Source organism: Tinamus guttatus, unplaced genomic scaffold, assembly GCF_059628265.1.
Source record: "Tinamus guttatus ecotype Peru unplaced genomic scaffold, ASM5962826v1 Tinamus_guttatus_pri_ptg000327l, whole genome shotgun sequence".
Taxonomy (NCBI): Eukaryota; Metazoa; Chordata; class Aves; order Tinamiformes; family Tinamidae; genus Tinamus; species Tinamus guttatus.
Window position 1 is genome coordinate 10,953,948 of NW_028288861.1, and position 104,838 is coordinate 11,058,785.

At 35.2% G+C, this 104,838-nt stretch overlaps 1 protein-coding gene across 1 annotated transcript; it reads right to left on the reverse strand.

Annotated features, from left to right (window-relative positions):
- Positions 1 to 1,103: 1,103 nt before the first annotated feature.
- On the reverse strand, positions 1,104 to 93,544 carry CEP128 (centrosomal protein 128). Its single transcript, XM_088529347.1, has 23 exons — positions 93,392 to 93,544; positions 92,398 to 92,484; positions 88,504 to 88,630; positions 87,695 to 87,816; positions 86,725 to 86,816; positions 86,168 to 86,240; positions 81,214 to 81,330; positions 73,061 to 73,147; positions 72,186 to 72,260; positions 70,801 to 70,930; positions 69,095 to 69,255; positions 62,655 to 63,005; positions 59,729 to 60,379; positions 57,307 to 57,471; positions 55,394 to 55,570; positions 55,170 to 55,229; positions 52,577 to 52,769; positions 29,288 to 29,337; positions 26,461 to 26,484; positions 11,971 to 12,048; positions 10,033 to 10,146; positions 6,590 to 6,698; positions 1,104 to 1,358 (listed from the first exon to the last, which is right to left on the reverse strand). Exons 1-23 carry the CDS (start codon positions 93,536 to 93,538, stop codon positions 1,252 to 1,254), a joined length of 3,297 nt encoding a protein of 1,098 aa, XP_088385473.1. The 5' UTR covers positions 93,539 to 93,544; the 3' UTR covers positions 1,104 to 1,251.
- Between the last annotated feature and the right edge of the window lie 11,294 nt (positions 93,545 to 104,838).

A 104,838-nucleotide genomic window follows, 5' to 3' on the forward strand; every position in this document is an offset into this window, starting at 1 on the left:
TGCGGCTCATAATGACCTGGGAATTATGACCAACAGACCTGCAGTGTTTTTAATAATAAAAAAGAGAAACAGTGTTTTAGAAGGTGTTCAGAAGTAATAGGCTCCCTAGTAAGAAAGAAGGTGACAAAACAGAATTGTTTCACTAGTGTTTGTGTTGCTACAGTACTCTGATAGATTTGGCCAATTTTTAAGGCACATTAGTGGTGACTTAAACAGAAGCACTAAAGACAGGAGACTTAAACCAGGACCATTAGAAACACTGACATTTCTTGTGACAAGAGAAGAATCGGCTGTGATATGCTGCTCGAGACCACAGTGATTTAGATATGTTTTGAATTTGTTTAGAATAAAGCCATCAGGCCCAGTGCAACAGTGCAATATTGTATTTCCATAACATTTTAAAATCAATATGACATGCCTAAACTTCTAAAAAAAGAACAAAACAAAATACAGGATCATTAAACCCTAAAATTAACATTTTCAAGTCAGAGTGCACTGCCCTTCAAGGTGCTTAATGCAGATGAGTGCGAGTAGGTCTTGATGAAAAAACTAGTTAAGTGCCACAGTAGAGCTCATACAGATCAAATTTGTCATAACATTTGATAAGATACTGTATATTCTGGCAAGAATAATAATTCTAAAGAATACGAACACTTGATAATAAAGATATGCTGATCCTGAAACCATTATTATGAACTGTTGTCAATATTGAATAAATTTAATAGTGATCACTTCTCTCTAATCACCTGTTAAATGACAGTTGTAAACTGAAGAACATAAAGTCATAAGTATTTGCATCACAAGCATCTGTATAAAACAGTATAATGACTCTCATAATAAATATTAGGCCAAAAGTATTTTTGAATGTTTTGATTAAGAACATTATTTAATATTATAAAAAATACGTCAGTAAAATTTCTGTGCAGGTGTCAATAAACTTATAGAAAAGATCAATGTCACAGCTCTTTCACCTGCAAATGTTTCAAGTATACAACAAACTTAGACCAGGAAGACCACAGAAACAAATGCAAGAGAATAGTGCATAATCCTGGAAGTCCTTTGGCATACGAATTATGTACAATATCAGACTTTGTTAGTCTCTCTCGATGTTCTTTCATTTAAGTTTTTGGCAATAGATTAATAACTGAAGGTTCATCACTCTCATAAGCAAACAGAGTCACTACTACTTTAAAACAAAAGAGCGGAATTAAATTTACCACAGAGAAAGTTGATGTGTTTTTGTAAAGCATTCTACTGCTTCCCTCTTCCTGCTTCTGACTTCATGTCGTTGACAGCAGCATTAATGGAATCTTCCTTGGTGGCACTTACATCAAAAGGAATCAATTTTTTGGTAAGTGCTAGAAATGTCAGATGAAAAAAGTAATTAAACATCTTCAGAGAAACATATACATTTTGCTGACTAGCCCTTAACAGGTTTATATCAGTCATATACTTCACTATGCAATATTATAATATATACAACAAGCACTATAACACTAATAAATATTCAATGATAAATATAAATAACGTTAACAGTGTTTTAAAAAAGCAGAAATTAAGGGGAAGAAAGTGGATATCAATTTATACAACATACCTTTTTCTAATGACCTCACCTACACCATAAAAGTGTATGAGTCGTAGTTCTTTCTGACTTCTATAAATAATCAGAGTGCAAGTTTTTGAATGACACAGTAAAATCTTAGCAGTATACAACTGAAAGTCAAGTCAGGGAGAAAGTCTTCACACATCAAATAAGAATAGTGAGATATTTTCACTTCCATAAGAAAAATGAAAACATCATGCTTGGGACTTTAGTAAAAGAGCAAAATACCATTTTTTGACAAAGTTTTCTGCATTCACCTAGAATTATACTATTGTATAATCTTTTGACAGTATGGTCTTCTGATTTTGACAATATTCAAAGTTAAGTAAAAATGAAAAATCATACAAATGAATCCATGTCACACTAAATCCATTTGCAAAGTAATGAATATTTCATGTATTTATCAGTTAACAGTTCTAGAAGGTCAATCTTCTAGAACAGTTCTACCTATGTTCTACAACACTGTCCCACAGTATCATGATATTACAATATATTATTCATTTTAATTATCTTACAGATTTTACAAAACAGTCAAATCAAATAAATTTAAGAATTTGTGAAAAAGAGGGATAAAAAATGATATCCGTATACACTGCAGAGAAAAACTGTCATGACAATAAAAATCAGCATTCAGGCAACTTGTTTTTATTCAACCATTATACCATTCCTGCTGTGTACTGTGCTGACATAAGAGTGCTGTATATCACCAGAGCTAAAGGGTCAGAGAAGATTGTCATCCTAGCTGCAAAAGTTAAGATGACTGGTGGCTATTTTCCTCTCCCTAAAGGCTCAGCTAAGGAAGTCCCGGAACAGAGTTTCCCAACAATAGAAAGCCATATGGCTTCTGGGAAAGCATCCAGGTTAAAATCTTGAAATGATGAACTGTACAAAGGGAAAGACAGGAACCAATTCACAACACTAATGCAAAGCATCTGCAACTCTTGAGACCTTTGTAATATAAAACTTAAGAAAAGTACAGTGGCCATAAAAAGCAATTTCTGAGGATTATTCTTTAGATAACAACTGGTAGTTGATTTTTTGGACCAACCTTTTTGGCCTGATAATAATATAGACTGCAAACATGTCTATTGAATGCTTCCTCATAGAAATCATTTTGTCAGTTAAATCTCTTCCTTTCTAAGAAGATGGGTATAGAAATAAGAGTCTATTCCCACAGCTTCTTTCAAAATAGCTTGTTATGGAAAAGTTGTCATAATTGGAGGAATTAAGCAGAAACATGAAGACCAGACATAAACAAGAATTCTGATTACTTTTCAGCTGCCTGCTGTATCGGCAACTTTATGCTAAAAAATATATATGGATGCAGACTGTTGTTCCTTTCATATATGCTCTTTCATATTTTCCCTCTCACCTTTTTATTCCTCGCTATCAATTTTGAACTTAAATCCCAGGATCCCCATCATAAATTAAATTCCATCAGACTTGTCTCTCCTCCCTGGTGGTTCTTTCTAAACTCATAAGAGACTCACATTTGGAAGTGAGCTTCTAGCACTACCTTTTGGTTCTATAATCTTCAAGCTTTCATGACTTTGTGAGATGGAATAATGATAATCTAAATCACATAGCCTTATGAAATGCTCCTGAAGGTGAATAGATAAATTTAAAAAGTCTGTTTCTAAAGAAGTAAGGAGATAAATTAGTCATAGGAAGTGATGCTAAAATAACCAACAGTTCCTTATTCACATCGGACCACTTGAAAAGGCACCTTCTACTATTTGGAAGAAAATAATACTTAAGCAAAATAGTAGTAATAGTAATAATAATAATAATAAATTGATTACACTTCAATGTTCACCCAAAAGCAACCTTCCTGCTCCTGATAATGTGCCCCGTGTCAGCAAAGTCCCCGTTAAAAACAATAGAGGTTTTATCCAAACAGTTCAGTCTGAAACTGTAAACCATCAACAGTGTCACTCATGTGATGATGATCACCTACAGTATTTATAAGCCTCTAACGTTCTTCTGATAACTTCAGTCTTCTTTAGTTCCAGAATTTTTACCTCGTTTCCTTTATCCCATAAACTGACCAGATAAAAAAATAACATCACTTTTTCAAACATTAATAATCCTTAATTGCCTTATTTGGTCACATGTTAGAGAGCGATAGTAAGAAGCTGACCAAAATTTTACACTTTATACATTACCTAAACAAAAATGTTCAACCTCCTAAAAAAGTTACTTGAACCTTTAATATGCAAGGCCCTAAAAAACAGAGCATAAAATGAGATTTTGAATTTTATCTGCACGCATACAGACCTACAGTGAAGTTGCAGGTTGCTCCTCCTTACCCCATATTTGTTGTTTTTTTAATGTCTATCTGAGGTTTACAAATGCATTCGACTATGACAGAGGATTTTCTGCACTGGAGAATGTATTTAAGATACTTCAATTCATTCTAATCTAAAGTATTTTCATTTGACATTTTAGGGGGCCTATCAAAATAGAGATGTAAAACTCAGAATACTGAATGTAAATTTTATAATGCCTAGAGATTAACCAAATCAGTAGGAAGTAGTACTGCAAATGAAATTTTCCAAAGGCATCTGCTTGTTATATATGTTTAAATATGTTAAGCTGTTATATATGTTTAAATATGCAATAGACATCTCTACAAATATCATACATTGTTATCCCTTAGACTTAGAAGCTGAGACATCCATTTCAAGTAACAGTCTCAAGGTTATTAGTCATAACATGAACACATTAGGTTACAGAGGAAACTAATTAGATTTGTCCCGGGCCAGTTATTCCCTTGAAGTACTACAGACAGGTTTCTTCATGCTTAAGTAATTACCTCTAAGCAAAGGAGATACAGCTGACGTAGGCTACTATATTTTTCTCGACAGTTACTCAAAGATCATCATAGCAATAGCTGAAACATATCTCAGTTTCAAATTCCCTCCAACTTCAATTTTCTAAATGATTGCATAGACCTCAATAAAAATCTAGACACCCACCCAGATCAAAAAAAAAAAAAAAAAAAAAAAAAGGGCACTGATACATGTCCAGGAAGATGCATAGTTCTTTGATAGCTCACCTGCACTACATATTATGGAACAAAGCAAAAAAGAAATTTACATTTTTTGTGTTCCCACTAAATGAAAAAGTGAAACGTAAAAGCTGCAGCTATTTTCAAGCTATATAGAGTAGCTGGCCTATATACTAGATACTGCCTGGAAAGCCAGTATATCAGAGACTTATGAGCTCATAGTGGAGCTTTTCGTTTGTTAGGGTCATAAATATGGTCTGTCTCCTGAAGGAGCTGTTTTTCACAAAATTGCTAGTAGTTCAATTATCTTGGAGAATTCCATTTTCTTGGTCAATTTTAATTGAGATTTGCTAAATAGTTTATACGCTACTGTGGGAAGAAATGCTGAAGACAGATGGCGTGACCACATGGATCTCATTTCTCTTGGGAATAAACCTAAAATTGATTAACAGCTACTAAAGTAATAAAGTCCTTGGAAGTTCCGCTCAGGTTAAACAATATAAGGATACCTGTAAAATTTTAGGAACAATTATGATGTATTGTTAGATTTAAGCAAGTTTTTGCAGTGAAATCAGAGGAAAAGTTGTTGTATTTGGAATGAAACTGTGGAGATCTAGTCCAGCATCCCTGCTCAAAGCAAGGTCAGTTACAGCAGGTTTCTCAGGATCATAGTCAGGTTTTGAATATTTGCCAGGATAGAGACTCCACAACCTCTCTGAGCAACCTAGAATTTGAATATTTCAAAGATGAGCACTCCTCAGTCTCTTTGAGCTTGGCAGTACATGCATAAAAAATGTTTCACACAGACTAAATTAAACAAAACTAGGTAAGGTTATTTGTTTTCTACACTCCAAGAAGGCAAAGTCATGCTTTGGTGTGAAAAGACTGTGTGACAGGAATGAGGTTATGGAAAGATAGCTTTGAGAAAAGAGGAAGCTGTTGAAGAAGTACGGATGTGATTAAGGCATTGAATCTTATGCTTTGGTACCACCTACTGCAGTTATTGGATTTGTTTCGCTACAAGATTTTAATCACAACTGTCAGTTTCCGAAAGGAAAATAAACCTATCATATTGAACCTCACCAGATCAACTAAAGACTTACTGTTGACGAGTATTAATATACTGCTATCTATGCAGTACCCATCTTAGGACTAGAAGAACTGTAGAGCTACAACCTGAGACACAAAGGTTTGGAAGTGCAATGAAGCAGGACTTTCATTACATGTAACGTGACTTACTGAACAGGTTGTCTGCACATAAGCTGGCTATATGGAAAAGAAACAGGAGGTGACATCCTTTTGAAGGAAAGTTTTCTGATACTCACTTGCTCATGCCTTGTACAAAAAAAAAAAAAAAAAAAAAAAAAACTTCAAAAGTTTTCTTCTAAGGCAGATGTGGCACTCATGAAAAGGACCTGATAAAGACCTAATATAACCTATCTTCAGCTGAACTGTGACTACCTAGCTGTATGATCCTGTCAACTTCCATGACCACAAGTATGCACTAGGAGTTAGAAAGAATAATTAAAAACTACTGTTGAAGTAGGAAGCAGAATTAATGAGTTCAACTTACTACTAAAATCTGTTACATCAGCATGAGGCTAATTGGTACAAATGAAAGGTTAGGAAAAATGCTTTGGTGGGGAATACCTTTCATCTCCGGGAATATAAGGGCCTTATACAGTAAGCCAACTCAACTGGAAATGCAAAATTCAAAGGCAGCTCATTTCTTCAGTGTGGTTTTGGATGACAAAAAACATTCACTGCATTTCCCATAAAACAACAACAAAAAACACACACAAAGAGTGTAATGCAGCAAAGTACATCCTATAAAGACACCCAGTATCTGAAACTGAAATAACAGAAAGACCTGTTGGAAAAAAAATAATTCCTCACTCTATTCAAGTAAAACAGCTTTGAAAGAGGAAAATACTTTACTGTGGATTTTTTTTTTTCCTCTGTGAAGCAATACTTACAATCTGAATCTGAAAGCAGTGTGCTGGACAAAAAGCTGCTTTGAGTTCGCCAACTAGAAGAGGGAGCAGCCACTTGCATGTCTGAAATTTCAGCATCAATTTTCACATCCTGTGAAAAATAGCATATTAGTTTATATCAAACACAGCTATAAATGCTAATAAAAATACAGTAACACACATACGGCTATATTCTGTAATTTCACATGAGATGGAAAATTCTGATTTCAATTCTCAGAATACTAAATACAGAATACTGCAGTTATGTTAAAAATAATTTGCTTATGAATTTCATGCCCATTTCCTCACTGCAAAACCTTTGCAAAAACTGCTTTCCCTGCAGTTTCCCTGGAAGCACTGCAAGCTTTTCTTACTATAATAAACTGTGAAAATGTTCTTTTTCCTGTTTGCAGCACACTTGAGGTGCAGAACAAAGCATAATCGGACATTAGTAAATGAGTAATTCATCACTAGTGAATGAACCACATTACTGAGGCTCCCTAAGTAATAGGAAAACTACTCATACCCAAATACCTAAAGATTTTTTTTTTTTTTAATTTTAACCATTAAATCTGAATGGTTAATGGTACCATCTGAATAAGGGTACTATTGACAGCTAGACCTATCCAGCAGGGTTTGTTGTTGTTATTGTTGAACAAAGACTCTAAGCTAGAAAAAGATATTGTTTAAAAAAAGGCCATTTAAACAACAAGCACTAGAAATCTTTATTAGAACTGTGGTAAGTGGTTCCCAGTTGCAATACCTTTCAAAATTAGATGAAAAGCTTGGCTTGACATCCAAATTATTTCAGTTCTTGAAATGAGAAGAGATGCACAAATGTACCAGTTCATAAAATACTTTATTTTGCTACTGAATTTTCATCATAATTATCCTCAGGGAATTTTCTAAAAACATTTTGCAATTTATCATTCCTGTTAGTATTAAGGTTTGAAAACCAAACAGAAAACAAAACGGAATCCAAGGTTAATTTAGAGATACAATGAGCTTTTGTCCCATCAATGAAGAGGGATTTACTCCTATTAACACTAATGGGAATTATACATATTAATCCCCTTGTGTGCTGATGACAAACTTAATGTCTAAAATGTACATAGGATAACAACAACTTTAAAATAATATAATTTTGTCTTTTTATTCTGCTTCTAGAAATGCTATCCTACAACAGAACTTTCAGAACAAGCAATAGTAGACACTTTTACCCGCACCTGCATTACAGAATGGCCTTTTCTTTAGAGAACGATTGACATATATATTTTACTTTTTCTTGCATGTTTTATTTATGACTACATGTGTATGCAGTGCTTGACTAGATGGTTAGCCTTTGTGGCAGGGAAACCATCCTAAAATATTTAAATTCATTTCACATAGCTATCTATCTTTGGGTTTCTTATACCTTTCTCCCTTTTATTTTGTTTTTGATGGTATTTTGTAACATTTTTTACAGATTATATATACACAGCACCATTTTCCCTATTCTATCTACCTCTGGCCTCTTTTACTACAGAGAATCTTACATTTTAACCTATAGAGGTAGGAATTATGACTTTGCTTCTAAGCTATGGATATTTTATAGGTAGCTGACATGACCACAGAAAAGTAAGGAATGGAAACAAATGAAATCACAGGAGGGAAGAAAAAATAACTGCTATTAAGAGAATATTGACTTTGGTTACATTTTTGCTCCTTAAAATGAAAACAGGCTAACACATGATTAAACAATGCATGTCTGTAATGAATGTTAGCAAGCAAGCTGGAAGAGTGTGTTATTACAGAAGATGGTCATTACAGAGGAGAAAGATTATTTTTGTGATTTTATGTAAAATGGTTGATGTAAATCTTTTTACAAGAACTCTCCTTTTAAAACATGCATTATCTTATCTTCTACCCAATATCTGTCTACTCTATATAGCAAAAGCGCAAGATTGTATATAAATTGTAATTTGAAACTAGCAGAAAGATGTCCTGAAGAGTACACTCTTCCATCATTTAAGTTTCTTGACTATTGACAAATAGTAAAAATTTTTAAAAAAACGGAACAACAAAAAAGCAATATTTTTGAGTTAGACAGTTCCAGAGCAGAGTAAGAAAGGCAAGCATTAAAAAGGGATTTCTTCGACTAATCCAACCTGATCAGTGAAATCAGATTAGCAGCCGTCTGTTACTTGTTTTTGAACATTCTGTTCTATTTGTAACAGCTGTGACAGCAGAGTACTCTATGTCATGCAAAACCCAATTAGACCTGTCTAAAAGGAAGCCATTCAATGTGTCCTGTTGTCTAAAGAGAGATAAAATATTGTTCTGGAATCTGGAATCAGCCATATTCTAGATTCTTGATATAGAGTTCATACCGCACTAGTTCAGTAAACTCAGTGATTTTAGTGCAAAATTACATTACACTGTCAGCTGACTGCAGTATTCTTCCACTTAACTTTTCAATGTTTTCCAGATTTCAACAGCTATTGAATTAGCAACTGTGTGAAGGTGTGAGAAATTTGAAAAATTTGAGATGATCACTAGCTTGAATCTGCCTTGTTTCTTCCTTTCAATCCTTTCTTGCAGGAGAACAACATGGGTATCTGAAATAGTCTAATATCATCTTACACCAGAAACATACTAAATTAGAGTTCTCTGTCTTCATTTTCTCTTGTCTATTTTTTAAAAGCCTCGCTGGTCAATATGGTAACCTTTTTCAGAAGGATGACTGCTATGGAGGAGGTGGGGAACACAAAAAGTTTGAACTTACTTGATACACAGTTCCTGATCCTAGATTTTGAGCTCAACTGCTTAGAGACACAGCTGAACAGACACAAAGAATCTTGTCTTGTCTGGGATGATCAGCAGAAATATTGGAAATATCGGCATGATTCTGATTTTTTCTTTATGTTGCTTCCTGATTCTGTACCGCAAGAAACCACTGCAATCCCTCTGCTATTGGTCAGATGAGTTATCTTTAGCAAATAATTTCACATCTGTTTGCCTGAGTTTTCTCTCTACAGTGAAATGGACGTGGTACCTTATCTTCTGTACAGTATGCAAAAGTCTACGACTATAAGTCACTACCTGTATACAAGACACATTAACATTTCTTTTAAGGGAGGAAATGGGTTTATCTTCCACATGAAAGGGCACAGAAAGAAAAAGTCAGCGAACAAATCCGTAGTTTTTTTTATAGTAATTTAACTAGTACTAGCACAAGTAAACGTTTAAGAGTAGTAAGACACAGTATTGCTTTTCCAGAAAATTTTTAAGATTTTGAAAATCAGCCATGGCACTTTTTTAATTGAAACACATTTCTGTCACCACTTTTACACAAGCCATAGCATCTATGTGCAAATGTACTAGTAAACATGAATATTATTTTAGTCTGCACTTGTGCTATAAGGTAATATTGATTAAATATTAAATAAAAAAAGTGGAGTACACACCTTCAACTGTTGGACTCTTCTTTTTGAAACTTCTAGTTGCCGCTGTAGGGAACTCACTATTTCTTTATATTTCATATACCGTTCCTCTATCACCTCCCTTCGGCAATGTGACTCCTAGAAATGCATTGAAAGGTCCAAATGATTTTGTAAGGTCAAAAGTAATAAATGTTCGTTGGTTACTGTAAATACAGGTATTGCCAAGGATTTCAAATACACCAAGAAGAATTAATTACTAATTTTAAGAGGTAGAAATACAGGGGCTATATAAATGATTTCTTGTAACTTTCCAAAATGCAATTTTATCACAGCTTCTAACAAAGGAATTCTGTAATGGGAAAAAATTGCTCTCTTCAGAAAAAGCATTTGAAGAATAGTGTTTGAGGCATATGAACTGAAAAGTATCTTCAAATACAAAAGCAAAACATTTTTCAATTAAATATGTAATGATTCACTTGAATGAATACAACTATCACACAACTTGTGAACAACTATCAAACAATTACTTTGACTTTCCTTCTCCCTTCTCATAAACAGTATTGAGGGAATAACTTGCTAGCATTGGAAAGCAACAGATAGTTTTGAAAGATTCATGTGTACTACTTGAGACTGAAATATGATAGAAACCTATTATAATACCATAGCACTTGGCTGTAAAGATATTAAGGGTATTGAGGGTCTACAATGCTTTTGCCTTGTATAATAAAAATATCCAAACATACTATTTCAAACAGAAGATTGATGGAACTTCAGACTGACATTCTCGCAGCTGAGCTCTCTAATAAACTTAGCTTAGCTCTCTTTAATAAACACATAATTTTTTTTTTTTTTTTTGCTAAATAATGTAGAGATGTTGGCAGGGACTCGTGTTAAGAAACACTCTTTAAAAAAACTAAGTCAGAGAGAGGGATAAAGCTCAAATTAAAATAAAAGTCTGGATTCCAATCTCACTAATACTAGCTAAATCACAGTTAAGTAACCTATAGCAAATCTGAAAATGACAATGTCATTGTACAGTGATTTAAGCAAGAGAGTGAAAGTGTGAAGAAAAAAAAAACACATTTAAGCTTTTGTTTATCTACTTTTGCTCAGTCCTCAGCAATGTACAAACTAGAACTCAAATTAAAGGAGTGGCACAACCACCAGGCAACAAAAGGCAAACCTCAACCTCTGTCAAAACAAAAAGCTTTTCTGAGAATACCCGGAATGTGAAAATGAAGCTATACATTTCACCATTTTTTTTTCATTTAAAATATTAAAATCCGTATTTTTTTTCCTAGACTTATTGATACGACAGAAAGAAAACAGCATAAAATACTCGGTGTTCCAATCATGAGTTTGTTTGAGAACAATTAGAATACAGGATGTTCCAAACAAATATATTTTGAAATGCTTATGAACACTTTACTATGAGAAAATTTTTATAGAAAATAAAGTAGAAATCACTATATTTGTTAGTATGTAATTTGATTCTGCTTCAAAATTTATATTGTACTATGAGGATCCAAATTCTCCAAGCCATTGACTTCATGAGTGGAAAGTAATAATAATACAGTGGTCTAGCCATTTAGCCATACCAGATCAATTTTAGGATTTATCATTTTTGATGGTATCCTTTTACCACTCAGAGGGTGTCCCACTATGTCAGAATAAACATATCTTAATAGTGATAATGAGACCAATAGCGACAATCGTAGGCATTATGTTAGGAAAAAAAAGGCCTATGAAGATATAAAGCTCAACTTTTTGTAATAAGTTTATAAATAAGAATAAACTTATGATCTCAACAAACCTATACATGGCAAACTGAATTACTGTACTATTGTCTATATAATACTATCTAATTTTATGTATGTTATTAAAGGACCTATATAACTTGATCACATTAATTGTCCTAAATAATTTAGAACTACTGAAAGAGTCAAGTTACATCTTTCTTACTCCAATATCTTTGAAATCTTCTAATAGATTCAATTTTCCAGGAAGAGACTCCAGGTGGTCTAAAGCTACTCGAGTACTCTAAAAAACAGAGCATAGAATACAATATAAACAATTAATCAATGCTTTCAGCTTTTCATTTAACTCAAACACTAAAAAAGCATTGCAGAGGTAACACTTTGGTACTTGTAAACAGCCAGCAGTCAACACATTGGTTGTTAGGAGAAAAATAATGACAAAAACTTCCTTAATCCTTAAGCACATTTCCTTAATCTGAGTCTCCATGAACCAGATTTTCACATATTGCCCTTCAGCAAGTAACATGACTATAGCAAAAATATAAATCTGCCCTCACAGTGTTTCTACCTTTGTAATTGTGCACATAGTAAAACCAAAGCTATATTTTGCAAATCGATACAGTTATTACTTAGCTAAGTACACAAATTCTGTATTTTCACATTAAACTGATAAATACTGCTGAAAGACGAATTAACACGTTAAAGAGAGCTGGCCTTCGACTCAGTAACAAAATATGGGTGTTTTACCTTTATGATAAAAATCCAGCCAGTAGCAAGATGCAAAGCACTAAAAAATGTTCTCTAGTTCTAGATTTTAACATGAAGAGGCAGAGAGAGGAAGAAGGAATTAGAACTGAACAGAGTAATCCAAACACAAATACATTATCAATCTAGAAGCAATAATGTTGTCTGGCTGTTTCTTTCCATGCCCCCAGGTTGTAAGAAACATGCTTTTCATAATAAATGCAGGTCAAGTCTCAAACCTGAGGTTCATTTGTACCTCACAAAATTGGACCCATAAGCTATATGCTACCCCAATAAACTACATCAGCTAGTGGACATGAGAGAGTGATTTTTCTTTTTCATTTAACCAGAAAAATAAAAGAATGGTACTGGCAGTTAAGATGGTGATATATTACAACCTACTTCGATATAAAATAGTCTCTCTGATTTGGGGTTCTTTTCCCTTCCAGAACTGATGAGGGTTCAAGCCATCTCTCCGATTTTGTAGGAAAGAACTTTCATCCTTAGACTGTACATTTAGTGAAAAAAGGATTTTCCCATCCCACGTGGGATGCATCCTTGCATTAGGAATGCAAGCCTCACTGGGAGCAAAAACAAAATACTATACAAACACACATGACTATTGTGTTTAATATACTTAGTAAGTAGATAAGTCCTGAATCTTATCCTGCTACTCTTCACACTGTGTTGAAGAGAATAAGAATACATTCAACTCAAAAGAGCTAGAACAATGAGAACTCTATAATCACAACAGACAGAAAATAATTCTAGGAGAGAATTAGTCTAGGAAGAGTGAGTAGAGAGCCTACAAAATAGGCTAAAAGTATTGATCAGAGAAGGATATTTTAGAAATCAGGAAGCACAGGAAGAACTGTCAAAAGTAAAGTAGAGATTCTTTAGCCCTTTAGTGAGAATAGGAAAAAATAAAAATCAGGAAAACAAGGTGGAGATGATCTAGGCATAATATTACAAGAAAAGTGAAGGTGTTTAGGTATTAATTTTGCTAGATATAAACAGTTCGATTTTAAAAATTGAATGTGAATTATATAAGATTGGGGAAATTCTTCGGCAGGTAAGCAAGGCGCTTTTCCAAATGGGCAACACTGAGGACATCTCATATGAAAAAGTGCTTAACTGCGAAGTTGACAATTGACCATAACAGATCCTGAAACAATCTTGGGAGGACGGGAAGGTACATACTTGTGCTATTTCCTGTGAATAAAGTAGGGTCAGTTAGAATCTGTTTTGTAAAATTCAAAGTCAGAATTAATACAGGTAATTACTTTTACAGGAAGCAAAATTATACTTTCTTCTTTACGATCAGCTGCATGAGAAATATGGTTAAATAGATGTTGTATTTAGCTAGCCACATCTGGACCAAAATCAATATGTATTTTCCTATCTTTGTAAGAAGTACTGTATTTTAATATATAACTGCATTTTTTTTATTTAAAAAAATCATAACTGAATAATTTCTTAAGAAGAAAAAATATTTTTTCTGAAACAAATCTGGTTCTTTACCAGAAAGAATTACAGAATTTGAAGATACACATTACTAAATGGAGAAAAAAAAACACACACATAAATATATAAATAGATTCTTCAAATTTTTCAGGATGAAATGAGGTAAGAGGTCTACACATATTGTTCAAAGTGATTTTCACATACCATAATGTAAAACTGCTTTTATACATAAAAAGCTTTGTATTTTTTTTTCAAATGCTTTCTATATGTCTCCAAATTAAATTTTTCTAGAGGTATCTATTGATTACTAATATTTCCCCCTTACAAGCATCCACCGTCTCACTGCTACCATTGTAAAGTGGTATTCATTCATATCTCATGAGCTGTTTACAGGGGCCTTATGTTCATCAAAGCCTTAATGACTCCATGAATCTATAATGAGTTCCAGAGTTTACTGCTTCTATGACAGAGCAGCATATAGTTCTGGTTTGCATGTGTATTTCTACGGCTGAGGAATATAACAGACAACAGATTCTCTACAACCACATCTCTATCCATTTTAATGGAAAGAAAATTTAACTATATGTGAAGGAAAATATTGAATCCTAATGTTCAGCAGTCATCTTGGAGTTACACAGGGAGACTCACCACAGAGTTATTAACTTTGAGCAGATTGGCACCTCCTTCTCCTCCCCAAGAAGCAACAAAACTTCTCCCACACAAAGACACCAGCATGAAAAACTCCTTCCTCACAGGAAACAAAATAACCTAACCAGGTCTCTTTTCTTGGTCCACTAGCAAATCAAATAATGTTTTGAGCTTATGGTATATGTTACCTAATCATTCTTCTAAGACTTTGCACTTCTCAACTGCAGAACAATATATATTTGGTATGTCATATAGAAACAAAATAAATTTGTTTGGGACAGAGAACACAATGTAGGGGGTCTCAATATGTACATTTTATAGCTTATAGTAATTTTTTTTTTTAAGACTATGAAAAATTTTGCTTTTTTTATAAATGAAATCTGCAATCTGTTCTCATCAATGGTAGCTCAGGCCATAAACCTGTGTCAATGTCTCAAGTCATCCTCTTTTCCAATTATTTCTCTAAATATCAAGAAAAGCTCTCATCAACACTGCAAACGAAATTCAGGAAGATGCTCATCATTTGTTATCCCCAAACAAAAAGCTACTCCATACGCTTTTTATGGAAAAAATAAAAAGAAACTGTATCTCAACTTGGTTTTATTTATCACTTGAAGCTATCGCTACATTATTAAGTCCAATCTTGAAAGCAGAAGACCAACCCTCAGGTCATATTCATACTCAGTCCTCGGTCTTTAGATCTCATCAAGAATCCTGTGGATAAGGGATATCTGACTGATACAGACTACTTGGACTTCTGAAAGATTTTTGAAGAAATCCCTCATCAAAGACTATTAAGAAAACTAAGTAGCCATGAGCAACATGGAAAAATATTTTCCTAGTTAGAAAGTCAGTTAAAGGTTAGCAAAAAGACTGCAGAAGTGATCAGATTTCACGGACTAGAGTGGTCAACAAGTGACCTAGTTCCACCAGGATCTGCGCTGTTGAATACCTAGATAAGAGACCTAGAAACCACAGTGAGGTACAGCGACTGCAGTGCTTGCTGCTACTGCTGCTAAGACATCCAGGGCAAAGATGAGGGCCAGCTGTGAAGAACTGTAGAACAGCCTTATGAGATTCCTAAGATTAATCCTTACTTTGATGATTGCTGTTCATAAATTACATGCATGCTAAGTGCTCAGACACTGAAAAAAAAAGCAAAAATCAACATTCAACATTTAATTAGGCAAGGACTAAACAGCTAGAGAACATAATTATCTGCAAGTATTAATCCACAGTGTGCTTGTACTCTGACTGCTGAGTGCAATTTTGGATCCCCACCTCAGAACAGAAATAGCTAGAAAAGAGCAACTAGAATGATCAAAGGCATGGAAAGCTTTCCATATGTGGAATGATTAAATAAAATGACTCCAAAGACTAGAATTCTTCATCCAGGAAGACAGAAGACAGATTGAGGGAAGAAATGAAAGAGAAATACCATAAAAGGATTCCAAAATAATAGAAATCACATCTAGGTCAGGACAACTCTGAGCTTTGAATGGCTAGAATATGACTGAATGAGAGAGAAACAAAATATGTGCCTGCCCTGTTCATACACATCTCCTTAAAAGCAACAATTTTTGGATATTGTTCCAATAGCTTGCTAGACTGACCATTTTTCTTACCCAGTATAGCTGCTTTTATCTGCTATAAAATTTTCACAGTCTTCTGAGCAATTTGTGAAGTGATTTGAAAAGGATAACTCATATACTAACACTTTCAGGGACAAAACTGCATCCCTGTTCATAAAGCCATTGAAAAAGTGATGTGTGATACACAAAACAAAAAACAAACAAAAAAGTTTGCTAGGGGAACTTCAATAAAAGAGGGCAAAAGAATAAGTCAAGGAATGGGAGAGAAAGATGATTAAAAAGCTTTTAGCTGCCTCACAAAATTGACTTGTTAATAATTTAATGAAATACACAACAACCTCAATACAGATCAAATGCCACACTTGTATCATTAATGACTACACTCCATTCTATTAGAAGAGATGGATTTAGCCATTCAGATAAAATGCAAAAAAGGATGTTGTGAACACCTGATGTAGAGGGCAATTAAGTATTGTTAACTTTTTTTTCCCAGAAACTGGAAAGCTCTATGCCATAAGGTACACAAATAATCCTAAGCAGAGCAATTGCATTTGTCTGTTCATTATTTAACAGGGAACAGAAGGTACTGATATAGTTCACTGATGGTACTGATAAGAGGAAGGAACACCAACTGTATTGAATAAGGCTGTATTCATGGCATGTTACTTAACAGCAGACTCTACCATAGAGTGCTATTAATCTTTCTGTTTTTAAAATAAAGATTATTTACTTTGAAAAGGGGCGTTCTGTGTTCTCACAGGGAATGATAAAACAAATTACTCATTTTCCATGACTTCATACAAACACTTTGATGTTTAAAGTGCATGCGAACAGTTAATCCTTCTATATTGATGTATTCTTTGTGATAGACAGTTTCACACTGTCTCTAGGGGCAGATCTAAATCAAAATCAGGCACATATTTTAATTTTAGTCTCAAAGCTGCAAAGCTATACACAAATAAATCAAAGCTGCTTTGTATATAAAGTTTGGCTTTATAGTCAATATATTGAAAACATAAACATAAACCAGAAACCAAACTTTATGGACTTTCATGTACAGTGCTCCTTTCTTTTTCTGAGGTAGGTAAAAACAAATGGCTATCTGTATAGTACAGATATTTTTGAAAATTAGAGTTGACTTAAGTACCAGTTAGCTAAACCCCAAAGCATATCCATAAAAAGATTAAATGTGACTATAATTTAAACGGACAGCAATGCATTTTAGCAGGCAGTTACAATTCAGATGAAAGATGTAATGTTAAAGGTGACCTATGATGACTTTTTTAAAGTTAACTTAGCATGCGGAATACCTAAATAGCAAGAATAGGATCCAGCAGTTTAGCAGCCTAAAAGGTATCCTTTCCAATTTAATACTCCTAATCTGTGCAGTTCCAGCTTCAATCTCCAGCACTAACCTGACATGTTGTACATTCTGTTACCTTGGCATCACAATAGATGCAGAATACACTGAATTGGGTAAACTCTTCTTTTATACCAGATGTGGATATTTTTAGACATCTGAGTTTTTCTTGACTCTCATATACCAAATTCCATGATAGCCTGGACATTCTATGACCTAGTATATGTTAAGAGCACAAGGAACTTGAGGAGAAAATAAGATACAATTTTTCGTATCATTATATTCCAATTATACCATTATTCCAACTACACAATTGTTTTGATGATTTAATTACAACACACTATTACATATTAAGAGTTCACATTATCTTATAAAAGGTAAAAAACATGCATAGATTTTTTCAAGTTACACAATACAGAAGTTCAACTGGGTTTCATTACACAACATTGTTTCATTGAGCTTTAAGCTACTAAGAGGGTTTTTAGAGGTGAAATTGCATTCATAGTAATGAAAACCAAGAGACCTTTTTTAACACGAGGATCTGAATAAGAAAGCAATACAAATGCCAAAATAACTGAACTTTTAATTTAGACTCCAGATGTTTTTGCATAGAATGGGCCACCTTTTAATTAAGAGCTTCATGGATGCTTCCTTTCCCATTTGCAGTGACATGTCCAATCTCTTCTCTCATTCATGAGCACACAACATCCCCGTGGTAACTAGAGAAATTGTTTACATGGAAAAAATATTAGGAAAGTATTTCATGAATTTTCAGTTGTTTGATGCATGCTAGCAACTGCAAATGCGGAGGCGGCAGTGCTGTCATTCAGCTCTCCAGCTCTCCATGATTCATTAGTCACTGCTCTGAGGAATACTGGAAGACCCTAGTTTGGGAATCAGCTCTTTATCATTTACTAAAGCTTTGATCAAGCAGAAAGATGCTTTTTAAATAATTACTGGAAATTAAACGAAGTATAGCAAAGAAGACAGAGTAGGTGAGAAGTGTAATATTATTGGGCATACATTCTTAAGGGTATAAAGAATTCCATATCATTCATGAACACTTTCTGACGTTTTGCAGACTAAAAAAAAAATACATCAATATTCTGTATGTTAATGATATTTCATCAAACCTTTCAAAAAGCATTACAAACATTTAATTAACAGACACTTCACAGGAAAAAAAGAAATAGCGTTGATTACTTTTTAACATTGAGAGAAATTGTAAATACAAACAGATGTGATTTAACCAAGGTATCAGAGGGGAAAAAAATCTGGAATTTGAATTATGGATTTCCCCATTTTAATGACAAGTTTCATGATAATGAAAGAATGAAAAACATATAGTGGCATCAAGTGGTATAGCTGCTTTCCTAAGTCTGTAGATTTAATTAAATATAAAATATTTAAAACTATAATGAAGGACCTAGCAGCACATTGAAAACATTCTAAGTTTTAGTATGCTGTCACGCATAATTTAAACTTATTTTGTGGTAAGTAAACAGCATGTTATTATATCTTGTGTATTACAAGTATTCCTATATTCTACAGAAGAATTCATAGACATATTCCAGAGATGAAAGTGTGACATTCCTGAAGAGAATGCTGCAGAAGGAACACAGAGCGCCTCCTTTTAAAATCATATTCATGTGTTACACACACACACACACAATGTCCAAAAAAAAGTCTTCACTGAAGACCACTGCATATCAGCACTCCTAGCTAAAATGATAGCCTTCTTAGCTAAAATAAGAGAAATAACCTATGATATCTAAAAAAACGCATTCCCTTGTAATAAAGATGAACCACCTGAACAAAAACAGTTTAATAACTTGTCTCTCAAGCAGTTCAGCAGTAATTTCATATGCCAATCATTTACACATTCTTTAACAAATATACAAGATAATATCTATCCTTAATTATATTTATCTGTAAATTTAGAACTCAAAGTCTCAGCACAAAGAGTTTTTTTCTAATAATAAGCTATCTAATTTCTCATTTAGTAATTCAATTTTCATAGAATCATAGAATCACAGAATGCTGAAGGTTGGAAGTGACCTCTAGACATCATCTAGTCCAACCCCCCTGCACACGCAGGGTCACCTAGAGCACATGGCACAGGGTGGCTTCCAGGAGAGGTTGAAGATCTCCAGAGGAGACTCCACAACCTCTCTGGGCAGCCTGTTCTACGGCTCTGTCACCCTCACTGTTAATAATTTTTTCCTTAAGTTCCTATGGAACTTTTGATGCTTCAGTTTGTGGCCATTACCCCTAGTTCTGTCAGTGGCCACCAGTGAAAAGAGGCCAGCACCATCCTCCTCACTCCCTCCCTTGAGGTACTTATAGACACTGATTAGATCCCCTCTCAGCCTCTTCTTCTCCAGTCTGAACAGGCCCAGCTCCCTCAGCCTCTCCTCATAGGGCAGATGTTCCAGGCCCCTGATCATCCTTGTAGCCCTGCGCTGGACTCTCTCCAGCAGCTCCACATCCCTCTTGAACTGTGGGGCCCAGAACTGGACACACTACTCCAGGTGTGGCCTCACCAGGGCTGAGTAGAGGGGCAGGATCACCTCCCTCGACCTGCTGGAGATGCTCTTCTTAATGCACCCCAGGATCCCATTGGCCTTCTTGGCCACGAGGGCACACTGCTGCCTCATGGTCAACTTGTCGTCCACCATGACACCCAGGTCCCTCTCTGCAGAGCTGCTCTCCAGAAGGTCAGTCCCCAGCCTGTACTGGTGTCTGGGGTTATTCCTCCCCAGGTGCAGGACCTTGCACTTGGCCTTGTTGAATTTCATGAGGTTTTTCACCACCCAGTTGTCCAGTCTGTTCAGGTTCCTCTGGATGGCAACGCAGCCCTCTGGGGTATCGGCTACTCCTCCCAGTTTGGTATCATCAGCAAACTTGCTGAGGGAGCACTCTGTGCCTTCATCCAGGTCATTGATGAATAAATTGAACAGGACTGGACCAAGGACTGACTCCTGGGGGACCCCGCTAGCTACAGGCCTCCAACTAGACTCTGCACCGCTGATCACCACCCTCTGAGCTCTCCCATCCAGCCAGTACATATTTTCCAACATCCAGCCAGTACGTATTTTCCAAGATAATAAAGAAAATTTTTAACAAAGTGGCAACATTTATGCTGCATATTAGTTTTGAGGAAAGGAGGATTAGAGAGGTGGCATTAGAAATATATATATTTAATTTACAGGCATAGAGTCACATATATATATATATATATATAGATCATATTCATAATAGCAAGATCATATTCATAGCAGCAAAATTCCTTAATCTTTAGCAGAAAAAGATAGTAAAATGTTGGGAAAAAAAATAAAGGTGACTGTATCAGCCAAAAAAGGAGAAGAAAAAAAAAAGACTAAAAGACCAACTAAAATGTCAAACTCTAGAAAGCAGAGTATGGGTGGCTAAGTGGGGTATTCAAGCAAGAGCACTAGGTATGTGGGAGGAGTACACAGCAGAAAGCACGAGGGGAAAGGATGTGTCAGGAGAAAAGAACCACTGGGTTGTGAGCACTTCTAGGCACTTCATGGGAGCAGAGGAAGGATTAGTGAATCTTGGGAAAGTTCCGTACACCCAGCAAAAGGAAGTGACGCAGCTGCTCGCTGATGAAAGGAAAGGAAAGGGTGAGGCTGGCAGAACAGAGCATCCCCGAACACAGCTCCTTTCCCGGCCATTTTTATAAGATCAAAGAAGAGCTGTGTTCTAGAAGAACGAGAAGGCCTTTGATGTAAGGTCAGTGCTGGCAAGACACCACGGAAGCAAGCCAAAGAGAAAAGTGTGTTAATCCTTCAAGATTTCCTGAGCATTCATAGCTACTGAATATGATGGCCAGGAAAGTCAAGAGAGCTAATTGCAAGATTTGCTTATTCAGGGAAAGCAGACGGAGAGAGAAGGAGGGCTTGCAGGCACAATAAAACGAACAGTGCAAGGCACATACTCCACAAAGCGCACGGGGTGCTGTCCCCTTTCAATACTTGTGCTAGAACGGGTGATCAATCAGAAAACTGATGCAACTTTTAGCCTAATGCAGAAGTAAATGAAACTAATACTGTGCATACTAAGTATGTGCACATCAAAACCTGTATTATTGGTATTCAAAATCTTACTTTGATTGAATGAATATAAAGTAAGAATTACTACAGAACACATAAATTATCATAATGAAAAGCAAATTCATATAAAAGATCTATTTTACATAATAGTTACAGAATAACTAGAATTATTCTAAAGTTATGACATTGTAACAAAAAACAGAATCACATCCTGAAAAGTCTGACCCAAATACTCCGAGCAAGTGCTATCCTCACTTCGGAGTTCTCTGCTGAAAAAAGCAAGTCATCTCATCTATCAAGGAAAATGTAACACACATGTTCATTGAATAACTTCAGTGGAATAACTGGCATGAGTGATTGAAATAAAAGGTTCATGTCTTAAGCCAGTGCCACCAAGGCAGAGGACTATAACTTGCAGCTGAAGTTATAAGCATCACATATCAGCAAAGCCTGCATCTGCTAGAGGCACCTTTGCTTCTTTATCAGAATTAAATGTACTTCCCATGGCAGCTGCATCAATACAGACAATATAGACTTTTTTTCTCCCAAGAAGAACTCTGCACATTTGTCTAGAAATAACATAGGGCCAAAGTTAGTACTTTCATAAGAACTAAAGGACACACAGAATGAACTAACACACTTATCCTAAGATAAATCATATCCATGATACTAAAATATCAAACTACATAAATGATCGCTAAATTAAGAAGCAAGAATACTTTTTAATAGTTATGATAATAACTGAATTCTCGATACTAAAGAGTATTAAACACACACAAAAAATATATCCAAACAAAACGCACTGATAATCTTCAGGCACTTGTAACCGTTTTTCCTGTGGTACGTACTCAGGAATTCCCTTAGCACTTCTAAATACTGCAGTTGAGGGATGCCAACACCCACCAACAAGAATGCACTGTGTTCCTTTATCCCTACCACATCCAACAGTGATGCCCCTGCTCCTTTCCTCACAGCTTCTGCTCCTGTCCTCCTTTGCACACCCAGCAGGAACAACTAGTTGCATAGCTGTCTAGTGAACCACACCATAAAATGGGAATGAAAAAACTAAACAAAACAAAAACCCAAAACACAAAAGTTTTATAATAGATACTGGGTCAGGTGTAATGTTCTGGGTCAGGTGTAATGAAGGAGGCTGAAATACTGCACTTTCCTTGGGAACCAGCGAGTTTGCTTGGCAACAGAAGGTTCAAGAAACTGCTGGTACTGCAGGCAGTACAAGAAGGGGATTAACTTCCAGCTCCAACAAACTGCTGAGAGGAGAAGCTGAGAGGCCTCTGAGATAATGCAAAGGGCTTCTGAGGTATAAAAGGGAGCCTGGGTTGCTGCAACTCACAAAATTAGATTAAACTAAACTTGCATGCAAGAGCTTGCCCTGCAAAATCAAAAAGCAGATAGAAAGAGATTTGTTCAGAGACCTCTCTATTCCTGCTCCATCTTACCTATGCCTTTTGAGCTTCACAGGCTTAAAAAGTTCATTATCTGAGCTTATAGTCACACAAACTTTGATTTTAAACAATCACAGAATGCTTAAGGTTGGAAGGGACCTTTAGAGAGCATCTAAGTCTGACCTCCCCCTGCTCCAGCAGGGACACCTAGAGCACATGGCACAGGGTGCCTTCCAGGAGAGGTTTGGAAGATCTCCAGAGAAGGAGACTCCACAACCTCTCTGGGCAGCCTGTTCCAGGGTTCTGTCACCCTCACAGTGAAGAAGTTCTTCCTCACATGCAGATAGAACTTCCCATGTTTCAACTTACACCCATCACCCCTCATCCTGTCACCGGCCACCACAGAGAAGAGCCTGGCACCACCCTCCCTACAATCACTCCTCAGGTACTTGAACATATTGATCAAGTCTCCTCTCAGCCTTCATTTCTCCAGACTAAACAGGCCCAGCTCGCTTAGTCTTTCCTCATACGACAAATGCTCCAGTCCCTTAATCATCTTTGTGGCTCTCTGCTGGACCCTCTCTAGAAGCTCAATGTCCTTCTTGCACTGGGGACCCCAGAGCTGCACACAATACTCCAGGTGCGGCCTCACCAGAGCTGAGTAGAGGGGCAGGATCACCTCCCTCGACCTGCTGACAACGCTCTTCCTGATGCAGGCCAGGATCCTATTGGCCTTCTTGGCCACGAGGGCAAATTGCTGACTCATGGTTAACCTGTTGCCAACCAGGAAATTTTCTGACTTTAGAAAGTTTTTGTTTTTTTTTTTTGTTTTTTTTTTTTTTAAGGCATCCTACCTTTTTCAGGCATCCTAAGGCAGCAGGTTTATTCACTCAGATCTCTGAAATGGATCTGTCCAGGCTGTTGTTACATTTCTTTCATAGATTCGTTTTGCTTAAGCTGATGATTTCATGACACTCCTACACCAATAATTTTACTGTAAATTGCAAAGGGCAGAAATGAGGCGGACTTTAGGAAAGGAAGGAACGTGTCCTGCCACACACGCCTTTCAAAATACATCCATCAAGCAACAGCCTCCCGGTCATTGCTTAAAACAGAGCTAGAATTGCACTTATCATTAAATGCACGTGATTTTATTTTCCTTAAAAGGTACATGCAGAAAACCAGTGGTCCCACTTAAACTTATCCCTAGATATTTGAAGATTTTCTATGCATTTTGCCTAGCTTGTGCATGCCATGTCTTTCACTCCCTCATCCTTTCATGCATCTTTCAAGTCATGTGAACTGCTATCTTTCCCTCAAAATACTCTTAGGAAAATATTGTCTACACAGTTTAAGGAATCTCCTACCCCATCTAAAGAAACAAAAATAAGAATTGTGTTTCAGGTTGAATTTTATTTCATAAGTGTCTATCCCATTTCCATTATATTTGGATCAAATCATAAGCAAAGCATTGTACTTCTTGATTGCATTGCTGTGAACACTCAGGTGACAGTAAGAAAATTCTACTATTATATTAGTACTTTAACTATTATGTACTTAGTGTTATAAATGCTGCATAGATATGCAGATATATATATGCACACACTGTAAATTGAAGGATTCTTATCTATCTCTTAAACAACAAGCCTTCATCATTCCTTTGCTCCAGGGCTTTTCTATCACAGATCATTGTGACAGATTCACAGAAAATAAATATTACTCTGTGCGTGTTTAAGATCTGTTAAGGGAAAGGTGCGAGAGAGTGTTACTGTCTTTAGAGAATTGAAACCGATAAAAAAGTAAAAATTACTTATGATTTTACAGTATTCACTACTGGCTATCTAGCATCTAACTTTCAAATGTACTTTATATATACATACATACATGTGTGTATGTATATATATATATATATATATGTATAGTGGAACTGACACTGAATTACATTGTGGAACTGACAGTGAATTTAACTATTACTACAACTTAGTGTTTCTGAAAATGAGGCCTCAAGAGTCAGAAAGTCACTAACCTAGAAAGAGGAGAACACAAAATTATTAACTGCCTGTGAAAATATCAGTTTAAATGATTTGCCAAACATCATAAAAGAACTTTATGTCAAAAGTAATAATATTGCCTTGAGAGCAACAGCCTTATGACCATACTTTTCTTGCCTGCAATCTCAGGGCTTAACACTATATATCTTCCTGTCAGTAATAATGAAAGCAGTGATCAATTTCAAGCTGGATTCAGCACCTCAAACTTGCATCGAAATGTTACCTCCCGACTTTGGGTTTTTGTTAAAAAAAATCCAAACACTTCAGAAAAATAGATACATGGATTGAATTGGTATTACATTGTGCTATTTGCAAGAAATTACTCTCTGGCTGTACCAAGACTGGGAAGGCACAAATTATTTCATGGTTCATGAGATGTACATCACAAGACCACAGAATGACTGAAATTGGAAGGGATCTCTGCAGATCATCTAGTCCACCCCCACGGCTCAAGCAGTGTCACTCAGCACATGTTGTCCTTGCCAGTGTCCAGATGGCTTTTGAATATCTGCAAGATTCCACAATCTCTCTGGGCAATTTGGTCAAGTGCTCAGTCAGCCTTGCAACAAGGCAAGTTATTCCTCATGTTTAGACAGAATTTCCTGTGCTTCAGGTTGCAGCCTTGATATGGTGTCAATACTAGTTTCTTTAGATGCAATCTTTTAGATTTCCAATAAAAAGAAACTAAAGGCCTGATAAATCTATTGCATATAGTATCACAACGCCTATGCCTACGTAAGAGCAAAAATGCATAGTGCAGAGATGCTAGGGATAGCCAAGAAGTCCACATGGGGGAGCACAGGGTGAGCCAGGTGCCATGCAGACTTACTAGCTTGAGACATCTGGATAACCCAGCTGCATTCATTCATGGTACATGGATGCATTGAGGTTTATGTCCTAGGAACTTAATTTCTTAAAATCATATTCCTCCATGATTTTAGTCCCAATGTTTACATGCACAGAGGAACTGATTCTGTCTGTACCTTCCTGTGTAAACAGGCAAAAAGGAAGCACTCAGCACTAGAAGGATTAGATCTGCTACATGGACTTCAATTATTTGAACTATTGGCAGTAGCAGAATAGCATCCTTTGCTCACATTTCCAGAGATGGGATGATGAAAAAACTTTACAGGAAAGGTACATTACACTGCATGTTATACAACAGGAACTAAAATACCATAGCAAAAAGATTACAGAAAAAAGTGTAGGTTGCAACTATCATATGTATCTTTATTCACTTAAAATTAAAATAGAAGTTAAAAACTGAGAAACAAAAGTGGTTTTGATACATAAAAATAACATGTATTTGATGATTTGAAAAAATTAGCAATAACCTCATTACGAAGAAACTTACCATTTCTAGGGCCATAATACGCTCCTACAAATAAAGTAGAACATGCAGTTAGAAATTAAGGGATGTAAATAGAAAATAAGTTGAACAATGATGAAATTGCTTTTTTGTTGTTATTTTGGTATTTTGCCAGTAATATGCATTACTACATCTGCCACTGGATAGGAAATGCAGTCCTTCACTGGACCTCTGAAAATCAGTCAAGAAAGAATTTGAAAAACTTAACTTACTCCACAATATTTTCTCAACTAGCAGTATTAGATTTTCAGTACTCTTAATTTAATTCCCAGTGTGTGTGTTTTTTTGTTTGTTTTTGGGAAGAAAGAGGCAGACTTTAAAAAAAAAACAAAAACAAAACAAACAATGATCACCTATTTTAAAATATGTTTCTTGAACTCTAGTCCTTGACTGTAAATCGACCATATTTTGGATTTTATGCCATATTAGTATCTCTATGAAGCAATTCTTTAGAAAAATAAAGTAAATTTCATAGCACTATTCTGTTACCAGAAATATCTCTGAAGAATGACTGCCATCTTGTTATCAATAAATAGTCCCATGTTAGACAAATAAAAAGCAAATAAAATGGTGGTGGATTAAAACTGAAACAAGCCCAAGTAGAAAAAATAGAGAACTTATATTATGCATAAAAATCAGGCAAACTAAAAACAGTCTTTCACTGTCTACACAGTAGGAATTTACAGAAGGTACAAATTTTAACATTCATTCTGTTCAAATCCTGTATTAATATTAAGAAAAATATTAAGCTAGTAAAATCAAGATAATGTACTGTCGTACTATTACCACATCTGAACTAGGCACGATAGGAATTGAATACATTTAAATATTTAGGTGAAGCCACAATTACACAGTATTAAGACATTACAGGAATTCTCAGCTTATTCAACTATTAGCTTTTTTTAAAGCATGGGAGAGGATGCTGGAGATTTTCCCTTTCTGGGTAAATTAGGCTAAGAATTGTTTAAAAAAAAATGGGGTGGAGGACTATCCCTAAGAGGTAGAAATTATTCTAACCAATAAAGTTCATTTCTGCATTTGTAGGTTGTTTCCCAATATTCTGTGGAATTCTAGAGAAGCCCTGAAAAAAGGCCTACCCAGGTGAACCTCTCCTTTTATGAAGCACTACGCTCTGTCTTAGGACATAAAATACACTCAAAATATCTAGTTAGTAAACTAGAGATTCCTACTTTTTCTCTCTCTGCACAGTAATAATTGAGGATCCCAGAATGGGATCTTTTTGAAATATATTGATCAATCTGGAAGCTATACTATCTAGAAAAATAACACATGTTTTTGCTAAGTAGTGTGACTTGTCAAAGCATGTCCATATGGAGAAGTAAAACACAGCTATATCAAGGTTTTGAATACAAAAATAGTAGTCAGAGAAATTCAGGTCACATTTATATAGAACCATGTGTTAGGGAAAGGCATCTGATGAGGAACAGCAAAATCAGGATGATCAGAAACACATGCAAGCACATATATACTGCATAATATACTATTATGATGCAACTTTCTCCAGTATAAAATTACGTCTGATTCAATCTGAAGCAAAATCATTAGAACAATTTGTCAGCTATGGGGCTTCACATGAAAAAGATACAGAACTGCTTCACATGAAAGGAGATCCTTTTACATTGATGTAACTAGATACGCACCTGTGTAAACTGCTTGCGCAGACAAGCTCTCAGCCTTGTTGAACTTGAGCTGCCAGAAAGCTAGGCCAAGATTTTTGTTTGAACAGGAAACAGCTGGATTGGTGCGTTGTGTAATTTTTGGTGCTTGCAAGTTGCTGCTTCTTACTTGATCAAACTGTTTCTGCACTGTTTTTTTGTTTTTGTTTTTTTGATATCTCTAGCTCTCAAAATGTCCCATACTTAATACATGAGAAGGCATATCTTTAAAGAAACTCCTATAGTCAAAACACAGATCAGTACATAATTTCATTTTACTTAACAGCTGTATTTTGGTTAATGTCCTCACAAGTTTTCTGCTCCTGGTATTGCTCTAGAACACTGCATCTTATCTAACCTTTTCAGTATTGATGCTTGTATCGCTTTTTGTAGTTTGCTAAAAATTCCTTTTCAGTTTTCTGGAGATTATATACACTAGCTTCCTACACTTCAGTGTTCAGTCATTCCAGCTTGGTTTTGCTTTCTTAGCCGCTTTCAGTTCAAAGGAATACATGCTCTCTTTGACTGTTATGCTTAAATACTATTCCAAGCAGTGCCTAAGGTAAATCATACTTTTAAAGCACACACTTTATGTAGTTAGCACAAAGAGCCTTACTGCTAGATGACAAGCTATAAGGATTTACTGTATTGCATCAAGTTCTAACATATAGCAACTGTTCCCTTAAATGACAGACATTTAATGTTTCAGACATTTAATACACAGCCTTTAATTAAAATTGGAAGTAGATTTTAATTAGCAGAAGAAAACAACACATTCCAAGAAATCTAACCTATCCATTGAAGTAGAATAAAAAGCCTTTTTGCACTTTTGCATTCAGATTTGCATACATCCATACACATTTTCAATGAAGTCAGCAATATGGCATAAACAACTTAAAAGAAGAAGCATTCTTCTCATTGATGCACTAGATTTATCAACTCAGAGCAGAATAATAGAGTTTAACTGGCGGGCAGAAATTCAAATATAAATCTCACTAGGTATCAGGTCAGTTTTTGGCTTCTTATGTTTCCAAAGTTTCCAATTTAAGATGCAAGGAAATCATAACACTGTAATAGAATTCAAAAATTTTAGAGGTTACAAGAAGTGAAGTTAGTTAATTTAATAGAAGGCATACCTGTAGGGATCCCATTTCTTCCTCTCTTCTTACAGTCTTTTCTATTAGCTCTGTAAGAGGAAAAATAGAACCTGTAAAATTGAACTTACTAATTGAAATTAAATCAAGCATAGATCAACATTTATCCTAAAATATTCTTCTACCAAGTAACATCCTCCAGGGAAAACAGGGCAGGCACTGTTGACTACTATCAGAATAATCACCTTCCCTCAAAAAATGGAATAAAACAATTTTGATAACCAAATTCAACTCTGTAAAAACACTATAAGAGTTTATATATATATATTTTTAGAATCAATACACCATAAAATGCTATCATCTTATATTTACTTCTGCAACAATTAGATAACTAGGTTAAAACATGTACATGTTTAACATGTCATGTTAGCATGTAATTTCTGAGTTCTGCAGAATGTGTCACCTGACTTAATCCTCTGTTTCATTTCTATTTCATTCTAGCCTCGCAGTCCTTATCAATTTTTAGCTGTATGCAGATTTGAATCCTATTTTCATGTACCAGTCTTTTAAAAGGTGGTGTAGACCATATGTAATACATTCTAGTTACTTCTTTTATAAATAGGGAGATTTACTTGCTGTTCTTTCTTCCTAGATTCTATGAAGTTTTTTTCAACTCCTTTCTTAAACTTAACAAAACAAGGTTTTTTCATATTCTTTCTGTGCATTTATATTTTTCTGGATTATCCTTTGGTTGCTTTTCAGCACAGTGATTCAATTGGCGTGCAAATTACTGTGGCTAAATGAGTTGCCATCAACATTAGCTAGTAACAGAATTTGAGTTTGGAAACTCAATGCTTTGTATGTTTTTCTTGGGAATATTCCAGTATTGTAATTGAGATGGTAAAGTTAGTATTGGAATAACAGATTTTTTTTTTTTTTTTGAGAAAGAAAGAATATTTCTTTGGAAAAGAAATGAGAGATGGAAGATCCCATAGAAGATTCTTCCACATGTCCTCTTTGACCAAAAAAAAAATCTCATTCTCATACTCTACACTCTGCTTTATTTTAACATTTGAAATTTCATTTTGCAGAATATATATATTGTTCTAAGTGAAAAGGATGGTACTACAAAGTTGTCTTCAAAGTAGCTAATTTCTGCTGGCAGTCTTTAAACTTGAAAGATTTGCATCTGAAAATAGGGCTATCTACAATCCATTCCCTTTATTATACAATTACCGGAAGCAGCTGTCCTTAAGATGCTTCATAAAATCTGTCGCAAAAAGGGCAGGTATGTATTGCAGTGATGTTGTAAATGTTTGATTTAACTAGAAGTGCTCCACATGTGCTTACATTACTTTACATAATTATATTAATGATGATTATATTAATAATAAAATTAAGAATGAAGATCACCATTTAAAATGATGATTCCATTTAATGTTACATCTAAACTACAGCATATTATCTCCAAACTAGAACAAAAAACACAAAGTCCATTAAGAAACACAACATACTATAAAATTCTTTAAAAATGGACATTCTTAATGTCAGAATATCTTTGCCTGCTTGATCTGAAAAGCTGTCATTTCTTTTAAAATTTTTAAAGATTTCCTGTACTTAAATACTCATACATACAAATATGTATTTGTATGTATTTACTTATATATTCAGTGCCAGAAAATAAAAGTACAATGACTTTAAGTTAGCTAATGCATTGTGTCTAACACAGACAAAAAGTGTGACTGCCCAAAGAAATATGTCCCTTCATCCAATAGACCAAATCTGGATTTCTCTGGCCTTTCTTTCCTAAAGGAAGTTGTACTACATCATGGATGTCTACATCAGAGAACAGACTCTGCTTTGACTTTTTTTTCCAGCCCTAATACAACCACAGGAGGAAAACATCATTCTCATGGACCACAGAACACGTAAGCTTACAGATCGTCTAGAAAGATCAGTATCAACAAAAAGACATTACAAAGACACCTTCAGACATTGCTTCATTCTTCCCAAAAGATGATTAATACATGGAAAAAGACAAGGGAACTGACTTTTACAATTAAAAGTATTCATCAGCATTTTTTTTCAAGCTCAATAAGCACCAAGCAAAACTAAAATAAGCAATACTAAAATAACAAGGGTTAAACTCTAAATTATCTAAAGTTTACATCTCAGCTATAGTTACTGCTATCCACTAGTGAATAGCAGCTGAGTGTCCTTGAAGTTATATCACCATGGTTTAGATTTATCCGATCAAAATTCCAGGAAATAGATACGTCATGATTTAAAACATTCCATAAGAATGATTATCTTGTTGTTTGTGTCTGACACTAAAACAACAGAGTATGTTGCAAAATATTCTAAATACTGACCTAGAGGTTACTATTTTATACTCCATCATGAGTCCTAGGTAAGTAAGGAAAGATGTGCACTTATTCAGAGAAACCTTTTTCACCTCCCAGTTGTTATTTCCACTGATGGTGGAAAGCATCGGCACACAGATTTAAGAGCAGATGCTCAGTGATTAGAACGGGTAAAACACACAGCGGTCCTATCTTATTTATACTAGCTGATCCATTAATATGACAATAACTCACTCTAGAATGTTAAAAGCTGTTCAACTCTTTTGCCTCTCTGCTGGGACTAACAAAAGCTGGGAATCAGGACAGTGATTTCATACAAGCTGGAGCAGCTTCAAGAGAAAAAGAATTATTTCTGAAACAGCATTCCACAGTACAGATTTCATTCATTCTTATGCAGTAGCTGAATTTTAAACGCTGCACTCCAGATTGTAGGACACATAGTTGCATGAGTTTACATTCTAAGAAATTAAGATGGTGACAGAACACATTTTGCTGCATATTCTGTAGCAAGACTGGTATGTCAGAGAAAAAGCAACATGGATAAAGATCAGATTTATATATTTACCAGACAGAATTAAAATTTGATATCTGCTTTTTAACACTCTGTCCTAGTAAAGGGAAATCACAAATAAAGAATTGACACATGCACCTCTGTGCAGTACCAGATTTTTTTTTATTAAGCTATCTCAGACTTCTGCACACGGCTAGCACAGGAGCTGCAGGTCATCCAGGAAACTCTCCAGCACCTCACATGGACAAGGTGCCCATTCCAGGGCCGCTGTGAATCAAACCCCTACACCTGGCAGGGCACCTGCCTGCACTCCACAGCCTACGAGGGGAGCGGAGCCCCCCAGCCTCAATGTACCCGCCTGCAGTTAGGTGCCCATTTCAGAACGGGTCCCCACTGTTGTTTCACTGAGTCCCATTTCTCCCTAACAGAAAACTAACGGGAAATAGTATACTGTGAAATTCTTTGGCTTTCTGTCTTCTTACACCTGTAAACCAAATTTAGTTAGCTTCTTTACAAGTATTAATGAAACTAGGTTTATATAACGCTGTGAACAGTGATATTTTGTAAGGAAAATGTTTGGTGTTATTAGTGAAAGTTAATAAAACTCTGTATTAAACACCGGGATTCAGTCAATGCTGCTGCACAGACTTTTTAAATGGTGCCCAAAGAAAGGGCAATCTTAATACTTCTAATACTGTGGCATTGAAACAAAACATCCTAAATCTTATTCAATATGAATCGCATTCTGGAGAAAAGAGTTGACTTTTTAGTTTGATGATTTTAAGAAAAAAAAAAATTGCTCTCCAGACTCTGTTCAACTAAAACTCAAATCAGTACTTTCAGTTACACATTAATAAAAGCAGTCTTGATTTTCCTAAGTTTGCAATCTTAAAAGCCTACATTTTATGTTATACAAGCATAAGGCACAAACTCCTTCTTGGGATATCACTTAATTAGATACTCTAATCACTTTATCATTAAATTTGCCTTGATCAAAGATTGCTGTAGATTTATTTCAACTCTGCTAATAATACTTTATTTTAAAGTAAGAATGATAAGTCTGGTGAATGTTCTCCTCACAGTGTCTTGCCAAAGGTGCTGGAGCAACAGACGCTTAGCAATGGTTGAGAGGTCTGACCTCGTAAAGAACAAAATGACTTTTCTCTAGAATTCTTTAGGTAGCTTGTAGAATCTTATGTTTCAGTTACATTACCTGTATTACCTATCACATACCTTCCCCATACTTAGGTGATGAGATTTTCAAATCAAAAATTATTTTAGCATAACTGATCTGTTTTGGCAGAAGAAAGGACTAACATATACCATGGAAACCTAATTATTTGGGAGAGGAAAAGTGCAGTTCAAGCTTCTTGGATATTTCACTTTTCATATCATATTCATGCCCATGACTTCCAGGGTAATTTTAGGAATAAAATGTACCATACTGAGTCAGACCACAGCTCCCCTAGCCCACATCCTGCTTCAGGCAGTTAGGCAGTAGTGGATAGGAGAAGAACAGAATAAAAACAGAATGTTACTACACTGCCAGCATCCAGCAATGAACAATTTAGAGACTTCCTAAGAGACAGTCCTGCATTTGGACCATCCATAATATATCCATCTTCCTTGTTGCTTTGGTTGCCAGAACATTTTGTAACAATAAATTTCTACAATTGAAGTATGCACTGTGTGAAAAAATTACTTCCTTTCATTTTAAGTTCAGTGTCTGAACTGTCAAAGGCTTATTAACATGGATAAATTTGCTTCTAATTTCTTTTCTTCAATCTGTCTTCCTGATGTTTCACACCATTATTTCTCATTGTTCCCTTAAGACTTTTCTTTCCACTTTGGTTCATTTTTGATGCAGCCACTCAAATGTGAACAACTGCCAACGTTTCTTCCAGCAAACCTCTCCTAACTTTTCATTTGTCCCAGGAAGCTGTCCTAAGTTCTCCTCACCACTTCTAACCTCTCTACCTCCCATTATTGTAATTGCTGCAGTAGCTGTCTTATACTGAATTAAGCAGTTCATATTCATGCTTCAATACTCAATAACATTTTAGAACATTTCAAAATATCTTTTAATAATTTCCATCTGAAATATAAGATTAAATAAAGGAATCTACACCATAAAATTACCAAACAAAAATATTAGTTCCAACATATTACTTTTGCATTTTTAAAAGAGGCCTTTGGATAAGGAAGAGATAGATATTTTTCTAATATTTACTTTTGTGACTTTTTAATGCTATTTCAGGCTCTGCCACTGTTGTTTATATCCCCTTGGGAAAATTTCTACGCTTTATTTTAAAAAAGCTAGATAAAATATTTTCCTAAATTCACAGAGTTGATGTGAGGATTAAAGTGCCCTGGAATCCTTGCGAAAGATATTATTATAACCGCAAAAGTCAATAACAGACCCACATTTCATTATAACCTAGAAATGGCCCAACTTATCAGCTGAGGGAGACACTGAAGTATGTTTGTCAAATTTATTTTGAACAGTATTTATTCTCAACAGAGACCTATCACAGGAGGAGTAAGAGGGATGGCTATGACTGTACATACTACGAACATATTCTGAAGCCATACACTTTTAAGTAAACCATTGTTTTCCTTTGCATGAAGCTGTGTGCTAACAGTCATGTGGCAGACTGCAAACAGCACCTGAGGGATCTGAATCTCACATACTCCTCTCACAAAGGCATTATTACAATCAGAACTGTTCTCACAGACGAGCGTCGCAGTAATTAACTGGTTGCACATTCGAAAGTCTTTTATAAAAAAGAGGAATATACTGAGGTTTCACTAAGGAATAACAATTTTCATGAAGAATGAAATCTTAGATCCTTTGAAAATACAACCAACACGAGCATTTTAGAATAAAGTATCTTTCCTTTTGAAGGAAGAAATAGCTAAAAGTCACTGAGGTTTCTGGACATTAATTGAGGCCTAAATTCAGGCCTTAAAACTGTGTTCACAGACTTCACTGCTCTGAGAAAGCAATTATCATTTACAAAACAGTTGTCAAGAGACAAATCTTCATCATGCATCTCTAACATCTACCAATAGAGGAAATATTCAGTGACATGGAAAAAATCAGAAGGCTGACCTTGAAACGATAAAGCTTGTCTTATTCTGAATCAAGAACAGTTCCAATATGAAAATGCAATCAAGACAGACAATAACTGCCCTCTAGATTAAGAGCTGCTGAACAACTTCCCTTTCAGAGCAAGCAGGCTATTGCTGACAGTCAGCATGTTGAATTTGATTTTTTTCAATACAGGCTTTCAGCTTTCTTAAATTAAAAACATTTTCTCAGCCTCTGTTACCATAAAACTTTCTGCTCACATGCCAAGAAGCATATTTTATGGCACTTGGAGGAGAAAAAGAAAAAAAAAAAAAACCTTCAAGTCAAAGCAAGGTCTAATGAGAAGGATGTCTGAAGGGAAACAGGGTTAGAAGAATGAGGGAGCGAAGTAAGGCCAGATGGATTATAATATTATATACCCAACAGAGATACAGAGCAAGTGCACATGCTTATATATTAAAGAGGTGCTCTCCTGGCACTGGCACATATTCAGAGACCTTACAGTGGATCTTGTGTCATCAGTGATGTACAGCAACTAATCTTCACATGTGCTAAACAGATCATTATATTCATAGGGGGAATTGCCCACATGACAGTGTAAATCTTCATTGACATTTGTCATCTACAGATATGAATGTTCATAGATGATGCCCCCACTATTGTTTGCTATCTGAAGTAACATTCAAATAACCAAGCTGAATTCCACCCAGAAGGGAAACAAATGTCGCCCCCAAAATCTAGTGGGATGGTACATCAAAAGCCAGAACTGAGCCAGAACTGAAATGCTACAGATAAATACCTTCTGTTTAAAAATATTCAGTTTGCCCAACTTTCCCCTAAAGAAATACAAGAACACATTAAGTCAAACCATTACTACTTCAGTTTGGTGCTACCTCATTAATCAACAATTTGTTTTAATCCCAAATAGCCACTTTAGCTATCCTGGCAGGAAGTATTACATGTCCTGTAGTAGCCTTATACTACAGATTTTCATCTGATTAATCTGCTGTAGGACACCACCATCAAATCTTTTCTTATTTTAGGCCCTTGTTAAATGATCTATGAACTAATACTGACTTTATACTTTCATTTAATATATATTTAGCATATATTTTCAATAATTATTTCATCAAAAGAAATAGAGAAATAGTATGAAAGCAAGAACCACAGTTGTCCAACATACAATAAAACAAAACCTGAACAACATTATGGAAAACAGATCCAGTAAAGCAAGAGCATATCTGAAAGGCATAGCCATGAAAATTACAATAGGACACCCCAAATAATAAGAATGCAGTGTCAAAAGTAAATCTGTTTCAATGCCTTTTAATCTAGAAACTTGGTTTGCTGTTTTTAAAAGTTTCAAATTTCACAATGCTGTTATTTCCCGATTACAAGTTAAATATCAACTTATAAAGATTATATTCACTTAGTACAGACCTATCCAAAATGACCAAATGGTTTTGTTCTACAATAGTTTTGATTAGAAACCGTATTGAATGACCTGGAAAACAAAAAAACACAACTAATGCTTAAGTGAGGTGTTTAGAAGAGTTGACATTTTAAGCAGAAAATACAGTCGAGTATTTTTTTCTTTGCATACAGCATGCAACTTTAACAATTCTCTACTGAATAGGAAAACATTTTCTCTCTGACAATGATTAACGTCTCCCAGGAGCATCCAGAAAGAAATTGAAATTTAATTTGTTTTCATTCACCAAGTACAAGTTTGAAAAGATAATTTGTCATTTCTTGTTTTAGAAAATTACACTGATATGTCTACGGGCAAGGCTGCTACATAAAAATTATGATATGGCATATATAAATGACACAGCAGGAAATTGAATGCCACTTTCTTCAGTAAGTTCTGTGTCTTAATATCTTAGGTTTTTCCTTTTGTGCATGTTTTATTATCCTAACCATATTTATGCATATCAGCAAATTTCCTTTTGGCTACATCTAAAAGGAAGCTGCTTATCTTAAAGCCCACAAAATAGACCAGAACTGATAATGGAGCTAACAGCTAAGGATGTGCCTGACATTATGGGCATCAAGGTTTGTGAGACAAGTAATACAGTTCATTGAAATTGCAGTAACTGGGCAAATTGTAGAGAGCTAAGATAGTACAGCACAGCTCTTCTAGCTATAGGCAATCCTTCAAGGCTCAGAAATGCACTTCTTACTTGGGCTGTTTGAAGATCAAAGGAAAACATTCCATTTGCAACATTCTCAGCAAAGGACAGCAGTACCAGGAAAAGCAGAAAGATACTGGACATGACATTATTTTTCACTACCAATCTCAGGAAAAAGGAAAAAAAATAGTATCTTTTAGCAATTGGACATTTTAATAAAGTGCCAGAAGAGTCAAGTACGCACACACACACCATTAGCTTGGTAGTATTCAGTCTTACAGAGTACTTAACAGAAGTAAAAGGTAAGCTTTTACTTCTATTAGGTGGCTTCTATATATCACTAAGGCCCAACTTCTAAAAAACATTTACGCCACTCAGATAGATACATACACTCACATGGGGGAATCAAGACTTTAGGGAATCTGACATCCTGATTAAAAACTGGAGGTCAGTGTGTTACATCAGCAGAACAGAGAATTTTCCAAAATTTCCAGAAGTTCCCTCTTCATAGTTAGATAGCTATTAGACTTGACAGTATAATGAAATTAGTGACTACATAACATTCTGTATCAAATGAGATTTAGAAAAAAATACAAGAAGCTATAAACTGTCAATTGTGTAGAAACCCCTAATAGTAACATTTATTCTCAACTTCCTCAGCTATAGTTTAGCTTCAAGTTTCTCCTTCAATGGGACAGTCCTGTTATTGCACTGTCCCATGGAAACTGATGATATACTAATGAGATTTACAAACTATGCTAGCAAAGATTTCAGCAAGACTTTTAACTGCTGACATTTCACTTATACCTAAAACGCTATTTTAAAATTTCTGTTATCTAAATGCCGTAGCTTATTTGCTCCTGTAATCACATGCAAAAAATCAACTGTATTACAATTTTAGGAGAATTCTCAGTCTAAAACAATATATAAACACTCAAATTTCTTTTTTTGTTTTACAGTACAGGAGATTTTTTTTTTTAAAAAAAGAGCATGATCTTAAAGTTAGCAAGATGATTTTCATGCATAAGGGATATAAACATAAATTGAACTTTTCCCCCAATCTAACAAACATATCCTTCTTGAGTGGTGGAGAACGTGTCATTGTCTCCTGTTGCTTGGCTTCTTATTTTTGATCATTTTAATTCTGAGAAACTCATCACCGAAGAGCCAAATTTACACTGCTTACTAAGTAAAAAAGTAAAAGGGGATTACTGACATCAGCAGAATGAAGATTACATGGAGTTGTAAGAGCATTATAACACACATATATTGTAAAATTGAATTTATTGTACACAAGCATTGTAAATTTTATTTGAAAATTTACAGGAGCTGTGAAATAGCTAGGCTTACAATAAAACTGCTAATTTCATTCTCCCAACACTATAAAATTTGTACAGGTAGAGACACACAATTAGCACTTAGCAATAAAGGGGAAAACCAAGTCTGTCAATCCCACAAAAATGCTACTGTAAATCTGAGAACATACTGTACATCTCACACACCTAATTCTCATATCTATTTATATCTTAGTTACATGTCATGTTTAGTCTTAGCTGTATGCCAGAAATGAACTAAATATTGCAAAGCTGATAAAATGTGTAGTATGCTTATATGATAAATGTCTCTCAATAAAATGTTTTATACAGGATATAGACAAACAGAAACCCAGAAAACACTTTTAGTAGTTGAGGTGACATCTCCTAGAATAGGTATTAGTTTTCAATAGTCTCAGGGAGGGAGAGTGGGAAGAAGAATTGTATCAAGCTAGTAATAAGTGTGCTCAACTGGATAGGTCCAGTCTTAAAAAGTGTAACTGTCATGGCACATTGGTTATTATGCGCACTGATCCTCTCATACCATCTGAAAAGTCCCTACAGCAAACTAGTCTCCCAAAAGTTGTATTCTGTGATGAAAGTATTATATTTTGACATTTTTATATCCCTTAGCAATCTTAATAAACTGCTAAATTTCTCTTCCCTCATGTGTGTTTTTGGTTTGTAAAAGATGAAGCATAATGAGAGCACAATAAAGCCCCTGAGCCTAAAAATAACATTTTAAGCCCTAACTCTAAATAACATTTTCCATGCTGATTCTACCATCACAGAAACTGGACAATTTACAAAAGCTGAAATTATATGCTTAGATCTAGAACCATCCCTGCCCTCCCAAATCTACTGTCAAGCTTATACTCTGAGCAGTGTGGGTTAATATACCATGCTTCTCAAAGAGCCAGTAAGATGTGCATTACAGAACAGATGGGCTAACTTCAAACTGAAGAGGAGAAAGGATTGAAATGCAGATGTGTTAAGGAGATTGCTGATGAAAGCTCACTAAGAAGGTGCTATACATTAAAAAGCAATTTAAGAAATCAGAATCAGTGTTTTAAAAATAGAAAAAAATAAGTTTCAATTACAGTGTACAGAAAACATACTGCATTTTAAACACAGACCTTCTTTTAAAAGAGCCAGAAAAAACTTGGAAGCCTTCCAGTGACTATTTTTCCCATAATTAAACCTTTTAGTATGTTAAAAGTCATTTTTTACATATATATATGCATGTACATGTGTGCATATGTATATATATATGACTCATATCAAAAACAAACGTACGTATAAACTTAGGAAAGGACAGAATATTTTGATTATTTTAATTTCAAATATTTTCGTAAGATGTTATAAACATTAAAAGCTTAAAGGTTAGACTGTATTCTGTTGTTTGCTTTGCAGCATCATTTCGCTGTAATCCACGCAAATGCCATGGTACGTCAGTAAACCCATCTTTGTACGTAAGTCTTTTTGTGCAAGAATGAAGTATTAATATTTTCCAGCTCTTAAGTACAATGAGCTTGCACGTAGTTGCCTATTTGCATTGCACTCTTACTTAAGAGGCTACCTCAATAGTAAAACAAAGCCCAACATGCTTATAATCCCCTTAGCATTCCTTGCAAGTGCCAGCTCAACAGCCTTCGAAAAGGCAGTCTCCTCTCCGTGCAAACCAGGAATGACACAAAACCAGGTAATGCAATCACACAGCTCCCGTCTTGACTGAGGCAAAAGGAGATAAGCATCCATAATAGTAAGGTATTTTTTACTTTAAATAGGGTCACAGTAAAAACAGAAATCAATAAACTTTGCCAGTAAGAAATGAATAGGGAAACTGTGGTTCATGACACCATTTTCCAACCTCAGACTGATTCGGTGTATGAGTTAAGTGACTTTGAAAGGCAAAAGCCCTTCAAACTAGCCTTGATATTTGAGTTACACAAGCTTTTGTTGTTGTTGTTTTAAACCAATTTCTCCATCTTGACAAATTGTAAAAGTAATGAGAACAAGATTATTTTTCTAGAACAGAGATCATCTTCCCTCTTTTATATGAGTTTATATGCATATGTACATGTATCTCCACTAACAAACCACTATAATTGCTATGTCCACTACACCATTAGTATTCCGAAGGTAGACTGTAGACCCCTGGAAAGCACTGTTGCTAGAGCTAAAAGCTACCACAGTGCATCCCCCAAGAAGTGAAGCAAGATTCAGCTTTCTTGTTATGCACCAACTGTATAGTTGACCTTGCACAATACTGCCTCCTGGCATCATCTTACCACAAAGTAGAGCTAGGAGAAATATTCTAAATCCAAATGTTTTGAAAAGTAGCACTACTTAACTAGATAGTGAGAGACCAAAGACTGTGTCAAATGTCTTTGAAAGCCAAGATAACAATAACCAGATAAAGATCTACTACTCTTCACAGCATACCTTGCTGCTCTAAGACAAATACTTGTGCAAAAATTTTTTTTTTCTATTTTTAAAACAAAAAATTATTCAATTTCTGGTTCTGAAATAATAAAAATGCTTAGGTACATTTATAAACCTTCCGTTATACTTGAAATTGTGCTGAAATAACTGTCATTTGAACTGTTCTCTAATGAAAATATGCTCCGGGGATTTTAACTACATGCACTCAAATAAAATGTTTTCATTAGAATTTTGAATTTAATGTAGTAACTTGTCAGAGGTCATATTTTTTTTTTTGGTTATTTCACTTTGCAAATGCAGACCATTATTTCAGACAATGGTATTTTTAGAAATGAGAAAAATCAAGAGACTAGTGTTTTATGGGCAACATCATCAGTAATTAAAATCAGAAAGACTTTTTTTTTTTATTCCGACAGTTGAAGTATGTATAGAGTATATGTTGATGTATGAAATTCAATCTTTAGAAGAGTGAATGTTCCCATTTTTACAAGAGGAGTTATATTTAATAAATTACAAAGTGAAACTCATTATTTCAAAAAACACTTTACAGCTTATTGTTCAAATCTCTGATACTGTATGAACTATAGAATTAATCTGCTTGTCTTGCTTGGCTTCAAAGGCAGCATCTTTGAATGTTTTTAATTATAAATCTGTATTTTTAAAATTAAAAATATATATTTTAAAAGTACCATCACAATTCCCATGTTGTAAAATATTATCAAGGAGATTCTGCCAAAAAACAGTAAAGGAAATACAAGCTGATTTTTAGGGACAGTAAACTATTAGCTTGAAGAAGATGATTACAGTGATACATTCATTAAATTGATTAGAACTTAGCAATTTGTCATATTTAAACCACTCGTAGACAAACGAGGCATACCAATTAAGCTGTTAGATATTTTAATCTTTATACAGGAAAAAAACAGCTTTATTTGTTCAAGGAACCACTTACAATCCCTATTCTTTAATTGTAACAATTTTGTTTGCATAGAGTCAATGTTAAGAAAAGGCTGAAAATTAATAAATTAGTACTGAGTCTCTTCTCAAAGAAATAAATATTTGATAGAGAAAATATCACTGAAATTTCAATTCTCCAACTATATAATACTACTAACTAATACTACCAACTACGTCATACTACTTTCAGAAGACAGGTCTTAAATAGGATATTAGCTGACAGGATATAAAAGGTTTTTTTTAATCACATTGAAATACATATTCTAATACTGCCTGACAAATCAAAGACAAAAATGTTAGGTCTAATTTAAAAGATATTTATATAGTGCAGCACTATAAAAGATTTTATATTTTCTTCTCATGTTAAATATCATAGACTGAGTAATTTTTGTTTTATTTCTGCTCAAATTTCCAACAAGTTTTGTTGTCTTTTAGGTGAAAGTGATTTTGACTGCAGCATTAGGTGGGAGGACCATAGATCCCTTGGTTCAATTTCATTTCCTGTAAGGTTATTTAATTAAACAGGCATCTTATCGTAAACTAATGGTTTTCTGGGAAGCATATTTCTATCCAATTAAGACTGACTGAAAGTCAGCATGTTTCTGTTGCATACATTTCAGGAAAATAATGAATTCAAGATACTAGTTTGAAAGTGCCTGCAACTAACTGCCATAAACCAGTGATACTTCTCCTATCATTTATTCAGTATGGAAACACTATATAACATGACAGCCTGATAGAGCCTTCCAGATTAAAACTGGAAGTTCTGTTAAAGTTGTATGACTGCTTACAAGATTTTTATCATGTAAAAGCTCTGTTATTGTGTCATTATGACGATATAGACCCTCACATACAGACTCCTTTGCCACCATCTCAACAGCTGTAAAAAACAAACAAAAAAACTCAATAGTTCTTAGAACTCCATCTCTTTAGCTTCATTTAAAGAAAAAAGTCATAATTCACAGAAAGAATAAAAAGATTAAGTAATAGATTCTAAATAGTTACTATACATTAAATTCCTATCCCCTAAGTTACTTTTATTCATTTTGATTTAGTTTACCATTTGTGTAGTTATGCCAAGAAGTAAAACTAACAGTTTTAGCCTCTTTGTATTAATGTGCACTACAAACTCAGCAATTTAGTATTTAAATCTTTATAAACCATATATTTGTACACAAGTTTCAGATAAGTATTTAAAGCATGTGATTGAGAAAGCAGAAGTTTTAAAATAATCTCAGGTACAATTTGACCCCATTGCTTACCTTCATTTTTTCACAATGGCAGCCATATTTTTATGATTGTATAAAAACATAATGGCATAAAACATTAGATAATCGGAGCAATGCATCACCAGACTGCTATTTCCAGTCTTCCAATACAAAGAAACACCCCACAGGATAAGATTTCCAAATGATTTAGGCTTATTTCTATTCCTCTAAGACACTGAATGCAGGTTCATTTTGGTAAAGTTTAAAATAACTTGGAAGCCCTCCCTCCTCCTTCCCCCATCACATTAAAAAAAAAAAAAAAAAAAAAAAAAAAAAAGCCCAAGCATCATTTAAAGGGCAAGAACACTCTTAAGAAGAAATTATTTGAATAGTAATTATAGTCCAGCTTTATATATTTTTTTAAGTTCATCATTATTTTTTTATTATGGAGAGTTTTTATTATGGAGAGTTTCTCCAAAAGCATTCAGATTCCTTTTTGAATATTCAAAATACCTCATTATCCAATTTACTATTTAGTAATAGACCTGATATTCCTTGCTGCCACAGATGGCATTGACATAGAGAAGGTAATATATGACAAAAATAAAACAAATAGGGAAAAAGGAAATAAGGTTGAAATGGCAAAACAAGGTTGAAAGTTTTATTCAAAATAGTATATGTACTGCACTACAGTACACTTAACAGTGTATAAGTACAGTATACTTAAATTATACATAGTGCTTCATAACAGAAAAACAATCAAAACTAAGACTTTGTCGTAGTTATCTGCCTTTTGAATCTACCTTAACATAATAATCTCTTTGAATTTGTATTTTCCACAGCAGAAAAAAGTTATGAAAAATAATCTGAAAAAAGCCACATATCAAAAGGAATGGGTAATTTGCTTCAGAGATCATCTTCTTCCCAAAATCATATTTTGCATATTTTTGTAAAATATATCTTATTTGATCTTCATAAATGATAAAACTAGTAGCTAAAGATATGATTAACCAGAGAAGATAATGTTATCACTCAAATTAATCAAAAATCTGAGCCTCTTCTGAAACTGTTCTGTATCCTCAAACCTAAGGCAATGCACAGAAATTTCCTTCCTTCTGACTCTTGACTACAGTAAATGCAATTAGGATAAGAAGAGAATGAATGAGAAACTTAATGCAAAAAGCACAGCACCACAAACTTGTCCAGTATAATTTTCAACATGTGAAAGAGGGAACTAACAAATCTACCCATGCTTAGGACTGCAATCACGATCATTCACAAGGCCTTACGTAGTAGTATAATACCAGAGAAATTCTAAAAAGCTAATAACTTAAGTGTGACTACAGAGTGTAGATGTTAAGATATTATATAGAACACAGTGTGAATCACCTGGGATATTATCTCAAACATGTAAAATAATATCTTGAAAACACAGGTTTATATAAACAGCATCAGTGTAAGCTCTACACAGTATAACAATGCACTTGCTCTTCTTACATCACTACAGTTTTATCTATCTGCACAGATTCATAAAACATGGCATTAAGGAGGTCTTGCTGTGCATACCAGATCTCATTTTGATAATGTATCATATCCTTATTGACCATCCATGTCTTTTCCAAAGTAGCAGTTATTAACTTGAAACAAATGAACCATATGAACTCCATTAAAGAATAATATTGAATTCTATGGCTAACTTCTAAATATTTCAACAGATTCTTCTCAAAATTTCAGATGTTCGAGTATCTCTTTACATTAAGTTTTCACTCGGTAGCATAAATGAGCCTTAATGCAAAGCCACACACTCCTAACAACTTTACTAAAAAAAAAAAAAAGCCTAAATTACATCACTAGTAACATCTCAAAGAGATGTAAGCAATAACAAAGAGAGTGCTACAGCTTGACAGCTTATTTTTTCTTTTAACTCACTACTTACTCAATGTATGCAGTCAGTCATCTTCAGAACTAAGTTTGAGAATACAAATATTCTGGTAGGTAGACAAATGTGGCTAAAGCTAGTAAATTCTCATTAATGCAGAAATGGAAAGATAAACAAAGGACATGGAGGTAAATAGGACCAGAGCCTGAGCTTAATGTTATCCACTTAATTAATACGTATTTTTAAAAGAAATGTGATATGTTCCAAGATAATAGCTCCTGAGCTGCTGAAACTATCCTTCTGAGCTAAGACGAGCAGATACATTGTAAAAAACATTCACACTCAGAAACGAAGAATTCAGATTTACACCAAAGAGAAAACAAACTACTATTGCTTATGCATGAGGTATAGCTTGATTACAGAATTTAAAAGGAATGAAAATGGCAAGAGATTTAAGGGGTTTGGGTTGCAATGGAAACCTTTTCCTCATGAAAAATAAAAAGGAAATTGTGTTTTCTTAACTTTAAAGTTTTCCAGGATAAACACAGGGAGATCTAACTCAAGAAGTCGAAAGGTTACTGAAAGATTACTGAAAGCTTTTGAAAACCCTTTATTTGGGATAAAAACAGCTTTTTTCAAGAAGTGCTTTAACTTACGTTTTAATACTCACATATTTGTGTCTCAATTATTTCTTGTGAAATAGGTTTCACCCTACTTTAAATAGCACATGAAGAAATATTATAGCAGTTTAATTTTGCTATTTTAAAAATTTCACCAAAGGTTACATTAAGGGTAGATCTAACCTAGCCTACCACTTGATCTTTTATTATTGAATCATGCCTCTGCAGCAACTTCTTTCCAGCTAAAGGATGTCAGTCCTTTCAGTTTCTGTTCATATAAGTTTTTTCCATGTCACAACTTTTTTTTCTGTGTCTTAACTGAACCAACTCACCCTCCTCTATCACGTTTTTGCAACAGAATGAGCAGCAGAATTAAAGTTGATTCATACCCTGCTGGCCTACAGTAACTAGCTCTGACTCCCTATTTCCTTGTAGAATTTCCCTTGATTTGGGACAAGTCGGTTTGTCCCTATGTCTCCATTCCCCATACTTAGAACAAATAATATTTTTCTATCTGACACAGGCATTTTAAGCATGAAAATATTCACACACTAGAGGACTAAGAAGGAAAACTCAGAGTCTAGCAGACAGGTACTCTAAGATCACCATCACAACAAAACTAAATTCAAATTTTCAAGGACAGTGCTGAAGTTAGTGAATCCAACCACTGAATCCTATGCTTTATTTATTTATTTATTTTAAACTAGCACATCAAACTAGCACACTACAACAAAATGCATCAAAACATGGAAAAAAAACATATAAAGCACATTCTGTAATTTATTCTGAAGCATATTGACAAGATCAAAAAGAAAAGGATCCTTGCTTAGTTCATGTAATTTTACACCTACAGAATTATGGCAAGCTTCATGACTAAATTATCCAAGAATGCTTGTGTGCTCCTTTTGTTTGAGACACAGAGCTGATGTTTTCTGTTGACAGAACTAACCAGTAACTAAATCCTAATTAAGTCTGTATGACCTGTGGGTGCTACAAAGCTCAAACATCAACTTCCATTGATTTATGTGTTATTTATATGTCTATGCTTTTCAGACTACTCAAACTAGTAAGATCAAAGCACATGAGAGAAATCTGGCCCAGGCCTTCGGGCTGATTCTGGAAGACAGTATTTTTCCTACTTAAAAGCATTTCTCTATAATAAGATCCTTGTGATGTGAACAAATTTTGAAACAAATCTGTATGCCTACCTCACTGTGCTTGGGGATCCCAAAAAAAAAGTGATCAAGAAGCTGAGTAAGAAATTGGAATTTACGCCTTCTATTTCCTCAGCTGTGGCCCATTTTGTTAAAATATTGAATACTTTAGGGAAATACTATTAAAATAGAATTGAAATGGTATTTATTAAGAAATTACATGATGAAACATTGGAGCGGGTGGGACACTAGATGAAGTTAAGTAGTGAAGTGCCATCCACACAAACCACGAAGGTACAAACCCTCAGAACCTAAAAGCAGTACCACTGTCCTCTTCAGTTCTAAGGTATTTAAAATATTTCCAGTTTTCTGAATTTTTCAGCTCTCTAGGATACTGTGATCATCAGGAAGGAAAGACAGTTGTAGTCCATCTCAAAACAGCACCAGAGAAGTACGGAACTTTGGTTAGTTCGCAAAAAATCCTGCAACTCTATATTACTGTAATTTTTCAGTTTTCTGTGAATTTAAATTCATAGGCTATTTTTAAGCACATATTCAGAAAAGCATTTCATGTTACACCTTTGGTGCACAGGGACACCCACACCCATGAGCGCATGGCGCTTTTTTATAAACTGTTCCATCTAAAATCTGCATCATTCTAAATGCAGCAGAAAATATTTTCATCCATTTGCACCAAAATTGACTGAAACACCAATGCAGTCAACTATACCTTATTTTAAAATGAACGTGTAGAGGAGCTTCCTCCACAAAACAATGATTTGCTTCTTTTGCTGCATGTCATTATTCAGTGACTTTCTATTCTGGGAATTGTACCTTTTTAATTCTTTTTTCTTAAAGTAGCAAACGCAAACCACCACTCTTTCTCCTAAATTTCTGTTTTCTAACATTTGCATTCTCCTTTTGGCTAGAGATCTTTCCTGTGTTTTTTAGTTGTAGATTTTTTCTTTCTTTTTTTAATTTTCCTTCAGGAAACTAACTTTTTAAAAGTGTTGGGTATTTATCTTAAATACTCTTAAAAACTTTGCTATTTTCTTTTAAACAAAACCAACCAAATCATCCATTTTCATCAATATTAAAATCCAAAATAAAAATAACCTTTTTTAAAAAATAAAATTCTAAAAATCTTCCAGAAATACTTTTAAGTGAAGACTGCAATGGGAGTTCTGGGAAGAATCTCTCAGCAGCAGTCATGGCTAGTTAGTTCATCTGGACAATCCTCAATTTAGGCTCAATTAGCAATTTTTGGTTGATCAAATCCTTTTAACTGGACCAAAAGTAACTACACGAGGGACAATGCCTTGGCAGAATGACTAGTAGGAGACGTAACTATAGAAACATCTATGGTCACTTATAAGTGAAGTCCTTGACTGCTGTTCCAAGTGCTCCAGCTGATGTTCCTGGTTCCTACCTTTCATCTGAGGTTGCTGTCCTTCAGCTGCTGTTTTCAATGCCTGCGGGATTCTTGATTGTCCCAAGGACACATATGCTGGTCCCAGGCTTTAAACCCACACACTGCCCTGCATTGCCTACACCTTGTCATCTTTTTGTACGTCCTGTTTCTCATTCTTTATTTAGGGGAATTTAAAAGTGTGTTTATTTTTTTTCCTGTTTCACAGAAAATTAACAGATCAGTAACTGTGTAATTAAAAGCTGTATTCTCTTTTCTTATCTCCGTTAATGAGCATGTGCCTCTTGAAGCAGACAGAGGAAAACATCATTTACTTAGAATTCCAAAAACTGTAACGCCAGGTGAGCAATGTAACCACACATATTTATAGGAAACACAGGAATGTCCACTCTAAACCGATGGCATAGGATTATTTTTTTCCCCTGCTCCATGAAAACCAGTACTTTTCACCACAGTGTTATATAAGTAACTATTTTCAGTTTAATATTTTTTCCATGGTAACTCTGCAGACAGTTTAAAATTAAAATCCATTCTATTGAACTGTGACTAAGTCTCAACCAAAGTAGGTACTATAGAATTAAAAATTTAATCTGATTTGTGTTGTTTCCAGTGCTTTTAAATTAAAAATGGCAATGAAAGCCTCAGGGAGATCATCTTAGCAGATAGTTATTCAAAGAACACTAAAACACTATTAATATTATAACATGGCCTTGGCACTATCATTTTAAACAAATGAAGGATAACAATAGAAACATTCAAGCTTAAAGGATCAAAGCATGTTCTCTTTCAAAGTTCTTTATTCAAAAGTGGAGGTAGAAAATCTCGATAGGATCTTACTGTCCTTGTAAAGAAAATAATCCACCTTGTTCTACAAACTTGCTATTGTTAATTGTTATTGATATTGTTATTCTGTTACCAATTGCTTTATTTTTGTTAATGTTTCACAAAAGGTTTTTTTCAATAATAATAAAAGAAGACAGCAACCAGAAGTCATGACTAAATTAGTCCGACTTAGTCTTAAGTCTACATGAATCTAAATATAAAATGATTACTATCAACATGCTTAAAAAGTAGTAAACTGTTAGATTGATAAATTTGATAAAACGAGTCGCTCATTGTTACCGGTATTGAGCCTTGAATGGTGACCAGAAGAAAATTTGTATGGAAAGCAAAAAAAAACCCAGAAAATCCAATAGGTTCCAATTTCTTCTGAAATTGAAGCAACTGAAAAATATTGTCATAACAGTGAGATGTGAAAACATATTAAAGTTTAATATTTTACATAAAAAGATTCAAAGAGATGACGTCAGTCATTATAGACTAAAGCAGCCCATAAAGCATGTCAATGCTGCTCAAGGCTTACTTACAAGCCCCAAATTTAGCATAAGTACTTAATCTCTATCGCTCAGGTTGCAGCCAGACTTTTATAAAAGTAAAAATAATCTCTCATCATGCAGTCTTTCAGTTTTCCAGACTTTGGTATATTCTCCATTATTGACTCTTTCAGACAAAATTTTGTCAGAGGATCTACTTAAGAAAAATTTCATCTCTGGACCCAGGATCAGTCCATCTTCTCACCGATCATTTTCGCAGAGATGTCAGTTTGCATTGTTCCTTTTCCTGAGACCAATATCCCCTGTGCTTGCCACCTCTTTCTTTTCTTGGATTACCTCCCTTTTAATGCAGATTTTCCAGCTATCCCCTTATTTCTGATGCTTTCAGAAGCTTGCTTTTCTGCTGGTATAATATCTTTTAGAAAGCAAGGAAGTGAGCACTGAAGAAGTTAAGAACACTAAGAGGACACTGAGAATATTCTCCAAACAGTCAGTGCAGGTCTTGAAGTAATTTTAAATCTTAACAGCACAAATGATGTTCTTCTAATGAGTCTCCTCCTCCTCATATGAAAACTTTGGGCCCTGGTTCCTTTGGCTACAGAAGAATGTTCAGAATCTTTCTTTGAAGAGCATTTATAGCTTTTAAAAATGTGTTTTCCTCACCACATTTAGTTAAAGTGTTGGCCTCTTGAGTGTTTGTTGAATATGGCCAACACGTCCTCAGGAATTTATTCCTTATGGCATAGCACATTGCGAGATGTGAACTTAGAAGAACTTAATTTCTTAGAATAATGCTGCAGGTATAAGTCTACAGTGATTCATATTTCAGACACTTCACAGATTGTCAATCAGACTGCCTCAAAATGATTTAGTAGAAGGAGCACAGTGGTGTGTGAATAGAAGGAGTAGAGGTGTGTAATGTTTTCCATACAAAGGCAAATAAAATGCAAACAAAATGAAGTGAGATTTTAAGCTTCCGAAAAAGATGAGAAAACAGGATACGATATAGGTTTGAAATCATAAACGAAAAGGTGCTTAAGAGATGTTATTTACCCATAACTAGCATTGTGTAAGCAGCTTAAGTCACACGTACTTTTATAGCAAGGAAATTCATATTTATGCTTCCTGATTGAGGAATTCTTTCTTGCTTTCTCAGGGAAGACCTAATCGTCCCTTAACTTGCTGCACAGTATACAAAGCAGGGTGTGTACATCCTTATCAAAGGGTAACCTGAGTTATTTCGCAATCTGAAGACTGTTATATTCAAATATTATGAGAAGAAAAATCTACACACGCCTTACCCTTAAATTACCTCTGAGGAAGAGTCCGGAATTTGAATATTTTATGGAACTATCCAGTTCTGCTCAAGCCATCTCTTACAGAATTGGACGATTTGGGCAGCCATTTAGCAGATGAAAAAGGAATAAACCTCAAATTCTCAACATAAATTTCCATTATTCTTAAATTATTCTTAACACCTTCAGCTGTGTTAAGCTTTTTATTTATTTATTTATTTTCAACCATTATATTTTTACACAGTTACATCCCAGGGCAAAAAATTATCTCCAATTATGGGAATATGGGAGTATGTACTAACAGGTGTTAATTCTGCTTTTATCCAGCTTAGTGACATGAAGGATAGGACACAGCATGTAATATCTGACTAATTTTCCAACCACTTAATAGAAATCACATCCTGGAAAGTAAAGAAAATTTCTAAATATCAGAGGAGTTAATATCTGGAATGACCTTTAAAAAAGTAAAAACATACACCTTTGAAGATAAAGTTTCACAGATTATGATCTCTCTTCTCTGAGAGGAGACTCAGAAGATGATGACTCAACTGACGAAATACATGAATTTTTCCTGAAGATTGATTTTATACTTCATTAAACTTGATATTTAACAAGGATCCATTCTTGCATGGTTTATAACAGCCAGTATTTATTTATAACTCTGAAATACAAAACTTCTTGAAGATGAAAAATAAAAGCACACTGTAAATTATCTGTGCTCTGTTTACTATAATATTTTGATTTTACTATAGAAATATTCTTCATTGAAACAATGTGCTTGCTTAAACTACAAGTGACACAGTGTAAGTGATCTAGTACATGTATGAAAAGGCGAATGATGAAGAGGTCTTCCTGTTTTCCTGATCTGCTAGAATAAGCAAAAAGTCCTAAAAAGTCCTAATGTCCTAAAAGCAAAACCCATCTCCAAGAAACTGTTACCTAATAAAGTATAAGTACCTCAGCTAATACTCAGAAATGGTTCTTGTCTTGAGAATATTGGGGCTACCCCCACTAAAACTTACAGCCCTCATTCAAATCTGGGTAGGATTTGCCTTTTGTGCTAAGGACAGATGGTGTGAATGCCAGCACCCCCACAAAACTCCAGAGCAAGACAAACACACCTATAAAGGAAGCACACTAGTCTCATGTGCTATTCCATACATTACATGCAGGAATTCATTCTATTTAGCAACAAAACTTATACTACTCCTTTTTACAATACAGAAGGGATGAGAGGAAAATTTGCCAGAGTTCTTTGTACATTCAATTTAACCAAAGAACAACTGCAAGGAACTTGGGATATATTTGGAATTTTTTGACAGATGAAAAGCAGCATAAATACAAATCAATACTTACTTAAACTCTTCTATAATTTCCACTTCAGGTTATGAAATGCCTCAAATAGTACAGTTGAAAAATAATGATTTCCACTGACCATACTGCAAATTTGTGTGTTATATAGCCATTGTACTAGGCTGAAATGCAATTGTTGGCAAAAAACAAAAACAAAACAAAATACATCTTATGCACCACAGGAATTCTAATTAGGAGTATTTCAAATCTCTGTTGTCTTGGAACAAAAATGGAACCAAGAACTCACCTCTCTTTTCTCTGCAGACTTCTTCCAAAAGTTGTTCTTGTTTTTTTATTTGTTTAAAGAGAGACTGATGTTCAGACTCCTTAACCTGTGCCAAGTGCTTGAGCTGTTCTCGGCTCTGCCTCAAGTAGCATCGCAGCTTCTTTTCCTTACTTTCTCTCTCCTTCACCTCCTCACACAGCCACTGAAGCTTAGTCTACATTTTAAAAAAAACATGGATTGTAAAAAGGAAAGAATTCTAATAAAAGTAGCAGGACATAAATGTTAGTTAGCAAATTGCCTTTGGGTTGTACACAGTATTGTTAGGCAGTAATATAAACAATAAATTGTTATGCCCAAATAGCTACCTTATTTGTAGCTATTGCTGTGTAACAATAATAAAAGAGCATTTTCAGCTATATTAAAGGGTATGGCTTGCCACTCAAAAAGCCTAAAAACACATACACACATTTTAGCTGATAACCTGCAAATGGAGAAGCCAGACACAGAATTTATATCAGAAGCATGAACTTTCCATATGTTGGAAATTCACATTGAATTAGAGTATAAATAGACCCCAAAAGATATTCCCTCCTCTCAGATAATCTTTCTCTTTCCATCCCACATTAAAGGAATTTGAGCATTCAGCTGCATCGGAAATTAAGTCACAGCAATCCTTTATGGTCAGCAAGAGGCAACATTTAAGATTCATTTAAGAGGGAAAAGGAAAAGAAAGCTCATAAATAAGAGAATTTATGATCAAATATAGTAAATCTAGCAGTAGTAAAAGAAGACCACAAATGTATATTAAAGATTCAATTCTTTAACTAGAAAAAAGTCCTGGCTGTCATTCAGACTCAAATATTAACAAACTCTGAACCCAAAAAGACAAAAAACATTATACTACAGAGGCCCAGGGCTCAAGGAAAGAAACTGAGATATATTCCACTTATTAACTATAGGTCTGTGCTTTTCTTTCTGAACAAGCATACAAACTCTCTATCCACTGAAGGCATGCTCCTGAAAAGTGTGACAGTCAACAGTTTGACAGTAACAAAGTAATTCTTCCCCTTAAAAATTTATGTAACAAAGGAAGATGGATAGAGACACTCATGAAATCTAAGCAATTTAAATATAGAGTACAAGGCACACAAAAAGTAAAATTAAAAAAAAATCCCTAATATGTTTTAAACTGCATGACATGGTAATCAAAATATTACTTGCAGATAGAAAATGTTATGAATAATACCGTCTGCAAGCTGTGTATTTAATACTAAATTTTCAGAAATGACTTCTGAAAAGTTATGTGTATATATGAAACAAATTTGTAGCTTTCTAGAAAGTAAAGCTATCTAGAGAGAAGGATCAATAAGCAGATGAAGCAAACAAGGCCAGTTCTGAAAGAGGGACAATTAGTAACCAATTCATTCTCAAAAACAGCTGACCATGCGAACAGAATACTTAATTATGTTAGGAAAAGATCGGTATCAAGAGAATTAATACAATTTTTCCATCCTTTGAACTAGATGTAAACAACTTGGATTTCAGAAATTTAGGAAAAATAAGACAATTGCAGCTTTTAAATATTCATTTGCAGTTGCAATGACCCAGAAACAAAGTGACTACTTACAGCAGCAAGATATTCTCAGATGTATTTCTTAAACAGCTATCTTTTTCACTTTTATGAGTATTTTTACTCCATATTTAGAACAAAAGCAAAAATAAACAAACAGACAAATGAAGTAAGGGACTAAGTTCTCATTCTTTCTAGTCTCACCTCTGGTAGCTAAGGAATTTTATCTGACAAATACAGATATGACGTGCTCTTTAACAGGTCTTTTCAATGCTATGTCAGTATCTATATAATCAAAATACTTCCTACATAACATTTCTCCTTTGATTCAAATTTTCTCTCTGCTACTTAGAGTGGCAGTCTCTCTTGGTTTATATGTTCTGTGAAGCCCATGTTCTGTAAAGAATATACATCAATCGTCTTCATCAATAAATTAGCTTACAAGCCAAAAATTAAATTTTTTCTTCAAGAGGTAGGGGTACAGAGTTGCAAAACGAAAAACAAAAGTTAGAAGTTACCAGTAATCCCTCTAAAGAAGCTCTCAAGCATGTACATATCCACATTATAGGATTCAGAAACTTGAAGTGAAGAGGGAAGGAAAACAGCTCATTTTCCAAGAATACACTCTAATACTCTTTAGAATTAATAAAAAACAGCCTTATTTCAAAAAATCATTTCTTGTCTTGTTATAACTCCAAAGGAGAAACTTAAATCTCCTGGCTACATTCTCATGTTTTTCTTATCCCAAAACAATTGACAAAGTGGGAAATGCTGACCTAAAGACTGCACATACATTAATGGAAATTTTTGCAAAAATAGCATTGCCGTTAATCCATAGGGGTACCTTTTGATAGAATCATTTGACAGATTTTACAATTGAAATAACAATCTGCGAGCACTAAGAGTGCTGTCAAAGGAATGCTTTTGTCTTTTTCCTTCTCCCCTTTGCCTTTCCAAAGGCTTTCTACTGAATAACTATAAACGTTGGATACTAGCTTATTCAGTAAGACTTGGCAATAATAATTCAGAAGGATTCATTATTACCTTTGTTTCTGCTAACCAGCGATGAGGATCATTCAGCAACGTAGGTGTAAGTGATATTGCCTATGGGGAATTGCGAGAGAAAGGAATAGGCACAGAAAAAGGAATTAGAAATATAAAAGCTTTTTTTGCTTAATAAAAACGCCAGATAAATATTCTCTGCTGATAATCCAATGCGGAAATCATATCTACAAGTGTTTTGAAAGAACTGCTTAACTTTGAATTACTTTAAATTTCTCTGCAGAGTCACGGGAAAGAACTTCACAAGCGGCATCAATTTCGCTTCCTATCATAGTTAGGATGGATTCCTGTTCCATTTCTAAATGATGCAGCTGATCTTTGAACTGTAGTCTGGCTTCATCCATCCTTCTCAGATGATCATCTTCACTGCTGATTTGTTTATCCTGGAGCAAAAGAAAAGCAAAACAAAGAAATTCTTACATTAATAACATACCAATACCTCTTTTTGTCTTAAACTCACACTGACCTCACTTGAGCACTGAGCTGAGATCCTTGCCAAGTAATATAATACCTTCTTATTCTATTCATGTCTTCCTCTCTTGACTGTCCTTACTAGCTTGCAAATCAGTTTTGTAGAAACTGCTACTGAACTCAAAATCATCAATCACAGAGCCCACTTTCAGAGTTAAAGCCATACAATACATCATAAAATTCCTTGTTATCAGTAGATAAAAACCTCACGAGCAACACTCTGCTTTTTGTCTTTTATTCTTAACATGTCAGAGGCATCCAGTTTCTGGCATCAAAAACAAAGATCCCTGAAACAAACCTGTATTTGCAGCAACCCATGCTTTCTCCAAGGAAAAGCATTCAAAGAATAATACCCAATAGGACAGTGACCAGCCAGAGGAAACTAAAGCATTTTATATTATGATCCAATGCCAGAATGACCACCAAATATCATGTAATACCTCTGTGAAATTCAGATTCACTTCCTTCATATTTAGGAGAAGTCTCTTTAACTTTTCTATATTCATAATTAATCTCATTAGGTTTTAAGATCAACACCTAGTGATATTGTGTACTTCATTTATAAAAACAAAATATGGAGCTTAAAATTAAATTGAAAAAATCTGAAAAGTCACAAAGAATCTGCGTCCATGAGCATCTGCTACTCTGATGACTGTTCAGTGGTCCATGAGCAATGAATGAACAAATCTCTTGTATTGGGCTAAGATAAATGATTATATCACAAAATTTAATTTTAAATGGATGAGAAATTACTAAATTGACATACAGCAGGGAGAACTTTACAGCTAAAGGCTCAGATATCCCTTTAAGAAAATGGGTATCATGGAAGTTGCAAGCAATTTCTTGCAGGATGCAAACTTTATCTTTTTTGCTTTAAATTTATACATCAGATTAAACTTGTCAAAGAAGAGAAACAATCTTCCAGTGTTGACGACAAAATCTCTATCCATGTGCAGAAATACTCACCTAAAAATCACGATGTTACAGAAGAAATTTAAGCTATAAAAAGCATTACATAAAATATATTGACATAAAGAAAAACATGAAAATGCAATGTTAGGGGACCAATTGTGTAAACCAAAAATAAAACATAAGAAAGCAGAAAAAGGCATTAAAAGATAAAACGACTTTGAGAACTCTGGATCCTATTAAAGGTAGTGAGAATGCAAGTAAATATTTGACAATACAAATGGAGAAGCTGAATATTAAGCAACTAGATAGGCATTTATCTCTAGAAAAATGAAACAATGATGAACAGTAGCAGGATCAAAATGTCTTAGGAAAGTTTGAAAAAAGTTTGCCATATTTTAAATATTCAAGCAGGAGAATTTTCATAAAATTATACATAATTATATAAAAATATAAATAAGAAATAAGAATTTGGTTAGATATTTGTTACCCACATCAGATTAAGGAACACAACAGAACCAATATTCCTGTCCAGTTTTTTGAAGGATACAATCCATGTCCTAGCTAAAGCTCTTTTGTCTCATTGACATTATATTTATGCACATTCTTTAATGTGTGCATGTTTGGGATTTTTTTTTTGTATTTTTAAATAAATTCACTATCTATTTAGATATTTATTTGACATTTGAATAGAGCTGTGAGACTAACAAGTTACAGCTAGAAAAACAGGTACACTTACCTTTTCCTCCAATTCTTGTTTTACAAACTCGTATTTTTGCCTAAGTTTAATATTTTCCTCTTCATTCTGAGTTAATTCTTCTGTCAACTTATCGCACTCAACTTTTATTTTTTCCAGTTGCCGATACTGAGCCTTGACTATGTTTTTCTCTTCTACAAGCTCCATCTGATGATAACAGGAGAACAAAGACAAAGACAGTATTTGAGCAATTTTAAAACATTCCCAGATTGCAGAGCATCAAGTACATGGGACACAATTAGGGGTGAATAATTTTATATAATTTTTTAACATTTAAGTTATAGTAAGTCCAATCATTTGTAAAAAGACACAAGATATACATCAACTAAGCAACTCATACAGCCAAAACGTGTGTATGCTATGACTTCATTTGACTTATTTGTGATTAACTATTATAACAACTTATTAGTGCCATCGACAAAGTTAAATGATATGGATTTTTCCTTTACAATTTAGAGATATCATGTACGTTATCTGAAATGTAACCTAGAGTCCAAAACAAGATTGATCATCTTAAAGGAATGCTGATGCCTGTCTGGTATGCTGCAAAATTCTGCACGGCCATTCAAGTCCAGCACCATTCAACATTTTTAAGAGCAAAAAAATAGAAGTCTCAGATTCTGCAGTATAACTCTGCTACACTCATCAGCTGACATCACCTTATGAAGCTTAGTGTTTACACAACTTTTCCACTACCAAATTCATCCGGAATCAGGAAGTCTAAAGCTGTGTCATTTCATTTTAGAGCTATTGAACTTACATTTGCAAGGAAAAAGCTTCAAGGAGTTTGTATTGTTAATTTCTACAAATCTGTGTTTTTAGGCCTATTTATGTAATGAATATCAGGTAATGATAATCACTGAAAACTGACTGAAACGGGCAAATTTGTAAAATTCATCACATTAGCTATACAATACTAAAAAAAAAAAAAAAAAAAAAAAAGCTAAGAAGAAAATTAGGCATATATTATTTGAAAACAATTTTGTATTAGGGTATTGTGGGACCCGGTTACACAGAAAAATAAACCTGTGGGTTAAATTCTTCCCTGAGGAAAAATAAGTAATTCTCTTCTTCCAATTACACCTTAAATATTAACTTTATAGACAAGAAACAGAAGGGGAAAAGTTTTATAAGTTAGGTTAGAAACCGGAGCTAATGTGAAGAATAAAATCTCCTCCCAGGAGCATTTTAAAGGAAGAACTTGGGTGTCCATAAAGACAAGACTTTAATGCCTAAAATGTTTGCTATGAATACACCCATAAAGGCATGCTCTTCAATCCTTACTGAGGGTAACTGTGCTATATAGAATATGCAGACAGTGCAGCATTGCAGAAAATCAGAGAAAAGTAAAGCAGAAAGTATCATGCAGAGCATGCAAGAAAGAGCTGTAAGGGATCAAACAGCACTTCTTTTCACAGGCTGAGCAGTTAGTCTCTTTACAGCTCACTCAAATTTCTACTTGAGCTAAGGCTTTGAGTCCTAGGTCCATTACATTTTCCCTTTACTCCCTAAGTCCCTCTTAACCAACCTTTATAGTTAAGTTTTCATTATTAACAAACTTTGGTAGAATGTAACAAATTTTGCCAAACTTCTGTACATGCTGTTGGGAAAAGGCTGAGGCATAAAATAAGGTCAAGACAGCCGTTATAATAGCAAACAACAACCATTTTCTGATCTTAAAAAAACCTCTTACCAGTCTGATACTGAGTTTTACAAACAAAAGTTTCTGCTAGATTTCCCAAAACTCACTCTTCAAAATGACAATAATTAAAAACTGTTTGATTAAAAAGCATGCCAAGTTCACCTTAACTTGGAAGAAAAATTTGCCCATAAAAGTAGAACTCAATTGCAATGAGTAATTCAGGAAAAGAAAAGAAAAAAAAAAAAAAAATCACCAGTGCAATGATTTGTGCTTATCAGACAGCCCCACAGGTTGATGAGGTTATATCTTTCACTATGCTTATAGCCAGCCTTTGATAAATATCACACTTTGTCATTTTGTGCACTCATAAAGTTGCCTAACCTGCTATCTTACAAAATCCATTTCCCTCAACTCTTCTATTATTTTCTGTTTTGTAGACACGGAGCTGTAAAAAATGCACAAAAACTGAAAGTTCTAGGGAAATCATGTTTTTGTAAAAGAAACATGGAAGTGTGCTTTTTTAATATCATGTTTTGGTAACATCCAGTATGAATATTCAGACCGCCGTCATCATGGATCACATTTTGGTTACTTTTGAACTAGAAAAAGCTTTTGACCTAGACTTATTACCAGTGTACACTTTTACCATCAACTTCCATGATGACCTGCAATAGAATACAGACATTAAAATATTTTAAGTCAGTACTTTGTTAACTTAATCACTCAATAGAGGAAAACGAAGTGGCAGTATATTCAGAATACCTTTAGCATCCTAATTTGGGCCTCTGCATCTTTTTTTTCTTGCTTCAGGAGCTTCATGAGCTCTTGACTATTATGTTCATGTTTGATTTTAACGTTCTGTAACTCTGACTTAAGATCTGCCAATTCCTGCTGATGAACTTCTCTTTCCATCTTCAGTTGCCTGTTAGCTGAAGTCATCTCGTGATGTTTAGACTCCTGCTGTTTCTGGAGATCAGAGAGGCTCTTGTGTAATTCCTTTTTGGCTTTCTCTTCTTCTGCTATTCTGTTTGTTAGTTCCACACGTATCGCACTCAAGTTTTTTACATCTGCTTGCATTTCTAAGAGTCTTTCCTGATCTTTTTCATGGATCAAGTTAGTGGTTGCAAGTTCTCCTTCTAAATGTTTCTTTTCAACTTGCATCTGATTTTGTACAAAGACCTGCTTTTTTAACTCATTCTCCAACTTATATACAGTACCTCGGACTTCTTTGATTTCCTCCTCAAGAGATGCCTGGTGAGACTTCATCTCATTCAGCTTTACCTCTTTGCAATGGAGTTCCTCTTCCTGCTGGGCCCTCTTTGTAAGCACATCATTCAGTTCCTTCTGAAGATTTTCTATTTGGTGAATAGCAGAGAGAAGCTGACTTTTGAGATCATCTTTTTCTTTCAGGGCCTAGAAAATGAGAAAAACAAATCCATTGTATATATAGTAATTAAGGAAAATTGTTGGAAGCTTCCAAGAAAGTAACACACTTTGCTCTGTGAAAATACAAAACAATTACTTGTTATGAGCTCAACTCACATGTATGCAACATTTCTTTAAAATTTAGGCATAGAACAGGTGTTCTTGAAATTAGATCTGTGCTTAACTGACCTAGCCTCCTGAGCTGGGACTTTTTTTTAAAACTTTTTGTTTGAATCAAGATGGAATTTACAGTACAGCTGCTATAATAGAAGTGATAAAGAGACTAGAAGATATTTTTCTGATCCATCATCCAAAGTATTGTTTTTTAAACTAGATTAAAAGAATTTTATACTGAATTTTACTATCTCTAGAAGGCATATTTCTCCCTTAAAAGACAAACTTACTTCAAATAATCTAGGACAAAAAGCAATTACTTTTAAGATACGGCAGTTTAAAAATAATAAAGGAATTTGTAACTATCCCAAGAATAATCAACGCAGATGTAAAAATAAGAAAGTAAGGATATGGAGTAACAATTCTTTTTTTTTTTTTTCTTTGTAGGGGTGGTGAAGGAAGAGGGGAGAAAGAAGAGGTATTGCCTCCTCACCTAAGGAAAATACCAATTTTTCAACCTTGCAATAAACAATCTGCAAACATTTCGAACATCTCTTCAAAGTGCAGACCACTCCTGGAATCCAATTTTGAAAGTTTGCCAACACCTCCTTGAAGGTCTGTGTCAGAACCAAGGACATCACAAGCATCTCTTCTCTCGCCTTTTTTTTAAAAATATTTTTTTCCCTCAGACATTGAATTGTCTATATATTTCAAAGCCAGCTAAATTACATTCATCTAGTTCACTGAAGCTTATCACAAAACTGCTCATCTAGATGGCTTATACCTTATATAGAAACAGTCTGTGATATTGCAGAGGACATGAAACGTTGTTTGCGTTTTTTTCCTCTTCCATAATGACTTGCAGTTTATTCGATATTCTATATCCTCCAATAAAGAGATGTTCTTCAGATGTGAAGAACTTATCTCAAGCTTATTGTCAACAAGACAACAATCTTTTAGAATAAGAAAAAAGATTGAAGCTATTTTTTAAATGAAGATAAAACTAAAACAACTGCATTTAACATTTGTATGCATTTCTTGTAGAAAATGTTAAGAACACAGGAAAAAAAAAAACATGCCAATGAACTTTATGTAGCAAAACTAAATGAAATTCCAGTCTTGGATAGCAGGATAAATTGACATTACAAAGACTCTGTGAGTCTATGCTTTTAGATGAACACTGGTTTCAGAGCCTTTGAAGCTCTCTGCTTGTTTTTCCACAAGTTTCTCTCCTCTACTCAGGAGGAGAGTAATTCCTCTAGTTTCAGGTAAGGATTAGCCCCATTGCAGCCTCTCCTGTAGTCTTGCTTGCATGTACTGGACACATACCAAGCTGAGAAAATACTATTAAATCAGACAATATAGAATGAATGGAAACTGACCACACTTCACAACTTATATCTACTGGAAATTACAATCTTTGAGTAAGACAGAGCAGATCAGGTCTATCAGATTTAGTAACTTCCAACTTCCAGTAACTACCATATACAGTAACTTCATGACACCTGAAAATATGTAAAAAGGGGTGCAGGACACTATAAAAATTATTTTAGGCCATACAATATCATACACTTCACCAGCATGGCATGTGGATTTAGAACGCTGATGACACGAAGCTTAGCACTATCCTGGCCATAATAAGAGCAGACATCTTTTGACCCAATCACTGGAAAATACAAAGAAGCACAGATTCACTGCAAAGAGAATGATGGTTTGACACGATGCATAACTTGAACCTGGGTTATAGCTTAATGTGACTAAAAGCTTACGAAAACATGTGGCACAACTTCCTCACAAAAGTTTACTAAAACTGAGCTAAATACTTATGCAGTTAATGCCTAATATAGAAATCAACATTAGTGAAGAAACTTTCATTTTTACAAAATAGGGCTTTCATTAAGGGAGAAGACTGGAATAAATAGCAGATAAAACAAAGAATTTGGAACTTCATACTTGAGAGCTTTCATCTCAGATCAATAATAACTAAAAAATTGCCATTGATTAGCTGGTTTGAAGTCTCCCAAGAAGCTTCAACTGTGAATTTAAGATGGACTGTGAGTCACAGTTTACATAAACTCCATATCTTTAATTCTAAACTAAATATAAAGGGTACAAAAAAATGAAAAATAGTCACAAATATTGCTCTCACCTGACTGTTCTTGTTCATCAGATCACTGATTGTTTCATTTTGTTTTTCCATCTCACGATCTAGCTTCTTACATTTCAACTTCCACTGTCTGATGGTTTCTTGTGCTCTCACCTTCAAGTCCTCTTTTTTCTTCTCTGTCTCTAACCTAAGTGCCTCTGACCGCTTGAACTCGATGAGGTATCGCTCTGCTTCCTTGGCGCTCTCTTCAACTTGCTGAGCCAGCTCAGCAGACTGGAGCTCTGTTTGCCTACGTTCATTTTCACAAGCTTTGTAGGAATTCTGTATTTCCTTCATCTGGTCCAGCATTTTCTGCTGCTGCTTTTCCCTATTTTCCAGGTCAGATATTAACACCTGAAATCATTGTAGCAAATCATGAAAATCCAAACCTTAAAGATACACACTGTGAAGTCCTACCAAACAATAGACAGTGATGCTTAAATTACATTCCTATCAAATATAGAAAAAGCACAAAAGATGACTTCTGACCATCAGTGAAATCACTGCTAACCTACTGGATCTCCCTATCTGCAGTGGTTAAAAAAAAAAAAAGAAAAGAAAAAAAAAAAGAAAAAGAAAAGAAACACAGATTTTCATATTATAAAGTAACATCTGGCACAACATTATCATGCTACATTTATAGCAATAAATTGTTCCTTTATCGCATATTTATTATTGTTCCTCCTCTAGTTGTTCATTTCATTGACAAGAAGGAATCACTGACCAAGATCCTACTATGTTATGCGCAAATACAGAATAAAACAAGAGGTACAGCAATAAAAACATACAGACAAGAGAAAAGAAAAATAGCAAGGAAAGAAAGCAGTTAGCAGAACAGAAATTTGCAGCATATGCACTACCTGTCATGAACTTACAAAGAAGCATCAGCATGAATAAGGATATTATGGAAGGATACGAACACCAAGAGACTACAGTAGCTTGGATGTTTCTAGAACAAAGTGCAAGAAATCAGCTTGAAATGCAGTAAGTGTATTAGAGTTAGTAGCATTGACAGCTGATGAGCAGGATCATGAAGAAGTGATCTCTCAAAACTGAGTGGAATATGTTAGAAAACACACCCACACAAAGGCACACCCATAGAGAATGAAGCCAAATATTTTAAAAAAATGAAGTGGCATATAATGAACATCTGGCTTTATTTATGAGGAAAGTCTCAAAGTCAGGAGACCACGTCCTCCACGAACCTTCCACAAAAGCATACTCTGAAATCAGTTATTGAAGTTTTGTTACCAAAATTAAATTTTATTAAGCGCATCAAGTAGAATTTTATATTAGCACTTTGTATTTCAGGTTCATTCAGGCTGATGTCATACCATCCGATACTTTCATTAACGATTTAGAATGATTTAAGATGCCTGCTCTGTAGTCAGTTAAAGATATTATTTACTTTCTAGGGACAGAAATACCTCAGAGAAAGGGACAGTTTTCAGACAGACTTAAACAACTTAGAGACATAGTCTGAAATAAACAGGATTCAATTCAGAATAGACAAGGGAAGAATACTTCGCTTAGCAAAGAGTAATCAACTTCTCAGACATAATATGTAGAATGATGGATTAGATAAATGCTCTGCCACAGTTTTTTCTAACCAGGCCACAGGGTTTTTTGTTTTGTTTTGTTTTTCCCCTCAGAGAAGCCATAAATGGTTTGAGTCTTTTCACGATAGCGTTTGCTGTCCTAGCAGCAGGATACAGGGGCACCCTTGCAGGTGACAGGCTGTGGGACTGCCAGATCACTATCTTGTGACTGTCTGAAAGGACTATCTACTTTTAGCAAGGTGTGCTGTGTTGTCCCTATTATTGCTCATGTGATGCATTCACATTAGTTTTTGCAGGTAGCAGTATCAGCAAATAGCATGCAACTAATGCAGAACAAACCTCTATATCAATTTTAAAGAATATGTAAGTTTTCACGTCCGTTTCCGATTTTATGGGGATTAAGATTGTTTTGTTAGTAAATGCACAGACTGTTATCATTGGAAGAGCATTTTACTTTGAGGTATTGGGCTGTGAAAGTATGACCATAGGGTCTCATTTTGCAAGGAATACCTCTACCATCACTTTAAAAGGGAAGGAAATCAGAAGCCATCTCTATTACTAGTAGCAGTAGATAATTAAGCAGGATTACACTTATCAGACACGAAAACTATGTCTTATTTTACAGTAGCAAAATATCAATAATCAATTTTTATACTTGCATTCTGTTGCGAATGGTCAATGTCAAATACTCTCAAAGAGCAAAACCTAGGGATAGTAGTGCCCTTCTCACTTCTTATCCTTAGACAACAAATGCTAAGAGACCCGAATTTGTACATCACAGCAAACGGGTACAGGCAAACATCAGTGCACAGGGAGGATGAGAGACACGTCACTACGTTAGCCAAAATTGCACAGGCAAATCGATCCCTTCAGAAAGCCTGTTCTACCTATATTTTAATGCCTCTGTAAAACTTCTGCTGATTTTGACATAGAGTACAGTATAAAAAGGATTTCTTCCTAGATCAGAATTGTCTGTAAAAGAGCCAGCTAACATGTGCAAAAAAACCCGAATATTTCTCATTTAATGCTCAGCTCATCTGTCATGCAATATGACAGCAAAAAAAAGTATGTTAAAAGCCACATAATGTACTTAAAGTTCATGAATTCTATTGCGTGAATTCTATTTTACACAAAACTTTAAAAGCAGCACTCAATCATATTAATTTCAGTAATTTGTTCAAGTACTCAAATTTTTAATTTCTAATTAATTTTCACTTAATTTTTGATCATTTTAATAGTTCTAAATTATTAAACATGCTTTTTACAGTATATTTTTAGTCTTCCCATTTTATTTTCTTGTGAAAGACATTCCCCAAAACAAATAATTACGAAAAAAATTCTCATTTAATCTAACCTGCTGTTAAATTCAAATAATTTATCATTGAAGTTTGCAGAAATTACACTTGCTCATTCCAAAACCCTGGGTTATTTCCCTTTTATTGTGTTATGCTTAGTAAACAAGAAGTACATTTTTTTAAGGACGATTTTAGCTTATTTAGCTATAGAGAAGTATACTGGTCGCTTTTATAAATAAAGTTCACATTACACTTACACTATGAAAGATGGGAAAATGCGTGATTTTTCAAATAAGAACAGACCACAGACCAGGTTTAAAATAGTTCAAGTGAAAGCAAATATTTCAAGAAATACTTTCTGCTCAGGCAAACTTGATCTTTCTCTTATTACAAGAGCCACAACTGGAAAGTCGCTATATTCCAGAAACAAAGTGGGGAAGATCTGAAGCTTGTCCCAGCTGTTCTGACTTGAGATTCATCCTTTCCTCCCTCAGGTGGTTTCTTGTTCCCAAGCTCACAGAGGTGTCAGCTTAGGTAGAAAGGAGGGACAGTCAACACAACTTCAGCCACATGCAGATCCCTTCCCTCTACTAGATACAGACCACAAGCTATTCTGGAAGCATCAGCTGGCTCTCCAGACAAGGAAACCATCCTGGGGTAACATAAGAGGGAACTAGTTAAAGCTCTAACTCTTGCCCAAGAGCACAAACAGAAGTAATCTGAGCCATTCAGGACAAATGTGAGAGCAGCCTCAGGCACAACTGCTAAAAATAATGTGAGCATAGTTTGAAAAGCAAATCCTCTGACCCCTTTTCTGCTAGCATGGTTCTGGGTAACATTTGGTAGTTTTTCTTACAGTTTAGAGTAAGCATTCATAGGACATCCATTACAATTTACTTTTATCAGTTACCTCAATCTGACTTCAAAAGATGTCCATACACTGTTAAGCTGAAAAGTATCCTGGCTTTCCATTTTCACAAAGATTGCATCTGTAGCACTATTTGTATTTAAAAGCTACTGACACAGCAATAGAGATATCAACTGGTCTGTGGCAAAATTATGGATTTCTCTCATGACTTTTTTTTTTTTTAATTTGGAACAGTGTTACTTCTTGCTTTTCAGATATTTTAATAGACTAATAATTTTTTTTTTTGACTAAGTGGATCATCTTACAGGAGAAAAACATAAAAATGAGTTCTAATGAGGATAAAAATAAATGAAGACTGAAACATCTTTATTATTGATAAATTCTATTCTTAAACAAATCAACATCATCTTCTCCCTCAGAGCTAGCAAGTTTTTAACAAAGTAATTATCTGCTGTTATGTATTGGGCACTAGTGTAAAACTCGTGACATAATTACAGTGAGAAATCTTTAGTGAATTGAACTATTTCACAAGTTAGACAATGTACCATAATGTTTGAACCACATATTCTTTTAGGACTATATTCCCTAATAACTTGTCAGAGGTTAGTGTCAGAGTGTTCAGTGCAAATATACTTCCCATATATTAAAGACTTTAGAAAGAGCTAAAGCAAACAAACTAAAGAAAATGCTAACTGACAAGAGTCAAAGACATTATAATGGTTTTTCATTTGCAAATCTAATTTCCTTGTAGAAAATAGGAAAATTTAGAAGCCATGTCTCTTCAGACAAGCTTACTTTCTCTTGGAGTAACATGAGAGTTTGCATACACCAATGGAGAAATTAGGGTATTTTAACATTAAAATTTGGGTATTATATATCTAGTTTTTATGCAGAACAGCCAGGCCTAGGCTACTTCTAGGTAGTTCCATACAGAACAACACACTTAAAATAGTTATGTTTGCAATATCTTAACATCTTACAGAAGCAAGTTCAGGTATACTAAGAATTAAGTGTTTTTAAAAAAATAAATAAAAATACATAGCACATTTTATCCTTCCCATTTTGTATCATGCTGTGATTTTATGGCAAGCGTCTAGGACTAAATGTACAACTCAGAACATAAACTGCTGAAAACAATGCCATTTAAACAAATCAAAAGAAATTTATAATATCACATGTACATGCACCAGAGGCAAAAAGTCACATCCTTCCCACTAACCAAAGACAAATTACACTCAAATCAAACATGACTGGTCACTTCCAACTGGGAATTTGACTATCTGATATGAGCAGCTGTTAGAGCAGGCTTTGTTAGTACATAAGTTTAGAAATCCACATCCTTGTGTTCCTTGATGTCCTACTGGAAGAAAAATACGTAACAAAAAAAAATGTTATTTTCCTGTTACTGCCTCTGTAGGGGAATGATAGTGGGAAGCAGATAAGAAGTACAAAGTATTTTCTGTTGAGACAATCAGAGAAGTCAAAGGGTTTTTTTTTTTTTTTTTTTTTTTTATTTGCAGTAGTGACAGTGGCCCTATCTGAGCCCTCTTCCACCAGTATTTCCACGGAGAAGGAAGCAGCACTAGAACCCCATGCCCTTGCCAAACAAATGCTCTGCCAGTAGAAGTTTTTACAAAGACTTTCTATGGTTTGCATCCCATTGACTCCTGCTGCCAGAGTCATTGGAATTTCTCAAGCCCAACAAAGCAAAGAATACAGCAAGTCTCCACTGAACTGAACCCATTGGCTAGCCAGAACACAAATTTTGGGCATCAAATGAGTTCTACTTGCCTCTTCCTACAGAGAGTGGGTTTTTTTTGTTGTTTGGGTTTTTTTCCTTCATTATTTAAGATGTTTTTTTTTTCCTCCTATTCAATGGCCAATTTTGTTATAACTTTTAGAAATGAAGTTTTTTGAAACTTGTGTTTTTTTTTTTTTTTTTTTTTCCAAATACAGTTTGATAGGCTAGTTTTAAATCAGCATGCAAGTTGAAAAGGTAGTGGTGGGAAGAAAGCAGAAGTAAACTGAATCATAGAATGGTTCAGGTTGGAAGACACATCATCTAGTCCAACCCTCCTTCTCCAGCAGGGACACCTAGAGCACGTGGCACAGGGCAGCATCCAGGCAGGTTTTGAAGAACTCCAGAGAAGGAGATTCCACAATCTCTCTGGGCAGCCTGTTCCAGTGCTCTGTCACCCTCACAGTAAAGTTGTTCTTCCTCACATGGAGGTGGAACTTCCTGTGTTTTAGTTTATACTCATTAATCCTATAAATTTATGCAAAGAAAAAAATAATCTAGTTTCGACTTTTGAACTCTACTGCACCCACCTTATAGAACAAGAATTCTGAAGTTGTTTAAAAGTGAAACTTTAGATCTAAAGCATAATGGAATGGGGAGCAAGAAAGCAAGTATCGACTTACACAAGTAATCCTCATGTAGCAATAATAATCCAAAAAATCAGAAAAATCAAATAATCTTTTCTTGGCACATAAGAAAGAAAAAAAATAAACTAACCCATGAAATCTGGATGATAGCAAATACTTTTTTCAGTTTATCAAATTTTGGTTCCCAAGAACGGGCAGGAAAAACCTCTGCAAATTCAGATCACCTTTCAAAGGCATCTATAGGATAAAATTAGCAAAGTGTAACATTTGCTCTTACTTTACAGGTTACTCTAATCTAGAACGTCACCTACCTAATGATTTACAAGGAAAAGTTACCTGTATGTGTTCTGCAAGTTGTGCTTTCTCCTTGTCCTTACGCTCCATGCATCTCTTTAGTTCTTCTACCTCTGACATTACAGCGTTATGATTCAGCTTTGCTTTCAGCTCCAAAACGTTTTTCTCCAGTTCTTGCTTCTCCTTCTCATATCTTTCAACCACTATAAAACAGCAGAAACATAAAAAATGCCAAGTATTTTTCCTTTGTTTCCTCATTCTTCTTTTAGCCATTTTTTTCTCCATATATGACTACTCTTCAAATTTTGATTTAAAAAAAAGCAAATAAAGAACAGAATAGGGTAGGGAAGAAACTATGGGGAAGATTCCGATGCCAATGAAATTCTGCCACAAATTACAAATTCAGGATTTTATCTCACCAAAAAAAAAAATCCTAATTTGAAAATCATACTGTCTGTAAATAATACAATACCACAGTTATTCTTACCATGTATTTTTATGAGAAATTTCTATAACTATACCAAATTTTCCTTAGTTGGCAATTTAAAGATCTAAAAGAAGATTTAAAGAATTCTGCTAAAGACAAAGAAAAACCCAGATAGTATTCTTTTCACGTATCTTCGAAGAAACAAAGATAATGAACAAGAAACAAGTACTGAGCTTAATTCTCTCAATGCATTTTAATAGTTCCAGTAATAATTTTTCTTTTTTCATTATTTTATAGTAATTTTGCTCTATTTACAAAACAAATGGAAAAAATTAAAATATGCTTTTATTAGTAGAAAAGATGCATTACCACAAATATACCACTGTTAAGGTAACAGAGTAACATTCAAGCGATGAAGAAAAACTATTAAGGTCTTTGTTACAAGTCTGAACCTAAACCATGAATGAAATCTTTCCATTTTCCAGTTCTCTGGAAGGCCTGTATGAGACTTGTAAAATGTATTTTAATAACCAAGATAATTCAATAGCTGCAGTATGAAAATATAAAAAGAAGTCATTAATCAAACCAATTAAGACACTGGACTTGCAGTCCTGTTCCTCTATTATCTTGAGGAATACATTTCTGTGTTAACTATGAAAAAGAGATAAAGAATTTTTTAATGAATTTTGATTACGTCTCAAAACTTTAAATAAAGATAATAGCTAACAAGGTAGTGAAGACCTATTTATGATTGTAATTTAACATGCTATTGCACGTTGAAATTGTTTAAAATATTTTTCTTCCAAATATCATGGGTCACTCCCCAAAATTCTAAGATACTGCAAACAAAAGCACTGAGTGAATTATACTGGATTACAGACTTCATCTCTCTGGAATATGCTGTTACCCCTTTTATAAGTTGTGTCGTGTTAAAAGTTCAGAGGTCTTATATTACCCGTGTAAATAGCTTTTGCTTTGATTTAAGTTGGCAGAACTTAAACTGCTAATGGACTAAAAGGTAAAATACAAAAAAGGATATTTTTAAAATATTTTCAATGATTTTCTGCTATAAGAATAACATTCACTTTGTTGAAATAGTCTATAGCAATCTTGTATTAACCACAAAAATTAAGTTATTTTATCCTCAGTTTGGGATTTGCTGCTTATTTGTTTACATTCAAATATTGGTGCTAATTAACATAATAAAGCTGAGCTGTTAATCAACTATTTTAGTTTAACTTTCAGTCCAGTTTCTCTGCTGTTTAACAGAATTAGTTTTCAGAGTAAATAACACATCTACTGCAAAGTGAAAGAGCTGTACCCATTCTAATTGTCTTCTCTTCTTGTTCATCCTGGGAGCTCTGGCGGCGCGCAGCGACATGTGAAATTTGATGTTGCAATTCCACACGATCCTCTTCTGCTCTCAAGAGTCGGGAGTGAAGATCCTGAATCTAAAACATACACACAAGTACAAAATGCTTAATAAAAATACAGAAATAAAGAGTACATAGTCTGCTTGAAAAAAGACCAAAATAATAATAATAATAATAAAAAAGCTACATAGCATTACATAGGTAATAATTTTATAAACAAATCTCAAGAGTGCTCCAGATAGTAAAAAAAATGAAGGTTGGTTTGTACGCCAAAAACTATACAACAGCAATTCGTAGATGTAGGCCAAGCAACTATTCAAATGAACCATTTTATCTCACTAGGTTGCACAGCAGGCCATTAACTTCTCCAGACCACATTCAGTTCTATCATTTTACGTGTTGTAAATGCAAATTCTTAAATATTGCATTTCTAGTAAAATATGATGTCAAATTTATATAGATTTTTTATGTAAACTTTGCTCATTAAGTGTATAATATCTAAATATATAATATTCTTAAAAAGAGGGCTTTTAACATGTTATTCCTTCCTTTTATCACATCCTAACATGAAGATGACATTTTATGTAATTAATTATTTTTAAGGAAAAATATGACATATTAAAACCAAATGAAAGGAAAATAACTTTTAACACAACTTACATCTCTATTTGAGAATCTGAGATATACTATTACATTACTTATACAAGGAGTAAAATTTAAAACAGTAAAACATCTCAAACATCTGTCAGATACTCAAGTCAAACAACTAATGCTATCTGATCTGTATGCCAGTTACTCCCATTTATTTTAATTCTTTTTTTCTCCCAACTTCTCTGCAAGAATTCAATAAATTTAAGAGAATAGTTACTTTCCTAATGCAATAATCCAGGTTCATGCATTTTTTAGATTCAATCACATCTACATTAACAGGCACTGTTTGAAGCATGTTTTATTTTCTCAGAATGATAAAATACATAATAACAAAAATTTCTATGTCCCTGACTTAGCCAGAATCACCAATTACAGAATGCAATCTGTATAAGGGAATATTTACTAACATAGAAGTTATGCCAAAAGACACTCTGAAGGATCACTACAAAAGATATTTTTATGCTTTGAAACTATATCATAACTATTTAAAAAACTGGAAAGCAGGAAAAAAAAAAGAGAGGTCAATCCATGTATTTTAGACTCTTAAACCTTTCATTCTGCATTTTCTTCTGCCTTTCCCAAAACAATGTTAGCAGTGTATAAAATAGACAGATAAAGCAAGATGACTCAGATCCAGCCTAGGATGAAAACAGGAGGATTTTGACCATGCAGAAATAGCTACCTGGCACAAAAGAGCTTCTCGACTGCCTTCTGACTGATCCAACTTTTTCCGGGACCGCTCCAATTCTTGCTCAAGCTTTAGTACAATGAAAACAAACAAACAAAAAACATCAATGTATGCATCATAGCACTAATTCAGATTTTAAATATCTAAATAGTTAATTCTGTCATAAATAACAAACATCTATTCAAAAGTAAACTGCATAAAATCCTTATCAAAAATCTTAAAGAAAACTTTTAGGCATACTAAATCATTGACATCTTTATTTGCATTATATAAAGCAAATTTAATTTAGAGCTGTATTTGGGTTTTTTGGGGGTTTTTTTGTTTGTTTGTTTTTTCTTTTTTAAACAGTATGGCATACGTATAAATCCAGAAGAAAAGAGTTTGAAAACATTTTTTCTCTGAGTTACAAAGGACTGGAAAACTAAGAAGCTTTTGCAGGCAATGCTTTAAATCTGGGGGAGAATTTCAAACTCTGAATATTATGTCACTTTTAATTTTTCTAGGTTTTTGCTAGGCAGTTTATTCATAAAAGTTTTAGACTACATATGTTGATAAAATTGTATAATTACATATACTTTGTGCTCTTCTGGGGTTGCAAAGGAATTAAACTTGAATTATTCTGGAAATTAAGTATTTGCTTGAAGTGTTCAGAATTTCAAACACCTAAAATCTTTCATAATACTAAGAGTAATGTGTAATGAGCAAAATGAGGCACCACTTCAAAAAACAAAACATGAAATATTTTCAGTGAATTCTAACTAATAGCTCTTTTGCCTCACCAATTTCTCCATGAGAAGAAGAATAGACTATAACATGACACTACAGACAATTAAAACTAGAGGAAAAAAGGGAGAAAATTTAAGTCTTACTTGGTTCTTTTCACTTTCATATTTCACAAGTTTATTTTTCATGAGTTCTTCTGTTTCATCTGCTTTTACATCTTGTTTCTTTAAAGCCTTTAAAGAGAAAAAAATAGAGAGAGATCATCACTGTACAAGTTACAGAAGTCTTCTTAACAAGTCTGTTAAGATGAAAGAATCTGCTATATTTAAGAAAAAAATGCTTTCTGACCATGTTTAATATTTCCAGATAACACCAATCTATATTGTTAAGAAAAAATAAATACAAGACAATGCATACATAAACACACCCATACACAGCACTAGGCCAAATACAGAGTCGCAACTAGCATTAATATCCTTCCGATCTATAGACCTCCAGACAGTGAAAGCTGACCCCAGACACTGAGATAGAGAAATAAGAAGAGTTTAGAGATAGATGCCATACAGCTTTTAAATTAAGAAAATACACATGTTTATATTCTCATTATTTTTATATGAATCTGGACAGATGTTTAAAATTACAGCATCAAGATAAGATCAACTTGTGCATCAAAGATTACTTACTTTGGGGGTGTTTTATTTTGAGGAATGATGTGCAAGAAAAATCTGCGTGGCTTGATTATCAGAACTGTCAAATATTCTCCTAGTTATTCTAAACCCTTTTCCCACCTCCCTCAAAGTAAAATATCTCAAGTCATTTATGTATATACATTTTTTTTTTCTAGAGCATCTTACATCAATAAAATTCCCTTGAATATCAAAGTTTTCTCCCTCTAAAAAACAAGACTGGTCACAGAATCACTGGCAAAGGAATGCAGTAGCCATCACAGATATTAATGACAGATATAATTTACAATAGGCATATACAGTTAAGTTTGGAGAACCAAAATCATAACAGTATCATTGAGTTATCCCAAATATTTGTTAGAAAGTCCTGCTAGTAGATTTCTAGCCATACTGATATAATTTGTTGAAAATTTGAGCAACTGTTAATTACTTTTTTTGCTTCTTTGCTGAACCAAGCATTGCACCAAGCATTTTTAATGCTTGCCACAAGTCCCTTTACTAAAGATCTTATTATATAATACCTTTTACTTTCTTCCAATATCATGAAGCAGAAATACATCTATCTTTCCCTCATTACTTTCTAGAACTATAGCAGAACAACGACCGAAACACACAGCCTTTTGAGAAAGGTCTTCTATCCAGTCTGCAGACTTCACCATATGTGGCAAAAAGATTTCACTGTATCAAAGTAATGGTAAAATATCAACCTCAGCAAAGCCGAGCATTCAGCTTCACAAGGATTGCTTTGGAGAAAATAAGTGGATTGGTGCACTTCTCAGAATTACAGCCTCATCTCAAAACACATGGTTTTCAATATAGTTTTTCAATATAGCTTATATTAAAATCTGATTCTGTGGAAGATATTTATAACAACAGGACAACCAAACATATTACGCTATTTAATGAAAAAAGCTTTGGTCTTACTGATTCATACTCGGATATTGCAAGATTGTAACCTATTTAAGATTTTCTTTAGATATTCATTACAGATTCAGGCCCACCCCTCCAGTTAACTACAACTGCACACAAATCCTACACACTCATTTGCTCAGAAAAGGCTCTTGGGAAAATCGTAAAAGCTACAGGAGAAAACAGCTGAGAAGATCAATACTTGAGCTAATGCTGTTATTGAACAACTATTTTTTATGACTAGATATATTCATTCAGAAATCTATTAGAGAGTTGCCTACTAACTAATTTCACTTGTACTAGCCAAATTAGAAGTTCTGTTACATATAGTCAGCTTCATGCCAATCTTATTTTCAGTACTAAACTACTTACAACTATAAGACTAAAAATAATCAGGACTATGTGCAGAACTGGGTATTCCAGCATCTCAAGGAAAACATTAAAGTTAACATAGATTTAGAAATACCAAGAATTTTTTCAAAGGCTTTCCCTACTGATAACAAAGGCTGTGTTTCTGCATCAGTAATGCACCCTAATCCACAGGAGAAGCCACAGAAATCGATATGCCATCTCAACTTATCAAGATCACTCACTGATATTTAGGCCATTAAACAGTAATAACTTCAAATAAAAAGGCAATCTTTCATACCACTGATACTACAATTAAGAAGTTCACTTTTTTTTTCTGGATGTAGTAAAAATAGTCCATAAACATCTCATTTTTAAGAAAAAAATAATTCATATTTTGAAGGCTACATGAACATGAGGCTACAATAAAATTAAGTATATCACACATGCACTGCTGCAAATATGAAATGCTGATTTTCCCAATGTGTGTTAGCCAAGTAATCTGTTAGTCAATCAAAAGGGTCCAGATTGGCCAGGAGGTTGACAGAGAAGTTATGTCCTTGAAAAGGAGAAAATAAAAGTGTGAAAAGAGAAAGGGCAGAACCCCAACAGGAAGCTGGCAACCTTAACATGCATGTACACCAAGGTTTCACCCTTGCTGCATAAAGGTCACAAATAAGACAGCCCAGAGAACCAAGGTACCTCTATGTACTACATAAAAATATATATACACACACGTTTACATAATATATTAAATATTGTGGTATATATATATTATATAGAACTTATAACATTATACCATGATATGGATAATTACTATTATATTTCCTGAGTGATAAAATATATTTACTATATATTCTATAGTATAAAATAGTATATTTTAACATTCATAAATACGATGTTTTTTATACATATACACACACACAGTGTATATAATTATTTATACACACACATGTGCATAAAGCAGAAAACAAAGCAAAACAAAAAACAACATATATTGCTTGTACAGGGGATTTTCCAATTTATATTCCTGGCAGCCTGGAGCACAAACTAGCCTGCTGGCTGTCTTGGTCCTTTTACTTGCAGGGAGGAAAAAAAACAGGAGAACATGCTTTTAAAGATGGCATGGTTTTGGGGTGGACCATAGTGAGAAACAGGATATGGCCTCTCACAGGCTACAAGAACATTCTCCAGGTCTTTTCCTAGAGTTTACTAGTTTTGGGATGCTATGAGAATGTTAACACACACACACCACTATTTCTCATCCACACAAAGTATATATAACTGTAAAACTTGAAAGTTGTTCAGTCCTTGCTAGATATATATTTAAGAAATATATGGGGAAAAACAGCTACTACAAATGCCCAAGTCCTCTGTAATAACAGCTCTCTTTTTTTATTATTTAATTTATTAAATTATTTAATTATTTAATTTATTAAATTATTTATTTAATTATCTTTTTCAGCTAATGAAGGTTTTTCAGTAAAGATATATAATTTCTACTTCAACTTTAAGCCTACTTTTTTCTTTTCCCTAATAAAAACTGATGATTTGGAAATATCCCACAGACCACAAGCAGAATTTCTGTCAGTATGAGACTAATCAGTACAATCTATTCATACTAGCAGAAATACAGATGCAGAACCCCATTCAAGTCATACTCCACCATAAATGGAAAGCATATCCCAACCTGCTCCAAAAAGAAAAAAAATTTTCCTCATCAGCTATATTAACAGCTAACATGGATCCAGCTGTGTTACCTAGGCAAATCAGTCATTTAAAGACATTTCAGAGACAGATATGAATGAGACCTGGTTATATCCTAAGCCAAAGTGCAAACAAAACACAGCGTGTGTAGTAGGGGACTAGTGCAATCTGGGTATCAGTTGCACAGAGAAAAATTAAAAAATGCTTCACGGTCTGTCTAAATTAACAGCTAAAAATACTACTATAGTAACTGCCTTGATGCAGGTAGGGGGTTCAAGACATTCTCTAACAACATTTCTGTTTGCCCAAACTGTGCAAAGCATGAACAGTCACACTCGTTTCACCAAAATCCAAGGCCAAGCAAGGCAACTAGCAAAACTATCAGGACCTCCACTCTATGTAAGTCGTTTTTTACAATAATAATTCATCTTGCATTAGAAACTGGGTATATAAACAAAAATAACAATAATAATATTATGGAAGGTGTCTTCAGGTTCAAAAATAAAACTATAGAGGGATTAATTTGTTGTCCAGATAAAACAACTGTGAGATTCTCTAACTAATCCATGTATGCAAATTCGTAACACTGCGAAACAAAACACCAAAATGAGTGTATTCGTTTCCTCTAATCAGAAACAGGTTTGGAACAACGATATGAAAATAAGTGAACATGCACAATTTACACTAGTTTCAAGCTTGTTTTAGAAGTAGAGAAAGTTTAAATATACCAAGATTCTATGCTAATTCAAAAGACCTAAATACTTTTCTGTATATTTTTATGTTTCTGGCTAATTGTAACACAGAGTACTGATTTAGAATAACAACACATAATTTGATGCCAAAAGATGCAAAATTTTATATGCCAAGTTCTCAGTATATTTCACAGTTAGCATACAACCAGACACCACCTCGCTTTAATACCCATGATAATAGATATGATATGATATGATAATAGTGGCATAATTTGCACATGATGTGAAAGACAGACACAGACAAGCAGACAGAGAAAGAAACAAATGTTTCGTCATGTTCAGTTGGACCCTGAAAATGTATGATTTAGTAGTTGCAAATTATGAGAAAGATTCTCCTAGGATGGTAAAACACTGACAAGTAGTGGTCTGTTATGGGCACTGCACTTTCCTTTAAAATTATAACTAGTCTCATTTAAAATTCACAAGATTGGTGAGAAACAAAACAACAACAAAAAAAAATGGTGATACAAAAAAAAATTTGATTTTGATTTGAAGAGTTGAACAGTTGAACCAATGAAACAATTGCTTCATTAAATAGCTACAACTTCTTTAAATAGAACTCCTTTGTAAATCATTCAAACTCTATTAAATGATGGGATTTCACAACTCAGTCCAAACCCTGCCATTCTTCCAGTAATGTTACTTGAGAAGCATCTTAGAGAAAAAAAAGAGGGCAGAAAGAGACATTTAATCTACACAATGATCACCACAAGACTGAGGCCACAGACAGAGCTAAAAGTCCATCTCACTCAGAATTCAAAGTACAAAGGAGAGGAAGAGGTATACCAAAGTAAAAACTTTTTTAAAACAGATAGAGAAATGTTTCACAATTAACTATTTCAGCAAAAAAAGTTTAGACAATTCCTTTCTTTTCACTAGAGCATGCAAAAGAGCACATAACATTTAAAAACAATGTTGTTGAATTATTTCTTTAGCAGCAACTTAAGCTATAGAAATCTATACTATATCCCTGTTAACATTTATTTGCAATAGAGTTTTATTGATACCTTCCTCAGTACACATGACCCATAAGCATTCCATACATTTCAAGCTCTCAAATGGAAAGCTCTCTGCCCCAATGAGTAGCTAGCTCAGTAACAGAGTAACAGACATACTCACAATCAGTATGAGTAACAGTCATAGCATGTACTGTAGGAGACACTTCCCTCTCCCTCAAACATTTCTTCTGTATAAATGAGGGACCTCATCCTCACAACACTCAATCCCAGAATTAAGAGAGCAATCTCCAAAAGAGGGGAGGGAGAAAAAAAAAAAAAAAAGAATAGGAACTTGGCAGATGAGTATCACACCTCAAATAAATTGTATTAGTGACAAGTAACATTCTGCTGCAACTTTCTTCTTACAAAATGAAACTCAATTGCTACCATCACCTCCAAGCTTTCTCGCACAGGATCGGCACAAATATTACAGTTTACTGACTTGGATTCCATGCGTTATCCCTAAACATGCCCACGCTTCACTAATAAAGGACATCTCATTTACTGAAAGCAGACTTGCTGCTGCTTCAGATGTTCTTCATACTTGAGGCCAGAAAGAAGCACCACAAAGGAAGCAGCTGATCAAAAAGTCAAGCAGCAGAGAAATGCTGCTAACGTATGCCCATATTGATCCAAGGTGAAATTATTCCTAATGAATGGGGATGTCCACCAATAATCTTTGGGTGAGTGCACATTTGTGTTGTTATACAGAGTGAAGAGGTCCATCCTGTCGAGAAGCAGGTCCTCAACCTCATTTGCTGCATCTCATGAGAGTTCATATGAGCGGACTGATGAGACCCTTGCAAACTTTTGCAATCAGCTGAGTTTCACAGAAGTATCAAAGAGGTTATTTCAGAATAAGAAAGAAAAAAAAGAAAGAAAGAAAAAAAGAAAAAAAACAGCAAACATTCTGTTAAGAAACTGTGGCTCTTAAGATGTAATTTATAAGGCAGTCAAGTAAGCAAGCTCCCACAGTGAAGTCTGAGAATTTCCTGAAACTTTCCTCACCAGCCACACAATCTCTGTGGCAAATCTATCAGCAAGCAATGGGTGATAAGCAAGAGAGACCACGTTAAAAAGCATCAGTTATTTTACATAAGTTCTGAAGATTTTTTATCAAGAATGTTATTATTTTCTTTATTAAATACCCACTATGTAGGCCTCGCCTAGATGGCCTAAGTTAAAATATAGGATATATAACAATCATGAGAAACGGTATAAACTGAGCAAGTTTTCTATCATTTAATGCCAGATCTAAGTTCCTATATATTTCACAGAAAGATTAAAAAGTAAAACATGTCAATTGAAGCAATTAAGTTGAAGCAAGCAATGAACAAATTGATAAGTCAACTAGTACTCAGCTTGAAAACAGATCTGTTGAAACAACAAGCTTTTTCAACTCCTTCATACAATGAAAAGTGTCTTTTATATATGTATTTCGCTCACCATTTTGAATCGAGTCACCTGTATCACTGCATACAAGAAAAAAAAGGTAGTCAATAACTCAATCTGCTACACCTAGTTGAAAATTGTTTTATTTTTTCAAATCATGAGTAGATCAGTCCTATATTTTGTATAAAATACAAAAGGTGAGCTGCTAGAAGAAGAAGGAAAAAAGTATCCAGCCCAAGGACTCATAACTCAAATGCACAATAATATGAACGTCTTTGAAATACACTTGACCTCATTCAATGGAAAAAATATTTCTTTTCAGAAAATCATTAATTCCAATATCAATCTATCTTTACAAGTAGAAGTCATTATTTCTTTAAAAGTATAAAAAGTTATTTTCAGTCTGCAGACAATATCAAATCACACCAATTCCTTTCACTAACACCTTTCTATTGGACTAAAGGTCCAACAGATTCATTTAGAAGTCAAAGTAAGCATATTAAGATCTGTTTCTAAGAAACTCATAGTAAATAAAGCATTTTCTGAAATCTGTAATGAAACGTTCCAGTTCTCAGCCACTAGAATTTTGTTTCGGGGGTGGAAAGGGACAGGAGGGAAGGATGGAGTTGTGGCGGGGGGGGGGGGGGAATGCAACTATTTCTGAGGTATAAGTAGAAGCATCATATTTGATAAACCTTACTATTACCCATACTACGAGAGTATATTCTCGTCTCAGCTACGACCTCTTTGAAGAGTCCATAATCTTGTATGAAATACAACTCTAAATTCATACTCCTCAATACCACTGCACAACACACATTGGCAAAGATCCAAAGAGCATAGGGCTGTCACTAATATTAAAAGTTCAAAAACTGGAATTTCACATTTCTTCTCACCTATAGTCTATTATAGATCAGATTAAGATATGATCTGTAATGTCATCTCTAAGATAGTTAATAAAAAAAGCTACAATATTTTGAGACTCACAGATTTTCCAAATAGCAGTACAGTCAGAGATGTGTTTTTCATATATTTTCTAAAGTAAGTAGGAAAAGAAAAAAAAAAAATCGAATAGAAAGTTGTCTTCAATTTTCTTTCCTAATATGAACTTCCATATTTTTGCCCCAGACGGTATTTTATACTTCATCAGATAATTTGCTTTAAATGAAACTCTTCAATAAGCACTCAAAGGATGGCTGTCCAAATCCAGTGCACTTGATTGCTAGTCAAACTTGATTAAAAGTACATTGTTCATTGCGAATTTTACATTTTAGAATATGAAATGTTTCAAATTTCAAAAAATCCAGCTAAAGACTTTTTTTTGACAGTATCATGAGTAACAGACACTGTTCTTGCTATCACCTGGTATCAAAACCCAAAGCGAGTTGATACAGTGGAAAGAACGTACCAAAATACAAATATTTTGCTTGTTTCATAGAAATGGGTTGATAAACACAGAAAGGACATAATTTAATTTGGAAACCAGGAGAAATCTTTATTTGCATACCTCTTGCAATTGAACAGACATTTGTCCCAATTGGTCTTGGCGCCTTTCTACAAGCTGTCTTTCTCTACGCATTTCTTGTTCTATCTCCTGAAGTCTTCTCTCTACTCGTTCTGACACCTTGAAAATATAAAAGAAAAATAAAATAAAAAAAGCCTGAAGGAAATTAGTGCCTTTTACAACATACTTAAACTCCTCTGAGGAAACAGATAAAGAGAGTATGGGTCAGAAAGAAAAAACACAACTTCTATTTAATGAAATAAGATTTAGAATCGGAAAAAAAGTAACGACTTCCAAAAGTAGCAGGATAGCAAAGAGACCGGCAATATCGCTCAAGCATATGCATATTTTTCTCTATGGTGATTAATTATAATCAAGTCAAATATTCCCAGTAAGTCTTACTCTATGTGGGTGCAGCCTAACCTGAGGTATTGTCCTGAGATACAAAAAAAATAAATAAATAAATAAATAAAATCACTCCTTTCATATTTCTAGCCAGTAAAATAGGTGAACATTTGTCTCCTTCAGATTTGGACATTTATTAGTGAAAAGTAGCAAGCAAGAATCATATCATGAATATGGAGTCTCCTTAAGCATTCTGTGATCCTGTGAGAGCTAAGTACACAAGGATGAGTATCATAAAATAACTGGCTCATGTTAAGACATTTTCCCCAATATTTTGTAAATTAATATGCAAACTAATACAAGTAAGTCATTTGTTAAAACAATTCAGATGAAAACAAAGTAATTGAACCTGCAGCTAAAACCAGAGTTGCTTTATCATTGCATTTCAAGACGCTAGTGGACAGCTCCCTCTCGTGGGCAACAAATTAAATTACCATAATTAAAAGGCAGAGATGAACAAAAAATATTTATAGTCTTTCTCTCTACTTTAAAATAAAAGATTTTGAACAATCACTTGAAAGCAGTGTAATTATTTAAATGACAGTTTAAATGACAGTTTCCTGTTCACAACCCTCACCTGACCATTGAGAACAACATCATCTTAAAAAACAAAAAACACCCTAACCCGTATCTTTGTCCTCTCATGGGATAAAACATGAAGACCGAGGGGTCAGCTGCCCACCCTAAACAAATTATTTCTTGTAGAATGAAAAAATGCCTGCTCTAATACAGGTTTTACTATCTTTTCCCTTAAAAATGCAAATCTGCAACCCCAAAAGGTCATACTTTGCCATGCTCTAGCACATCCCCAAGGCAGTGAGCACAGTGAGCCGGACTGGCCAGGCGAAACAGCCGAGTACATCTGCGCTCGTCCTTCAGCAGGGACACACTCCTTTGTGCTTATCTCTCAAGGCATCAATTCTCATTCAAATTGTAAAAATTAAAATTCTAAAAACTATCTTCCTATTTAGTGGAAAATATGACTTTCAAAAACTATTAGGTACGGATGTAATCTGGATGGATGGACTGGTGGATTGACAGTGACATAATGCGCCTTGATTCTTATAAATGCAATCTAGAAAGAAATAGAAATACACATATCCTAAACTTTTATGCCTGTTCAATTAGAGAAATAACTTGATCATTTCACAAAGGAAGTAGCTGACCAGCCAAAAAGAAGATTAAAAACATGATATCTTTTGAAAAGCTCCAATAGATTTATTTAGCTTTGCTTCATATCTTGCTTTAGTAATCAATTGCCATTTTGTAAAGTTAAACCATTTTCCTAACAAACAAACAAGATTTGTAGATCGAAACAAGTAAACTATCAACAGAGCCTTTCAAATGAGAATTAAGACAACTAAATTTTACTCTGCATTTAAAATCAAATTTGTATTTACTACTACAAGACATTACATTGCATTTTGCTACTGCTAAATTATTGCAATAATTAACTGGACATAGATTCTATACAAGTTTGCTTTTTTTCCCCTTTAACCAAAAGATCTAAACAACAAATACAGCTACAATCCTCTTCTCCTTGCCCAATATAAAGCTTGCTGATAGAAAGATCTGAACAGCCTTTAACTGCTAGTTTCAGATGTGCATGGTGGAGAACAAGTTCTCATTCTGTATCCACTACTTTTATCACTGTGTTCCTACTACTGGAGTAAACACAAGGCACATGTGCGGATACAGAAGTTTAACAAGAGTAACACAGTTACGTAGCAAGAGAATAATAAAGAATACATTTATACTCGGCCTCACCAGTACAAGGCATCAGTTGTAAAGAATGTAACAGCCCTTTTGTTTTTATGAAAAAACATGTCAGTTTGAAAAGGTTTCATTAGATATGGGAAGAACATGGAAGTTCTTGGGCAGCAGAATTTTTCTTGCAGAAATCTCAAAGCATCCACATGGCAGAGGCGGCGACTGGGAATTGAGGCTCAGAGCATGCACGTCTATAGCAAATCAAGCTTTATTATGCTGTACTTCGCAATAGAACTAAGCACCATCCCTCACAGGTTTCTGTGCGCTCTCCAGAAAAGCTGTTACATTGCATTGATATCCTGTTTAATGGTAAGATGTCCTGGAATGCAGCAAACTTACCTTTCCACTTTGGGTAATTTAGCATCATTACACCATTACAAGTTGGATCACTAACTACTTTTCCAAGTTATTTATGCTTTGGATTAGCAGGTCCCTCCAAATCTGAGGTCAACTCTCTGACATTTTCTCTGAAAATATATTTTTCTATGCTGAAAAAGTTTATAAACTTTCTATTTTTATCCTTTTATGATAACATTTGGAAGGACCCCTTTTCGCCCTGCGAAATTACACCAGCTAACTTTTTGTCTTCTTCAGATCTTTTAATGCAATTTAACTGAAGTCATTACTATAGTATATTCACATCACTTCCACACTGGAAACATTTTACCTCATTTCCCAACATTTTTCAATTTTTTATTTTTGTTTTTGTTTTGTTCATGAGTTGACTGTTATATGCAGAACAGACCCTAAAACTCGGTTCTCTTGCTTCTTGCCAAATGACTGACTCAGGGCAACACTCCTATCATAACAGCATATATCTTGTCCCCTGAATCTTATCAAAAGACATACAGGTGTAGACAAATGATTCACTGAATAATAGCAGCGCAGCAAATTCTGAGGTGCTACCCTGCAGATAAAATGCTAACTCTAAATTACTGCATTCATTACATATTAGAATGTGATATATGGATGTCTTCTAAGAGCATAGAGTATCCGATGATAATCACAACCCTAAGAGCTGTGCCTCTGTATTAGGCTTTCAAGTAGCCTCAAAAATATATGAAAATGGATTAGACTATGAAATTTTTCCTTCCCACACAGCCAATTAAGCACAAAAAAAAAAGAATGTCCCGCTCAAAAACAGGGCAACATGTAGGTCATGCAACTAAATATAATCCTGTAGATGTTCAATGCTTAATCTGCAAAAAGAAGCATGCTGTTTCTTGAATTTCTCTCCTCTTCTTCAGCTTTCACTGTTATTTCTGGTACACCAATCCTGCTGACTGAAATCTAAATCTAGATTTCTGTTGCCTTTCTTGTTATTACCTATTTTATCATGAGTGAAGGATGGTGACATGGGATGTTTCTGAATTGAAATTAATAAAGGCACTGAGGACAAACATTTCTGCACAATTTCTTATGAGGAGCTTGAGAATAAAAATATTTTCTCCTACAGAACCCTCCATCTATAAGAAATTCTGAAGTAAGGAATCTCTTCAGAAGAATTTCTAAAGACCAAGAGTCAGTAAAGCATCTTAAAATTCTGCAGTAACGGACTACAGTTTCCACAGGTACTCAATTCCCATGCTTTGGTGTAGTTACCACTGCAGTTATCTTTTTCCTCAGCATTCAAACTAAAACTCTCTTTTGCTTCATGCTTCACCAGCGTAGAGGTAGATCATTAGGTTTTGAAACAGGGCCAGTTTCTCTGACAGGCAGGAAGCAGAAATTCTATATGAAATTCCTGATTCATCAGACTGGAGGCTATGCTTTGTGTGTATGCTAATGTGATATCTATGATAATGCTAACTTTTCAGGGCAAGTCTTGTGTGTCCTCAGTTTCTTAGCCAGCTCATCTTGCCCTAAAATTGTATGTATTGATACTAAACCATCTCTCAAGATCTTTAAACACAACTATGTAATTGTCACCAATATCAATTCTATCTGCACAGATCCTTTCTTGATGCTAGCTCTTAGCAATTGCACTGAGTACTTATATTGAAGTCAGCTGCAGCATCTCTTCTTGAAAATCATCTATGTTAAAATTTATTGAGCTTGCTGATTTCCCATTATATATGGCATCAAAAAAATGCACACTGAAAAACAGCCCATAACAAGGAAAACTGAGTTTCAAAAAAAATATCTCAGAATTCTTTATCGGAGTAACATCATCTATCCCTCTAAGTTGTTCGGGAAAAGTAGAGCTAATGTTCCAACAGGAACAGCCTGTTACATTTTTCCTAGAATGCTGAAGAGGCAATCTTCCATCACTGATAAATTCTACCATATTAAACCCATAATTGTTATAAAGAGATTATACTCTCTGGCCTGAAGTCTGACAAGTCAAAAATTACATCTAGAGTTTCTGCCCCCTAACTTTGCAACTTCTCTTGTTTCTAAAGCAAGACTCTACATGAAGATTGGCACCTGACTAGGAGATTTTGTTCTTATTTAAGTGATAGACACTGTGAAGACCTATCTTGTATCTTTCAAAAGTTCTCTTACTTTGTTGAAATGTTAAACCAATGTTTCAAGTTAACCAGCAGCTTTCTCCAAGACCAGCAATTTGAAACAGAAAGTTACACACATTTTTAACACTTGTTTGTACTTCAAACCACCATCTGAAACATGAAATTTGTTGGATATTCACCCTCCTGCAATGAGATCACCAAAACAATATAATATATATAAAAAGAAAGTGGTACCTATTAGCAAAACTCGTTAAAGATCTTCCTTGAAATACTAAATATATATTACTTTGTTTAGGATTATTTATACTCACTGTTTCTTGTCTTTGGGCCTCAGTGAGCTTTTCAGACAACTCTGCTAGAGTCTTTCTCATTTCCGCATCGGTCCTTCAAAGAAAAATACAGGTAAGACTTGAAGCGAACACTCCAAAGGCCACAACCAAACATCAACAATCTCTTGGACTTTTAGGCTACAGCAATGCCTTCTAACATGTACTGCGTGTAAATTTCTAGAATAATTAAAGATCAGCCTCAAGAGGTAAAAACATGATAAAAAGCATACCCATTCTTTAAGTGAAAATAATGAAGCATCTAGCTTGGAAGGCTAGGCATCAGGTTAGCAAGTACAAAATTATGAACTTGTCTACACGGACACATATATGATAAAAACTGATAGGCATTATTTGCATTCATAAATACTGTATGAGACCACACGGAACAAGCAACTGTTGGCATCTACATGTTGTCCAATCTTCACTCTCCCCAATTTTTTTTTTTTTTAAATACAAAAGAACAAAGAAATCTAAAAATGCTTTAGAAGCACAATTAGTTTTTATACCGTTCTTCACAGAGAAATACATTCTGTTTATACCGGTTTCTTCTTGAAAGCTCCCGACTGATGTCGTCTCCTAGGCGAACTTGTTCACTACTAAGATCTCGAAGAGATTGGTGGAAAGAATGCAGCTGTAAATTAAAGTATGCAATTTAAGCATTTCTGTGACATTTCCAACAAAAGTTAATATACACACTATAAACGCTTTATCTTTTAAAGTATTAAAGTTAATACGAAAATCCTATGATCAGTTGTTTTAGCATTAGCCATTATATATTTCTTCTGGAAAAAGGCCATGCACAAAAATAGGCAGATTTATTCAAGTAGGTCTATCCACTCTGTCTGAAAGAGCAAAAGCAGATACTGATATTAACACTATCTCTAGGATACAGAAAGCCTATAATCTTATCCATTAAGGCAATTTTATGTTTTCTGAAGAGTAAGCAAGTAGACATAGGTTGAGGTTCTGAGAAACTCCAGGGCCATGCACATCCGCCTTCTCCTCACCTGGTCCATCTGAAGTTCAAGGGCAAATTATCCTACTCACAGGTCTAACCTAGAATTAAGATGGAAAACTAACTGCCTCAAGATCAATCCAGGTTTCATTGAAGTAAGATGGCAAAAGCAATGAGGACCTGAGAGATTACCTCACAAAAATACATCACTATATAAAATTCTACATAGAATTTCAGCGTATGGAGATGAACCCTAATTAAATACACAGATATTAATATTATTTTCTTTACATGGCCTAAAGAGTATAGATATTATTTTCAGACATTGCTTTTGATACTACCATTCAAATCTTTTACTAGATTTCAGATAGTCACCTCTGGCATCTGTTAGTTTCATAATGAAGAATGGCATGGCACATAACACAGGAAGCACACTTCAAAGCCAAAAGATTCTTAGCTTCATCATCAGAATAAATTCCTCTGATGTAAAAGTGAAAAGGCTCGTGACCATATACTGCCTACAGGACAAAGTAATTCCTCTTAGTGCACTGTACCTGGACCAAATTGTCTGCCTCGTTGACAAATCGAACACTTGCAGATCTAGACCTTCGTTGTCTATTGCCCTGTGTGTCTCCATAATCCCTGAGAGGAGAAGTAGGCGTGAAGTGATGATTCCCTTTGAGATAAGAGATTAAAAAAAAAAAAAAAAAAAAAAAAAGACAGCAACATTTCATAAGGGAAATTTTTACTTCTACTTTAGAAAAAACTTGTCTCTGATCTTCCCAACATTAAGGGCAACACAGCAATTTTGTTCTTCTAACTGTTTGCCCAAGCAATAGCCTTTCCTCTCCATGAATCTGATAGTGTTTATGTGATTAGTACTTTTATACAGCTATGGCACTAAAAACAGTTTCACAGCTTTTGACTAGAACACATGAAAGCTACAAAGGAATATTCCCCAAACTGACCTTTTTTCTAAAAAATAATAATTTGTAAAAGTATTTTCAGAAAAGAGTAGAAGAAACACCTACTAGTTCTATAACTGAAAAATATTTTAGTTTCATCTTTCTTTCTGAGTCTTGTCTAATTTCACCCATGTGTCTATAACCTTACGCATTTTTCCTCTTTGCCGTGAAGCAAACTTCATAAATTGTACCACCTTTGAAATCGAACTTTATTGCATATAGACTACAATATATGCAGGAGGCAAAGCAGTTTTATTAACAGAATGTCTTTTTTCTTTGAAGTAATCTGCAATAGCTTTTCGTGTCAGTATCTCTACACAAATATTTTTCTTAAAGTTTCTTAAATTATTGTATTGTTATTGTAATTTAAGTACACTGTAACATCTTGAGTATTTTACCTGAAACTGCTTCACCATCCAGATCACTAGCGTATAAGCTTGAAAGAGAAGCACTTCTCATTCCAGAGTTTCGAGATAACCGTTGGCTCCTTAATTGGCCTATGGACTGTTCTAGAGTTTCTTTTAGCTGAGGAGAAATTACAAATTTACAATTTTACTAACAGTGGAAGCCTCAGTATCACAATACCCCAGGACAAAATAAATAAACAAACAGTTACCAGCAATTCCAAACATCAGCCCTGCAAAAATCAAGAAAGTAATTTCAAAGATCTGGAATTTAGTTAATTCAGAAACAGCCCTACCTACCAATATAACCTATGGCCACAGATTTTCACTAAGTGACTGTACATCAAAACCTACTTACACAATTATACCTTCTAAAAGAACACAGCCATTCCTGACTTAAGAGTTCAAAAAGACCTAATTATATTCCTAAATTAGTTCTCATTGACATTATTTTTTTAATTTGCATTTGCTAACCTAGGTTCTTAGTTGTAGGTTTTTGCTACTTGTTTTTTTTTCCTCCCATACATCATCCAGATCATCTGTCCTCAACAGATACTTCTCTACAGTGGCTAAATTGTCACTTTATTTTTGCAGAATTATACCTTTTTTTCAAGGCTTAAAATATTGTTTTAAATCTTTCTGAGCCTTTTCAAGTATGCATACATTCTTGTTATTATACTATATTGCTCAAGTTAATTATCTTAATAAAAATCTCAAACCAGAATACTTAAGGATGTTCTAATGCTTTCTCAAGGAGAAAAACTACCTGAGGAAAAAAAATATATATATAGTGATGCATATGTTTAACAAAAATTTAAAAATAACTTTTGTGTTGGAAAAGCTAAACCTTAAAATAATCTACAGAAGTGCCACAGGATAAAGGAAAAAACAGCAATACCTCAAATATCAAATCTAATCACACCCTGACAAAGGCTTATCTTGCTTCTCTAACGACATTGACTTAAGAAGTGATTTAAGTAAACACTGCTCAGGTTGTGTGCTCTAGCTTCACATTGCTAATTGTCATATTCTCTACATGAAACTAGACAGACAGATCACTTTCTTAAAAGTACCATAACATTGTTAATAACTAACAGTCTTACGCTTCAGTTCCTTTAGAACAAAGCAACGTCAAAAATATATTTTAAAATTCATACCTTTATTAACATTTTTATACTACATATATATTTGTTTTCTTACAATAATAGTTCTTTAAGGTATTTACAGAATGAAGAGGGGCTACTGATAGTACAAAAGAGAAAGACATACTCTCACACACAGACAATCATCTCATAATTGAGTTTAAGTTCTCTCAAAATAGTACCTAATATTTTGGTCCTTTCCATTTTCTTATTCCTATATCGAAACTGTCCACTCCACTCTTCTATTCTGTGTTTTTCATTTTTCCCTAAAAAGCTCAGTTCTGAGATTCAGTTAGGGTCCTTCAATAATCTTCCAGCTCCTACCATCTCTATTATGGCTGTACATTTTTCAAATGCACTATCCTATCAAGCAGGTTGTTAATAAAAGCTGACTTTTCACAGAAACACTACCATGAAATACATGCAATAAATTCTGGCAAGTTAGGGAATAAAGGAAGAGAGCAAGATTTATTTTTCCCCGACTCACTTGCATGGTACTACAGACAGGGAAGGACTCACCAACTGGACAAGGAGAACACGAGCATTTCCGAGCTAGCTTTCTGTGTATTCAGAATAAGTTACCAAACAAGAGAAAACACTATTCCACTCAAGACATATGGACTGAATACAAATGAATAATAATTTCCCTAAATTATTTTACAATCAAAATCCTTTCAGGACAATGGCGGATATTTAAATGCACATTAGTCCTTTTAAGGTTACAGCAGATGGTATCGTCCAGCTGTTCTTAGGAAATTAATACCATTTAATTAAAGAAAAGGCCCTTCAGCTTCTCAGAGGTATCATTTCATACCATGGTAAGTTGACCACTTCTCAGTTTCGAAGCTTTGGTTTTAAATTGATCTCAACTTCTCCAGTAAAGAAAGCTCAGTTCAGATTTTTTACAACTGAATGGACTATCAACAACTCACCTTTTTTTCTTTTTAAAAAACCTCACAATCTAACCCAGTAATGCTCCTTCACAAAAAAAACTATACTTCTGTTGTTTTAAGAACATTATTATTTTCTCTTATTTTAACAAACAGGTGAACTTTAACAATGGTGTATAACAGTGAAGTCTGAGCATATCCACACATCCTTGCTACAACATCGCAGTATGCGGCCCTGTGCTCTCAAACAGCAAACACAAGTTCTTTGAGGCCCCCTTAGCACCACTGGTTAATTCCTTTATTGTATGGATGTGATAAAGTAATCAACAGAAAAATTTAATAAGCATATTGCGTTATGTTGCACTGGCCAACAAGTAGAAAATAACGTCTCCTCTTGTCAAGTCAAAGCAGTGATTTTATGTTAGATTTGCCCTTAAAAAAAAGCATTGGGCAATTATGTTTTTTTCCTTCTCAAAGCAAACTGCCATTATTATTATATATGTCAAGTGTAAATGCCAAGAAATACTAAATCAGTAAACCTCACTTTCCTCTCAGCTAAAAGAAGCACACAAATAAGCATCAGATAAAAAAGTATCTTCAATCCCAAAGAAATTCCAAACAAAAGCTGGCAATAGAAGTTTTTACAGTTATTTTTGATTTAAATACAGCCATTTTTGAATTCAAATATTCCCCCGCAACAGTTATATATACACATATGTACCATTCGAGTTATAATTCCTGTACCTCTGAATACTTGGATAAATTTTTAAGATATGCAAGTTCAGCTTCTAAAGAGATTGTTTTTAATTTAATACTATTTTTCCTGCATTTGCAACAGACATTAAAAATTATGTCACAATGGATTTTTATTTTGAAAATCTTAATGAACATGGATCTATATCTTTACATAAATATTGTCAGTTTCCTAGCTTTCCCAATTTATATAAGCAACACTTTCCAGAAGAATTTATGGCTATGAAGATATTCAGGGAAAAGGTGCTTTTAGAACAACACTGGTCCACATGCAGCTTACATAGTATAAACATGTTTGCTTGTTTTGTTCCTTTTGCATCCTTGTCTTTGCACTTAAAAAGCTATAAAATTCCTGGTGCCATCTGCCCCCAAAACAAGGTGCAGAGCTCTGAGAATGATTTACAAGATTGATTCTATTCTAATACTTAAAACTCAAGCAGGAAATGGGTAAAGTTTTCATATTTCTCCTCAATCTATGACATAATCAAAGGCCACCTTCCTGAAAAAGAACAGACACGGGTCAAAACAAAATTTTTTGAGTGAGGTCACACTTATCTGGATGTTTTGTAGACCACTATTTTGGGAATAATGACACTGAACTGCATTTAGCCTCCTGAGTTAAAAACTGTTGACCTTAAATTGTTTCTATACCCAACAGAAATTCCACAAGTTTAGCAGCTCTTATCTAACTGTTTCCAGGCAATACCTGCTCCACTTTGTTAGGAGCCAAGTTATAATTTTTTTCTAACCCTGAGGGCACTGATTCAGTTCTCTATGTTGCCACCTATCTTTGAATTTGTAGAACTCTATTTTTATGAGATTTTTATCCCTCCTTAAATCCAGACAAAGCTGGTTAGCAGATTGAAAATGTACTGTAGAATAGAAGATCAGACAATATAATTACCCACTGCAATTAAGATTTTATCTTATTATGATCCATTTATGCAAAAGAAACAGGCTGCCTAATACACTATTTTACTAATGCACGTTGTACTTGTCATTCCATTCTCGTGATATATATTGCCCATTGCTAACAAATTTTTAATTATGAACACCATTTAAAAAAAGACTTAAAACATTAAGACATAATGAAAGTTGCTCACAGTTGCTATGGCTTCGGTTTGTTCCTTGTTGTATTCTCTGTATTGTCCTAGCATATAGTCAACATGTCTCAGATTTCTGTTGGTATCCTTGAGAAAGAAATGGAGGAAAAGTCAAAAGAGACAAGTCTTTTTAAAAAAGGCTGAACATTCCAAATCCTATTAAAGTAATCCTGAAGATGGAAAGTGCCTCTAAAGGGGGGGGGAAAAAAAGAAGAAAAAAAAAAAAAAAAAAGCTATCCTTTACAATACAATAGTAATGTTCCAGCTTCAGAGAAATAATTTGGAAAGTTTCAGCTACCTTGTAGAAAAAAAAACATTCTAATCTAAGACCTTAAAATAAATACCACTTTGCAAGAAGGAAAACTGAGAATTAACAGATTCAGTTTCTACAGCAGCATTTTCATGACAGCTCTAGATATCTCAGCACAGCCACTGCACACCTGCCCTTCCCTTCCACACTATCATTCCTTCCTCTCTTGAGACCAGACAAAGAGCTGGATCATGTGGTAGACCTGGCTGAAAAATAGCCCACAAAAATGAATTTGCTTGAAATCAGAGTTTCAGAACAGCACCTACAAAAACCATTTTGGCAAATGCCAAAAAAAAGCATATCTTAAGAATTTTTATTATACTATCTCTTTTTTAGCTTGATGATTATCTTCCAGTCCATATATTTAAAGAGTAAATTTAGCATTGCATATGAACTTTTCTCACACATTAAAAAGCTCACACTTGTGCTGTTCAAACTAATTTACACAAATTTACAAATATTGCTTCTTACCGAGCTATTCCACACCTAGAAGATAGCTAAACTTTAAGTTGTACTGTGAGCAAGGAGACCACCTACTGTCAGTTCAGACATAGTACAATCAATGTCCCAAATCATTTTGTGCTTGCACAGAAAGCAAAGTTTCCCGTCACTACAGTATCTTACACAACTTCAGAAGTGAAAATACTATGGACATACAAACACTACAAACATTCTTAATACAACCTGTAAAGTGCTTGCTAAAGTATGGATCTTTTCTGTAACTTCTTCAGCGCCGTGGTTCCAAGTTCTGTTGTGATTTGCCCTCAAAGGTGGCCGCCTTCCTACTCGACCCCTAAGAAAGTTGTCTGAATCACTAGATGACTCTGCCATGGGTATCTTGAAATCTAAGCAGGAAGATCAGAAAGAGTAATGAGTCTTAAATGCTAACCATAACCAAACAGTCTGACTGGAAAAGACAGTCTGACAGTATGAAAAATAGGGGGCAAAAAAACATAGGCTAATCATCTTAATTTCAATACATTATGGGGGGAGAGGGGGCAAGACTCTAGAAACGCTTTTTAAGACTCTAGAAAAGTTTGTTCTCCAAAAATGCAATGTATTGGTTTATGTCAAATTCATAGAATTGCTTTGGTAACAAGTAACAAAATTTACTAATAGGAAAGAAGCAGTTGAGGCAATCTTTTATTTAAAAGTGTTAAGCACACTTATAACATTTACAAAGGTAAGCAAAGAATACACAAAGTAGATCAAGCTTGCATAAAATGGAAGAAAAATTGACTATCAAAATCCACAGAGGAGTTGAGAGCTATTAAATGTCAAATTGGAGAGAAATAACAAGTGAAAACCTAGAGTGACTGCAATAACTCTTTTCATTAAGAGACTTTATAATAGGATTTAATATTTTTATCAAGTCTGCGACTGACATTATTCATCCAGCTTGGAAACATATGATTGTATGGGGAACATACATGGGAGCTGTAGCAGATCCAAAATGAAATACAAATCAACTGGGTCATGTTCTAGAAAGAAAAAGCACCATACAAGAAGCATAAAATGAAGCTGCTTTATAAAAAGAAATAATATTTCACCATTTATATCTAATGTTGATCCAGCACAACCTGATTTACTGCATTTAGCACGGGGCAATTCAGATGACTAGAATTCAAAGATTTTTTTTGATGTACAGAAAAATATATTTTGGGAGAAAAGAATGGGATTTGTTGAGAAGGGGGTAGAGGAAAAAAAGTTGGATAATAGTCTTCTGACACGGAAAAGGAAACTATTAAAAGGTTGAGAATAAACAGTCCTGACTGCTGTAGTTAAATAAAGCAGTAAAATAGAGCAGTAACTGATAAATACCACAACACTGAATAGATAACCAACAGATTTTTTTTTAAGCAATTAGGCAAAGCAGATTGCCTAGTGGTCACAAAATAACCATCACTAAGACTTGTATCAAGAGAAGCACCTGTTGGGAGAAACAGTTTGAGGCTGCTTTGGGGAAGAGGAAACAGACCAGCAAACTTCTCCGAATACCTTTCAGCCCGGTATTCAACACAAAACAGTCACAGCATAATGGCATCATTCTTCCTGCCATTATTGCAGAGGTTTCCAAAAGAAACCATGGTGCAGATCCAATTCACATACTGCACTTTATACAAGACTCTGCAAAAATACCAAATAGCCTCCATATTTCGTTTTTAAAAGGTTGTAAATTTGTGTCCCCCACACTCAGATAGAAACCTTTTGAAAATGAAAGGCGAATAAATCAGCATAATCATGCCTGTGCTCAAGTACACCAATAATCCTTGGAGATGTTTTCTGAAGTGATAAATTGATCCCACCTGCCCTTCCCTTATCTCTCTAAAGCACATTCCGACTGCCAGGGTCAGCATTCACTGTTCAGTACCTGTCACTCTAGTCAACCGAAAAGTATAAGTGAAGCTGAGGAAACATTAACACTGGGAGTGAAAAACAAAGCACACGGCATTTTCTAAGACAGAGAAAAACAAAAGACATAGCTACTGCTAACAAGCTATAATAATTTTCATATTTACCATAATTCCGTACCCACCAAGAAATAATAATTTCCTCCTGCTAGTAACTATATAAAACTGCATTTTTTCCCTTGATCTTTAAGGAAACTTCATCCTGGCATCAGCAAGATCCATGTTCTAGCACACAGAGCTCAAGTACAAGCATGAAATATGACTTCCTTCCAGCAAGTTTCGTATCACTGGTTCTACAGCTCTTCAGGCCATCAGCGTAATTTTTCATTGACATTTTCATTTCTTGGCTAAAATATCTCTTCCTGCTCTTACCCACCAAAATCACCGTCTGTTTTCCCTTCTAGTCTGACCAAAATACCTCTGACTGGCAGCATGATCGCTCATGACCCAACAAATCAATAATGGTTGCTGGGATCAGTAACCATTTTCCAAGCTTAGCAAGCTTGGAATTTCCAAACTTTGCGATTAAGGCATTTTGTGGAAAATTCATTTAGGATATTAAGTAAAGCATGCCTTAACTGTGTATTAATGACAATATTAAGCAGGTAGCACAACATAAGCCTTATTAAGAGAAACTCAGCTCTGATGCTTATGTCCGTAGGAAATATATCCATAAGAACCTACTCTTCCTCTGATCACAGACCTTTGCTCCAGGCATCTGCAAATTTTGCCAGAATACTATTTTTATATTTAAAATATATTTAATTTCAATGGTCATAACAAATGGTTAATGCCCAATGACTGTTATATTTTTTATCTCAACTACAAAGTCACAGGGTGTTCTTTCTTTTTTTTTTTTTTTTTTTTTTTTTTTTTTTTTTTTTTTTTTTTTTTCAAACTGGATTCTTCAGACTGCGTTCAGAATTCCACAGGAAGCAACTATTTGTCTCCTCCTCCCAAATGGGGCTAAAAAGCATACACCGATTTATTAATCATGTTTTTAGACCTCTGAACAGAACTATCTCATTCAGTGGCTAGAATACTAACTCACACTAGTAAGAAGTAAGTAAGTAGTACTTAAGTAAGTAAGTAAGAGTAGTTCCAAGTGAAAGATTGGGATTAGAAACTCTTGGATTAGAAAGATTGGGATTAAAAACTCTTGTTTCACACTATTTTCACAACATTTGTTTCTAGAAGCTGAAAGATCAAAAGATAACACCAGTTAAAATATTACCAGCTTTACCTTAATGAAAGTGGGCCTTTTTGAAGATACCCAAGTATACAGAGGAAGTAGTAAGACATGAAGGGATATTCAAATCATTGAAAGAGTTTTAACTCATTTCAGTACCAAATGGCATAACCCCATAGAATACTATATTTCCTACTTATTGCATCCCAGCTAATGGGAACTAAATTCTTAACAACTCAAAAGCAAGTGAGCATCTGCACACAGCCCCACACATATCTCTTGGTGTATGTCACAAGAGAAGCAGCTGAAAACAGTTTTGAGAAGCGCCTCAACCATAAGGCTGCCAAATAAAGAAATGCTGTAACACCAGATGAAACAAAAGTGAAATAAAGATTTACAGTAGAAGGGGAAAAAAATCCATCTGGCTCATTACAACACTTACTGGACAAAGCAGTGAAGAATGCTAGTAAACAGGGAAACATAAAAGAAAATACTAGACCCTAAAGGACTTTTTTGTTGGATGAAAACTTCGGACGTATTCTTTCTGATGCTATATTAACATTCTTTTATGTTCTAACAAGCAACCTAAAAGGAACTGCAGGCACTTTTAAGTTGGAGAAGTTCAGCTTCATAGAAAAGTTAACATCCGCATTTTTAAAGGAACTACGAAAGTTTCACTTTTAGATGAGTATTTGCCAAATTGAATTAAAACAAAAGCATAATAGCATGTTTTTCCATAAATGTAGTTTGATTTCAGCACATTATTACACAACTGATGTGGCAGTGAGACACTTGCTGGTTTGGAGTCCTTTGCTGGGTTTGTGTCCACTTGAACAAATTTTAAATTTCCTTGCAGAAACAAAAACATTAATACTCAACATGTTCCTTGCTTACATTAAAAAAAAAATGTTTCAGCTTCATTGTGGATTTCCTTTCTTACAGATATGCAGAGAGAAACAAACATGAAGCACAGCTGATAAATTTCAGCAGCAGCTTCTTCAACTCAAGGGAGCAGAAGCTGAACTCACAGACAAAACCTGACTATTTTTCAAATGCTCCATTTAGCTCCGCATAGACTCATAAACATCACAAGGGAACTAACTGGGTGCTAAAGTCTTGCTTGAAGACTTGTATTTAAAATCGGGCCCAAAACTTTACAGCCCCTGGAGATGTGGACACGGGACGCTCCTGGGGCCCTTTCCATGCAGCTCCTGCTGCACCGCAGCCTTCCCAACAAGGTGACACGGGAGGGTGCCCCTGCGCTGCCAGGCTTCGGCGCCAGCAGCATCGTTGCTGCCCTGCGACTGCACCTGCCTCGCTCGCTCCACCGCAGCTCGCGGCGAACACGCGAGGCGAGCCCGCAGCCTCCCCCGCTCCCCCGGCACGCGTGGGGCTGCCGCTCACCTGGCCCCGCTGCGCCTCCTGCGCAGCCCTTGCGCCCCAGCTCCGCGCGGCGACCCGGGCCCCGCCGCCCGCGGATGGCGGCCGCGCCGCGCCCGCCGCTATGGCAACTTGAACCTGCCGCCCTGCCACCAGCGCCGCGGCTGCTTCCGGGCGCCGGGCCCTCCGCGCGGGGCACTCTGGGGCGGGTAGTCCGAAGACAGGGAGCCCGCGCTAGGATGACCGGGCGGAGGACTTCAACTCCCGAGAGGCCTTGCGGCCGGGCCGGCAGAGCCGAGGCGGGGGCGCCGCCGCAGTGGTGACGAAAGGGCAGGGCCGCCTTGCGCGAGGCCGTTGGTGCGGGCGGCGGCGGGTCTGGGTCCGGGTTCCTGCGCCATCAGCTGCCGCTGTGCGGGCGTGGGTTTCCTGGCGCTTCTGTTTGCCACCCGTAATGCTAAATAAACAGCAGGAGCTAAAACAAACACGGTTTCCATGGCGAGGCAGGTGTCTGTCCTCCTGTGTCCAAGGGGCAGGCTGGTCTGCACTGAAAGGGGGACGTGAGCTGCTCACAACGTGTCTCATTTCATTTCTTGCAAGAAAAGTATCTCCGTTCCTGCTTCTTTGCTTTATGTGCCTTCATTTAAGGCAGACAGCTTCCTCTTCACAAGTTTTGTGTATGCTACAAGAATAATTAGAAGAATAAAGTCCTCCCTGGCTGCAAAATGTTGCCCTGCTTCTTCCTCTGTGGGTGGTGGTGGTTGCAGGCCTGACCGCAGGGCAAGTCATGGCTCTCGCAGCATCTCTTCCCCCAGAGCAGATCAGGGAGGTCTCTGAATGTGCCTGAAACCTCTGGAGCTCTGTGAACTCCCTAGGTTTAGCAGCCATCGGAGGAGTTGATCCTCCATGGCTCCCAGAGTTGCTGCCAGTGCCCACAGTGCAAACCAGAGGATTGCAGAAACAGTCTCAGTGATGTCCCTGGGTTTTGTAACTTTAATGCAGCTTGTGCTATTGGCCCAAGTCAAATCCAAGCATGATCTGGACTCTGTGTTAATGAGGCTGCTGTGACAGCTGGGTCTTTTTTTTCCATATAGTGTGCAGGAAGCATCCAAACTTCCTATATGAAGTGTTTTGTTAGTTACCGGTTAGTGCTTGCTTGACTCACTTAAGAGTCATCATTTACAGAGTTCAAAATCCAAATTCCTTCATGAACAAGTATCATAGATTCACAAGAAGGTAAAACATTCTGGGCTAGGTGAATTGTCGCTGAACTTAAAAGCCGCATTTGATTCATGATTGTTGTAATAAACAGTCACACTTAACGTACTTGAGAGTCACACACAAAAGCAGGTATGTGTCATCACCCAAGTCAAAGAAAAATACAAAGTGTGCAGTCTGAATTACGAGGCCCAGTAAGTTTGTGCTACATGCTATCTCTGATCCTAGAGACACATGGAAGAGATACAATCAAAACAGAACGGAAACACAAAGAAAATGACTAGAAAGTCACCCTTAGCTGAAGAGACAAAGGCAATACGAGCCTGACAAAAATAAATAAATAAATAAATAAATAAAGGGGTAAATTTTTAGGGTAAATAAATAAAAGCTATTAGGGTAAACACAGACAGGAAGAAAGGGACTTGTAGCTATAATAGCAAATCTATTTTCTATTCCCCCTGCCTCCATGTTTTGGAGAGGACATCCTTTAAGCCTTTCTGGATAAGAAAGATTACAAGTGTACCTGCCCCAAAACAGCTTTCAAGGTTGTCAGCTTTACTAAATGCTCAAGTCTCAGGGGTGGTTTTATCTTTAATATTCTTTCAGAGCACATTAAGAACTGACAGACCTCAGGCTTCACACAGGAGTAGCTTCTATTCAGTTTTCAGCCAACTGAGTATTTTAATTTCTGCAGCCATTTTATTGTCAAATAACAAATAAATAAAAAGGTGAAGCACAAGAGTTCTTTAAAATTCTATGAAGTTCTCTACCTACCAATACTTGAAGTTGCAGATAAATTGGTTATATGGACACAAATCTTCCAAAATGTGCAGTAACTTTCTTTCATGAGCTATTCAAACACTTGGCATGTGGTGAGTGGCACTGAGCCAAAGCAGCATCCCTTATGTAACATTTTCTGGCAGAAAAGAAGTTACTTCAGATACTAAAATAGGAACAGGTAGGAACTGGCATATCTTGCAAGTGTTTAGAGCAACTAAAAACGCTGATAAATCAGAAGAGATATAAGACTTTATTCTTTGCTAAATGATTTTCCCAGGTTAAACACTTCCGCGCACAGATATTACAAGATTTAACTGTCGTTATCTAGTAATCCCTCCAGGGGTCTAAACACAGAATACCAATTAGAGCTAATTGCTTCTTTGGAAGAAAGAACCTGTTGTGGTTTTCTGGTTTGCACATAAACCAGTGCAAAGAACCCAAGATGCTGTATCAAGTCTGTCAGGAATTATCTGGTACATTTTATTAATTTCAGTCCAACAAACATTAGAGTGGCAAAGGACTCGAGCAATGAGTCAGGGCTTGAGACTGGCATGCTTACAAAATTTCTGATCTTGAAACAATTATATAAAGTCCTTTCCCTCTTAGATCCATCTGCCTGGAGATGGAGAACGCTGTAGCAAAACTTTCATGACTGAGTTGAACTGAAGCGAATATACATCCTTGTATCTGACCTGATCCTCCCAAGTCAGTATATTTCATGCACTGGGCTCTAAGTGCAGATACACGAAAGCAGACAAGCAAAAAAGTGAGGTGAGGCCCTATATGGCTGACTAGTTTGGACTTCTTGCTTTAGCTCAGGTGCAGGAGTACACGGACAAGCTATTCCAGTGGTCTTTGCACGCTGTTGTCTATTCAAACTGTGTGCGCAGCCCCCTGAATTAAGAGCGGTGCTGTATATCTATGGGTTACTGCTGCTGGATATATATTGGATATACAATATTTCACAGCCCTCATATTACCCAGCATATTCTAAGTTACCCAAGGAGGTCATCTCTTGACTGCCAAGGTCAAACTAAATGTTGTATGCCAAATATACTAGGCACCACCTCATTTCACTGTGCCTTAGTTTCACCATGTATGAAGTAGAGGATACGTTGATGACTTGATCAACCTTTGGGGATCTATTTAATCTGCTTGTCTCCAGAATTCTCTGACAAATATAACTGAAAAGTGTGCATTCCGTGCTAAATTTTCTTATTTTTTTACATATTCTTTATTTTCTTTTACTATTTTATTGAGAAAATGAGCATGTGAAATAGTAAGAACTATTTTTTTTTAAGTATCATCCTAATAACAATTGAGTTCGGAGCCTTGCAGGGCTTGATAGAAAAACACGGTGAGTGACTGTAGCTGTCACTAGAGGGAGCACCTATAACAGAGAAAAATGGGCATCTCCTTTTGCTAAATTGGAAGTAGTGGGAAATAGGAAAGCAAAGCTGAAAAGGCACCGGGAAATAAATATCTGCGATATGCGTAGGTTTTAGGAGATCTTTCTGTCTTTTTTTAATTTTTTTCTTTCACAAAAACTGCACAAGCAATATTCATCTCTTTAATCAGCTTCATTTCTGTGTATTCAGGGGATAGCGGATTTTGAGAATCTGTTCTTAAGAATATGTTTATAATTGTGGCAATACCTTTTAGTACAATAAGATTTTAAATATATAAGCAAAAACAGAACATTTGTTAATATCCTACATGGGATGGCAAATTGCCAGTCACCTTTGAGCTACTAAATACCATCATTTTTCAAAACTGATGCGATCAGAACAGCTAATTACTGGTCTTTTTTTACCTGCTAAGATACTTGCAGTCTTTTCTAAACTTGATTTAGAAAAAAAAAAAAATCAAGGGGAAATCAGAGCAGGGCCATGTCCAGGTCAGCTGCTTCCAGGGCGCTGGCAGTGGCTGGGCTGGGGACAGCAGAGCCTCCTTGCCAGGCCCACCACCCACTAGTGAACCCCCAGCACCTCCAGGGGCAGGGGTGGGATGGGATGGGTTGGGATGGGATGGGATGGATGGGATGGGGTGGGGTGGGATGGGATGGATGAGATGGGGTGGGAACTCGACACTCAGATCTCTGTCCAAATCAGCAAGGCAAAGGCCTGGGCTGAGGTGAAATGGGGTTCCAGTCTAGCAAATACATAATAAACAGTGGTTGCTCCTACTGAAACCTGTTCAGAGCATCTACAACTTGAATATCAGCCCTGCTATTCCTTGGGTCTTTTATAGCTGCCATTTTTGAGCCCTTAGTCATGCCTGGGAAGATGATTACCCCTTCCATGAACTCTTCCTTCACGGCCGCTGCTGTCAGGGAGCAGCTGGCATGCCAGAGTGTCTCATTCCAGTGTCGATGTGCATGGTCCTTCTCCCGCTGAATGAAAAGTAATTCAGAGCGCATTGCCTTTCGTGAAGGAAGGGAAGCAACTTACCTTTCCTCTTGAGTGAGAGCCTGAGGCACAATTACCGTGGAGTAGCTGATGCAGAGCCACCTATTATTAAAGGCAATTAGCATAAGGATACTTTTAATACACCAAATGGATGAATATGTTTGGGTTTGTAATAATCCACTAAAATGACTCAGATCTTGACGTTACTTCTCTGACCACCAATAGAACTATTATTCCTTTGCCATGTCCACACTCAGTGACAGAGCAAAAGTAAAACTGAATTCAGAACGAAAATTGGGGAGGCAGAGCGGAATATTCCACCATTTTAAAACAAGACCCTATGTTGGTATTTCAGTCTACAGGAAGAAAAATCACTGTTGTAATTTAAAAAGAAAAAATTGTTAGAAGAGCAATAGAAACAATTTGAGCAATTCAGCAATTTTGAGATTAACTTTGTTATGGAGGGTAATTGCTTCCTCTAACTTTCTATTCTGCTTCTGAATGCTGTCGGTGTAACCTGCATAATTTGAGATTGACAATAAAAATCATAGATACCGTAATGTTCAAAATGAGTATTTCTGGGATTTCACAAGAAACATCCACTTTGTTGGGACTCCTTATTTACAATGACATGTTGAGATTTTCAAGCAGTTTGTTTTATACAATGATGTGATTAAACCACTGAAATGATTTAATTAACTTGTTACACATTAAACGCATTACAGACTGCCTCTTATTATTGTACAGAGCAAAGTCATATAGCTTGCAGAACTAATGAAACTCAAATTACTTTAAAAGGACATATTTTCTATAAACCTATATAGATTAGCATCTGCTGTAATTCATTAAATTCTACATTCAGTATTTAATGAGCTGAATAGGGCTGTGTCATATTGACATGCCTACACAATCCTGAGGCACTCACATTAAAGCAGTTCATAGATGTACCCAGTGGCAGATTTTGGGAACTTCTTTGCAGTTCTAAGATTTATTGAAAATGTAACAAACCCTAAATCAGTCCCTGGGCTTTCTGTAGCTGTTTGCAGGACTGGCTTCCTGCGGCAACCCTCATTTCAGTTCTTTCCTTAGTTATCCAAAGAGAGTCCTGGGAGAAGAAACAAAAGCGAATAAATTACCAAGCCAGGTAACACAGACATGCACACACATGTAATGACCTAGGAAGAGTTTCGTGCACAAAAATGAAAAATAAAAAATCATCAAGAAATCAAGAGAAAGACAGAATTTCAGGATAGGGAAGGTAGCAGACATTGAGATCTATGATGAATTTAACCCTGGCTGTCCAGAAACACAACCAACACAGAATACTTCCTACCACTGAATGCGGATCACCCTTTTCTCCTCTGTGCTGTCGATGTCTGGTTCACACAGCTCTACTACTGACAGGTTTAAATTCAGGCAAATGACAACCAGTGCAGGGATTGAGCAGGTTCCAGTGGCTGCGTGTGACGTGACTCACACTCCTTCAGGTGATGGCTGCACAAGAGCTGCAGCAGTTACTCCAGCAGCACTTGCACTGAAGAAGGGCTACATGTAAGGGCTACATATCCCCAGTCCCTTCCTGCCAGCCAGACCTTGTGGCTGACAAAAGCATCTTCTCTGTTATTTTACAAGTCATACGGGGTCATCCAGGCCAGTTATGAGAGGACAAAGATTAAGCTGGAGGGAAAGTTTAATGCTGCTGCCCAGAGTTGACAAGCTGCTTCTGGGCAATGTCAGGCAATATTGCTTTCTGGCTGATCAAATGTGTGACTTGTACCCACTGCTTGGGAATAAAGTGTAGGACAGGCTCATGACAGGTAGGTGACTTGGTTCCAGCAAAGCCAGGAATTCCTTCTGAGACACAGTTGTTTTACTGGATGATTTTGTACTGCTCTATGAAAGGATTGTCATGTCCTGTTGCTAAGACCGCATACAGAAGCCCAGGTTGAAGCTGGGTACTCTGGCTGTAAGAATAAGCCAGCAGAGAAGTTTGCTGTTCTGGCAAAACCCTGGACTGTGGCACTCTGAAATCTGTAAAACACACGTAGCTTATTAGTGATCAGCCACTTACTAAATCACTGTCTTTAAGCAGAGGACCCAAACCCAGCTTTCCTCGCCCTCCCTGAACTTTTACTCTTGTTTGCTCTCTGATGCATCTGCTTTTTCTTTTTTCTTTCTTTTTTTTTTTTTTGCTAATATCATGCAGTTTTCCCTGGAGAGTTACAGACATTTTGGCTGAAAGCACCTCTGCGCATCTACAAAACCTGTGTGGCAAAGAAAACGCTTAGAGTCATAGAATCATTATGGTTGGAAAAGACCTTCAAGATCACCAGGGCCAACCGCAAGCCCTTCACCACCTCGCCTGCTAAACCGTGTCCCTAAGTGCCGCATCTACATGTTTCTTGAACACTGTCAGGGATGGTGACTCCATCATTCTTTGGGCAGCCTGTTCCAGTGCTTCACCACTCTTTCCATATAGCTTTTTTTTTTTTTTTTTTTTACCCTAATGTGTAACCTGAACCTCGCTTGGCACAAATTGAGGACATTTTCTCTTGTCCTATTGGTACTATTGGTAGTTATTCTGGAGAAGAGATCAGAAGAGATCAACCCCTGCCTCACTACAACCTCCTTTCGGGTTGGCAATAAGGTCTCCCTTAAGCCTCTTCTCCAGGCTAAATAACCCCAGCTCCCTCAGCCGCTCCTCTTAAGGTCTGTGCTCCAGCCCCTTCACCAGCTTCGTGGCCCTTG

Coding starts and splice junctions, on each gene's coding strand:
- CEP128 (XM_088529347.1), bottom strand. CDS start 93,538: ATGGCAGAGTCATCTAGTGATTCAGACAACTTTCTTAGGGGTCGAGTA. Junction 70,931..72,185: donor GAGAAGCTCTTTTGTGCCAG/GTAGCTATTTCT, acceptor TGTATGTTTTAG/ATTCAGGATCTTCACTCCCG. Junction 63,006..69,094: donor AACTTGCAGAACACATACAG/GTAACTTTTCCT, acceptor CAATGATTTCAG/GTGTTAATATCTGACCTGGA.